The sequence below is a fragment of the Melanotaenia boesemani genome, chromosome 12 (genome assembly GCF_017639745.1).
Source record: "Melanotaenia boesemani isolate fMelBoe1 chromosome 12, fMelBoe1.pri, whole genome shotgun sequence".
Taxonomy (NCBI): Eukaryota; Metazoa; Chordata; class Actinopteri; order Atheriniformes; family Melanotaeniidae; genus Melanotaenia; species Melanotaenia boesemani.
This window is the reverse complement of record NC_055693.1, coordinates 19,587,407-19,731,377: the sequence shown is the minus strand read 5'-3', so window position 1 is coordinate 19,731,377 and position 143,971 is coordinate 19,587,407. Positions and strand designations below refer to the sequence as shown.

Sequence of the window (143,971 nt, the reverse complement as noted above, 5' to 3'; positions counted from 1 at the left end):
CCCTGACTTAAATTAAATGGATTGAAAGATTGAAACTTCTGTACGCAGACCTAGTCCTGCGGGACAAAACAGTGACCCTTGAGGACTAGAGTTTGAGATCCCTGCTGCAGTTGATCAAGAGAGCTCTGCATAGTGCTTTCTTATGTTGACCCCTGCTGTAAAATAATAAAAATCTCTCAGAATCATGACACAATAATCCCCAGTCATTAAACCTCCTGTTGTGCCTCCATGTGGGCTGAGGATGCCCCTGCAACCATTAGTGGGTAACTTGTTCTTTACTAATTTCCAGTTCAAATTAAATTATTTTTACATTAATTGAAGAGTTTATCTTAATTTTTATTATCTTATTTCTTATTTATTCACTTTGGAAATATGTATATGAGTGAGGGAAAGGGATCTCACAGAACAGTAGGTAAGTTTAAATATAGTTCCAACACCAAAGAATGTTGTTAAAAACTATAAATACTTTTTGGAAAATCTAACTTAATTTAACTTTAATGAAATACATTTTCATTTTCCAGGCCCTGGACTTCACATTATTTCTCATGAGCTATCAAGAGTTTCTTTTTTTGACTGTATTGATTTCTACAGTGAGCAGAGCAGGCGAGCAGATATTTAAAACTTCTTAGTGTGTTAGATTTAGAAGTGCTGCACACATTAAAAGTCTCATCTGTGCAGCTTGGCATAAGATGCACTTCCACATCTGAGCTGGGTTGTGTCCCTGGTTTGGGTTCTGGCAGCAGGTTTGGTACAGGCGTAGCTGGACTTTCAAGTGCTCCAACAAAAGGGAAAGTAAAAACAAGCCATGGATACACCACATTTCTAAGGACAGGGCAGAATTATTTAACACAATGTTAAGAAATATGATGTTGATTTTATCTTAAACTCAACTTTTATTTATTATTTATTTTTTTTAAGTTCGGTCTCGTCTTTTTTTTTTTTTTTTTTACTTTTGGCTTTTGCTGGTGAATGTCCACTCAAAGTTCTGCAAATCCATTTATGGATTTTTTTAATATCACAAAAATCCAGTATACGTTACCTTAAATTTATCATGATTTTAATTAACTTAAAAAGACTTACTCCACATCATCTCGATCTCTTGTCCTGTCCAGTTGATGATTTTAGGTCATCAGTTTGAATTAAAATAAAACCAGTTTAACACTCTACAACACGTTCCATCTTTTGTCTTAGAGATTTTAAAAGTAACTTTAGTTCATACCCCACAGAGTTGCCTCACAGCCTTTTCTCTCGTTATGACCCGACGGCAGCAGCCAATGAGTCAACACATTAAGTTGCTGGATGAATACTAAAGGTTTAAACAAAGCCATGGACACAACAATATAAGCCATCAAGCTGTACGCTGAGTGAATTTTTCTAGTTTTGTAGAAAGACTAGTAATGCACAATGACAAAAAAAAACAACCAAAAGTGAAAAACTGAAACAACAACAAAACTTGTCTAGTAGGGACTCTCTTATCTGGTCCTGTCCATATATGACTGGAAGGCTTCCCAGTCAAAGGCCAAAGCTCAGATGCACAACAGGAAAGCTGGATCTCAGTTGTCCATAGTCTCTCCTTGGACCTCAAATAATTAAACCAGTTTCCTACCTACACTCTACAGTGTGGACTAAATAAGTTTTAAAGAGGAGTTCAGTTCATCTCCTGCAGTGTCATCTCCCTGTCTTTTCTCTACCTACTCCCTGACATGCAGTAATCTGTGGCATTGTTACTTATAGTAATAAGATGTTATTACAGGACTAATACAAGTTATATACTATCTTTTATATCCTTCCCTTTATTTCAGATCATCCACCAAAGCAGTGTCTCACTCTTAACATAAACATCAGGTTTAAATATCTTGTCTAAGGACATTTCGACATGCAGACTAGAGCATGTAGGGATCAAACCATAACCTTTTAATAACTGGCTTTTTCTCCTTGAACCACAGTTGCCCCATTTTTCCACGGTTCCCCATTTTCATTATTCTCTTAGGGCTTACTCAACACAAGCTTGTATGACGACGTATCAACTGAGAAGTGATACTTCATCTTACAGTAGTTTTACAGGAGTAAATATAGAAAGCCCAGAAAAAATGTTGTCAGCATAAATTAAGACCTTTCTAAATGTTAGAACCAAGTTGTTCAACACTCATCTTCCTTATTTCAGGCAAAGGAAACAAGATAAAAAACAGTGAGGGTTCTACCTTAAGGGTCTTAAACTTGACAACCATCATGATGACTACCACTTTATTTCTGGGTCACTTCTTAGGAAACCTTCCTCATTAAAAAGACTATCTCACCATATCCTGTATGCCCAGTCACAAGCATGCTTTCTGAACAAGAGGGTAAAAGTGCTTCCAAAACAAGACCCTCCTAATTTAACTGGCCTCAGAGGTTGTCAAGATAGACTTAAAACAAACAGGAGAATCAGACTGAAACTATTTGATTTATTGGTGAGATGTTTGCCAAGCTTGAAATACAACAACCCCCCACCAATTGGTCCTTAGAGAACGCCAATCTATTTCTGACATGCTTCGTTGGTTATCTCCACTTTTTTTTAAAAGCATCTGATGGTGGCATTACTAAGAAAACATGAAGGCTATAATGCAGACATGTTGGTGGGTTTGGCTGGTGGTCCCATCTCAAATTTTACAAAAGTGAACACAAATGAAAACAAAAACAAAAAAAAAAAACAAGCATTGCCACTGACTCAGTATCCATTGAAAAGATTTATTACTTTTACCTAAAGTGTATCTATTAAAAAAAAATGCACCAATTAAAACCTTCTTAATCCTCTCAAGAACATGGGGGCAGTGGATTTACATCAAATTATTCTTCCAAAGACAGTCGGATATGCTTTTAATTGAAAATTGGCAATGGAAAACATGTACAACTACAGCCACCTAAAGAAAACACCTGACGCTAACAGACAGTTGGATACCTTTCAACTGACAAGTTTCCCAATATCAAATTAGTCACAAAATAAGTGTGTAAAAACAGTGTAGTACATTCCCAGAGGTGTTTTCTCAGTCCATTAAAGGGGAGCCAGCACAGCCAGATACATGAGCCAGCAGGGAATGCATGTTTATGGAAATATAAGAACAGAGAAGCAGAAGTATTTTTAAGGCGCATCCAGCTGTTCCAGTAAAGTTCTTCTCCTTTTCTCCAGCTCTCCTTCACTCAGCTCACTGCCTGATGTATCCCAGCCACCCTGATCACAAAAAGACACTCAGTGATGCTGCTATTGAGTTTCAAAAAATATGAAAACATGATTCTGTCTTTTTATCTGAACTGTATAGCATTTCAACTGCATGTGAACTCTTACAGAAAATACTATTAATGAGAAAAAAACTAACCTCCTCTTTAGGTGCTTTCCGTTTAGGAGACTTTTGTTTAGAATCTGAACGAGATTTTCCCCGGGATTTGTCGTTCTCCTTATCCTTGTCTGCATCCTTTTCACGCTTCCCATCACGATCTCTTCCTTTCTTCTCAGTATCAGAATCTGGTGATGCCTGCTTTTCAAAGTTGTAATCAGTACGCATAAAAACACAATATATACATGTTTAATAGTACTTTACAGAATCAGAGTACTTACAGACTTGTGGCGTCTCTTCTTGCCCTTCTTCTTATGCTTCTTGGATTTCTTATAGCTTCTCTCTGGTTTTAGGTTAAAAAAGAAAGAAAAACAGCAGTAAATACAAACTGAGTGGTACTTCTTCCCCACAGCGATCAGATGATCAACTGAACCGTAAAAAGCCTCACCGGACTCTCCACTAGATGAGTGTTCAGAGGGAGATTTGGACTGTGACCTCTTCTTCTTCTTGTGATACTCCTCGTCCTCAGACTCTGAGCCCTGTTAAAATATAAAGGTAGAGTATTTCAGAGATTGGTATTTGTTTTTGAAGACTAAATTATTTGCCTGTGGTTAATCGTTATTCAAGTGCCACTAACTGATCGAGAGCGGGATCGTTTCCTGTGGTGCTTCTTGGACTTCTTTGAGTGCTTCTTTGTCTTGGAGTGGTGGTGCTGGCATTCATGCTATAATAAATAATTAGGTTAGACATCTTCATCAAGATCAACCAATCTGATCCATGTCTGCTGTCATGGAAGCCGTACCTCCAAAACATGCATGAAATCTTTGAATATTCTTTTTCTCTCCGACTCCAGTGTCACATCCTCAAAAGCAGGTTCTTTTAAGAATCTCTCTCGGACCTAAAATAGTCAAATGTCAGTCATCACAAAATATTAAGGGCATTTGAAACTAAATTGTAGGGAGGGGGAATATAAATAGATAATAGCCGGTGTGGTGAAACTGTGATAGATTTATTTGTTCAAAGTACTTACTCCCTCCCACGTAGCCTCAGGCTCCAGTGGAGGTGTGGCCTGCTTCAGCATATTCTTGAAAGCTGCTTCTTTTCTTTTCATCTTCCGGGCTTCCTCCTTCTCTCGCTCCCTCTCTCTGGCTTCAGCCTTCTCCAGTAGCTATTCAGAAGAAAATTGTAAGCTGACTTATTATAAATAAAAACTGTGAAATTGAAAGAAAAAAAAAAAGGCACAAAACACTCCCCTGCAGTCAATGCTGAAGCTAATAGTGTTTTTGAGGCACTACCTCAATACGGGTTTTTAGCGAGCAAAGCTGATACTATACAACAATGTGGAAACACTACAGATTGCTGATTGGTCAAAGAATCATCACCTGTAGGTGTAAACGAGTCTCTGCAGCAACGCAAATTATACACGTTATAATTTACAGTTTACAACATAACTTATTTTAACATTATCTATGCGTACAGACTGGATCATTTGCCCTAACATATTGGTAGGTGTAACACTGCTTGTATTCTTTGCATCACCAATGTACATTTTGCACATTTTTAAACTATAAAAACATGGAATTATAAATTCATCTTCACTGCTGAGCTCTGTAACATTCAGTAAGGCAGGACGATAAACTCATCCTGGTATGTATAAGCTGGTTGGTAATGTACGATATTTATACCTGTATTTTATACTTTGGCAATTTTTTTAGCTTAAACTCAACGATGCATTGATGATATTGCAAGCAGTTTGTGCGAGTTTGATCCAGTGTGGATATGTTACGAGGGAGGGACAGATGATGTGTGCACTTCTAAGAGAGACAGAGAAAGGTCCAGAGTTCAACTGAAGTGGTTCACGTAGCTCTGCTGTAATAGATTTCACTATTTCTGATTGTAAAAAAAGATATATGTAAATATTTGGTCAGTAACTATTTGAATTTTAACTTCGACTGTATGCTGACTTGGAAAGTTTAGTCTGTAGGTGTTACAGGGTAAGACAGCTGCAGTTTTGTAGGACATTAAGACGTAATGGAGGAAAATAATGTGGACTGTCTTGGGCCTGATCTGGTGACACTTATCCACAAAATGTAGCCACAGTTTCCTCACGAAGTCCCTACATGTAAGGGTGGTTGCCTTTGTGTGTGTGTGTTTTTTTTTTTAAAGTCAGGCCTTGACGTGAGCAAGGGCAGCTCAGCATGGCAAATACAGAAACATGGACAAGAACAGGGTTACACTGCCATGGGGAAATACACACATGTAGCTTTACTGGGGCAACAGTCTGAATAAGAGTGAACCAGATTTGTCTTCTGAATTAATGTAATGCAATAAACACACACAGGAAAATAGTCTTGTCTCACTGCAGTGTCACACATGCTGCGATGATACCCAGCTCATCCTGCTCGTCAGAAAAGCCGCACTGTTTACTGAACAAACTGCATCTGAAACTGTTACACACTGACCCATCAATTTCTAATTATCTTTTCCTTTCATTCAATCCACTGAGTGACTGTGGAGTCAAGCTGAAAATGAAGCATACATTCTATCTATATTTATATGTTTTTTTTTCACCCCAATGCCACACACAGACACATGCGTGCATGTGCTAGTGCGCACACTCCAACCAGCAGAAATGGCAAATGGGACAATATGAAGTTTCATCTACCTTTGTTATGCTGAAACTTCAACTCAATCAAGGACACGCAGCTAAACAAGCTAAATCTACATCACGGAAGGAATTTCTGAGTCATATTACGGCTTAAATGGATTCAATATTCTTTGTAGATTTTATTAACGTCAATACTTTATCTGAGATCTAAACTTTAATATTCAGAGCGACTCCACTCAGTAAAAACATCTTTATTAACTTCATCTGGACTTTCTGAAGTTGGACTGTTTTCAATATTTAAAAACGTAGCCTACCTCGTTGTCTCGCCTTATTAAGGTGTCGAACCCTCTCACTGGGAAAAAACAGCTACTCTGTCCTTTCTGCCCCCCCCGTAACGCAAATTCGATTGAAACACATTTGAAGCTCCGATAGAGCAAAATCTCAAAAAGAGGATGCTACTGTCGCACAAGAAAGATGACAAGAAATATGACTGAAGTGAGTGAAACTGTAAAACTGTGGATGCTGCAAATGTGAAACTTGGACCAGGCACCGTGTAACGTAAATTAATCGTGCTCTTTGCAATTTGCTAATTGCAACATCTTAAATCGTGACACAGTGTTTTACTAAACTCCTAAGCTGAAGGGTGTAAAGCAGTAGTCTTACGCTGTTAAAAGCCAACTTTATATTGCCTGCATCCAGCGTGGTGGCTCTCTTGTCTGAACTGATGACTGACCCAAAGTCATCAAAACTAGTGTTGACTTCTACCAGGAATCCCTTGTCCTGGGAAAAGAAGGAGGGAATGATGAACAGGTTCCATAAATTGACATGATTAATAAAATATACTTCCATTAAAACAAAACTCCTCATGGAAACAGCAAATAATGCAGATTGCGCCAACAAAAACGGGAAACATAAATTTGATTAACACAGTCTCACCTTGAGAATGTCTTTGATTATTCGTTTTTCATCGTGGTAACGGGCTTTCAAGTCTTCCACATAGAATTTAAAGAGGTCTAATGGGGTAGAACCTGCACAAAAGACAAATAAAAAAAAAGCATAAGCTGCACAGCAAATGCAGCCCTTTATATTTGATGATGATAATTTATAAGTTATAAAAAGGGTCCAACAAAGTAAGCTGATCAAGTGTTCAAAACAATTAAAGCAAAATGTAAATGCATAATGTCAGACTGTGGTGAAAGATTTTGGGAACAAGTTTAAATATAGAAACTAAAACTGTATTTAAAATAAATGAGGTAAAAAACTAGAAAGCAAAGCAGAATGACCATGGTTCATCCAGCATTTACATCCCTAGCTGTGTATTTTATATCTGACTTCATCTCATGTGCTGGTGTCTGAATGTCACATCCACGTGCTTCAGAGCAATGAGCTCATTGCAGTCGTGCAGCCACGTGTGCAGTGGCCTGCTGTCATACCAGGCTGGCCCAGCATGTTGGCAAAACGCATGTCTGAGCTGAGGGTCGGGTACATCTCCATCCAAGCAGACATGGAGTGAAGCTGGCCGTGGTCATGGAGCTCGTCCAGAAATTTCTGTGAAGAAAAAACAAAAAATCCAGCTAAATATGAATTTAGGACAGCAGCTTATCTCAGTATACACTTACATTTCTATTACTGACACTTACATTTCTATTACTGAATTGTGACAGAAACATGAGAAATACAGGACATGAAGCCATCATGTACATGCTTTGGGATGAATGTACTTTGTTCTTCATTTCCCTCTCACCTGGAAGGCCTCTCTGTTCTTGCGCTGTCGTCTTCTTTCCCTGAGAAGAGTCTTTTGTTTCTCTTCTTCCTCCTCCTTCTCCAGAGCCCGGATGTGCTCCTCAAAACAAATAAGGGCATCCTCTTTATCCATATCTGTTGGCACAAAACAACAGTATTAATATGGAGAACACATTTTGTTCTAATGTTTACTTTACCTGTGGCTATCTCAGTTGAGGTAGAGAAAAGTCTTCTCGCTTTAAAATCCGTACAACTTTAAGTAACAAAGACACGCATTGCGGTTATCTTACTCTGCAGCTCTTCATCTTCTGCAAAGGTGGGGTTGTCCAGCAAGTATTGCTGGGCCTCAGACCAGGTGGTGCGGTACGTGACGTTGGCCATGTTATCCAGGATGTTCTTCAGAGCCTCCCAGTTCCTCTTTCTTAGTTGCTTGGCTTGCTCCTGGGGAGAAAACCAGGGAAGGGTTCATTGCTATAATGAATACATTGTGGACATTAAAAAAAAAAAAAAACACACACAGGTAGAAAATTAAGATTTGAAATTCTTTTTTTAATCACTGTGAAACAGAATCTCACCTTCTCTTTTTTAGCGAGGTAGAACAAGACATCTTCATAGATCTCCAGTCTGTCTCTCTCAGGAACACAACTCCACACTTCAAGCTCAGCAAACATCTGCTCTGCTTTCCTGGTTTTCAAGTTCACACATAAAAGACAAGCGTTTGAAATATTCTCACACAATAACCCACATGATGGCAGCATTTCACAGGACAAATTTGCCTGTCACACATTGCTTATTACACAGTTGTGTGAGCCATCACGTGCACACAAAACCCAAAAATATTAAAGACAAAAAAAACAAACCGTCTAGGTGAGCTTGTAAATGTACAACATTTTTAGTTCTGAGAAACAATTCCTACCACGATGCTATAACCTCAGTGTTGAGAAGGCTGTGGTCAGCAACAGTAAATAAGGTATTAAATTTAAGGAAACACACACATCATGAGAAAGCCATGCCGTCACTCTCCAACAGCCTGTTGTGTATCATCCCAGACTACAAGTCAGTGCCAGCAGAACTCTGAAACTGGCGGATTATCAAGGTCGCTAGTCGATTGTCTGTCATGGTGACTTTCGCCCATATGCTCAACCAAAGAGCTGAATGTTACATGCAGCAACAGGGACCATAAACATAATGACCATAAACATTTAAACTATAACTGTATTCAAAATGTATTAAAATATTTTAAAAAGTACCAGTCCCAACTGTATGTTTATGTATTGAGCATACTTTTTTGTATATCTTATTCTTATCTTTCAACTACTGATGCTGCTAATTTGACTGTCAACAAGATTTTGGTGCAAGTTTACAATGACAAAGTCTCTCCGTCTTAATGGGTGAAAAAACTATCAATACATACTGAGATCAAACATATAACATTTATCACAAATTTATTGTAAATGTTAATATGACAAAAGCACAAAAATTTTTTCTTGGATGATAAATAATAAATCAAAGGAAAAACCGGTCCAAAAGAATGATCATGTTAGCCAGAAAATATTTGCTTAAGCTAACAGGTCAGAGCATGTTATGTGAAACACAGCAGGGTTTTGGCTGCATGATGGTATTAAAAAAAACCCACAGAGGACCTTTCATTGATCCAGCCTGCATAATTAAATTGACTATTCAGAGTAACATAAATCAATCTATGGATAAACACACATTTTTGCATGATCACCAGAGTACATACTTGTATCTGGTAGTAGATGTCATCTTTTCATGGTTCTCCAAGAATCTCTGAAAAGTCTCTTTGGACTCTTTGTATTTAATTCGGGCCTCCTCCTTTTCTTCCTTCTCTGTTTGGACTTTGTAGGCATTGAACGCTTGCTTCTTTTCGCTCAGTTTAGGAAGTGCACTGTTGATTATAAAACACACAAGTTTTAAGTCAGAAATGAGGATCATTGTCACAGAAAATGACAACTATGATAAAATAACCCACTAAGAATATTTTACCTGTATCGAGGATCATTGATAATCAGTTTCATGGCCTGCTCCCAAGAGGAGTTTGATGACACACCCTAAAATATAGAGAAAACACAACATCAGGCTGGAGTAAACACCATGCTTCCATTTTTATATTAAGTCAAAGGCTGCTTAAAGTCAACACATTTTCTAAATTATTAATATATGCTGTGTGCAGAGGTGTAGAGTGGCAATAATTCAGGAAGTGCTACTAAGGACTTATGTAAGTGCCCTTCCTGCCACATGCCTCTCCCAAAGAGTAACTCCTTCATCCATTATGAACTGATTCCACCGCGCGCCTCTATCTTGTCAGTTGTCACAGTTATTGTAACTCACTGAGGCATGCCACTTTCTCTCACTGTCTTAATCCCAGCCAACCCCATGCCTGTGATCCAATAAAGCTAATCATAAAGACAGAGCCATTAAGATCTTGAAGGAAATGGCAAGCAATCTCGGAGGAGAGCTTTGTGCACAAAATTAAAAAGTGCCTAAATATAGCAGCATTCAAGGTGGGTGGTGCTTGCATCCAAACACACAACACATCCACAGCAATAGTAGGTGAAGCCTAACAGACCTCCCAAGGGCTAAAGAGTGGGGAGAGGGACTAGATCAAGATCTGAATGCAAAGGATGTGATGATAAACACATTAGCATTTGTAGAGATAGAGGTGGTTTATGTATCCCTAAAAAGTGAGCTCACACGTTGCATCACTTGTGTTTCACACAGCTGGTATGACAGGTCCAACAGCAAATAAGGTGTCAATTAAATGTCAATAAAATAATAATACAGTAAGACCTTTGGAGTTCCATTAACAAAAATGAGCATGACTTTGCGGACATGCAACTGGTGCACTAATTAGATTTTGAAAAATTCTCAGCACTCACTGATCTCTTTCATTTTATACACAGAAATATGCAGAAGAGTCCAAGTAGTACATCATATAAATTAAATAAATGTATCAAAATACAGTTTAGTCAATCTTCTAGATTACATCTATCATAGACAAACCACCTCTGGTTTCTTCATGGTGATGGCCTTTTCACAGTCTGACTCACCTTCTCCTTCAGCAACTCTTTGAACGCCTGCTTGGCCTCTTCTTTCGTGTTCCATTTGTAAGTTTTCTTCTGAGGTTCAGGCACCTCTTCTTTTATCACCTCAACACTGAAAACAAATTGAGAAGTTACTGAAATAACTTATTTCTCTGAAGCACTGATCCCACACCTTCACTACTTTCTGACAATTTAAAAGCATTAACACACTGAAATTAAAAAAGGGAGGGAGGTTGATTTAAATTAGGAAAAGCAAAGTTATTACTATTTGTATATCAACCATCCTAATAATCACTCACAACCATCTGTTTGTACATTAATAAAGTCATGTGAAGACAGCCAGACAGATGTTGATCAATTTGCAAGCCTCTGTTTAAGGACCACTGTGCCAGAGCATTATGCTAACAACTACAAAAGTCCACTGTGTTTGGACTACATGACAAACGCTGGTAGAACTCTTTTCAACGCTTATGACTGGTCTGTTATGATGCAGCATTCTGACGTTTATGGGGAGAAAAAGAAGCAAAAATGAAACTCATTGGCTCATTTCCAACTGTTTTTGCTGGCAAAAGTAAAATTTCATGCTTTGCTCTTGTGATAGATTGTGACGCAAACGTTGCTGATTCACATTTTACGATATGTGCCCATTCTTGATGTGACAGGACTTGACAGCAGATATGAAAACTAAAATGGCTTGGAGTGATGCGGTCATATGAAAGATTTCAATTTTTTTATTTATTTATTTCAAACATTATTTCACATGTTAAATAGAAAGTCATTGGCATCTAGCTGCAGATTTGTGCTGTGGTCACTCTCCACTGCTCTGTATCATCCAGACAATACTATAATTTCCTGTAGAAGCTCCTTTCCATTTGCCAAACTGTTGTCATAATGCATCATTTTGATTGGCAAAGCACCTTCAGATCAATGAGACCAATAATAAGAATGGCTAAGAGTGGGTTTATTAATCATCTCACCAACTGATTTATATTCCTCTTCAGTGTGCATTTCTGCACTATGCAGTAATACATTAAAATCAGCCACAATAACAAGGGTGATTAAAACTGGCTGCAGTAAATATCTCTTCTCTTTGTTGAAGGGAAAATTCTCCCTCAAATTATACATGTTTGTTCACTTCTGACATGTACTGCTATTTATCTATCCAGGACATGTGTCAGCAACTAAATTAATGAGTCACTGAGCTGAACTTGATGAAATGTTGGGTCCATTTAATTTGAATCAGGTGTGTTAGAGCAGGGAAACATCTAAAACCTGTGAGACTGTGGCTCTGTGAGACTGTGGCTCTCGAGGACTGGAGTTGCCTACCTCTGATCTGGACTCCCTTGGTGTGAATTGGTGAGATGTAAAGATAGCAGCCTTGCCTCAAATATAATAGAACCAGATCGCTCTTGGTTTCTGTGCTCAGAGCACCTAAATTTGCATTTGAAAAACTAAACAGCAATATCTTTTAGAAATCATTACTATTTTCTGTCCAACACACTATAACCGCCATCCATATTACTTTGCTCATTTGTGAGAACCTGCTGATAGTCACATTATGACGGAAGCAGTCGTAATGGCTGAGCAGCAAAGTTAGCTATAAAACCTTCCCTCACAAGTTAGAAATATCAGAATACAAAGTAGAGATTAAAAACCCATCTTGCTTTTTTTTTTAGATGAAGAATTGCGAGAACTGCTAGCCCCCCCCCCCCCCCCCCCCCCCTTCTCGGGTAATGAACTAACTTAGTCACATTCTACTCCTACGAGATTACAGACTTCTGACTCCCCAATCTCCCCCATAAATATATCTAAAATTCAGCTACTTATAACAATTTACATGGATTGATAATACTTTAGCCCAAAGGAAAAAATATGCATATACACTTTCTCCTTAAAATCGGAAGCGTGATTGTTTACCTGGCTGTGCTCTCTGTGACGACTGAGCTCTCAGAGGACACCACAGGTGCATCTGCAGTCTTGACCTCAGCTGTCGGATGAACAGTCGCCAGAGACTGGTGTTCCTCTGAGAGTACTGCTGCTGTCTCTACCTCTGTTACGGTCACCATAGTAGCTGTATTATCTGCTTGCACTGCTGGAGCTGCAGTGGTTCCGGGGGCTGCTGTCTCTGCCGTTCTGAAATCACATCATGATAATAAAGTCATGCCTAGTGATCATATGAATATCAGGAGGGAATTAAGTCATTTTTAATTCCTACTTATCGTTTTTAAATAATAAATGGTGAAACTGAAGGGTTGCAGGGGAAATTCTTACCCATTCTCTTCTGCTTTGATCATAGCTGAAATAGACAAAAGAGATAAATGTTTGGGTTACTGCTTTATTTCAAAGCATCCTGCCAATTAAAGACCAGCACATAGATCACTGCAGTCAAGGTGCCAGCATGTGTTCATATATATGTCTGTCAGTGTTTGTATATCAGTGATTCACTGAACATGCCAGCAGACTTCATCATGCTGTTAAAGTTGTTTAATTGCACGGACCAGCATCTGACATATTCTCACACACAGCCTGGAGATCATGAGACAGCAGCACTTTACCTTCCAGATCCTCCAGCTCTTTGGGTTTGGTCCATCTGGACTCCTTCGTCTGAGAGTTGTAATAATAAGGCTTGCCTGTGTCTGATTTGTACTCCTTCCAGGGGCATTTAGACAGCATTTGCTAAAATAGGAAAAATGAAGTAAAATAATTTCAGCTATGAAAGATTGTATATAGACAGTGTTACATCTAAAAATGTGGGTGGGTATATCTCTGTTGTAAGATGAGATACATGTAGTATATTTTAGTGAAGATTGTGCTATTTTTTTAAACAAAGGGGTTTGATTTTATTATTCAGATTTTAACATCTGTGACAAAAATATGAATTTTCACCAGGCATCTTTAACAACAGCTCTATTGTTTGTACAGAAACACATCACCAAATCTGATGCTCTCTCAGCCACACAAATGTGTTTATTATAATATTCTTCAGCTGTTGCTGTAATTTCCTTTGAGCTTGTCATGTTGTTATTAAGTTGTAGTTAAAAGAGAAGCACTTAACAAGCCAACAGGACTTTGAAAGGGTGTGCAGACTATGCTCATGGTTAATGTGTGCCACCATTCCAAGGTTGTACTCTGATATTAATATAGAAAATCTAACAATGACTTCAGGATCTGCCGTAAAACTTTTGCAAATTAACTTTTAAATGCAGAACCAGGCCATTGACTTATTTTTATTACATTTTGATATTCCAGAGGTGTGAATACTGATGCATCTGAGTGGTATTGGTTGATCTTTCAGCCCTAAATATGCAATTTATCTAATTGCATTTTGAATGTAAAGCATTATATAAAACATGCAGCTCATTTACAAGTTTTCAAAGCAAAAAAGAAAAAATAAGCATCAACCACAGTTGAATTTTGTACTTTTAAAAGGTAAATTATATCTAAATTTGTATTGTCCCTTCTTATTAATAGGGAAATAAAATAGCTAAACCATGTGCAGAAATGTACATAAATGTATGAGTTTATAAGCTGATATTTCCCTACAAGCAACTGACCCAGTGCTGAACAGGTTATGTAAGTGGTTTGTACCTCTGCTGGAGATTTGAGCTCATCTGGCTTCTCCCATGTGGACTGTTTTGTCTCTGTATTGTAGTAATAGGTCTTCCCATCTAGTGATTTGTGCTCTGTCCACAGGGACTTCTGAGGCAAACAAAAACAAAACATACTGCAAATGAGTTGTTTCAGAATTAAATCACTTTGTGTTTCCATTTTAAAAGCTTTTATTGCTCAGTTTTCAGACTGCAAATTGTTTCACATTAGCCATCTTGCTTTATTAAATGTGAACAAACCTTCTTTGGCTGTTCTTCCTGTGGGGACCCATTTGTAGTACTCTATAAAGTTGAAAGAATGCAGTTATTTTGAAGGCATGGAACAGAACGCTGAAGCTAAAGGAAGTTAAGACTGTCAAAATGGATAATTTTGCAATTAGTGCATAAGAAAAAAACAAACTGAAACACTTACAGATGTTCCAGGTGCAGCAGCTGTTAGGATAGAGACAAAAAACAGTCATAACCTATTCTTGTAATGAACACAAAATGAGAAGAAAATTGCAGTCAAAGAAACTAATTAAGGACCTTACCTGTGGAATCAACACCAGGCTGTGAAAAAGACCAATTTGTTTAGTGACTTATTTAAACAAGAAAAACAGAGTCTCTCCAACACAAAAAGAGACTCTTTATCCACCACGGACAGTAACGAAGGAATATTTCTAATTGGGAACATAACTTCACAACCCTAACACAAAAATAGATGCACATGGTGTAAGTGTGCCTTATGATCACTAAACCAATCTGGAGGTTAGCACAAAAGAAGTTTCATTATACACTTTTCATTTGTCTCTTGCTACTCAATTAAAAACATAAAAAAAATCCATTAATTTCAACACATAAGGACTGTAAACACATAAGTGTTTTCATTCACAATGGCTCACAGCTGAACCACAGAAAAAAATACTAAGAAATTGCTTATTGCAAATGTTCATTTTCATTTCAGTTGCTGTATTTCATATCATGTTTCATTTTAAACCGTAGAGAAAAGGCATGTAGACAAAACATCTTTACACGTCACTTTATTACCAACAAAAGAAATACTTTTCTGTATTTCTTCAAATACCCTAAATTAGCTCTTCACAGATTTTTTAAGGAGTGTGAAGCAGAGTTGAAAATGAATAAACAAACAGTGATGAGAGTTACCGGTCCCGTTGGTTGTACAGTCGCAGCTGGCATGCGAGGAGGCATCATCATCCCTGGCATCATGGGTGGCATCATGCCTGGCATCTAATAAAAGCATCATAAAATAATATGTGACTTTTCCATATTACTTAATGGAGTCAGAGGTATTAACAAATGGTGACAATGTCTGCAAAAGAGCTGTGAGTAACTTTTTTTTGGAGGGGGTTTCTCAACAAAGGTTAAGACTAAAGCCAACTGTGCTACGCTTATTTAATAGTGTGATGCTACAGCTTGGTATCTGTGCAGGAAGAATGCACCCACTATGTCCTGCCATCACCTTTTCACACTTGTGTTGCTGTGACCTTGTGCAAACAGCCCTTCCTCAGATCACACCTATTTATGCTAGACAACATCACATATGCTTGCCATTTGGGAACCATTTTTGCTTGGTAAATATATATTTCAAAATTAAAATGAAAATTTGAAGAAACTCATATTTAATGAACTGATTTAACTCCATGGATAACAATTAAAACAATAAAAAAAGAGCAATCTTCAATTTATTAACTTTTCTTTTTTTGACAAACACTGAGCATAATGTAATAAATGACCCCTTTATTTTTTGCTTAGACCAAATACACAGCTTGTCAAGTTACTATTTTTTTTTCTATATAAACTCACAAACACTCACATCTACACCAAGAAATTTGTCTGGATACTGCCTATGTTTGCATGTCTGCCTTCTGTATAAGTTGCCATCTTCAGTCACTACAAGTAGCAATTATCATTTCTTGTGACAATCGCTGACATAATTAAGTGGAAGAGAGAAAAACCTAATTTAACACCAATCCTGCTCAGGTTAATGCACGGCCTGGAATAATTTATATTCAGTGTATTCACCAAGCTGGAAAAGGGTGGAGTGCCTTCTCCAGGTAGGGAATGAGGTCCTGCCCCAAGTGGAGGAGTTCACGTATCTCGGGGTCTTGTTCACGGGTGAGGGAAGGATGGAGCGGGAGATCGACAGGCGGATCGGTGTGGCGTCTGCAGTGATGCGGACTCTGCATTGGTCTGTCGTGGTGAAGAAGAAGCTGAGCTAAAAGGCAAAGCTCTCGATTTACCGGTCGATCTACGTTCCTACCCTCACCTATGGTTACAAGCTGTGGGTAGTGACTGAAAGAACAAGATTGCGAATACAAGCGGACGAAATTAGTTTTCTCCACAGGGTTGCCAGACTCTGAAGTCTGAAGTCGCTGCTCCTCTGCATCGAGAGGAGCCAGGTGAGGTGGCTCGGGCATCTGATCAGGATGCCTCCTGGACGTCTCCCTGATCAGGTGTTCTGGGCATGTCCCACCGGGAGGAGGCTCCGGGGAAGACCCAGGACAAGCTGGATGGACTACATCTCTCGGCTGGTCTGGGAATGCTTCGGGATCTCTCCGGACAAGCTGGTGAATGTGGCCGGGGAAAGGGAAGTCTGCGTTTCCCTGCTTAGGCAGCTGTCCTCGCAACCAGACTCCGGAAAAGCGGCAGAAAATGGATGGATGGACGGATATATTCACCAACTTCATTGATCCATTTAAGATTACAATGTAATTTGAATTACAAGCAGATATTAGGTCTAACAAGTCAAAGAAGGAAAAAAAAAGACTAATCTACAAACTTCCTAAAACCATACCTGTCCCATTGGTGGTGCCCCCATCGGTGGCATTATGCCAGGAGGCATTATGCCAGGTGGCATTGGAGTCATGCTAGGTCGCTGTCCCATAGGGGGCATTCCCATGGGTGGAAAGTGAGGTGGTATTCCTGGTGGTCCCATCTAGTCAAAAGGGAGAGACAGATAAAGGAAAAAGGGATGATAAAAAAAAAAAAAAAAACAAAAACAAAAAAAAAAAACACACACACACACACACACACACACATCAAATCAGTTTAAGTTCAACTATGTGTGACAGCTGAAAACAAAAAGAGAAATAGGCAAATGTCCCGAACATATCTGTCACAAACTTACAAATGGGGGCGGTATTGTTGAGGGCGGTACACCTGGATAAGGTGGCGCTTGGCTTGGGCCATTATTAGCCTCTGATGAAGACTGCCATGAATAAGAAACACCACACACAGTTAGTGCACTCACAACTAACAGTAGTAGTTTTGTTGTGTTTCATCTGATAAAGCTAACATTGTTTGGCTCAAAGTGTGTGTCTGTTTTTGTCAAATGTTCAGTTTGATTGTCTGTTTGTATTTTTACAATTATTACAATACTTAAGGTAAAAAATAATTTTAACACTAAAGACAAGAGACTAAATAACACATTTTAAATGTACAGTTGCAAATAGTCACAAAGGGTGATATTTGTTTTAAAGTGTTAAAAAAAACATTTAAAAAGTTTAATTAGAAAATCACATAACCGAAATTATGCTTTTACATAGTAAAAAGGAAAATTAGTTTATAAATGTTTGGAATTTAATGTTGTGAATATGCACATATAACAAATAACAAATAACTGTGGTTGTTTTATCTCATTCATTTATGTGGGCAGTCCTAATCCTAAAGACATGTTTAATGGTCTCCATACATTAGCGACGACTCAATTTCCCTAAATTAATATAACTATTTGTAATGAAACTGCATTAAAGTCATTGGGAGAACTCTTGATTTCATAGCATAAGGCAAAAACCAATGGTGGTTGTAATAATGTACCGACTATAGTCCACAAAAACCGCAAAACTCAACCTTTGCATTTCGTTAGTGACAGCCTTCTGGGCTAACGCTACTGTTCGTAATGAATGACCAAAGTATCAGGCTAAACCCTGGAAATAAAAGACACTTAAATGATAAAAGCGAGTTTAAGCTAGCAAATCACATCTATTCCAGCACTCGGCTATAAACAGAATAAAATGTACTCATGTTAAATATTAATAAAGCAAACTACCCATTATTTCTATTTATTACATTTTTTCTGTTTGTATCTTCATGATAAAGCATCGTCTTCAGGTTATAGTCAAAGCCATGACGGTAAGTGCCGCTGTTAGCCCAGTGCTAAAAAGACATGCTAACCCATGCTATAGGACAAGCAATAAGTTATTCCACAATTAAACCAAAAAGTGGGGCTTTTAACTTAATGAAAAAACAACTGGTTCAAATTCGTGACAATTTTGTCTAAAACGTTATCATTTATAAACTATTCTTTTGAGCGGCTGTACTCACCATGTTGACGAGAAGGTAGAAACCTCTGAGAAGTTTGAGCACGTCTCAACAACGAGGGAGACGATTGGTTCAACTCGTTGCCCGACGCAAGCAGGTCAGAGGCAAAGATTCTGTAGTATCATACTGCGTGACAAATGCGCACAAATGCGCATTACCACATAGCAGGGGGAACTGGAACATGAGATTACAATGCATGGCAACATATGAGCAAAAACTGGATCTTTTCCAAGACAAAGGATCTTACTCCTGCTCATTTTAAAAACAAACCAAAAACAAAAACCACAGTTATTAAGCCTTATCAAATCAAACAGCCACGTCTGTATGTAAATGATCATATATAAGTGAAATGTCTGATTAAGATGTCACTGCTACTAATCAGACTATAGAGGTACTGTAACATGGACTGAAGTATTATCATAACAACATCAAAATGGCACAAGTAAAGTTGTATTTTTTATTTTCATTTATTTATTTATTTATTTTTTCATTTTAGGCACACTGCAACTCGTAATGGACAAAGCGGTACAGAGAATGGATGGATTTTAGGCACAAAAACGAATGATCATGGACACAGATGAAGCTTTAAAAAAATTTCCCTTGCACTCATAGTTCCCTTACTGGCACTGCAGTGTCGCGGGAGCAATTAAAAAAATTCTATGAATATTACTTAAACTTAATTCTCATAATATATGCATAAATATGACCTGAAACATCATATGATTTTCAATGTCCTAAAAATAAAGAAAGCCCTTTAAGTAGAAAAGAGAAAAAGACCATTTAACAAAATGAGATAAATAACATGAAAATAAATATATTTGTTCAATTAGTGATCTGATATCTTCTGTAAATGACAAAAGTACCTGAACATTTGCTTTTAGCAGATGGTGTTACCTCATTTTGCAGCAATAACTAAGCTAGAAATACAGCATCCTTATGACATTCTGTATTTAATAACCCACTCATTACTGCCCTAAATCTCCTTTCTTGTCATGCAAAACATGGATAATTTATACTTTACACTTTCACAGCAAGTGATTTTCTTACCAGTAATTTTAAATGCCATCACAGGTGACTATTTAGAAGCTTCGGGGTTCAGACAGAGCAAAATTACCTTAGTGTATTGGGGATCATTTGGTAAACAGGCTGTGATTTTCTAATTATTGGCTTCTGTGACACAGCTCTATTGGCTCTATAGGGGCTTGACTAACATTGGAAATTATGAAGTAGTTTCAGTTTTACTCTTTGGGCCACCTGCATGTGTCCCTGGCCTTTTCTTATTTTGTTGCTCCTGTATTTTAATCAATATTTTCAGCAATACCACAGACATCTTTAAACATTTTGAACAAACAGAATATGAAATCAAAATCTTTTCAAAAGAAAAGGAAAAAGTAAAAAGTGAAACTTACACAATGTAAGGCTCATGAATGTGCCTCTCAAAGAAGCTTTTTACTGGAGTTGTCCCTGGGATTTATAGTGCTACTGAGGTGTGAAGGATGCAACAAAGAGATAGGAAACAGATGAGCTCTCACTTGAAGCAGACTGCAATAAACTCTGATGCATTTCCTGACAAGTGTGGGAGAATTCCCACTCCATTCTCTTAATAAGGGGAAAAAAATTATGATGGATCAAGCTTTGAGCATTATGATGGGAGTCAGTCAACCATGGTGCATCAAACACAAACATGGAACTTTTCATTAATCATCAGACAGACAGACAGACAGATAGACAGATAGACAGATAGACAGACAGATAGATAGATAGATAGATAGATAGATAGATAGATAGATAGATAGATAGATAGATAGATAGATAGATAGATAGACAGACAGATAGATAGATAGATAGATAGATAGATAGATATCATATCAGACCCTCATTGTCAATTACAAGTGACAAGATTTCTTCCTTAAGTCTTTGGATTAATGGGACCAACACTGTAATATTTCTTTCATTGATTTTCTTTTTGTTTATGAATGCCAGGGCTTAAACCATTTCTCAACCGAGTCCCTGCCACCAAATGTACAGTATATATAATGTATTTATATACACTGATGTTCTTTTCCGGCCACAGTGCGACAGTATTTCCTTTTTGTTTGTGTTATTGATTCACAATATATGACGTGTGGTCAATGTTTGCCTCTGGCCATTTTACCCAGTGAGCTTTAAGTCCAGCATGTTGCTGACCTGCCTTACAGGCACTCTGGCTTCAACTGGAAATTGGCTTCCTGTCAACTATGGTCACATTAACTATCATCAAAGCACTGTATTATATTTGGAGCCTAAATTATGGTAAACAAGACAAACCATCTGTTTAATATTTTCTGTAGAGTTTTTTTTTTTTTTTTTTTTAACAAATCACATATTGGTTTGCAAACAACCAGTCATGTATTTTTCTTTTCATGATTTATTATTATTATTTTTTAAAATTTGGTAAAGATTTCCTTTGTGCACATGCATGCAATCAATTTCTCTTAAAGCCAAGTGGTGACAGATTAATAGAGCCATTCAAATAAGGAAACTCTAATTACAATTACAATTGCAAATTGTATTTTGTTTGACACTATAACAGACCAATAAATATTTTTGAAAAACAAGGACTGACTGCGAAATCCAACATCCTCTCAGCTTCAGCTGCTGTGGGGAAACTCTTTGTCTAAAAGCATTTTGTATTGTGAGTGGTTATTGATGCAATGGTGGTCAAAAAAATCAATGAAGAATCAAAGAAAAAAATCAAACTCCTCTGCTTTTACAAAAAGCATGGTGATGCAGCAGTTGGCATTACCATCTCACAACAAGAAAGTTCCTGATGTGAAGGTCAGCTGGGGGCTTTCTGCTTTGGATTGCATGTGCATGTGGCTTTCCCCTGTTAGTGTAGTTTTTCTTCTCACTCTTAAATGATAAGTTTGTCAGATTAACTGAGAAATTTTGCTGCAGTTATAAGTAGTTGCATGTCCTGTGTTGGTTCTATGATCTTACATGCAGTCTGTTTTATCTACAACTTTTCATGGGAAAATCTATTAAACCACAAATCACACTTTGAAGCAACATTTTCTCTCAGCACCTGCTCTGTGGATCAAATTGAAACTGCCTCACAGGAGTTAAATAACTATTTTTGGTATGGTTCCTTGATAGACTGCAGCTATCACACGCAACACACAAAGCTGTTGATTGAGGAGGACAAGCTATTCACAGCCTCTCCCTCAAAAAGAGTTGCTGATTTCACATCATTTAGGCCTAATTCTCTACTGTGCTTCCCCATCCAAACACACCCATGAGTACAAACTGGTTTCTAAGATGAAGATTACAGAAACCCATGAGCATGAACTCAGACATCCCTACTGAATGTCACAGTAAATGTCACATGATTTGTGTTATTTGTATACCTTTCACACTTTAAATGGAAAAAAACATCTTGTAAACAATTTATCTTCAGGAGCAACAAAACAACTCAGGAGGAGTTCTTGCATCAGATACATACTGTATATCTCCTGGGCTGGTACACCTGACAGTACTCTCAGCAGTTGTGAGCTTCTACAGAAGGTCATCTTCTGTGAAGTTCATGGATCTAAGATGTGGCATCATCACATAGAAAAAGAATCAGCTGGGCTTTTAGTGTCTGGTAGTTACTCAGAGAAAGAGCCGGATAGACATGACTGACTGAATAACAGCAAGTGACTCACTTCCAGTACACAACATCAGCCACTACATGCCGGGTCTAATTTATAACCAAAATTTCAAAATATATTTAAACTTTTCACATAGGATGCTGGTCAGGCCTGGCAGACCCAAGCGTGTTGTAAGGGTCTGCTGGGAACGTCTGGCAGAGTCCCCTGTCAGAAAGAGTTTCAACTCCCTTCTCCGGCAGAGCTTCAACCATGTCACAGGTGAGGCGGGGGACATTGAGTCCGAATGGGCTGTGTTCCGTGCCTCTATCTTCAAGGCCGCCCGCAGCTGTGGCCTTAAGGTCGTCGGTGCCTGTCGTGGCGGTAACCCCCAAACTCGTTGGTGGACACTGGCAGTAAGGGATGCCGTCAAGCGGAAGAAGGAGTCCTATCGGGCCTTTTTGGCCTGTGGGACTCCAGAGGCAGCTGATGGGTATGGGCAGGCTAAGCGGAGCACAGCTTTGGCAGTCGCTAAGGCAAAACCTTGGGCATGGGAGGAGTTTGGAGAGGCCATGGAGAATGACTTCTGGACGGCTTCGAGGAGATTCTGGTCCACCATCTCAGGACTCAGGAGGGGAAAGCAGTGCTCCGTCAATACTGTGTACAGTGGGGATGGGGGGCTGCTGACCTCGACTCGGGACGTTGTGAGGCGTGGAGGGAATACTTTGAAGACCTTCTCAATCCCATCAACACGTCTTCCGATGAGGAAGCAGAGTCTGGGGTAGCTGGTGCTGGCTCTCCCATCTCTGGGGCTGAGGTCGCTGAGGTGGTTAGAAAGCTCCTTGATGGCAAGGCCCCTGGGGTGGATGAGGTCTGCCCAGAGTTCCTTAGGGCTCTAGATGCTGTAGGGCTGTCTTGGCTGACACGCCTCTGCAGCATCGCGTGGACATTGGGGACAGTTCCCCTGGACTGGCAGACTGGGGTGGTGGTCCCACTCTTCAAAAAGGGGGACCGGAGGGTGTGCTCCAACTACAGGGGGATCATACTCCTCAGACTCCCCAGTAAGGCCTATGCAGGGGTGCTGGAGAGGAGGGTCCATTGGATAGTCGAACCTCGGATTGAGGAGGAGCAGTATGGTTTTTGTCCTGGTTGTGGAACAGTGGACCAGCTCTACACCCTCTTCAGGGCCTTTGAGGGGGCATGGGAGTTTGCCCAGCCAATTTACATGTGCTTTATGGACTTGGAGAAGGCATTCAACCGTGTCCCCTGGGGACTCCTGTGGGGGGTACTCCGGGAGTATGGAGTGCCGGATCCGCTTGTACGAGCTCTCTTGTCCCTGTACAACCGGTGTCAGAGCTTGGTCCGCATTGCCGGCAGTAAATCAGAATCGTTTCCGGAGAGGGTTGGACTCCGCCAAGGCTGCCCTTTGTCACCGATTCTGTTCATAACTTTTATGGACAGAATTTCTAGGCGCAACCGAGGTGTTGAGGGGATCCGGTTCGGTGGCCTCAGGATTGGGTCTCTGCTCTTTGTGGATGATGTGGTTCTGTTGGCTTCATCGGGGCGTGATCTTCAGCTCTCACTGGAGCGTTTCGCAGCCGAGTGTGAAGCGGCTGGGATAAGAAGCAGCACCACCAAGTCCGAGACCATGGTCCTCAGCCGGAAAAGGGTGGAGTGCTCTCTCCAGGTCTGCAATAGGGTCCTCTCTCCCTTAGAGATAGGGTGGGAAGCTCGGTGATCCGGGAAGGGCTCAGAGTAGAGCCGCTGCTCCTCCACATCGAGAGGAGCCAGATGAGGTGGCTTGGGCATCTGGTTAGGATGCCTCCTGGAAGCCTCCCTTGTGAAGTGTTCAGGGCACATCCCACTGGAAAGAGGCCCCGAGGAAGACCCACGACACGCTGGACAGACTACATCTCTCGGCTAGCCTGGTAACGCCTCAGGATCCCTTCGGATGAGCTGGTGAATGTGGCTGGGGAGAGGGAAGTCTGAGTTTCCCTGCTTAGGCAGCTACCCTTACGACCCGACTCCAGATAAGCGGCAGAAAATGGATGGATGGACATAAAAATTAGATAATGAGATTTGTAAGTTTAGCTTAACAGTAACAAGCTGAAGTGTTATGCAATTAAAAGAGTTGTTTACCATTTTTGCAAATTAGCTAGAAATTGTCTACTGCTCTCGGTTATATGAAAAGATTGCACTGTACATATTAGACTCTGTCAGAAGGGTAGGCTGTTATTGCCTTTTGGGCACCATTTTGTTATGAAACCATTTGTTTTATGGTTTAGAAAAGAAGAAATTAAAGAAAAGGAGACAGAAAATGGATGGAAGATGGATAATTCATTTCCAGCCCAGCAGGGACAATTATGGCTTTGCATGTGGCAGCCCTATGTCACCAGCCTGTATGAGTACATTAGCAAAAGCATACTTTTAATTAAACAACTGGTGTCAGACTGAACTTTGGTTCTTGCTTGACTGAAATGCCTTCAATTTTAATGTTATACACTCAGGCCTCAGTCATTCGGTATGCATGGTATTTCTGGCTGGCTCCATTCGAGAATGGAGCATGAAACGCATGTCTTACTGATGCATCTGTGGTAGGAATGAAGGTGCTGAGCTGTTCTCATTTGAGGACTGATGTCCAGCTGTAGGCACTGACCTGCTGCAGTGTCTGTGGCCTATAATGAGAGGAAATGGCTGGAGAAAAAGGGAGCAGCAGTGGGAGCACAAAGAGGATGCCAGGGGATTTATGTGTAAGAGCAGACTTTGAAATGGGCCTTTATGCTCCATGTCCCTCGTTTCAAATTTCGTACAGCATCTTCTGTTGCAATAGTATGTTTTCCAGGTTGTGTCTGTCACTCAGCATAGGGAACAAGTGATGCCCCATCTGAAAGTAATATCACAGCTGCTATTTTAGGTATTGGAGAAAGTTCATAAAAATGAGTTTGTGATGGCTGCTATGGTGCTGTTCAAAGAAGCTTTCTTGTCTGGATGAATGTTTGTGTTGGTGGGATTATTTTCAATGTTACAATTTCATAGAGTTTACAAGAGGGAAAGCTTCCTTTTTGTAAAACCAGCTATTTTTTTGTGTGTAGATTATGATCACAAAATAATGTGCAACCCACATTTCCAGATAAAAATAGACATTTTGTAAAATGCTATGCAAATTTAAATCTGATTTCACAATTTATTTTGGTTTGATCCTTTGTTTAGCTAACACAAATCCAAAGACTTAATTTTCAATATGTTCCCTGCCCAAGAAAATGTCAACAAATCTAGAATTTCATGTAGCAACATGGAACTTGCGAGAAGAGGTGAAAATCGCTGTCCTCCTCCAGTCAAGTAAAAGGTAACATATATGCATGTGAAATGTTGCGTTCTTGTGACACAACACAAGAAAACAGAAAAATGTTCAATTTTTCTCGCTGTCGCTTGGCACCACAACCAACCAGCGAGGGGTTTCATTGACTGAGCAATGAGCTGAGAGCAGGGTAGAGAATGCAGTCTGCAAACACTTTCAACATGGAGAAACAGATAATTTTAGTTGTGTCTGACTTTCCCATACTTTAATATACTTTACACAAAAATTTTAGAGGTGTAAATAAAAAGGCAGCCGAGTGGTGCCAGGATGACTTTGTCTGAACGTAGGTTCTGGATTTATCTGGATCAGCCGTGAGGTTTGCCATTAAATGATGATATTCACCAGGCTGTTCCCTTGTTTGGAAATGAGGATGAACACAGGGCTGTCTTTCTCTTTTGTACAATAGTCAACAGCAAGATTTCTGTCAATTTGAGCAAAATCTTCTAACTCTTCATCCTTCATGCCTCGTCTGTCATGGACTACTTTAAAAATGTCAAAATTCCCTCCAATATCATAACCAATCAAATTTCTTGGAGAAAAGCAATTGGAGAGCGTGTTGGGTTTCACTTAGGTTGGCGATGAGTTTCACCTGTCGCTGTCGTTGGTTGCCTCCCGCATGTTGAGCCCATAAGAACAAACTTAAACTTAAAAAGTTATAGAAGGATTTTGATGAAATTTTCAGGTATTTTCAGAAATGGAATAAGAAACAAGATATTTGATTTTCTTTTCCTTTTTATGATTAAAGAAGGCGCTGTGCTGCTATGTCATCACACTTTTACGTAGCTGATGCACCTAAGGCTATCTGGCGACATGCAAACTCAGAGTGGTATTGGTAATGTAGGCAATCAAGAGTTACCGAACCAAACTGCACCAAGTCATTTGGTCCTGAGCTGGAGCTCTTGGTGGAAATGGGGCTTATATCGCTTAAAAATTCCAATATGCCTCAGCATAAATGGTACTATCACACATTTATACAAGCCATCGATGACATGGACACAGATATATCCCCATACCATCGCAAATACTGGCTTCTGCAACATTTGCTTATGAAAGCCTGAATTAACTTTCTCATCTTTGGCACAAAAAACTAAATTCAGTATTTTCCTCTTTTCAGTCTTTTCCCTAACACAGCTGAAACATGGACTTATTTGCCAGAATGGGTGTCCACTGTCTTTTTGTCCATCTGAAATGAGATTTTGTCATAAGAACTTTGTGATATTTTTGTACAGAGCTGATAAACTGCTTTCTCCTTTTCTGATGCAGTTACATTTCTTGATTCACCGATGGACTGTGCTGAGGGAAAAGGTTTTTTAAGTTACTCCTGTGATGTATGGCTGTACTGATCACAATGCAATTATGGTTTCTTGTGCAGAGTTGCCAGAGCATTTCAAAGAGAGATTTCCTGAGAATCCCTGAGTCTTTAGACAATATCATGGTCTAAAGATGTTGAAAAATTAAAGTTCTTCACAACCTTGCCCTATTTGGTAATTTTCTAACGGCATTTGACACAACATGGTGAACCACAACCCATCCTTGCTTGGTAAGTGAGATTCGGTTATTTTTATCCCCAATCCTGACACCCTCATGTGTCACCAATTAATTTGCTGATTCTTCCAGAACACTGTTTCTTGTAAATTTTCTCAATTGCTTTGTCTTTTATGCCTCCAACTTTCTGAGTTTGCTGGTGGGATAAAAATTTTTTAATATATTTATATCTCATAATACAATAAAGTTAGCTAGAGAAGAGAGTGAAAGTAATGTCTTTGACGTTGTGTCTTTTAAATAAAGATTCTAATTAAGTAATACATGACAGATTTAAATTTTTTTATTGCATTTCAGAAAACTTCCAAACTTTTCTGGAAATCAGCATAACCAAAGCAGCCAACAGACTAGAAATTGAGGGTGACTCATTGGTTTTAGTGACTTAATGTGTGTGGATTTAGAACATTTATCACATACACGCACCGGATAATCTAGGAATATGCATGACAGCTTCTTGCTTGGTTCTTTGCGTCATAATTTAACTGAGAACATTATGATTAAAACTGATAATAATCCCATTCCTTCTATACAGCATTATAAATCACGTCAGCTTCTCCATTAGGAATGAAAAGTACTTTACTTAAATGTAATGCTGCCACATATTACATCTTTGTAAACAGCACAGGTTTAATGAGAACATGAACCCTCCACCTAGTGAGTGCAGTGTTACATAGTCACAAGAACTTATGCTCAACTACAGGATGAATATTTTAGCCAAGAGGATTTTTTCAGCTTATCTCATCCAAAAGCAAATGGGTTACAATGTAATCTGTGGATCAGTAGTGGCTTTTAACAACACTCCCCTCACTGCTCTTGCAAGATTACTTTGAAATATAGGCTGCTTTCAAGAGTTTTGACCATTTAAATCTGTCTTTGTCACCAAGAAACAGCATGGGGGTTTTCTTATCCAAAAGAAGAGAAAAATATGTAAGCACATTGAATTCCACTGATGACTGAAGTTGCTGTGTGTGTGTGTGTGTGTGTGTGTGTGTGTGTGTGTGTGTGTGCATGCACAAATAGACACACATCCCCACCCGTGCAGGACATTGTGTTCAGTACACGAAAGAGCAGTCAATTAGCTATTACATTGCTCATTTGTCTGTTATTAATACACTGCCTGTCATTCGGACAGAGTGACTCGGTTGATGCTCATTAAACATTATCAATCTAAGTGTGAGTTGTGCTGTCACAACCTACATGGTCAAAACTATCTTTGGATCTGATGTGACATCTGTTTCCAAAACTGTGAAAAACTGCCGAGATCATGTGTGTCACCAACATCAGGTGTGAAAAGACAGTGTCTGTGATCCCAGTGGGGGCCCCTGTGGGTAGTGTAGTGTAAAATGGGACAGCCACGGCAGACTCATTGCACCTTGTTGAATCCCTCAGTGCTTAAGAAAGTTGAGATAACCCCCCCCCCCCCCCCCCCCCCAAAAAAAAAGAAAAATAGAAAAAAACAAACAGTCAGAGGAAGCATTTGACAGCTGTTATGCAAGAGGATGACTGCTGTAACACACTGGAATGCATCTACACGTCTGGCAATACAAATTAGACATGCAAGACTGATCACTCAGGGCCACAAGAGAACAGATCAGTTTGTTTTGAAGTTTTGAGTTTTGTTGTTCAAACTTACAGTAACTAAGTTGATGCCTTGAAAATAAACAGGTTTTCTGTGATTTTCATGCAAGTACTTTACACTTAATACATCATCAACTTATTAACATTAATTCACTGTTAATTCATACATTCATTGATATGTCAAAAAAATTTAAGTTTAGACCAAAATATATAATTTAGTTGATTTTTTTAACACTTTTTTAATCTAAGATACACTCAAAAAAAACATGAATTACCAGTTACTTCATACAGAATTTGATTCGATTTTACTTTATCTAGATTTTTAGTTTTTTAGAGCCGATCTATATCTACGAAAACACCACCCTGCACTCACACACTCACACACCCATATATATATCTTTTTTTAATCATTGCAGAAGCAATGGGGAGAAGTTTTTCACCTTTGGACACTTCACACCTGCCCTCAACAGTCAATTTCAAAGCCTCTTTGGACTCATGAGATCCTTCGAAGAGTCAGACAGACCCATTGTCACCACACATCTGGTGACTGACTGACATGGCACTGTGGAATTTAGTTTGCTGAGAGTACCCTCAAAGCTGTAATGAGTGTGCAGAGTTTTCTGAATATCAATCAAATGCCAGCAGCCTGATGGAAACCATGAGCCCAGGTGAAAAATAATTTCATTGTATTTGAATCTTGCAGGGGCAACTCTGTTAAATGGCCCACCTCTTTAAATTGCTGACAAATTTGATATTTTATTAAATTTATTATTATTTTATTAAATAAAATCACCACATAGTGAGTTTGTTTTATTGTTATTTTCAACCAGACTGTATTACTGAATAATGAAGGCAGCCATACACTGGAAGGAGAGCACAACTGTGATTTATTTAGTTTTACATGACACTTATCAAAAAAGTGCTCAGAGATAGCTCTTGTCTTGCCACCATGCTGTAAGCTGTAAGAAAGACATAATGAATTAATTTAAACTTAAACATTTATAAATGGAAACATTATAGATGTTAGCCGTTGTGTATACAGAGAAGACTAAAATGTTATCAGGACCACTTTCAGCAGTAATAACCTTAATTAATGCATTTTTGTATGATGTAAATGTGAAGGAATTTAGCCTACAAATAGTTGCCTCGGCTCATTGAGATTTGCAGGCTTTCATTTATGCACAGCTCTCTTAAGCTGCTTCTTTGCAACATCTTAATTTAGTTTTTGTTAGCCAGTGTATTGTAGATTTACATCTGTGCCTGTAATCATTGTCCCATCACATGACCTAGTTTTCAACTAAGCTTCAGCTGGAGTAAGATGGCCTCATATCCGACTTTAGAATACTTTGGTTTACAAAGGAGTCAATGTTAGACTCAAGGATTGCAAGATGTCCATGTCCTGTGGCTGCAAAACAATCCCAAATCATCACCCCGGCAATTCTGTGCTTGATAGTTGAAATGAGGTGCTGATACTCAGTGTTTGATTTTTCACCAAGCATGTGCTGTGCATTATGGCTGAACATCTCCACCTTGGTCTTGTCTGTCCAAACAATGTTCCAGAACCTCTGTTTTTTTTTTTATTTAGTTTCTTTTTGTCAAGCCAAAGTGATGCTGCCATGTTTTTTTTAAGGGAAAAACTTTCTCATGCTGGAAACTCTTTCAAACATGGCACATCTATTCAGGCTCTTCAGATAAAAATATTACCCAATGTCATGCTTCGGATGGGTGGACTCAAAAATACTCAGTTTCCCAGGGATGGGTTTAAGATATTTATTGTACAGAGATGAATACTGAAAATGTGCGCTCCGGCTTTTCTCCGCTCAGGGTCTGTGGACACACAAGACGGCAGTTAGAAGGCAGGCTGCTGATGAGAACTCAAAGAGGGAGTATGAGTTAACGTACCAGCAGTGGAATCCAACAGGGCACAGAATGTTTCATCCAGTGAACAGAGAAGGGCCGCCGGGAGGTTGACTGCGGGAGGAAAAGCTGCTGAACAGAAGAGAGGTTAGAGGAGGGATACAGGTTTCTGGCAGGGGCCCTGAATAAGAGGACACAGAGGCCGGGATGGCTTGTCCTGTCTTGGGGTGCAGATAGTTCAGTCCGTAATCCAAAATCCAATCCTAAAGACAATCCAGGGGTCAGAAAGCCAAGATATCCAAATAATAAATCAGGGCAGAGTACCAGACAGGGAGCAGGCAGAATCAAAATCCAGGTCCAAAATCAGGTCAACGTCAGGCGGGTAGGAAGGCAGGAATATACAGGCTGGAAACGTGCAGGGAAGAACCAAGACGATCTGGCACTGGAGGGATGTCACAGAGCTGTATATATAGGGCTTGGTACAGGTGTAGCGCATCAGCCCTAATCAAGAGCTGGTGGAGATGAGGCGTTCAGGGCAGCTGGAAAAATTGAGCCCCACAACACAGATCATGACACCCAAGGCCTATAGAATATGAGATCTTGGTTTCTTAAATTTCTCTGATCAGAGCACAGTCTGACCTTGGAATGAACTTGCGGGGATGCCCACTCCTGAAAAAATTGACATCCATCTTGAATAATTTCCACTTGTAGTTTTTCTCAGTGCAGAATGATGAACTCCAAATCAATAATAATAATGATGGGCAGTAATAACTACTTCTTTGAGGTAGTTTCTGATGCCTTTCAGTTTTGATACTGTGTTAAAATACACCTGAATGCTCCAGAACAGCAAACTGACAAAACATCTGCCTTTGTAGTGATACTCACACTTGTCGATGTTGATCATATGCAATTTATTAGCAGCACCTGGCTGCTACTTACTCCTGAATTCATATGGTGTCATGAGCTGTCAGCTCAGCTCCTGGCCATATATTCCCTTGCGTACAGGTGTGGGTGTGGCTCTGCCTTCTCTGGCAGGAGCACAGCTGCTTTTCATCTACTCATCAGCCCAGCAGGTCTAACCACCACTCAACTTCACATCATTGTTGTACCTCAGTAGGGTAACTTTCAGGTTGAACCTTGTGTAAATCATTCTCAGTTTCTTAGCTTTTTCTTTTAGTTTCTTAATCCAGACTTTTTGTGTTTAGGAAGTAGTTTGGCAACTTCCTCACACCCTTCAGGACTGTCAGAGGACATTCAGCTCCTGTCCCTGTAGTCGGTCAAAGGGACTTTGTAGATTTCTGAAATACCTGTTTGTAATAAATCCATTCCAACCAACTTTGTTTCAAAATGACCTCCACCCTAAATCTTGATGTATGGAAGCAATAAGGGTGGACTTTGCTTTTCATGCACTGCTTTTTTCATTTTGACAATTTTATTAAATAAGGACACTGTGTAATGGGTCATGTGTTTTTATTCAATGGTTTGGCTTATTTCTTGAAACAGAAATGACGTTCTCAAAACAACGTGGACAAATTTCCAAACCACCTTGTAGTTGTTCACAGCAGAATGGTTATTTCTCATTGATTTCATCAAATTGCAAATGTCTTAGTACATGTCTCAAGTGTCTCAGTGCGTCTTTGCAAATGGTTATGTACAAGTAGCCTACAGTTAGCACAATGAGCCCACATTTAGCACATTTTCCAAATAAATAGATCTTGCTGGTCATAACTGATTAGTTGATTCTCAGTCTAATGGATGTTCTCTCCAAAACATGTCGGCATGATTTCATTGTGTAAGTCATCATATGCACAATAGTCTGTTCAATTGTCAAAATTAGTCAAGAACATAATACCATGAACACCATATATGAGTTTCTTAGAACATTTGATAAATTCATAAAGTAATTGACAGTCAGGTGAAATGAGAACTTGACTAATGAAGGAGGAGTTTCCCACATCTCAGAAGACTAGTGAAACAGTTTGTTAAGTTACCTGACAGGTGCTGTCTGTGAATGTGAATGCTACCCAACATAGAGCTTGGCCAGGACTGCAGTATGAACATGTAGGATATCTCGCCAAGTAAATGAACAAGGGCAACTTCTTGCTTGAAGAAGAGGAAGAGAAGGAGGAGGAATTGGAATTGGAATTATTGATATAGTTTAGAGTGGTATTCCAGTCACTGTGCAGTGATTCATTACATTTGTAAGTAAAACAGCAATACAATTACATTGGTAACTCATTCTGTAACAAATACATAAGGCATACATTACAAATTGTCATACAGTGTAGTCCTTTGACTTCTATGTTTGTGATTGGACGACAACTTTGCATGGGTGGCAGAGGAAATCTTCTCAATGAACGACAAGAACAAGAGATATGTAACATGGTGATTGCAAATAATGGTATCACATTGAGACAGATTTGTGATGCAATCCTTCAAGACAATGCCATATTCCAAAATGTCAACTCTGTCAGCATCTCCAAAATAGACCAGGTATTGAAGAAGGATCAGATGACCATGAAGCAGATTTACAGGTTACCATTTGAGAGGAATACTGACAAAGTGAAAGAGCTGCGGTACAATTATGTGCATGTAGGTCAGTTATTGGTTATCTATCATTGTAACCTTACAGTAATTACAGTAAGCAGTAGTTCCCTTTTTTTTTGGTTGTCGGGATCCTCTTTACCTTCAGAATCCAGCTTTAACTGACTACAGCATTTTGCCTAAAAACAGCAAAAAAAAACTGTCTTCAATATTTCTCCCTTCTCTCTACCCCAGGTTTGGAACCACTGGAGTAGAGGCCAGTAGTAGGTTATATTGAACTGGTGGAGGGGAACGACTCCTCTATATCACTGACTTTTTTTTCTCTATTGTAGAGAATGCATTAGAAGGAATGAAACACCTCATGTCCTCATGTTTGTTGATAAGGCTGGTTTCAACCTGGCCAAAGGCCACAGACGTGGCTGTAACATTATTGGCCAGCGTTGGATGTTCCAGGCCAGCGAGGGGGCAATATAACAATGTTTGCTGCCATATCTGATAATGGTATGGCCACACACATCTCCAGTTTAGGCCCATACAACACTCAAAAGCTCCCTATTTTCTTGGACCGTCTTTATACTGATCTGGTCCCAGAAAATGAGAGGGCTCGAAATGCCTCACCTATGTGATTGTGTAGAACAATATGAATTTTTACTGTGGCTCACTCATCAGGGCCTGGTTCACTACCCATCCAAGGATGCTCATGGAGCTACTACCACCATAGTTTCCTTTCCTAAATCTGATTGAGGAGTTTTTTCCTGATTGGAGATGGAGAGTGAATGAACATCGGGCTCAAGACCAAATGTCCCTGCTCCATGCAATGGATGCTGCATGCGAGAACATCACAGGGGATCAGTGTAGGGGATGGTTGAGACATTTGCCCCCTTTTCTCCTTGGCTGCATCACAAGGGACGATATCCACTGTGATGTGGATGAAAATCTATGGCCAAACAGAAAGCATCCTCCTGGATGACCAGGAGGATGAGGATGGTGACCAGGAGAGGGAGTGTGACAAAAGCAACCAGTGAAAGTGTTTATGTGAAAGTGAACCTTTATGTACAGCACAGATATTATTTCTCTTTTTTTTGTTTGAGTTTGTGTTTTGTACATGTACAGAATACTGTATGTTTTCTTATGTACTCTAATGTAAGGAAGTTACTTTATGTGTGTGAATAAAAATGGTTACAAATTCCTTGGCAGAATGAGAGCAGTGTGTGATGTCAAACTTTGGAGGCTGCTCTTACTGTGAAATCCTATATTTTCAGTTTTATACATAATTGTATTCTGTTAGCTAGACCTCTGCCATAGTGAAAAAACATCTAGGCATTTTGACTTGACAATGCCAAAGGGACAATACATTTTGGGGGCACTGACTATTTATATGGGAAAGGAATTTAGTTTTGATACATGGGTAAACAGTTTTGGGAGAGATATGAGCTTGTGCAGGTGATCCATGGTGTTGTGCAAACAAAGTTCATAATTTCCTAATTTCAAGACCTGCTAAGGACAGATGATCTCAGATTTTGAAAACCTCAAAATTAAAAGAGGGTGTACTTTCTTTTTTGTATGTATTGTCTCATGTAGCTGTGATTACACTTACAGCAATCTACTGTCCTTTAAAATTTGTATGATTTTTGTCAACGACTACTGTCCTTCGAAACTTGTATAATAAGGCTTTAAGAAAAAAAACATATTTTACTGGAATAAACATAAACTGCTAATGATGTGGGGAAATGTACAATACCGTAGTGCTGCATTTCAGCCAAACTGGACTCCTAATATTCTGTCTGCATCTGGCAAACCCTGATTGTTAATTAGATATCATATTAAACCTGCATTTTCTGATTGCCTGACTTATTTCATTCACTCCATCCCAAACGCTCTGTTCCCCCTTATCTCCAGGAAACAGTTGGGCCGAAGCCATCTTTCTGCTGGCTCTCATTTAGGCTGGTGCAGTGCTGTTGACTTCACACATGGAGCCATCCTTTTGTGTCGTTTCTCAGAGAGCCTGATACAGCCTGTCTATCCTGACCGATATGAGACAGACTTTTAATTAAAAGAGCATTGCTGAGATATTTTTCACTTGCCTTGAGCTATATCACTCTCATTTTGTTGGGTCAAGAAGTGTTTAAGGAAACAATTAAAAAAATCTTTTTACATGCAATCCTGGCTTAATGGAAATGATCAACTTTTAAGCTTCCTTTGGGTGAACTTTGAATCACATTCACTGTGATAATTACATTTAGGAAAGAATATATTCTTTTTGAATATTATCCTGTTGGCTGTAACAAAGTTGTGATGTTTATCATGAAGCATGAAAACATTTCACCGTTCCGATAACAGATGCTTAAATGTTGATGTTATTGCACTCCACCAATTACTAAGCGCAGATAAAAGCCCTCAAATCACTCAGAAGTTGCCTGTGATCACTGACGTGTAGAAAGGCAGAAACACACCACAAGACTTAGATGGCTTTTCTGAAATTCTTTAAAATGATGATGCTATAAAAAACACTGATACAAATAATGATCTTATTGCACTGTATAAACAACCAATTCAAAGCCCCATATTTATTGACATAAATGAAAGACATCACCATTTAGAAATGACAATCCCACTGGGATTCCACTTAGAAACTTCCAGAAAAAGTTTGCTGATAGGCTGATCATGGATTGTAGCAAACAAACAAACAAACAAACAAAAAAAAAAAAAAAAAAAAAAACCCTTTCTTGTATTCTTGTAACACACTTCGAACCTGAAACTAGAACACTATTGTTAACAAAAAGGCTGTGATATTCTTGAAAGGTATTACCTCTAAAATTCCTGTCACCTTTGGTACCATTATTGTTGGATCTTACATGAGACATAAGTCTGTGATATATGTAGCCCATTTGTGGTAATACATCAAATTTCTGTGTCATTGTCAAATGGATTCACAAAGCTCTACCACATGGTAAATCATATGATATTGTAGGATATATTTACTATATACTCAATGTAAAATAAACTTTCCACTGAGCACATGCAATTTACTAGTCTAGCTCAGAGCTTTAACACATAGTTGTGCAAAAAATTGATTTTAAGATTTTGCTGCGTCTCGAGGCCAAGAAACCACACTTCACAACTTTGTGTTTCAGCCCAGGTCATCATGTGACAGCTTTGTTTTATTTTACTGCTACGTCTCACACGCCAGCAACTGGATATCAACACACTGGCAGTTATAAAAATGCACCAGCTGATTCAACAAAGACATGCAAGAAGACATCATTGAAGGAATCAAGAAATGAAACAGAGAAAGTGACAGAGCAAAAGATAAGTCAAGAGTTAATACCAGACTGACTTTAACTGGCTGGAGAGGGCTCACAAAAGAGACAGGGTGCAAGAGAGTTTTTCTTTTTTCTATTTGTATACGTTTTCTCTGATATGTACACTGATGTTGATGGTGGTGACTGTAATGCATTTCCTGCTGATGTTGGTGTCATATGTAAGTTACTGTATGTATTCCCTGCTCTGCTCTTTTGGTCAGTAACAGTACATTGGGTTGCATATATATTTATATATATATATATATATCTTCCAAGACAAATATTATACAGTAGGGGCCGCATTTAATACATGTAATGTATTCAAACATTTAAAGGGTCTGGGCACATTTATTTCACCCTAAACTTGAGTTTTGGCATCAAGTAAAATTGACAAATATCAATAAAATAAAATCTGTAGGTTAGTGTGTGTGTGTATCAAAATCTGAATCATAGAAAAAATACCCTTTCAATAAGGATAGCAAGATTTCATCTTTATTATGATGTAATACAAGTTTATGAGCAGGTTTGTTTGTCTCATTGCTGTTGAGGCTCTGAATTAGCATCACCAAAGTGAAAGAGATGCAACTTTTTAAATTAGTTTTCTTGAAATAAACTCGACAGGATCATTCCATTTATTACAGAAAGCAATTAACTCAGCCACTGACAAACAAAAACACTACTTTTTTTTATAAAAACTGTAATAAGGAACCTATTTAGGGACTGGAGAGATACATTATAGCAGTTGTGTGAAACAGATGCAATAGAGCAGGGGTAGCCAACGTCGGTCCTCGAGGGCACCAATCCGGCAGGTTTTCCAGATTTCCCTGCTCCAGCACACCTGACTCAAATTAAATGGATCCAACAGCCTATAAGGATCTCCACAATGACTTGTTAGTTTCAGTCAGGTGTGTTGGAGCACGGAAATCTGGAAAACCTGCCGGATTGGTGCCCTCGAGGACCGACGTTGGCTACCCCTGCAATAGAGGCAAAGCAAAATATGAACATAAAAAGAATAATCTGCTTCACTGATTTCCTGTCCGGGATTATTGTCCCGTCTGAGAAGTATTGAGGTTTACAGGTTGTGTTTCTCCTCGCTCTGCTGAATGTTTTACATTGGATATGGTGTCTATCCAAGAGTTTAATACAAATATCACTTTGAGTAGGTTACTGTTTCTGTTTAAACCCTGCATGAACTTATGAATCACTTAATTTATAGTTTATATGTCACTTGTTTGTATAAGAAGAAATAGTATAGTAATAATCCCCATACAACAAAAAATATCTAATAGAAAATAACGTTTTATTTTTATACTACTGACATTAATTGGAATATGATGGAATGAAAAATAAAAATGAAATGAAACCCACTTTATTTATCCCAGAGGAAAATGATATATACAAGATAATCATTTCACTTGAATACAGTGAAATTCACCAATGGTGGCAGCTGCTCTTGTCAGAGTCACTTATTAAAAATAAAAACCCAGGCACATGCCTTTTTCCATTAAAAGAAATCTTTGAGGGATGCAAAACCTGTTATCTCTTAACCTGGACATGAAAGTAAAGGTCAGGAACTGGAGACATTAATTCAGTCATGAAGGACAGGATGGGAAAGAGCAGTCCTTTAAGCAGCAAACAGATGTCTCTGTATGTGTTGCAATGGCCAGAGAGAAAGAATTGCAGCGGCCACAGCTGAATATTTATCAAGCATCTCTCAGATTCCTGGACCAGTATCCTGGCTACCCAAATAAGAATCTTATAGAGTCAGTTGTCTTTGTTAAATCTGTCCAACATGTCTGTAATCAGAGCCTGCAATCAGAAGCTAATGAAATCTGACAATTGTCAAATTCATGCAGCATGTCCCGTTGCACTTCTTTCGAAGAAAACACAGTGTACTGCTCTCAGCTATCTGAGGCACGTTGAGAAATGGGAGTATATATATATATATATATATATATATATGCAACAGTGTTAAAAGTGAAAATGACTTCAGTATTTTCAAGTGTAAATTTAACAAATCTTTCTTTTACATCCAACAACTGAGTCTTTTATTTATTTATTTTTTCCAAAAATTTTAATGAACAATTTTTCTCCTTCTTGACATTTTTAATTTTCCGTAGTTGGTGAAAAAAAAGAAGTTTAAAGTGAGATTTATCATCAGAATTTTATCTTGTCTTTCCCTCAACACCAAAAATGGACTCTACTATTTTTATGGCTGTATTTTATTGCAGCACTGTCATCTAAATGTATGTATATTTCTGAAGATTATCAGTTATGATCATAAAACAGAACACAGGCAGGTAAAAGTCCAAAACGTGACATTTATTTAGCAAAGAAACAGCCAAACACTGGTTGCCAATCAGTGATGTAAGAAGCAGACTCTTAGCAGGAACAAGCAGGTAAATCCAAAAACAATCCTGATAATCAGAAAAAGACAGGTTTGCTCATCAGAGAGCAAACAAGTACAAAGAGCAATATTTAAGATAAGAAGGGAAAATGCAAAAACAAAGACTGGAAAGGTTCACACCGTGTTCACACAAGTGTGTTGATGTAATAGAAAAGACCTGGATACAGGTACAGTTTTATGAGGCAGAAATGTGAAGTAATATTCATTTTAAGAGACCAGTTAACATGATGGTAGGAAATACAAAGAAAACAAGTAAAAACATGGTGAAGGAAAACATAGGGAAGGTGGGAAGAACACAAATTAAACATGACAAATATCTGGCGCTAAACAAAGAAAATCCACGATTATATATACGATGAAGTTAACAACAAGTTGAAGCAATTAGCAAATTAAAACATGACAAACTGAGGAACGATAGATGCAGAATGTAGACCACAAAACCAAAAACACAATAAAACCTCGAGACCAGAGGCCATCTGACAAGATACACAAGAAACTAAAGGGCACAAGGGTAAGTGAGGAATAATAGGAGTCACACAACAAAAACAGGTGTGACACAGGAAGCAGAAATGGTTGTAATGCATCAGAGAAAAAAGATTTCAAAGAAGAGAATTTTGAACTCTCTCAAATTTAGGACAAAAAAGAAATTCCTAATGAAATAAATCTATGTAATGATACACATGCAGTTTACCATTAAGCACTGAGTTTCATCACAAAACTTGAAACCCTCAAACATCAGTCATGTTGTCTGATTTCAATGTTTGTCCTCCGATAAACTCAAGCATTGCCTTTATTTATTTGTTTTTTTTACAAAGCCAGTCTTGGTCTGTTCCCTTTTCACATGCATATAGAAAACATCCTGTTTAAATATATGGAAGAAAGCATTTGTACACTCTGAGCACATTTACTTATTTGTTCTTATAGCCTAGGGAAGGAGGAATTTTAATATTCTTTTATTGAATAAGCTGCAACCATGTTAAGAAGTCTTTATTGCTTTTGTTGTTGTTTTGTTTTCAATAAAATTAATTCAGAGTTTTCATGCATAGGGCAATCTCTGCTGTATGAAAATTTGAGCTTCTAAATCAAAGGTATGCCTAAAGAAAATCAATTTTTTACAGTTAAAATCCTGTGTGTTTTAAAGGCCTTTTGTATATTTATCTGCATGATGTCACTTACATTTAAAAATCTGCTGTCTTTTCTCTCTTCTAAGAGATTTCCATTACAGCAGCGTGCATAGAAGAGTTTTTTCTAAGAAAAGCCTCTGAAATTAAATGCCACAAAGTCAAGTGGGGATTATAAGGGTTCAACCAGTGCCGAGACACTTAACAGCAATGTAAAACTTGTCTCATCTTTGACCAGAGGTCCGAAATGAACATTTATATTCACCCTCTCTGATGTTTGATTGCAGTCTTCAATGTCAAGCAATCAAGTTTTTTTTTTTTAATTTATTTAGTTTTTCTTTTCAGAGGCCAACAGGGATCAAATAAATAAAATCTATAATTGTTGTCTGATGAGTCAGTGGACCAGGAAAATTGTGCTTTATAATGGTGGAATCTTTGTACCTGTCCCTGATAGCAAGTCCACTTTCTTCTCTCTTCTCTCTTTGTTCATGTGCCCGTGAGTCTTGTTGCTATGTGCACTGCTTATCAACAGCCCTATCAATTCTCAGTAAACACATTAACTCATTTATAGGTATTAGCAAGAGTCCTGCTGATGTTCCTTTCTGCCTGAAGCAGTCAGTCACTGGCAGATTAAAAAACTAGACAAAAACTGTGCATTTGTTTTGTTGGATTTTACAGCAGCGCTGTTAATGTTGTATATTTTGGGAAAAGATGAGATTGTGTGATGCGCCTGTGAGAGATTTGCATTTACAGTCGAGGCTGCAGAGCCTGGTGGCACTGAAACCTACTCTGAGTGCAGCTGATGTGTTATGACACTGCTGTCACCAAAATGCAGGCTGAAAGCAAGCAGAGGGACACCAAGGGCCTTGGAGAAAGTGACACACACACACCCACACACCCACAAACAGGTAGACAAAAACTCAAGTAAATATGCTAAAAAAAAAAAAAAAAAAAAAGGAAACAATTTGATTTTATTTACCCTGAAGTTCTCGTATCCTGCAGCTAAAACAAACTCAATTTCAAGCCTGTCTACCTGAGAAATCCAGCAGCTGACATATCCTGTTGTAACATTTTCATCCTGAAATTTACAGTTTTCCAAATGCCATGTAAAGTTTGAAAGGCTTTCATCCATCAGCAGCTGACCAGCAGAAATAGACTGTGTAGCATAGAGAGGTTGCCATACACTCCCAGGAGTCTTTGTTCCACCCATCACCTCCTCAGATTGTTTGCTTGTATGTGTGTGTATAATGTGTATGTGTGTTGTTTCAATTGAGATTTCTTGGACTACACTAACCCCAATATACGCATTGCTTCAGGGCATTGGGGTTGACTGCTGTCACTTGGCTGTCAGAGGGCATTAATCCAAAAAATGCAAACACAGTTTCATGCTTGAAAAGAAAATTGCATTTTCTTCTAGTCCTTCACTACCACTGTTTAGTGCTGGTAGAAAAGATTAAAGGGGCTGTAAGAATTATCAGTTTATTTTCACTCAGTACCAACCGTTTTGTGCCACGATGCTCACTGTGCATCACATCTGCTCTGTAAAATGAACCCAACATGGCATGGCACCACACTGACCGAGCTATTTTTAGAGAAAACTTTTGGAAACCAAGTTACATCTCCATTACTCTTTCAAATACGCAGAGTAGAGTCCATGTCTAAGAACAGCCCAGTGTGAGGGATTTTGTGCTGTTGCTTTCTGTGCTGTTATCAATGTCATATATTACACACTAGGGTTGGTCTGCACATGCTACAGACTGCTGTGGGAATGAAAAATCAAATGGGTTGTTTATTTTAATTTAGTCATATGAAAGAAAATGTGAGGTATGGAGCCTGGAGTGGACATCAGTGTTTACCAAAACTGAAATTTTGATCCAGAAGTCTGCAGGTACAGCAGAGAGTGACTTTGCTTTCTGATTTGTTGTAACATGTCTTATTTAGCATAAATCAACTTTTTAATGAAATTATTATTTATACATTTTTATTATTATTATTATTATTATTATTATTATTATTATTATTATTATTATTATTTTGCAACAATGAAAATTATTCTAATAAAAAGAATTATTTTTTCACAGTCAGCTTAGAAAGTCCATAAAATGTATGCAGCTATGATTTGAAAAGGACACAGATGGTAGAGATTTTCCATGTCAAGCACCAGCGCAAGTCCTACAGACAGCTGAATGTGTGAATAGAGGTGTGGTGAAAGGCACCATCGGTCAGGTGATGCCCTGAGGCATTATCAAGGGATATGATCACTTTTGTAAGTGGCAGGGGGGAGGAGGTCAGAGACTGAGTCAGGGACAACAGCTGCAGTTTCGGAGATTGGCTGCAACAGCAGGGTGGAGATTAATGACAGCACTGACACTCTTGTGCCTCTCTCACAGCGGAGGCAACATGGCAAGCTGATAACACTCTAAACATCTTCATTTCCACACCTTGTGAATATGTCCACAGTAAAACTCGCCCACGTGATTAAACCCGACAGGTTTGTGCCAGTCCTGTATGAGCTATGACATATAATTTGGAAGTGCATGTTTCATCTCTCCATTTTATCTGTTATGTCTATAGTAATCTGGTATTCTGTCTCTCCCTTAAATAGAATGTCTTCAAAACCTTTAGAAAGTGTGGATGAGGAAACGCAAAGCTGTTAGAGTAGAGGAGCATTATCTAGACAATGTCTGACTGGTAATATATGTCAGACAAGCCAGAAGACAACTGAATGTTTTTATTTTTTGAGTGAAAATGTTTCGTTTTGCAAGTTTAAGTTCTACACTCAGTAACCCATGCTGATAATGTTAAAATATAATAAAGTTTTTTTTAGAGGTATTTGCAAACTCTTTACAAAACTGAAACTTCTCATTTACAGAAAGTATTGAAACCCTTCCCTGTGGTGAATTGTAGTCAGGTGCTTTCTATTGGCAAGAACTTTCTTTGAACTTGAGTTTCCATTTGAGGCAACTTGGTTTGATTTTGACATGTCTAAAATTACCCACAACTGTGAACAAAAATTTAACTCTTTGGGCAGAAGCACAGCATGCACTGCTTATCAGCTGGTAATTTCTATCTCCATAAAGTGAGGAATGGTGATGGCAGCATCATGCTGAGGTTTTTCTTTCTAGAAAAGACAGAGTAACCAGATACTAAAGGGGTGAATGCAAGTAAATTTAAGGTAAATATAGAAACATCTGTAAGAAAAAAATTCTCAAGAGTTCTACAGCCTGAGACTGGGAAGTGGAGGAGCCACCAAACAGGTTTGATTTCCCTTAGGTTTTCAAGCCTGAGAATATAAATAAATCACATGGAGCATCTGTGGAGGGACCTGCAGATATAATTCAAAACATCAATTCTTAATGTATAAAGACTTTAGAAGGCTTAAATTTTAAACTACTCGCAAATGAGTTTCAGAGGAAACTATGTTAGAGGTGCTGAAATGAACTGGTAGTGGCAAGAGGCAACAAGAATGCATCTGTTTTCTATACCAGTAATTCCCAACTTGGGGTCCCTGATGCCCCCAAGGGAGTCAAAGAGACTAGGGGGTCTGCAAAGCACTGACTACGCAGAGCCTGAGTGATTGTTAAATATAAGGTCATGTCCACGCAGAGACAAGTTGAGATATATTCACGTAAATTTTTTTTATCATTTGGACTTTCGTAGAAAAGGCATTTTAGGAGCACTTTTGTAACCAGACCCCAAAGTGAATAAGTGGGGGTCATCAAAATCTGCTATACAATTATTTAAAACGTATATCCTTAGTCAAAATATTTTAAAACCTATTTATTATGCCACACCTTGTGCATCCAATCAATTTCATCCATGTAGTGTGTGGTTTAGGGAGGTCAATGCACTAGTATACAGCTATAGTAGTGGAGATCACCATTTAATTACTGAAAAATGTCTGAGAAAACCACAGTACAGATGACTCGTTGAAAGTTACCTTTACTTCAGCTTTGTCGAAGGACAGGACAGGACTCAACCAGAAGGCATCATTTGTGGCAAAAAGTTACATAATGACAGCATAGAGCCAAGCACAGTTTCAGCTTGGGGTGGAGTTGGGGTTCAAGGCTTTTTGGTAGGTGCATGAAGGGTGTTTTCAAGGAAAATAGGATAGGAGCCACTCTTCATGCACAGAGTATAGCGTCCACTACAATGGACACCTATTTAAAAGCTGTTTCCCATGTATACATATATACAGTACTGAATCCACTGAATGCATTTTTTACTTGAATGCACTTGTTTGACACACTGAGAACACTGTCTGTATGGGTAACTGAGAACAACTGAACTGTGAGCATATAGAAAAGTAATAAATCAATTATAAAGAACAAGATCAGAATGGACTGAAATCTTTATGTACACAGGCCTGAACACGATAACTTTTACAGTAAATATGTGTTGGCATTGTATGATTTTTTTCTTACTTCTCTGTCACCACAATTACAACTACCCTTTAGAGTCTAAAAACCACCCACACAACTGTGAGTCTTTCTGGACACAAAGACGCCTCTCCTGCACTTTCCTTTTTTTTTTCTTTCCTTTTTTTTAAACCACTAATCAATTAGCCCTCAAAGGGACCAGAGATCTGTTTAATGGTTTCAAAGAGCAGAAAACAAGCAGAGTAAAAGATCAAAGCACCTCTTACACAAGCCAGGTGCAATGCTCCTGGATCAAACATTTTATGTGACAACTTTAGCAGCTGCGTACATAATTTGCAGTTTAATTGGCAGGCTTTGTCTTTTAGGTGATTTTAATGTTTAATGTTAAAGAAAGTATGACAGTGTGTCATATGACAATCTTGATGCTAATCATACCTGAAATGTTTGACAGGGTGAGAAGTACTTCAGATGATTTTTAGCTCTTTTGCAACATTTAATGAAAGCTAATTTTAAGCTAAATGCTGCTGTGAAGGAAGACTAAATCATGAAACCACTGTAGAGATTTTCATGTGAAAACCTGAACTTTAAAATTCAATTTTACCCAAAAATAATACCAATAAAAACCTACTAAATTAGCTTTGCAGTACTGTTTGTAAATCTGAGCAGATCCAAACTGACACAGTCAAACAGGCAGGAGTTTATTGGTCATATGATGGGGCTGACCTTTCATTTGTAAGAATGAGCACAGCGGAGGTCTTTCATAAAGCAGCTCCTGGAGTGTGGCTGGCTGGATGCTGATCTATTGTGGCAGCTTTGGTGCTATATGGTGTGTCTCTGCTTGGCTGGGATGTCATTTCACAAATACTGCTGCAATGCTTAGTCACAGCTGTACCTGACCCTTATAATAATGCAAAAACACAGAGAAGAAAGATGTCACACAATTGGAGACACACCAGAGTACAGAGATAACACTGTAAAGTTGCAGCTCAGTAAAGCTGGACAAAGAAATCTGAGAGGTGGACACTATCAGGGTTGCTGTTATTAAAAATCAATTTCCCATCTTATTTACTGTTATTGTGGCACATAAAGCTGTAAAAAACACAGCTACAGATTTCCTATGGTCACTGCTCATGCAGGGATTTTATATGGCACTAGCACTGTTATATGAGTGACATTTTTTAATGTCATCATGCTCAGTTGTCATGAAGTCACACATGGTTTGTGACTTGGAGTGCATAATTTTGACATTGAGTGATTGATGCTCTTTTTGATAACATTTAAGTTAATCTGCTTTCCTGATTCATTTGCTTAAACTTCTGTTTCTATACGATTGCCTCTATGCCCTCTGCTATATGAAAGATATGTCCTGTCAGTGCTCCTGCTTATCTCTGTCTACCAAAATCTTCCCTTTATGGACCTGTCTCTGATACAGTATGATATTTTTTTATTGTATAAATCCCTGGAGTAGTTGTTCTCTTTGAGAAAAGCATAATTGTCATGAACAAAGTATTAACTATAGTTAAGTTAGTAATTAAGTTTTTTTATCAGCTATTTCAATACTCCACTGACATGACCAGAAACTTTAACATAAGTATTATAAATGTAATGATTCCACTGCTGAATTAGCAGCTCTGGACAATCTACCTAGCAGGTTTCTTTTGGGCTAAATTGCAACATAGTTTAAATGGAGGAAGTCAGTGATGTGACCGTGAAGCACCCACAGACAGAGCTGGGCGATAATGGAGCCAGGCCTGAGGGAGGAAGAGCTTGCAGCACCATGAGAAGCAATTTGAGGGAGCTCAATAAGTCATGACCCTGCAGAGGTTTTATCATACAGCTCTCAGGCTTACTTTCATGTGGTGTGACAGAACCAGGAGGTGCACCATTAGGTATAAATTCCCAAGATATAGCATCAGATCTGAAACAAGAGAGAATTTGCTCTGCTAGCAGCTCAAATTTTTTCCTGTTGGTACTGTAGGCAGAATAGCTTGCAAACTCAGTTTTTGTGTATCTATAATAAAAACACACACAGACACACATACACAGAAAAAAAGCCTTAAAAGACCTATATCTGAATCAAAAGAATGATGCAATAATATTCATTTGCTTACATTTTAGGCCAAAACTGCATCAATTCAGATAAATCATTTTGTAAGTGAAGCATAAATATGATGTAAATGGGATTAGATTGATCAGGTGATGACTTGCCTGATGTTGTGTTAGAAGCTGGCTTGGCCAAAGATGATTGTTATGGTGACTGAGTGCAACTGACAGCTGGGGCACTGGAGAGCACCACGCAGGCAGGTAGGACACTGCTGCTTAGCAGGCAGGTCCGAACTGTCACAGCCGATTTCTACAGTCACAAATGAAGAAATCACCCCTTATCAGTTTATCTTTGCTCAGCCAAGAGATTAGATCCTCACATAAATGCTGAAAAGAACTTACTAACATCCTAATAATTATTTATTATTTTTTTAGCTTTAGAAACGCTGCTTTGTAGTGCAGGTCAAACTGTTTTACTCCATATGTGCTGAAGTGGTAAAACATTTAAGTGAGCAACAACTTCTCCATGTAGTCTGGGTCTCAGGAGGGCGACGATGATGTCGAGCCCACAGATGAGTCTGAAATCCCTTTGCGAACTAGGTGTTAAGCTGAGGTCTTCACTTTTCTTCATGATCATTTGAACTCTCTGGCAGAGTTCAGCACGAGTAACACCTTTTCAAACCTTTTCAACACTTTGATGAAAAATGCATGATCAAATACATGTAAGTCACGAGGGCAGGATAGGGAGAATGTGATGAAGAAATGTATAAAAGAGAGAGGAATTCTAAAGGTTCTTCAGGGTTACATTGAAACTCCTCAGAACATGAAAGCAAAAAAATTTCAGATTTATGAAACAAGTTTGTTCTGTATCATCACCACATAATTATGCATTAAAGATTTGCAGATTAATTTAAGAAAAAAAAGCAGTTATTTTATTATTATTTATTTGCTTTTACTTTGATTCCTACAAATTGCTAAAAATGTATGCTTTGAAAAAAAGGGAAAAGTTGCAGACATTTTATGGAGAAACATTTTTGTTTTAGCATGGCAGTAAATTGACCTTTAGGCTTGTGTTACAGCCTGTGACATGGAATATGTGAGAAAACATTTCCTGGCAAAAAGGATTAAACTAAATACCAACAATTTAACACCACACTACCAGGAGAAACACTGAATAAAAAAGTAAGCCACATACTAATCACATCTCAAAATCCACTGCAGACACCCTAAGAGGGGCAAACTGAAGGTTTTCTTGTGTCTCTAATACTCCACAAACCCAATCATCATGGAAAATCTACAGATGAATCTTAGATTTTGTGTCTTTTGGACAAAGAATATTCTAAAACTACATCTATGAACTGAAAGACTCTTGCTTAGCTACAGAATGCATTTTCAAGCTGAGATATCTGCACAGGTTTTATACCACACAACTGTAAACTTAGTCTTTAAGACTTTTTTCTTCTTTTGTATTTAATATTAAAAGATGAAATAAAAATCCATAATTGCTGAAATAATAAAGGAGAATGTCATTTCCAACATTATAAAAAACGTCTTCGTACTTAATTAGCTCATAACAGTATTTAAATTGAGCCTTTTTTGCATGCCTGTAGATTCAGGTAACTCTAGGCTGCCTTACAATATGCAAAGATATATGTAATGTTAGCACTTTAATAATATCATAAACAAGCACAGCAAAAAAAAATAAAATAAAAAAAAAAAATCTTGGAAAACCCCAGTTTTGCTGTAAAACAAAACAAACAGTGGTACTCATGCAAGAACCAAGCACAGACCAGGTGTACTGGGACATACAGACTAAATAATGCACAGCTCTATTAAATGTCTTGCTGTATGATTGAAGAGCTTTGCTCCTCAAGCTAGCAGTGCATTATTGATATATATTCCTAAGAAAACAGACTATGCACAAAAAATGTAATTTGAAGAGGATTTTATAAAAAGGAAATTTAAATGAATAGTTGCAAAGTGAACAGAATTCACAGATTCTCAGAGGATCAGATCATGTTCATGTTCAGTTCCTTCTCCTCTGTCTCTCCTATATTCTATGACAATCCTCACTGCTCTTATCTAATGTGGCAAGAGCACATTAAACAGATATACTTAAAGTAATAAGAAGTAGTTTAAAATGACCCAAGAAGAAGAGGTACTACAGTCCTCACATTCTTTGTCAATGAGTGTGAGATCTCTCTTGCAATTTCATTGTAGGAAGAAAAAAAGAACAAAAAAATAGATAATCTCTTCATGGTTTTAGTGCTCTTGTTACCTGTTGGTAATGGTGTATGCAGAAACCTTCCTGTGAAAATGAAGTCAAAGTTCCCTTCCACAGACGAGGCTGATAGCTGCCAGAAAATGGCATGATTAGAAAGGTAATAAACCCTGAAACACACTTACGTGAGCATTGAAATGGATTACAGGGTCAATATCACATCATCATAGCTATTATTTTAAAGTAATGAACATTCATTATGCATTTGCACGACTGTGATAATTTAATGAGCTCCTGGTGACTCCATATGCTCTGTTTTCTTTATATGAAACTAGTTTGATCTGCACTCTTAGATGTGTTTCTTCAACACTTTTGTTCCAACCTTAACACTCAACCTGTAATAATCCCATCTGTTGCTGTTTTAACCACAAGAAGGGCAACAAAAAAAAAAAAAAGAAAAGAAAAGAAAAGAAAAATAGGCTGGTCAAAAACATTTGCACTTTTAATCTTTTAATAATGAAATTATAAGGGACAGCACAGTGGCATTTCTGTATAATTACTGGGAATCAACTTCTTGCCATGGTCCAAAAACATGCATGTTAAGCTAACTTGTAATTCTAAATGCATGCATGGTTGTTTGTATCTGGTGACCTGTCCTGGGTATACTGTTCATGCCTGGTGCCAGCTGGGATAGGCTCCAGCACCAAAAGATAATGTTCCCCACAGCGCATGCAAATTAGATGTATATGCCCCATCCTGCAAGTAATCAGTTTTGGAGGACTTTAGGGAGACAGTTTGGAGAGGGTGGAAAAATCAGGCTCTTTTACTCTGGAATGTGTTGGAAAATGTGCAAAATTAGGTTAGGCATTGTTCTGCTGAACAAAGCAACGCCTTCCCTGAAAAAGACACTGCTTAGGGGGTATTCTATGCCATTCAGCCTGTATATTGCATTGAAGTTTTCCATACCATGTGCACTAATGCACCTCATACCATCATAGGAGCTGACTACTAATCTGTGCACTGACAGCCTGATAGTCCCCCTATACTTTGTCCATGATTTATGAAAGTATTTCAAACTTGATTTATCAGCTAACATGACTGTTTTCACTTCACTTCAGTCCTTAAATGAGCCCTGGTCCCAGAGAAGGTGGCTGCGTTGCTGTGTTTTGTTTATGGATGTTTTGTCCTTACATAGAGTTTGTATTTGTGACTGCAAGTATAAGTGCTCACTGATTGTAGTCTTTGCGAGTGTTCTGGTGTTCACGCAGTGGTTTCTGCTACAGAAAGGAGTAACATTGAGTTTTTTTCACCATATTAATAATTTTCCTCAGTTTGACTTGAAGGAAAGTCATTTTTACTCTTACAATGTTAGACACGCACTGGATTAAAGCGAAGTGTTGGAGGCTGGGTTGTTCAAATGTAAAATTTCTGTGATGTTTCATTGCAAAACAATCAGCATACAACATAGCCATCACTCATCCCATAACTGGAGATGGAGATGCGAAGTAATGAAATTATTCTTTAAAACCAGTCTGCATGGATTTATCACAGCTTGACTTCCACACTTACTGGTGCTATCGTAAAATCCCGATGCCACGTGACGTCGACAGCAGCTGACTCCGGCTGAGCACAAATAACTACTGAGGAAAATAAATGCATCAGTCTCAGGATATATAAGTTGAAAACTGAAATGCAGGAAATATACCAACTGTTCTTTTCAAGTAAATAAACTGAGAAAATTTTTAATACAACCACAACCATGTGACCTTAAAATGATACTATATATACAGATGTGTTACTCCCATCAGAAAGCAGGAAATGAGCCCAAGACGGCTGAGAGATGAGCTGTGGGAGAATAGTAGAAAACACAGGAATGACTATGGTTGCCTTGCTGCTATTTCAAGCTTTTAGTCACTATCCAGTTCATCGACTAGATTTCTGCTCTCCAGCCAATCACATGATAGCAAGCCAGGAACCGAAGCCTGTTTTAGCCCGCAATCAACACCCTGCAGATGCTGTCACGGTTGAGCACAGTCCACTTACAGTACACATGGGATAAAGTGAGACGATGCTGTATTACCCCTCTGCTATACTGCTGATATACTGCCAGGCCACTGGTACACGATAAAGGTATAACTGTGATTTTTTCCTTCTTTCCTTGTTTGACCCATAACACTTTCTGCCTTTGGGAAGAAAAGTGAGAACACATTGTAACACCAAGCAAAAGATGTTTGAACCATGTATTTTTAATAGCCTGGTTTGCTACTTTTGGCAGTGTAAAACTCAAAGCACATTCCTGAATATGTAGGGAGGAGTAGCTTATAATCCTTGCAGAAGACTATCACTTTATTGACAGCAGGGTAGAAATGACTGCTGTTAACATCTCCTAAATTTTTCTGAGCAACAGAGTGTGAAATCTTGATGTCGCCACTGACTGCTTACCAGAAAACTAATCTTTTAAATCCTGCAGAAAAAAACAGGATTTACAGGATAAAGCTCTTGTTTTAAAATCTTAATCTCTATTTTTACATGTATTTCTTACAAGCTTCTCAAAGTCAGGCATAATCCAGTTTAAGTATATGCGCTCATGAGGCACTGCAGGATAAATTAACAATGGGCTGTCTGCAGACAGAAGATTGTTCTCTGCTGGATATTTAACAGTCACGATATCTTCCTGTGAGCAATTTCCAGTGCTCCTTAATGAAAGCAATCATACAAAACAGAGAGAGACACTTGGTGTGGGATTCAGAACTGCCTGCTGCACTGAACTGTTACTCTGCTCTCATTTCAAAATGTCAAAATGAAAATAACATGCACTTGAGAACATTTGTGGGAATGGGATATTATTATGTAATGAAAAAATAGAAGAATGTATTTGACGTTTACTGAAAGTTTTTTCCCTCTCCAGTCAGCATCCACATCCCAGAATTATAAATCTTAACTTAAAATAAATGTTCACAGTGTTTGTGTGTTACTTTAAGAATGAAAATGAGCTAAAATGAGACACATATGTTGTTCTTATGGTGCAGTAGCTAAATGTATTTCTAAGATCATTTAGTGGTGTATTTTTGATACATACCGTATGTAGATTTAGTGAATTTTATTCTTATTTGAATTAGCCTTTTTAACGCTGAGCTATTATTTGTCACAGCAGTCTTGTCTTATTGATATTTTTAAATTAATCTGATTAAAATGTAATAAGTATGTTTAAAAGCAGTCATGGGCTGAACACAATCAGTACAACTTTAAAATACAATATGATCTGGTACACTGAACAGGCAATAAACACTGCTCAGTGTTCATGCTCATACACAAAGCTTTGGTAGAGGCTCATGAGGAGAGGTGCGGCTTTAGTTGTGCCAATATCTTTTTACATGTAGTTGTTTTATCACAGTAAACTCAATAAAATAAAAGAGGTGGCATGTCTTCCAAAACAATGCAATGCATGACAGACACTAAACTGCAGCCTCAGTGAACTAAATATGACATGCTTTACAAAAGCAGCAACACTGGATTACATTGCACTGTCATATGTTACCGTTATGAGCTCATCCAAACCATGATAGATCTTACCCAACCTATAAGGTGTGGAAATCACTGTGCATGTCCATTATGACACAGAATAACACCTTGCCAAACATGACACTTGAGTCAGGAGTAGAAAAAATGAGGAGGGAGCAGCTAGATTGAAGGGCATTTTAGAGAAAGCAAGCTTATACTGTTTAACTGTGTGTGTGGAGCACAGTTGGGCAATGAGGCAGCAGCATATTGCCCGATGGCTTCATCCAAACTGCACTGACAAGACAAGTAGTTTCTGAAGCTCCTGGGGAAGCTAGCAGCCAGGTGAGCCAGAGGCAGAGCACGACAGATGTTTTGACAGAAGGAGGAAGGATGTGAAAGGCTGCTTAGATGAAAATTCAGACTCATAAATAAAACACCCACAGATAATAGGATAGTAGTTTTCTTGTGAGATTAGAGTATGTGTCTTCTTGGATAAAATAGTTTATAATATCCCCATTATTAATACACAATAGCAAATGAAAGAAAAAATATTTTTATGTGATGTCATTACTGTTTAACTCTAATGTAGATTTAAATGTATATGTATGTATATATATATATATATATATATATATATATATATATATATATATACAAAACATAACAATTTTTGCCTACATGACCAACCCTAATTCTGACTTGTCAACATTATTTGTATAATTAACACAAGTAAAACAAATTAAAAAGAGGAAAAAAGCCAAATAAACTTGAATTAAGAGGAAAACACTTTAATTACAGAATAAAAGTACTTAAATGAACAAGCTACACGTCGTGTTGGGCTTTTCCATTTACCCATACAGTTATGACTAGAAAATCCACCAAATATGAGTATGTTGCTTTTTGTATGGCAAAACATACAGCATATAACACATTTTAAACATGCACGCCTCCATTGCCTTTGCAATACCAGAGGGCATATTTTAGCAGCATTTACAAAAACTTTGTCACTAACTTGACAAAGGCTGCTTGACAAACGGGGCAACTACTTCAATTACAACAGTGCGGGACTAAATACTTTATATATCAAAAAGAGGCTTTCAGCACACTGTACCTCTTTAAGACGAATGAGTCTATGTTGCCATCAAAAAGGCCACAAGAAATAAGGTGAATACCTTTGAGCCTCGGTCACCAGGAGGGTACACGGTGACCGCTCCTTTGTGTTGTATTTTTCTTTTGAATAAACAGTACAAGCATGAAAACATGGCCTCGTTTGGGCTGTCTTTCCGCTGCCCCCATCTGACTCCATCAGCAGTAAAGCAAATGTCCCCATTTATCAGAAAGCTCCAACAATTACTGCCTCCGCTTCTTTTGACGGTCTTCTGTCCGTTACCAAAAAGTTTATCATCCCCTCCGACTTTATGAGAAGGTTGCAGCCCAAGAAAAATATGCCAAACACGACCGTGAGGGACAACACGCACATGACGGCTATCTGGACCACTCTCATGATGAAGAGGCTCCTCTCATCCGGAGAGGCGGCCACAAAGCCGTTGTCTGTCACCACGGATGAAAAGTTGCAGCAAAAAAACTCCTCGGTCTTGTTCAACAGTCCGCTCTCTGTCTGGTTGAACCCGGTGTTATTCATCTCTACTTTTACGAATTCAAACTTTCAAGGGTGTAAAAGACCGAGTAAGGGATGGAGATGCTGAGTCCCGCAGAAAAATGTCATCAAGTGCGAAGTGAAGATGAGGAAGCGGCGGTGAGTTGAAGAAGTTCCACCAGATCAAACAGCGCTCTCGTGGAGTTTAAAAAGCGGCTTTGGCATCGCATTACTGGAGATTTCGTGCGCTGCGCTGTCAGTTTCAGAGCAAAATGAATCCAGCGACCCCGCGGTTAAATAGCCAGACCGCACCTGTTCGGGCGGACACAGCAAGAGCGCCACCACGCGGCCAGACTGCAGGCTGGTGGGTCATCACTGTTCATGGAGTTCATGGGGGACATTTTGTGTGTGCGTTTGTTATATGTTTGTAGCATGCTGTGTGTTGGCGTGTGTGCATGCATGCATGCATTAATGCACCATGAGTTGCTGATTTATTAAGTAACTACACCCCAGCAGGTTCCCTGCTGACCCTGTGTCATTTAAGTCAGCTTTCATTAGTCCATATTGACATTTAGACTCTAATTTTCTTTTGGACAAAAGAAATAGGCCTAAGTGACATTATATTACAGTGAATGAATGACCGTTATTCAGTTTATTAAGTTAATGATCATCAAGTTAAAATGCTTTGAGTTATGGCTTTAAAGTTGTAAATGAATGCATGAATTTTTAAAACTGAATAAACTGTGAGTCTTGTATGTTTGCATAGGCCTATACTTTCCTTCTGAGAATATCCAGTATTCCTGGACAAACATGCAATCATCCACTAACTGTTTAGATTTTTTTTTTTTAGATCTGTGCAGCATATAAGCTAAAATCAACATGTTCTCTCCTTCTCTGAAAACTGGTGACGCTCAAGATTCTGTTTAGCCTTGATTTGATTATATTTTATATGCTATTCAGAAAAACCAATCCCGCCTTTTTCACAACAGATGATTTTTTTCTTGTTAACCTCTATATTTTCCCCGAAAACCATAGCAGTCAGTGTGACAGTGAGTCTGCATCCAAAGATAAAACTGTGAAGCTAAAAAAGCTATATGTGATTGAGGTAGATTTTATAATGTACACCTACATTTTTCTTGGTGTGACATGCCCCAACATTTGCCAAAAATGCTGCTCTTAGTGAATAAACAAAACCCCACAATAAAATGGAATATAGAAAATAAAACACTTCAATTTGTTGTACTTAGAAATAACTCCATTCTTGCATCCTACGAATAAAAACAAGTTGTCTTTCATCTTTCAGTGTTAACAATCTTTCAAACCGGTTGCTCAGGGAATTATCATTAACGTTTTCTCTCCAGTGTGCAGTGACATCTAGTGGATATTTCTAATCTGTTGTGGGTTAAAGCAGCGTTTATCTACACACACTACACTACTGTGAACAGCGTTTAGATTTATCTCACAAGAATACAGCCTGCAGTATTTGCCATCTGCATTATTGCGGTAATAAGAGTGCCACATAAAAAGAGAGTTCATTCTGTAGCTTTACTTTATTGACATTGTATCAGAGTCATCATAATTACCTGAATGTTAATTAAATTCTAGGCTTAGATTTGATCTGTAATGTTGCTTGGAACATGAATGATCCCTCACCTTCAGCAGCAGATGGCAGCATTGTTCAGCATGAGTCACCAGGAGTTTGCCCTGAATGCTGTGTGCTGGTCACCAGTGTCATTTTAAGAAGGCTTAATGATCTGGTTCACAAATAAAAACAAGGAAAGTGTCATCTTTAACGATTCCCTCCTTGTCCATTTACCTCTGCCTGGGTGTAAATTGTGTTCTTCGTCCAACTTTTTTTGGGCATTTGCTTAAAACAGTGCGTAATGTAAACACAAGCATTAACAATGTGAAGATGCCTGTAGACTCATAAAAACAGAGGTAAAAAATAAGCAGTTCTTTAGAGCATTAAAACAAAACAGGAGCTGTTTGATCATGCCACCATGTCCACAAAATACTTGTGCTTTGTTTAAAAACATCAACTTATGTAATTTAGACTTTTCTTTACTACATTAGCATGACATAAGCAAAATGGGAAAACAGTTAAAAATGTTAAAACTTGAATGTAGCACTTATTGAAATGTAAGGCTATATATTTATTTAGATATTTCTTAAACATTACCATAGATTTTCTCGACAGTAAGAAACACAACTGTATAATAATAATAATAATAATAAGAAGAAGAAGAAGAAGAAGAAGAAGAAGAAGAAGAAGAAGAAGAAGAAGAAAGAAAGAAAGAAAAAGAAAAATAAGAACAAAGAAAAGATAAAGGTAAGAAGTTTATTAAATGTAATTTTAAAAAAAATTAAAATTACATGTCGAGTTGTAATAAATTAAATAATTAACAGAAAACAAAAATCACCAAAGTAGACTCTGTGTGTGTATGTGTGTGTGTGTTTTAAACGTGCACGCGCCCACGGCCACCAGACGCCAGTGAAACTCCACTTCAAGGGGATTGCGTGAGCGACGTCGCTGTCAGCCAATCGCAGAGGAGACACGCGACACATGCAGGTCGGTCTGAGATGAGGTTAGATTGTGTTGAATCTTACCTCGCCTGTGTTCCTACCCGTTACTCCATTCGGAGGACAGGTGCGTGCATATGCGTGTTTTTCTGAGAACCCATACTGTTCTAAAAGAAGGAGAAAATTCGTTTAGACCCACCGTGTCGACCAGTGTACCGCGACTTGCTCAACTGAAGGGGAAAACCATATCAAGGAGTCCAAACAGGTACCACGAGAGGCGATACTGGACCGACAGTGTTACGCTGGATTGTGAACTCACGGTCAGAGATGGACTGTAACTTAGGTTTCGTTTTAAGACGCTGTCTGCATGTAAGACTGATATTCCCACTTTGAATAATCTACTATTTTAATGTCCGCGTTTGATCATGTTCAACACGTTGCCTGATTGCGAGGCTGGAGCAGGTCACTGGTTCACTACATCCATATTTTAGGTAAGCAAAGAGTGTCCTCATTTTCTGTGGTGTACATGCATGGAAAATATGTCACGGTCCTGTCTCGCATACACCATCATGACATCTAATGGTGATCATATGCTGATGGTATGTTGGTTATAGTTTGTTCATCCACAATGTCATGGGCTGGATTTTAATGGGATCAGCTGCGAGGGGCGCTTATGGGCTAGCTGCTGTTGCTACACTGTTATTCACGTTGCATTTATTAACTAAAAATATATCTCAAATCAGAGTGAGCCTTCTGTATACATATGAATGAATGTGTGAAGACATGTTTACCCACGTGTTTACACATTTCATACCCTAAAGGAAGTTGGAAATAGTTTGCATTCAGTGTTTTACAAAGCTATATATTTTTGCATTGTTTACCACATAAAATGAGCTACAGCCATTGGTCTAATGGGCTTACAGAGATCAGCTCTGTAATCACCTCCTGTTCCTGGGAGGGCTGGGTAAAGATTAGCATTTTTCAGTAGTGGTGCCAGTGGCAGTGTAACACCTCGGTTGTGCTGTTATAGAAATGCAAGAATGTACAAAACAAAACAGGTTAACACCTAACAGCAAAGCAAGATTAAAACTTCTAATGTTCGACTTTACTCTGTGTTAACATGAGAAGTAGTTGTGTAAATGGACAGACTCTGTGGGAGTACTTAAGTCCTTGAAGTGAAGTCCTGATGGATTTGTTTAGTCCTGATTAATATTAGGGATGGAAAAAATCATGTAATTTTTCCATCCCTAACCACACATTATCAAGTCTTGATGTGTGGTGTGACCAGTTATTTCACCGTGGTAAACAATTTGAGAAGCAGCCTTTCATTAGCATACAGTGGATGCTCTCCTGTTAAATGAGTGATGAATGTGTAATCTAACTCGTAGCACTGCATCAGACATTTCACAACAAAGAGTGCTGCTGACAACTCAATTAACTGTCACTTGAGAAAGCAATTAATAATGCCCGCTGGTTGATGTGTATCTTTAAATGGGGTGAAAAAATGTCTTGGATAGCCTGTTTAGATGTATTTCTGGAGCACTGCAGAGGAAATATTTATCTGTGCAGATGGTTGGACTAATTGAGTCGGATGTCTTCGGACAAGGCTTCAGCAAGCTGCTTGTTGTGTTACTGGTGGTATCATACCCACCTTCATATTTACCACTGATTCACCAAAGCAGATGGTGAGAACTGCAAAAACACATCATGAGACAGACTCCTCATTGATTTGTTTACACTGTGAGTTGAGGTGTTATGCTGCATACAGGCTTGTAGAAGTATGCAAGTGCTCCACTGCACTGTGGTCTGTGTTGATGCAGTTGAAAAGAGACTGCCTTATTTTTGAATGAGATAAGAGTTTGCCCAGGGCGTTAGTGTTAGCCTCTCTGATGGACATTTAGGACAATATGAATGTGTGTGTGTGTGTAAGTGGAATGTAAAATCATTAGCATGCTGCAAGTGAAAGATATGATAATAAGTCAGAATTCCTGCAGGAGATGCTGCAGGCATTTTCCACATATAAGAATAAGGTATATTATACTTAAACTCACAGAATTCAGATGGTTTAAAATGAATTTCATAATGAAAATAATTGTTTTAACAGAACATTATGTTGTTACCTGAAAAAAAAAAACTACTAATTTTGTTCCATGAAAACAAGCACACTCAAATATTTAAAGATACGGGGCAAGGATGATGTGATCAGTAGTGAGTAAGCTTTTGCCAGTGATTGCCTCTTTGTGGAGTGGTAACACTTTATGGTCTGGTTCTGAGGAAGGGCTGTTTATGGCTTGCTCAGATCAGCAGTAATCCTCGCTCACAACATGATACTGATCCAATGTTGATTTTCTAGTTGCTGTTAGCTTTGATTTTACCTTAATAAATGTATCTGATGAATCATTTGGAAATGCAGCTACTTTTATTTTCCTGATGAATACACCACAGCAGATTGCTTTCAAGGGTGTTTGCATAGATGGTGTTGATGGGTTTCCATTACACAAGAAAAAATACACACAACTGTGTTCGTTAAACTTTTAAAATGCATGTTAATATTTTTAGTCTTATAGGAATAGTATGAAGGGAAAGCTGTCCATACTTAGACACAGATTATACAGTTGGAGGTCAAATAAATCCTGCATGTATGAACTTAGCCCTCTATGGCATAATGTTGCCCTCAGGCAACAAATCACATCACACTGCCCCTTTTAAGTTTTTTGAGGTGGTAAAAATTTTGAAATATCACTAGACAGTTGTATCCAATAAAAAGTGGGGTTGATGTGCATGTGAGCTATTAGCTGGGAGCTGAGCAGTCCTTTTGGGGAGCAGAGTCACACTGCTACCATTTGTTAAGATGCAAATCACTTTTCAGTATGTTTGTATTTGAGGTAGATTTAAATAAATAATATGCTCATGTGCAGAAGTGTTTTTGATAATTTTAAAACTTATTTTGTTATTACTTGTATATTAAAACTCTGTTCTTTTGTTCGTTGCCTCAGGGCAACACCGTGCAGTTAGGGCACTTAGTTTAGACGTCATTATACAGTGAATATGGGCTTAGTTGCAAAATAATGACTATAGTGATTTTTGTTACTTTACCACAAACACTTACAGGAGGTGGACTTCAAACATTTTGGAAGCGGAAAGTTCATGATGGAGGAGTTAGGCAGAGTATATAATTTTGATTACGTGTAATCATCATGTCCATAATGGCTGCTTCACATGTTTTGCCTTATTTAAGTTTGTTTGTGCATGTTTACAGAAATCTGTGCTATGTTTTCACAACTTCCATCATGCAAGCAACTAGTAGAGGAGTGTATGGATGAAATTAATGTAATGTAAGGTCACAGAGTTGACAGCAGTAAAAATTATAGAAACTCTCCAAATTCAGCAACTCCATCCAATAAGAGTTTGCTAATGTGCCCCCTGGTGATAAACATAGTACACAAACAAGTATGGGAACAAGTATGGTGCATTGGAATAGAGGCAGCTGGCTACATGGATGCACGGTCAAAAAACAAGAATATTGTTGGCCTAGGACTCCCTCAGACAGTGAGCCAGTTGCAGGACAAGTCGTACAAAGGTGGTATCTTCAAAGGTGCTGCTGTTGTCAAGTATTGTACCTGTGTGGGCCATCTTGTACCCTAATTTAGCTATACTGGTATTTAAAGGGTACAAACTTCAAGGGTATAAATAATTGTACATCATCATTGATCATCATTGAGAGTACAGCAGCAGTACCTCTGAGAGTACCACCCCAGCAATAATCCTTTGTTCCTCTAAAGATACAATTAGGTACTTTATTTTCTGAGTGTTCGGAGACCGCGAGGAAGAGTGGATCCTAACATCAGGTCTGAGACATAGTTAAGAGATGAAGGGTCAAGCAAATGTCAGTCAGAGCAACAAACTGTGTGTGGATTGTGTGTTTATGTGCATGTAAGTGAATAAAGAGGGCTACAGCACATTTCAAAACGCCACTTCCTATTTGCTTTTTTAAAGGTAAACGTCAACATGATGGTGATGAGACTGTGTTTATTTTATGTTTGATGGGTTGGAACCATTCCTGGGTTATTTTTGTCTAAATAAACTTGTTTTGTAATGAATAAATGTTAGTTTGACTTATATACCAGCTGTTATAATCACTATAGAAAACCTTGAATTTTAGAACCCTTATAGGACAGTGTTGCTCTGAGGCAACAAACTCAAATCTTGCCTGGGGGGCGGGGTGGGTCAGATTTTATGATATATATATATATATTATTAGGTACCACCAAGCTCCCACAAAATGTTTTCAATTATCTTTTTTTCTTAAAAATTAAAACGTAATTGCCATAGAGGGTTAGCTAGACTCAATTGGGCTGAGGCTTTCTGTACATGCTCCATTGTTTCATAATTTTACATTTTGTAAAAATGGATGCTGTGATGGGCTGGTGACCTGTCCAGGGTGTATCCTGCCTCTTGCCTGCTAATTGTGCGGATAGGCTCCAGCTTCCCTGCGACCTGAATCGGACAAAGCGGTATAGAAGATGTATGTGTGTGTGTGTGTGTGTGTGTGTGTGTGTGTGTGTGTGTGTGTGTATGTATGTATGTTTAGAACAAAACCACAACAGGAAAACTTAACATTCAGTTTCTTAAGCTTTTCCTGTCAGAAATGCAAAGTATTGATATTAACACTTTTCACAGATTTTAAAATTCTCTCTTGTTTTTATAGTTATTTTCTGCTTTAACTTGGTACTTGTTTGGGTTTATATGTCTCAACCACTTGGTTAAATTTAAGCATTAAAAGCTACTTGTATTTGACCAGGGTTAAAAAAAATCTTGACTTGCCTTAAAATAGACCCTTTTACATCTGCAGGATGTTAGAAATGTCTTTTTCTGGCTTAGTGGGTTCTGCTCCTTTTGCAAATGAAAGTGGTTCAGACAAACATAACCTCCCTTAAAAATGCATTACATATATACTAAAGCCTCACAGAGTGTCATTAAAAATTCACAATTTGTATCCATCAGCATGAATGCAAAAATGTTTGTTTTGTGTCTATTTAACATAAGATTGGATGATTTATACATATACACAGCTATTTATGATATAGGTTAAAACCTACTACACTATCTGGAGTAAATATGCCACAGATTGTGATGTACTCTGTATTGAAGCTCATTTTTCTTTTTTGGAGTACAGTGTTAAAAAAAAAGCTCTGGCTGTCTCTATACTTGATATTTGATGCCCTAAAGCATTTTCATAATTCTGTTGCCATGTTAATTATACTTTCATGAGCCTTTCAGTCAATAAAAACTTATAATTTCAGTCACACAGACAACCGGTTTGACAGAAGATGATTTTATTATTCAGCAACAATATTGTGATCCATAAATTCCATGCCAGTTAGATATTTAATCTCCACACATTGTGTCTGGTATGCAAGCCCTCCACATGGTCTTTAACAGCATTACTGAAGAAGTGGGGGAAGTCTTTAAAGGGGAAATTAGCATTCATTCCTTATTTCAGATGGAAGAGTGTGAAAGGTCTTTAGCCATCTGGCATGTCAGGTTTGACTCCCAGTTAATTCTCCTTCTGGTACAAGTCAGCAAATACATGAAATTAAAGAATATTAAAAGTTTAGTGATATCTGTATCACCTGAAAGGTTGGTTAATAATCATTGAAACTGCAGATAATTGAGTATGAAAATAAAGTTGAAGTGAAAACACCACCAGAGAGCTTTAAAAATGACATTAACAGATGGTGATGTTGTCTTTTGTCCTGATTGTATCTAGATTACATCTAATAAGGGTTACTCCAGTTCAACGTTTGTCCTTCTGCTAAACTTCTAAATGACTTAATTAATCAAATTGATATTGAGATCGCACACTCTATGATACACTATGATGTTTGGTGGATTTTAATGATCTTTAATTGTATTTACTACCTGATATATGTCCACTACATATTAAACCAGTACCAGCTTGGATTTCTGGTGGGAAAAAAATGCAGTGATGCTTTGCATCGTCTCAATCTTTGGATGGTGATATCAGCTCTGTGACGTTTATTAGATACACCTTGTTAGTACCTGTTTGAACCCCCTTTTGCCTTCAGAACTGCTTTAATTCTTAATGGTATAGATTCCATATTGACATGATGGCAAAATACAGTTGCTGCAGATTTGCCAGCTACACATCCATGATGGGAACCTCTGCTTCCACCACCACTTAAAGGTGCTTTATATGATTAAGATCTGGTGATTGCGGAGGCCATTGGAGTACAGTGAACTCTTCATATTCAAGAAACCAGTTTGAGATGATTTGAGCTTTTTGGCATGGTACATTATCCTGCTGGAAGTAGCCATTTAGAAAATGGGTACACTTCTATCCCCCACATATTACTGCACAACCACCACCAGCCTGAACTGTTGCCACAAGGCACAGGTGAATGTATAAACAAGCTAGTTCATGTTTTGATGGATATGAAAAAGGGCTTGATTTAAAAAAAAAAAAAGTATTTTAATGCAGTTAAACAACGGGGAAACTGTCATTGTAACATCTATAGCAGGGCTACTCATTGCGGTCCAATGAGGGCCACAGTCCTGCAGGTTTTCAGTGTGTCCCTGCTCCAACACACCTGACTCAAATTAAATAGCTCTAACAGCTAATGAAGTTCTGCACAATGTCTTATTAATTTGATTCAGGTGTGTTGGAGCAGGGAAACATTGAAAACCTGAAGATCCTCGTAGGACCTAATTGAGTAGCTCTGTACCATCTTTAGCATGCCTCCAAACTAAATGTCTGTATTGATTGTACTGGAACACCTAACTTTTTCTTTTTAATGCAGTGCTGCATCATTTTGCTTGGACAAAAATCTTTCATAGTGCATTTAGTGCCACAGTAAAACATTTTAAAGGTTAAGATTTTATCACTCCACTCTCATTGGAAGTTTTATAAAGTATAAAGGTGCTTATAAGTGTGTGACTTTTTTAATTACAGCACAATCATGTTGCAATTATGTAGATCAAATTTACAATTTAACCATTCCCTTTGAAGAAAATAATTTGTTGATTAAATTCAGTAAGAAGCATCTCCTCTATGAGCAACAGTAAATATTATTATCATCTCTGAGTCTTCACTGCTTTGGTTTGCCACTGTTTGATGCTGAGATGCTGCAGGGAGGGAGACATTTTCTGGTCACACAATTATCACGACAGGCGGTGTGTTATTTCAGAATGTGTTTTTATCAGCATTTCAGTTGCAAAAGTTGATGTTCAGACTGCTAAAGTTCTGTCACCAGTCATGCTTGACTGCATTCTTTGCAGGAGATGCAGTGCATCACATTGGGCGATTTGCCATACCTAAGCCACTGAAGTTGGGCTAATCAGTCTGTTTGGAATGCATATGATTTGCTCCTTTTTATTTGCAGTTTGTCTTTGAGTCTGATGCTACCTCTATTACTCACCCAGAGTAAGTGCTTTTAGCTTACTGGATAGGGGGAAGAATTATGGTTTAACAGTTATCTTTTCTGATGGTGTAATGTCAAGGTGGAAACTTTCAGGGCCAGAGTTGCCATATGTGTAACTAACATCACGGCCACTTCAGTTACCACACGTAGGATGTTGTCATTTTACCTGCGTGTGTTGCATTTATTTTTGGTGTACGAGTTGTTAGTGTGTTTTATGTGTAGCATCAGACTAGAGGAAAAATCTGGGGCAGAGCACTCAGTGAAGACCTGCCCTTTTCTTTGTCTTTGACTGGCTCTGATTTTGATGTTCTGTGACTGAAGGTATGTGGAACAGAAGTACAAACTAGTATAGACTTGTGGAATATAATGCACACACATACACACACATCCCCTGTGAAATGTTAAGTGCAGTTGTGTGACCAATGAAAAAAGTTGGTTGCACCCCAGAGGTTTTTGAGGGCCTGAATAAATGTTGTATCTCTCTTTAAAGAGTCTAAAAGTGTGAAAGAGAGCCTAGACAACTCATGTTTGCTATTATCTTTAGTATTCTCTCCTTATTTGTCTTTTTCTCTCCTCTGAAGGATGATGCCTCCTGGTCAATCCTGCTTGGTGTCACCCCTGTTTCCTCGCCTCGTCTCAGGTGTTCAAACACTTCACCAGCAGCCTGAGTGCTCCTGAGCGCTTTCAGCCATCTTCCATATTTGTCTGCCTGGCTGATGTTCCAGAGAGGTGATGCGACGATTTGTCTACTGCAAAGTGGTGTTGACCACCTCTTTGGTATGGGTGCTGGTGGATGTGTTTTTGCTGTTGTACTTTAGCGAGTGCAACAAATGCGATGACAGAAAGGACCGCTCTCTGCTCCCTGCCCTCCGAGGTGAGTCTGCATTAATGTCAACAGTGATGTTACAACTTTCATTCACAAACTACATTTGGGGTGGCGTAAAGTTTTGTAGGTGATTAAGCCTCACACAGATTTCATTCAAGTGTAGCTTTCCAGTTTTAGTGGCTTTAGCAGTTATTTAAAGGGATTGCTTGAGAGGAGAAAATCAAGTCTTACAATATTTGTGATTTAATGAGGGAAGTTGAAATCTGTATGAAAAAAGCTTTTTTTTTATCTGTTATAACCTTTTAGAATGATTTCTGAAAGAAGATTGGTAACAACTAAAGAAACCTATGTTGAGAGGGTTAGTTCAGTGAGAACCTTTGGAACAAAGACCATGAGTGCTGTGTTAAATGTTAACAGTGACAAAATTATTTATCTTATATGCACTAGGAGATGAGCTAGAATCTGTTTGATCTGGACAGTTAATATGAACTTGTCTGTGTCTGCACTGTTAGCATCATGTGGTTAGCATGTTACATCATACAGCACATTCCCCCATTCACACACACATTCACACACTGATGGTGGAAGGTGCCATACAAGGCGCTTGACCACGACCCATCAGGAGCAATTCGGGTTCGGTGTCTTGATCAGGGACACCTCAACATGAGCTCGACAGGCGGCGGATCGAACTGGCAGCCCTCAGGATACAAGACGGCCACTGAACCATGCCGCCCCTGGTCAACTTGGCACATTAACAATTCCATCTATGGAATGAACAAAAAGCTTAACCTACAGAAATACCAAACCAATGTACTCTGTAAGAAAGAGATTAATATTAATAGTTATTTGGCCTTTCTTTAAAAAGAACAAAACAAAGAATTAACAAAAAAAACTTGACATTCTTCTATATAAAATAAATTATGCATGACTGCCCAACCAGTGATGCAGTTATGTTGGAAAAAATATATTAAAGTGTTAAATTAAAGTAAATTTAAGTTTTGTGTAAATTTTGCTCACATCCTCCAAGTTAGTAGTCTGAAAATATAGTCTGGACTGTGGGAGGAACCCAGAAAACCCAAAGAGTACCGACTCATGCAAGGAAAACATACAAATTCCAAAAGAATTTTGGAGTGAATTGGGAGCATCATATGATTAATTAGCTATTAGGTTGTTCCATATTTCAAGCTATCGTTGTCACATCGGCCTTTAAAAATCCTCCACAGGTCGACTTCTGCTTTGTTGGTTATAATATTGTGAAATGGAGCACTAGTCACAGCAGCAATTATATCACTTTAGATGGAGGGAAATGGCAAGCTCACTGAGAAAGAAAGCTTTTTCTTTTTAGTTGGTTGTGAACTCAATTTACTGTTGTCTAAAAACCAGTCAAAAAGCAAATCACTTAACAGTGGCTGCAGCAGCAAATGGCAAACACCACATTAAGTTTTTACTTGCATGCTGTCACGCATCAATGCACACATATAGCACCATAATGACATAATAGTGTTTTATAATGTAGTTAACTTTATGGTCTGTGAATTCAATGTTCATTATATGCTTTTATTGCTTTGTGAAAATCAGTGGAAAGCAAGGGACTTCTGATATTGCATGCATGTTATTGATGTGGTGCACTTTGATACATATATGGAGCTTGCTCTGCACTCTTCTCACTATTTTTCTAATAGTTTCAGTCAAACTTCCTCCTTATGTTAACTTTGTACTAGTATGACAGCATTGAGGTTTATCCTGCACCTAGAGTCTAACATCTCAGATGCAGTCAAACTCACATAAATATCTCCATACTGTAAAAAATATTTTTGTCCAATCAGACACATCCCTAGAACATCCATTGAGTTCTTTGTCATTAGTTTAGTCCCTGATGATTTTTCAGTATACCAATTTGTACTTTTTTTTACTAGTGGTTGTATGTGTGTGTTTGTAATTGTGTTCCTGAGATCAAATTTACAGTTCCTCCTAAGCAGAGCTCATTTCCTCACATGCCCTCAAGAAAGCAGGATTCTAAGTTTTTAAGAGGATTACTAATCTGCTTTTAAGGTTAAAAACAGGCAGAGCTGCCAGCTACTCTGTCTGATTACCATACAAAGATGTAATGCAACACTAGAGCTTGCTCATAAGATGGGCGGAATCTCATGATATAGTAAATATTTCAAGGTAATATATCTTTCCACACTGCTGTTTTTTTTTCCTTTGGAATGACATTGAAGGTGATAAGTTTAATTTTGTTCAGAGTAATTTTAATCATTTAGCCTAAAACTGAATGTGCCACTACCTAATACACACAAATTCACGTTTTCATCTTTGTTTGGATTAAATTGTTTTTCATTTCAATCCCCAATGAACCCAGTACACTAAGAAATAAGTGCAAGTAATCGCATAAAAATGCTCATTACATAAGCCGTAGAGGAACTAGGTCACTCTAAAACAATTGTCATGCAGTAATGCTCCACACTGAAAAATGCCACCATATAAGAGTTTAATGTTATATCACTTAAAGGGATATTCTTTTTATCTTTTTTTTTTACTTAAAGAACCTCTGAGTAATCAATGTCTTACCTGCAGTAGTCAGAGCACTCTTAAACTAAAAAACCAGGCAGGAATTCTAATGGATGAGGTAAGCCAGGGGTGTCATACTCAAATACACCATGGGCCAAAATGAAACTTAGAACAAGTTGAGGGCTGGACTGGTCAGTCAGTGTTTATGAAAAACTTTTTAGAAATTACTTTATTGCGCATATTGAACCTGGAACTAACAGAGCCTAGCCTCTAATAGAGAAATCTCCATCCTCCTCGAAGTGGAGTCTCACGAGATGAGATTTTACGAGAATAACTGTTAATGCACAAAACATCATTCAATGGAAACACCTGGAAATTGCAATTGCACGTTGTCGAAATGTTAGAAATATTGCTTTTATTTTGTGAAAAACTATATTGGAAGCACAGCTACTGTCTCCACAAAGAAGAAAAACAGTTTTGTCCTTTACATTTGCAAATATATACTGTGTTGTCAAAGTCCACTTTTTATTTAGCCATTTTTTGAGGCGACGGATCGTTGAAAGTTGACACAAGCTGTCTCCCACCGCAGTAGGTGCTCGTGGGCCTGTGATTTGATGCCCCAACGCACTGGCATTGCATTCTGGGACTTTATGGTAGTATTATGGTGGTGCGTACATTTTATCAGCGGGCCAGCTCTAATAGTGATTAGATATGATCATGCAGGACAAAGACATTCATTCACAGGCTGGATGTAGCCCGGAGCCTTGAGTTTCATACATATGAGTTAAAGCTAAAAGCTACTCATAAGTGGATCACCTAAGAACTAATTTTTAACATCTAAAACATCTCATACCTCAAAACTTTCATTGTGGTTCAAGTGAATACTACAAAAGGGAATTTTACTATGTCCCACCTTGGCATCATTTATGTGGTGAAATGGTGTGAATTTGCAGTCTAAAACCTTTTTCTGTGGCCCTGTTCTGAGTCACTGTTCACTTATGGCCTTTTCCCACAAGTACCCACTTAGCTCTACCTTAATTCAGCCGACACCACACCACCAACATGTCAACATGTCATGATTTTCAGCCCGGCTCCACACATTCAGAACTCCGATGGAGTAGATGCTAAAAATGTTCTACTCGCCCTGGGAAAATCCTGATGGGAACACCTACAAATTGAAAGGGCTGGTGTCGGGCTGGGGTAAGTGGGTGCTAGGGCCATTAGTTCCCACTGGTTCTGTAATGTGAGACTGCTGTCTGCTGCAGGTAAGACAATTACCACTCATAAGTGCTGAACACAAGCCCGCTTCAAGAAAACCAAAATATCTCTTTAAAGGTTTGATTTTTAAATTTATGACCACTTGAGGGCAGGAAAACAAAACGATGTGATGATTGAACAACTTGTACAAATTTGTATGAAAACTATACATTTGAAGCGTCATTGCTGACCACCCAATGCAATACCATTCAGGTGTAAATATGCCTGCTTATAGGTACAGTGGCTGGGCGGTCCTCAGTAAATGTCTGGTATATATATTGACTGTCAGCTCTACAATTAAGACTCTGGAGACACTTAGCTCTTTGTCCACAGGTTTATTAATGTTTCAAGGAAGGCGTTTATCTGACTGTCAAAATAGCTGGATTGCTGCATATGCAGATGCACTTACTTCCTGATCAATGCAACAACTTCATGTGCGATCACTTCCTGTTACTGACAACTGCAATTCTTAAAGGGACCATGCTAAAATACAGAAACAGAACTTTTTAACAGAATGAAAATGTGTTATATAAACTGTTGTAACAAGACAATGCATTTGTTTGAGCCACAAATTAAAATATATGAAGTTCAATCCAGACACACCTCTACAATGACATGGATGTATTTGAGTTTTTTTTCTGTGTGATTGCAACCAGTATACAGTAGATCTTTGTGCAAGTATTTATATAGTTCTCATTACCACGTGGATAACGACCTTTTAAAAAATGTCTACCTTAAATTCCTGATTAGCGGAGCACACATTGGCTCATGTGAGTGCTTTTTAATTCAACCATGATGAATTTGATGGCCATTTGCTCCTGGTCACTGTGTTTCTGCAAGAAACCTGCCGTGTGATTTAGTCTGAAGTCATTTGGAGCAACGCTGTTAATATATCTGCAGAAGAAAAAAAAAAAAACACAAAACAAAAAACTCAATACGCTGTGTTGCCTATGATATAAATATGATTATTCTTTTGGTCCTCCTTTTGATCAGACTGTAACTACATGATTAGATTTTCATTTAGCTGCTAGTCTTTGGAGAAAAATATGAATGAAAAAAGCATACAGTAATAACCACACTTTAACTTCTAATGTGAAGAAAATGGCTCTTACACTTACCATTATTTGAAATTGGCTTCCTAATAAACATTTCTCTGTCCTAATCGTTCATATGTTTTGTGGTTATATCTTTGAATTAACCATCTGCTACAACATAGCCCACAAATGAGCACAAATGGGATATGCACGGTTGATCATTCAGCTTGACTATGAGCAGGTTTTTCAGTTATGATGTAACAAAATAACTTAAATAAGAAATAGACTTGTTCTAAATGTTTCTAGAATTGCATTTGTTAATATTTAAAATGACTGAATATTGTAATCTATAATCTCTTGTGTTGATTATAGAAACACATAGAATTGTGTTTGGTTGTTTGCTTTAGAATATATTGTAAGCTTTAAATACATTTACTGTCATATCCTACTGTTGAAGTTGCACTTTTAGAGTGTGCATCGACTTCACCACACACAGAAATGTGGGATTGGGAACCCAAATTCTGTTTACACCGGTTCAGCAGTGGGTCTTGTCTTTTAATCTCTGTCTTATTCATAATTTCTGACGAGTATTTCATCCTATAATTTTTTTTACCTAGTTGTGTACTCAGCTGTAGCAGTATCTTAGTATTCAGTGCACATAAAGGAAATTAACCAGGGGATATTCCTCCTCTGTTTCCGCCTTGGAGGCAGTGCTGTGATAAATGCATCACAGAGAACAGTGGATTTCTGCAGAAACTTTTCCAGGTGATGTAATTTTAGCTCACTGTGGTGTGGTTATTTAGGGCAGTTTGACCTTTATGCGTAAACATTTAATGATAGTAGTTTTTTTAATTCATGATAGGTGTAGGAACTTAGACCAAACACAAGGTAAACATTGAGTCTGAGGCTGAAACGGGTGGCAACGCATTTAAATTTTAACTATGTTTCTTGTTCAGCAGATTGTAACAATTAGTGTTTTTGCATCAAAACGACTCCTCACCTGTCTTGTTAGCTGATTACAGAAAGGACATGTCCTTTCAGCATCTTTTAGACATGTTTTTAATGTAGTTTACTTAAACCTGAAAGGGTCAATGGAAAAGGGTAGCAGGGTTCCCCCAAAATGGCGGGGACAGCCTTGGTCACTTCACCCGTGTGTGATTAGTTGAAGTCAACATCTACATATTTTATGGAAAGCTTTATGATTACTTGTATCATTGTCCATTCAACACTAAACTTTTTTTTTTTGATTGATTTTGTAACATCAGTCATTTGTTTGTAATCCCACACGAGACAAAGCTGTATGCCACTGTCTTACAGAATGTGTTGCGCTTTTTCTTGTAATTGTAAAATTTCCCTCAAACTTGTACATCTAAAACATTTAAAATATTTACTTAAACTTGGGTTCAAAAGGAAACTAAACTATTGAAGTAATAAACCAGGGAAATGATGAGAGGAAATAAATAAATAAATAAAACAAAACACCTTATATTCCCATTTTCTATCGCTTGGAGTAAGATAAATCATTTTATTTTAAGTTTATGAACAGAAAATCAACAATTCACCATGCCAATGTTGCTTTATGTGATTTAATTGTATGCTAATGGTTTAAATGTGATACTATTTTGGATTTATCAATGTTTTATTGATATTAAGAGCCACATTTAAATAACTTTCATTGTGATAATTGTTAAGAAACGTAGCATTTTCTTCATAATTTAACCTTTGCAAATTTCTGATCTCATATTTTTTTAATTGTTGTTCTTTATGTCAAGAAATTGCTCACTTTGCTGCAATATACAATGATGCCATGTTGTAGGTACAGTTATAGTGCACATCAAAGCAATGCAGTTTAAATGGTGTCCCTGGTCTGCTGTAGTTTTGTGCAGAAGAAGAGCTTCTCCGATCTATAATGTAATGCCAACTGTGTCAGACTCACAGGGAGAGAGCAGAGCAGTGGAGGGAGGAGGGTGTACTGTAATGGATTGAACTTATGCAGCAGTCTCCAACTGTGCACCATTACATAGATTTTTTTTTCCTGTAAACTAAATAAGAGTTAAAATAACTGCAGGATTTTGGAAACCTTGTGATGAAATACTCAGCACAAAGTTTGAGTACCATTACATATTTTATTGGTTTATTATTATTATTGTTATTTTTTTCTTTTCAAGGGAAAAACAACTAGCAAAAATCATCCTCAAATGTAAATCCAGTAATTTGGATAAAAGACTGGGAAAAAAATGTCCTAAGAAACTATCAAAAGATAAAAAGTAATTATTTAATATGCAGAAAATTAGGAACAATTCTGCTGTTTCTATTTATAACGTCTCTGAACATTATTTAAATAATTTGTCATTAATTGGAGCTTGAATATTAGGCCAAGAGCTGTCATTATGGATTATCAGCTAATGGCAATTCAGATCTTGACTCAGTCTTCAAATGTTGTTGGATCCTATAAGAAACTGGCCAAACATCTGAAATGAAGCGAACTGATGTGTACAGATACGCGGACGGCTATTAAAAGGACATTGCAGCTTATTGTTTACAGCTATTTAATCAAGAAATGGCAGCTAAAGGGAACTTTAGAAGTCAAGATCTGAAGGATTAAGTAAACCTTTAGTTGAAAGTAAATGTCCACTGTGCCGAAAGGCAAAGAACTTCAGCATTAATGGCTTACCCACAACCTCATCACAAACATCACAATTAAAGTGTGCAAACTAATGGATAAGTAAATAAGTAACTGAATACATTTGAGTCTTTTTGTAGGTAACTGCTGTGGTCAAAGTTGGACCTGACCTTAAGCATGAGAGCTATTTTTAGAATTAATAATAATTCCAAAGAAAAGGCCTTTATTACAACCAAGCAGCATTGTTATTCAAAATTAATGTTTGCAGTTGCAAATCAGCCAGTGGTGTACAAGACGTTGCATGAATAAAAAAGAATCAGTATTAGTCTGAATGTAATGACAGTAGAAATTCAGAATGGCTTTTACAGCAGAGCAGTGGTCCAAGCTATACTTTGTATTTCACCATGAAGCACTGAAAATCTGTGGGTAGCTCTAAAGTATGTATGTATGTAAGAGAGTCTAAATATTTTCCACAGCTTTAAGTACCTGTTTATGTACTGCACAGGCCTCAGTCTGAAAATAACTACATTTGTAGTTAGGGCTGTGCAATTTGTTGAATTTTGATTTCGACTACTTGGAGAATGATATAAATGAAAGGATCCTGTTCCTGTCTATAAACCAATCAGTGCCCAGCTTAGAATGATGCAAATTAAGAATAGGATAAACGAGATGTAGGTATACTGTATCAAGGAAAGCTGTTTGGTGCGCAGTGTGGCACTGAATCTAACTTCATTAATAATATAGGAGTTTCCTTTTGGCAGACTGCTAGAGTAGTTATGCTTAAATTATTTTAAATTGTTGCAGCACCTCTTTTCAGCTTCAGTCTGAAATCTGTCTAATCTTTTTTTTTTTTAACTCTCTGTTCTCTTTTGTTTCACAAAACTACTTCACTGTACTTCAGACTATTCAGGTGTCACAATATTCACACTAAGGGAACATAATTGCACATTTTTTTTATTAAAATTACTAATTTTTAACATTTTGTTACTAAATTCTTTATTTATATTGACCAAGGAAAGATTTAGAGATCAGAATGGGTAACATCTTAATCAGGAATAATCTGATTAGGATCTGCTCAGTAAATAGGCAGTCCATCACCATGGCAACCTTTAATTGCAGCTGGGCTCATACAGGTGATTCAGATGAGCTGATTAGGTTGCTTCTATATCTATGTTGTGTTCATTAAACTCTCAGTCACATTTGTAAAAGTCACACCTTCATGGAAGCACAAAACATGTTTTATGTACAATTTTAATCAGAAATGGGAGCATTATGTGTAGCTTATGTATGTATATATATATATATATATATATATATACATATATATGACTTATATTATATTAGGTCTTTGCACAACCTAAAAATAAATCATTGCAACCAGCCTTTGTTTAAAAAAATGATCCAGTGTTACATATGTGGACATGGAAAAAAAGGCCATTATCAGCTAACTTGAAGGTGAAGTTAGGGTTAGATGTTTTAAACTAGTGAGATAGCTCTTATGTGTGTGCTGTTCTATATTAAAATGATCCAGAGATTAAACTCCACCAATCAGACAGCTCAGTAATGTGCACTGATTTCTTAAAGCATGCGCCGAACTGATTAAGAGTTATCTGAAATGCTTGTTGCTATTTTTGATGCAAAAGGTGTCCATCCATCTGAACGGGTCAGCGTCAACTTCGCAGAGCAGTTTCATTTCAGTTTCATGAGAAAGCTAGACTTTATTGATTGCTTGACATTTTCCTTGTGCCAAACATTTCTTGACATGTGGGTTTCCTCACAAATAGTGATGGATTGGAGCAAGCTGAGAGTGTGTTTTGATGGACACTTTGCTCAGTCATCCAGCTCAGCTCTGGTGTTGTGTCCATCAGATGTAAGCTGGCCTGCAAATGGAGAGTGTCAGGAGCAGTTTAAAGAAAAAAAGCAGGATCGGTTGAGGTTAACAATATGGCTAAAATCAGCCCGCCTCCACAAAGGCTTCTGGGGAATCCTCTTAACTGGAGGCCATGCAGCTAATGTGTCCTATGCCCCCCTCCCTTTCCCCCTCTCTTTAATGGAAATTACTGCTTCTGTTTTAAGAGATTATCAGAGGGAAAGAGAGAGAGCACAGTCATAAATCTGTGGGCGATTATTTACCTTAGGTGAAGGGAGCTGACACTGTGCTGCAGCAGCAGTGCTGATCTGCTGATGTTCAGCAGGCATTGCACTGTACAAAAGAAGACTACAGCAACCACAGAAATGATTTGGTTCTCAAACTACTTTTTTTTATCTGTTTGTACTTTCTCCTCAATCTCCAAAATTCAAAACCCTCTAATAGATTTTCTGTGAAATTAAATTTAGCTGCAAGTTTGTACAGTGCTTAATACCCAGTCACCCTAAGCCAGAGCAGAGAGCTTAGGCAGTGTTGCCTGCACTGTCCGTGTCAAAGGCTTTATGCTGTCTGCATCCACTGATGTTAAAAGAAAAAACATTTAGTCAGATATCACATGACCAAGTGTTTAAAATGTGGTGGAGCTGTCACATTTTTTCTATGTGAAGGGTTATTATGGCAATATAAACATTTGACATTCTGTTCAAGACTTTTTCTTCTATTTGCACAAAATAAAAGTAAAAAAAAAATAAGACTGCATTTGTTATTCATCAATACGTACTTACATGTACAGTGTTATTTTTTTCACAGTGCAGTTTGAAGTTAATTTTGTGCTTCATTAGTGAGAGTAATGTTTCTTATCTTACAGCAGTGATATCTCGGAGCCATGAGGGCCCAGGCGAGATGGGCAAAGCAGTGAACATCCCAAAAGACAGCCAGGAGAAAATGAAAGAGCTCTTTAAGATTAACCAGTTTAATCTGATGGCCAGCGACATGATTGCTCTCAACAGGAGTCTGCCAGACGTGAGGTTGGATGGGTGCGTAAGCTAGAGCTTAGGGGTCTTCCACAGTGCTGCTGTAGTGACTCTTGAAAAAATAACTGTTTGACATAATGTGTATATATTTGTGTGTGTGTATATATTTATATATATATATATATATATATATATATATATATATATATATATTAGTGCTGGGCAACGATTAAAATTTTTAATCGCGATTAATCTTATGACATGCTGCGATTAATCGCAATTAATCGCATTGTTGCGCGCAAAATGTCTCTTTCCTTTAAAAGAAGGCCTACGGCTTTAAGAAGAAAATGTAGTCAATTTTGGTTTACTAGCACTACATCAGGGGTCTCCAGCCTGCGACTCTGGAGCTGCAAGTGGCTCTCTGGACCTTCCACAGTGCCTCTAAATACGTGGCTAAAATATTTTTTTTAAATCTATCTTTCTTGTCATCAGGTTGGAAGCCTTTTTTTTTTTTACTTTACTTAATTTTCCAAAAATAGCTACGTCCCTAGAAGAAAGTCTGTTTATCCTCTTTTTATAAAGGTTTTATGTTTTTCTTTTATTTTATGGAAATAAAAATGTGGTTCTTCAAAAATAACAAATATCTTATGGTAGCTCTTCATTTAAAAAAATAAAATAAATAATATAAATATATATATATATATATATATATATATTAAGTTGCCTTTTTGCGTCTCTAAAGGAGTTTTATTTAGCTGGCTGAGGGAAAAATGGCTCTTTGGATTGGAAAGGCTGCAGACCCCTGCACTAAACACATAAACAGATTTAGCAGCAGTTTTCTCTTTAAACACCAACAGTAAAAATATTTCTTTATATATATTTATAAAATCAAATATTTATGACAAAGAAGGATGAAATGTTCAGTATTTACTAACTAAAAGGTAAAAATTCAGCAGGATGAATTTAAAGCTGTGAAGCTGCTTCCTTCTAAACACAGAAGGAACAATATGTGATGAATATCAGCATCAGGTGAACAGACAGGAAGCAGGATTAGAATCTCACAGCTTCTAGATGGTGAGGAGAGAGAAATATTCACAATATGTACAATAACTTCCATCCATGCACCTTCAGTGCTTCATTATCCAGATTTGTGGCCTATAAATTCTCTAAACTTTAATTTTTAGCTTGACTGCATCTGCAACCTCCGCTACCGGGAGTTAAGGGGTTAACATCTCGTTTCCGAATGTAGCGTTAGGTCTGTAAATGTAACTATAAACATGTGTGGTGTCCACAGAAAGTGGATCACCAACATTTCTATCACCAACAAACACAGTTAAGACAATTCAAAAACAAGGTACACAAAGTCTGAAAAATATGTAAACACAGATGATGGCTCTCCATGAACACGAACAACCGACTTCTCTACTGAAAGATCACATCTCACCGATTCCACAGCTGGAATTTTCATCTCACTATGACCAAGATTCACCAAACCAGAGGCAGAAGAAGGCCCTATTTATGCCTCATGTTTGTAAAAGTCAGGAAGCATGTCTTACCTTTGCTGTCTTGCCTAAATTAAAACCAAATTTATTAAAAACAAAAATAAATAAAAAGCTTCTCGTTGTCTTTTGGGAGTCGTTTCCTATCCAAAAATCACAATGTTCTGCCCATCTGTATGAGTTTTAACAAACAAAGAGAAACGTCGGTTCTTCTTCTTCTTCTTTCTTAAGTTCCAGAAAGCAAACGTCTCTTCATTCTAATAAACTCGCTCTCTCCTGATTACATCAGATGCACCGCTGCAGCAGGGAAGGGAGACATGGACGCCATGTTTTTGTCATCAAAGCCAGCAACCAGAAAAAAAAAACTAAACAAAACAGAACAAAAAAAAAAACCCTTAACGTGCGATTAAAAAAATTAACGGCGTTAATTAAGCGTTACGTTAATGCGCGATTAACGCGTTAACGTGTCCAGCACTAATATTTACACAAACCAAACTGCAAAACTAAAACAGGTATTCAACAGAAAAAATCAGGGAGTAGAGTTCCTGGTTTTTCTTGTTCTTCCAGCCATAGACAGTGTAAGAAGTAATCTCTAATTATGGGTTGTATCACAATGCTGGACAAATGAGAACCCCTCAAGTTGTGTACACAAGGCCAGACATTTGAGTGACAGCTTGTTTGTTTACTGTCATAAGTAGAGCATTTAATATGAAACCTGAGTATATTCATTTAAAGCTGCTGATATCTTCTAGCTATTGCCAGTATTGTCTCACAGCACTTTCATAAGTGGATACCAAAGTCTCTAAACATGGGGTACACCATTTTTTCAGTTATTATTTAATGATTTGTGGAAAAATGTGGAAAACTGTCAAAATATTAAAGTTGGTTTCAAATTCCTCATGCAAAACAAGACCTAAAAAAAGGTGAACATTCAGCCTTGTTTTTCTGTCCATTATGACTCATTTTCTCCACATAAATAAAACAGTAGCTTTATTGCAGAACACAGCTTAGCTTTGCAAAATTTCTGTAGCAGTGCAGTGAAAATGATCCAGAACAGTGCAGAAATGCCAGTTGTTGCCTCTGAATGGCAATAACTATTTTTCTTGAAGGCAGCCTGCTGGCCTAGTTGTGTCACTCAGTTCTGTCACATCGAATAGACAGGATTGAACTAGCAATGCTGTCTACTCTGGTGGTTTTCTACCCTTCTCTCTTTATTACTTCTCCCCCTACTTTTACTGTCCAGCTCCTATTCTGTAATGTAGCTAATTCCTTATTAAATAGGATCCACTTTCCTTGTTTTCCACAGTTTTGCCGTCAGGCTTTCACAGACATTACATCAAGCCAAGGACATGCTGACATCGCTGTCAACACTGGTTTTACTTTTTCCACTTTCTCTAGAGATATTTGTCAGTAAATCCCTTGTGACAATGTTTCTGCACTAATGGCAACATTGGAGAGCAGCAGGATACTCCAACTCTGTTCTCAGATACTATAATGAGCTGCTCCTTGAAACTAACAGGATTGTTTCAGACAAGCAAATTTAGTCTCTATATATGCAGCAACACTTAGGTTTGAGCATAAGGATGCAGGCTTATTCTCTGCTAGTGTGCTTTAAGCAGTAAGTGATATTATCTAAAACAATGTTGAATTTATAGAGTTGTCAGGGGATCACGTGAAATTATAGTTCTGTTTCACAAAATCTGGTATTTATAGGTTTTGAGATTACTAAGATTACGTTATTCAAGGGGGAAAATCTTTCTTCTAATGATCTGCTTGTATGTTTAAAACCTATGAACGTACATCATGAGTAAGCTTCTGTTACAGCAAAAGCTTGAGAACAAACTGCTCCAAGACTGCAAGATTATAGTTCTGTAAAGCTGCATGCAGTGCAGTACGGTGTCACTGACTTCCCTCTCGCCTTTGTTGCTCTGTCAGCTGTAAGACCAAAGTGTACCCCGATGACCTGCCGACCACCAGCATTGTCATTGTGTTTCACAACGAAGCGTGGAGCACCCTGCTGCGCACCGTTCACAGTGTTATCAACCGCTCACCCAGACACTTGCTGAAGGAGATCGTGCTGGTTGACGATGCCAGTGAGCGAGGTTGGTATTCTCCTAAGTCAAAAAGGTTAATTTTGTTTTCCTTCTTAATTAATGTACAATTTTTTTTCCTTCAGACAAAGGTTAAGGTTAATGTTTTTTAATGTTTTTCAACTGACTGAGCGGTAGGTGGTCTGCAGTTATGGCTGATGATTAGTGCTTTATCTGACACTTGACACACTCAGATTTAACTCCTGCGTGCAGGATGTACATTTAAAATTGAAGCAGGATGGTTTGTGATTTATGAAAATACGAATATATACGCCACATACACTGTAAGGAGTGGAAGTAGTTAACATTAATATAATTTAAAATGTTACTTCTGTCCTTTCACTATGAGAGCAACCCTCCCTCCAGAAAACAAGGCTTGCACAGTGTAGCAAAATCCAGAGTCCCAGCATATCTAATGAAAGATGTCACTTTTTAAAATACACCAAACAGAAAAGATATCTGTTTTTTTTCTGTTTGCTAAAGCAGAGATAAAGTACTTGTGCTGACTTCATCAAATCATTCCTCTCTTTAACTGTTATGTCATTACTTTGGGTGATAAGCCTGTAAATTTTCCTGCTGATCTAAGAGGGATATTAATGTGCTGGCTGACATCAGATAAGACGGCAGACTACGCTTTTCAAGATGTAAAAACATGATTATGTTCAGCTTATTTGTACCTGCTTCTCACATGTCATATCTCCAGTAGAGATTTTCCCTAAATATCTGTGGTCCTGTGAAGCATAAAAATGTCACACAGATGTCAAGCTGTTGTAAGTTTTTCATCTTGGGTAGTAGTTCTAATCTAGTGTACAGATTGGATAGTCCTCTTATACAGTCTATCCATTCTCATTTGGCAGTGGGTCATGTCTAGCAAAAAGAACTCACTCTTTTCAACAGGGTCTTCCTTTAACAACTACTGTGTGTAGTTTTATTTCTGTGCTGCTTTTTTTAAATTATGGCACTGGGTTGAGCTCTGCTTTTTCTTATACTCTTCATTTGAGCTTTATACTGCTTAAAAATATTAATATTTAATTCTAAAAGAGAAATTATCTTGTAAAAAGAGATGTTAGTTTTTATTAATTATTAATTGACTAATGAATAAACCAATAATTATTTCCTTTTTAACTGCAACCCTCCTGAATTTTCTGTTGTTCTGTTTAAGACTTCTTGAAGAAGAAGTTGGAGAATTATGGAAGGACTTTGGAGGTGCCAGTGAGGATCCTGAGGATGGAGCTGCGGTCAGGTCTGATCAGAGCCAGGTTAAGGGGGGCAGCAGCCACCACCGGTCAGGTCATCACCTTTCTTGACGCTCACTGCGAGTGCACGGTTGGTTGGCTGGAGCCTCTGCTGGCTCGAATCAAAGAGGACAGGTAGAGTAATTTGAACTGATAGTAAGTGATGAACACACTGCATTACAATGCTGCATAGTTTCAAACTGTCAGGACAATTAAATCCACATATTGAAACTTGAAATAAACTTCATTATTATTGCTGTTATCACTTTTCACTTAAGTTGCATCGTGAGGTCCTTGAATCAAGCTCTGGCTGAATATTGATGGGACAGCAACTATTAGTCTGACATTTCTGAGACAGTAACAAGTCAACTGCTGGTGCTGCCTTTAGAGGAGAAGCTAGCTTCAGGGACTGTTGCTCTGTCATTGTGTTAACCCTGCTACAGCTTATGCTAGGCGAGCCCAGCAGAATCAAGATTAAAGTGGACAAGGACATGCTGAGGGACAACACGCTGTAGACAGACTGAGTAGGAAAGTGGATGTTTGCTGGGTTTTCTCTCTTAGTTTTTAAATCATTGTGTTTCTGTACAGTTAATTAAATTGTGTTGAAAATGTGTAACACTGCAAAAAAAAAAAAAAAAAAAATATATATATATTAGGGTTGGGCATCTAAGGTATAATGCCGATCCAATACGCATCTCGATACTAAGTATCCGATGCGATATATTAACGATACATGTGTGGCATTTTGCGATGCGGTATGATACGATTTACACCCATATCACGATATGATGCAATAATTCAGTACTATTTAAATAGATCAATTTCATGTAGTAATGTGAAAGAGGATGCAGTGCCAATGAATTAGTTTGATTTTTTATTAACCAAGTAAAGCCAAGACATTTTTACAAACTGTTTTTTCTCTCAGAGCTTGAGTGTTGGTTTACAGTAAGGCCATTTTAAAACACATGGCACATACTTAGGCCATTTTAAAACACATGGCACATACTACTTAGGCCATTTTAAAACACATGGCACATACTACTTAGGCCATTTTAAAACACATGGCACATACTTAGGCCATTTTAAAACACATGGCACATACTACTTAGGCCATTTTAAAACACATGGCACATACTTAGGCCATTTTAAAACACATGGCACATACTACTTAGGCCATTTTAAAACACATGGCACATACTACTTAGGCCATTTTAAAACACATGGCACATACTACTTAGGCCATTTTAAAACACATGGCACATACTTAGGCCATTTTAAAACACATGGCACATACTACTTAGGCCATTTTAAAACACATGGCACATACTTAGGCCATTTTAAAACACATGGCACATACTACTTAGGCCATTTTAAAACACATGGCACATACTACTTAGGCCATTTTAAAACACATGGCACATACTTAGGCCATTTTAAAACACATGGCACATACTACTTAGGCCATTTTAAAACACATGGCACATATTTAAGTATTTCCAAGAAAAACAATGTATGAGTGCAATATATACTAAAATATATATGTATTTGCAGTAAAACCTTCGTTCTCCGTGACACTATAAGGTTGAATATCTTTGCAGATGAACAATGCAATAGCATCAGTTATTGCCATAGAGCGCGCGGAACTGGTGGCAAGCGGGGCATGGAAAAAATTTTCAATACTTTTCTCACCGCTTCTGGAGCTCGTAGCTACAGGGGGATCCGAGCTGGAGGAAGGGGATGCAGGGACACTGGCAGACGCTTCCACAACAACACCGTGGCGCCGCTTCAAGTGAGATATCAGATTAGTCGTACTGCCCGTGTATTTTACAGATGCGCGGCACATTTTACAAATTGCAGCTGTCTTGTCAAGTCGTCCTTCTTTCTTGTAAAATCCATAGTGTTCCCAAACTTTGGACTTGAAACTAAGTGGAGGATAAATGATCTTGGCGTCCGACATGTTTGTTTTGCTAATTCGCGCTTCCTGACAACTACCTGTGGGCGCATCACTGGCTTCATCCGCGCAGCCCCCATGAGTTGTAGTGTAAACATCCGCAAGTCCGTTGCTTAGGCCTACTTTATGTAGGTCGTTTAAATTATGCGCTAAAACAGGTTGACAACACTTGTTAATAAATAAACACATTCTGTATTAAAAGAATAAGCCGTATCTCAGAAAAACCGATGCATCTCGCAAAAACCGATGCATCTAGATTTGCTTCAAAAGTTTCATTCATCCTCTGCTGCTCTACCGATGCACTCGCATCGTGCACGCGCACGGCCGCGTATCGATTCATATCGGTTAATCTTCCCATCCCTAATATATATATATATATAACTATCTTAGATGATAACTACAAGCATTGTTATATGAAGATGCAAAAGAAGTGATGAATTGAGGATTCCCAGCTGTCAGGGTTATAGATTTTCTTGGTATGATTATTGTCAAAGAAATAATCATAATTATACGATTATCACAAATATTCTGTGTTAATTTATTTCCCAGCACCAAAAATGTGTAAAACCACATGAACACTCCTTTTAGGTCGTTAAGTTTTATTCATTTCTATATTTTGATGCCAGCTTAACAAAATTGTGTTACAACAAAGTAAAGTAACCAAGAAGTTTTACTCCAACTAAATCCCCTCCGCTGTGTAAAGAATAAATAAATCCTACATATTAACTCTGGATTTCTCTCAGAATAAACAGATGGAAAAGGCTACAGGACGTCTACCTGGCCCCAGGAAGCTTCTTTCTGGAAACTAAATCATAAAAATGGTTTTCAACATTTCTTTTCAATCTGATTAGAGAATTTAGACACAGAGGAACAACATCCAACTAACTTTGACTCCTAGGTGTCCTTTAGTAGAACAGCTGCTCTTTGACACATAAATAACACTGGAACAGTGGCAATAAAGATACAAGACCAGATATCTGGAATTAAATATGCATTTTTCTATTTACTATGACTTTTGCACACTGACAAATAAAAGTTATAGACCTCATGCTGGGTCTGTTATGTATCAACAGACAAATTATCCATCACAAACTACGTCTGTGTAACGACGAGATGCACCCACTGTAGATGATGTACATGAATGAAAGGACTGATAATGAATGGATAAGCATTCTATGATCCATTTCTACTATGCAGTTAGACACACTCATTATTCCACAGGAAGTAATTGGTATCATATGATTGAATATTATGTTATCGAGCCATTACACTTCTGGTTGATGCTGCTGCACATGTTTTAATGTCTTTGGTCACAAGCTAATAAAATGATGCAGAGTATGTTGAATTCAAGGCTGTACAGTTACTTTCACTAATGATATTTAAATATTAAAATAAGTGTTTTTTACGACTAAATGTACCGACTGTTTGCTGGTTTTCAACCTGTTTTCAAACAGAACAAAATATTTGAACGTTTTATTTTATTTTTTTTGTACACATTCAGTTGATTGTAACTTGCTATTAATAAAAAACAGAATAACACAGAACAATCTGTCTCTTAAGATAATAAAACACAACACCACAATAATAAAAACATTTCCACATTTCTTTCTTTCTTTGTTGGATTTAAATTTCTGCTTGTGTACAGTACAAGCCTTCATCATTTTGCGCTTTCTGTCTTTCAGGACAGCGGTGGTGTGCCCCATCATCGACGTCATCAGCGATGAGACATTTGAATACATGGCAGGCTCAGATATGACTTACGGTGGATTCAACTGGAAACTGAATTTCCGATGGTACCCCGTTCCCCAGCGAGAGATGGATAGACGAAAGGGGGACAGAACACTTCCTGTCAGGTACACAGAGAAATTTCTTCTTCCTCTAAAGCTTATTGTAGGTTATTTTTCGGGCAAGGATGTATTGATACTTCCACTTCAAAAGTTGGTTTTCAATAAGAACTGAGAGAGAAAAGGTCTGGCACCTTGCATGCATCATTTCCTTCAAGTGACTGCTGTTTTGCTGTAAGCATTTGTGTATCCTAAAATAGAAAAGCACAATATCCGCTTACAGTTACCTTTTATAGCTTCAGAAAAATGAGCCAAATTTGTCAGTCATAAGCAGATCAGTCCCATCAACACACAATGTCCTAAAGTCAGCACCAACTGAATAAAAACATAGAAGTAATTATTCCTCTAAAGCTTTGTTTGAAATTATCCAACAAATTAGGCTTTTATTGAGTCTATAATATTTCTCTCAGTTACAATAAGACAATTTTAGAATGAATTCAAAGCCCTCTGCAAGAAATCTTGACATCATCTTCTGGTTCTGGTTTAAAATTTGATAATGCTTTATTAATCCTACAGTGAAATGGATGCATTACAGTGCAACTTAAAACAGCTGAATGCAGTGAAAGACACTGAAAAATTAATAGAAAAATTGATGATGCAATCAGTCTGTTGCTCCTAAGTTTGTCCAGCATGTTGTGGAGTGGGTGTGAAGGGTTGTCCAGTATAGTGCTTAACTTGGACAGCATCTTCCTCTCTGACACCACTGTCAGAGTCCAGCTCCACACCCACAACATGAATGAGTTTACAGATAAGTTTGCTGAGTCTGTTGGTGTTAACCAACTTCAGTCTGCTTATTTGACTCACTTGAGCTTTGAATAACAATCAAACATCTTTATATACAAACAGATCATTAATTACTTCTGAACTTGGACAGCAGCCTGCAGTCTGGTCCCATGATGATCAAGATCCACATCCTCATGGTGCCATAGCTAAAGGGGCACGTTGTAGAGTTGTAACGTACCCTGTAGAATAAAATTTCATTACATTGCACCTTAGACAGTTTGCAAATTTCCACCTGCTGTGGTTCATTTTAAGATGCGGTTCACCTACGGAGCAAGTGGTGCATCTAATGAATCCTCCAGGTGGGTCTGATAGGAAATAACCTTGATTTCTTAATATTTGTAATTATTCTATTCTTAACTATGATAATAAACAGACACTGCTATAGTAAAATTTAATTACTGAAGACCACATTCAGCAGGTGGATCTGGGGTGTCACAGGTGACTTGGACATTTATGGAGTGATGTTGTGGTTGAGGGAATGAGACGGAGTGTGTGCAGCCTTTTGCACCAATTGTGTTAGGAAGACCAGCGAAATTAGATTAGAATTAGAATTAGATTCGTCTTGATTGCGACTTGTTCTTGAATTAATGAAATGGATGAAAAGTAGTTTAATTTTCCCTTGAGAAAATTTGTAATGTTTGGATCTGCAATATTGGTTTTTATTTTAAATAACAACATGCTTTGTACTTCAGCAAAAGTCATTAAAAAATCTGGCAAAACAATTACTGTAGTTTTATTATTTTATTTTTCTGAACAGAACAGCAGAAAAAAACATCTAGAAAATCCTAATTTGGTTTAAGCTCGTCAGCTTTCAGATGTTCCTACAAGTACTCTGGAGTGTTCGTAGGATTTGTCCTTAGCTAAGAACAAATACAAAATTGTGAAGATTTTGGTGAATGCCACAATTTTTGTAAAATGTTCATAAGTAGGATTTAAGAACAAATTTGTTTGTAAGATTGGTTGGTGAATGAAGCCCAATATCTTTTTAGCCTTTCCATATAATTTTTTTTTTTATCCCTAACCACATACTGGCTTTGATTTTAAAATTCAGTGTACAACTTATATGCACTTACCAGTTCACTCATTTCCTTTAGTTTATGTTTGAGAACTGAAAGGTCCTACTTATAAACACTTATGTTCATATAAATTTGTTGTGTCTCTTCTGCAGGACTCCCACCATGGCAGGAGGATTATTTGCTATAGACAAAACCTATTTTGAAGAAATTGGAAGCTATGACCCAGGCATGGATATCTGGGGAGGAGAAAACCTCGAAATGTCCTTTAGGGTGAGTGAGATAAAAACAAGGTGCTTGAGTTTCAGAAAGTTGTCCTTTCATTTGCTCATATTTCCCATACTTGTTCCCTTTACTTGAAACATTCCTCTTAGGATTCAGGTGAGAAATTAAAGAGAAAGAAAAATAAATTTTGTAAACCCTCTAGTTAAAATAAGATGTCGATAGTGGCCCTCTCTACTCTCTTCTACAGTGGTGTCAGTTTCTGATGGCGGTGGTCCAGTAGTATGATTTTTTTTTAATTAGGAAGAACACACAGCTGTATTTGCTCCATATAGTAGATCAACAGGGGGATCAGTGCAGCAAAACAATTGATTTATACACAATTAAGCCATAAAACTATATAGTTTATAGTTTTAATTCATGTCCTCTCAACACCATTTCAGACATAACTAAGCTTAATTGTGACTCTGGGATATTTCAGGAGTCCCTTTAATCCAAAGTAGTTTTGTTCCATGAGTGACAAAGTAGACTTAGGTGAACCATAAATATGAAGAGTAAAGTTTCCTCCATCTGAGAGTAGGAGTTATTACACATATTTATGAGCTGTACAGGAAAACACAACACTCTCCAATGATGGCTACATAACCAGTCGGTGTTTTGCACATGTAAACACGTCATAACATCATGTTTAAAGATAATGGCTGATAATAGTCAGTGTGTGACTATTTTCATTTGACAATAATAAGCCAAAATATAAAAACTAAAATATTGTTGCGTTCACCACTTTTATTTTTGTGTAGGGCAGCCTTGCAAGCTTTTAAGTTAACTTTTGTTGGGGTCCTCTGATCAAATATAAAGCACAATAAATAATGTCAGAAAGTGAGATTAAAACCACCCTGACTGATCAGTGAGTAAATGATTCATCTCGGTAGCCCTTCTTCTAAAGCAGCATCCCCAAAGATGACCAATGTTTACCTTTGTTTTCACTGGCTTCCTTTTTCATACGTACGCTTTCTTCTTAAAGGCAGGCTTGTTTTTTTTAGCAGGTACATCAAAAACCATTGTTTATAAGGGTTTTTTTGATATGTAGGCTCCACCTTCCTCCAAACCACTGCAGTATGCGGCCCAGTTGCTCCCTGCTTTATATCCAGCTTCTGAGCTGTCTGATGTAAGATTTATCTTTACTGGGATTCCAACTTGGGAATTTCAAACCAGACATTTACAAGTAATTTTTGCTGTAAAATGTGAAAATATTCCCCCACTGATGATATGCCTAATCACCATTAAAAGAATTCTTGTGGTGAGGGCTGGAACATAATAGATTTCTGACTATAACCTGCCATTTAAAAGATAGATAGCAGAACACAGATCGATAGATATGATCATCTTATTTCTTGGATTAACTCTGCTGTCAACACAGATCTTAATTCTCTTATTATTATTAATTAAAGATGATATTAAATCAGACACCAGAACGGAGCACTAGCCTCTATCCAACCTCAATCATCCTCAACCAGATTTAAATTAAAGTAGGTTGTAATCTTCTGTAATAAGCATAAAAAATAACCTTTTATGACTAATATGAATATTATGTACCTTAGCAACAAGGATGGAAAAACAATAGAAAAATTGGACTAGTTTATAGAGTATTGTATTGTACCTTGTATTCTGCTTTCTTGCTACATATTATTTTCTTTCTTTCTTTCTTTGTGTGTCTGTAGATCTGGCAATGCGGTGGCTCCTTAGAAATCGTGACATGCTCTCATGTGGGCCATGTTTTCCGGAAGGCCACCCCATACAGTTTCCCTGGGGGAACAGGCCAAGTGATCAACAAGAACAACAGGCGGTTGGCTGAAGTCTGGATGGATGAATTCAAAGACTTCTTCTATATCATATCACCAGGTACAGAGTGATGAGACAGACATTGTAAAATGGAATGAATTTTACATGCTATTAAAGTTTCAAAGAATTTATAGACGAATCGGGAATTTAAAGAATGCCTTGTTCAGGCCACACACACATGTTTAAGAGCAGATATGAAATCCTCATTATCCAACGTATGTGTGCCAGCTGATATTAAGAGAATTGGTGTGAAAAGGGAAGGCGTCTGCTCTTTTCATTCTTTCATTTGCTTCCATGGTTCTTTTCCACAGTTATTCACTAAATTACATGTCTCTTTTTATTCTTATATTTCAGTTTAATTCCACTTTCTCATCCTTAATGGGTGGCTATTTAATTTCTGCTTTCACATTTATTAGCTCTCCTGAACTTCAGTTCAGAAATTTGTTAGAAACGGTCTTCTCTCCAACATAGCTTAAACACATATGGAAAAACTGGATCAACAGTGCTGTGCAGCTTGAGAGATGAGTACCCCTCCATCTGTCGACTCAGTAATGTGATTACCCTTTAGCAGGGAGCACTTTTCCGGAAATCTCTGGCTAAGTGTTCTAGATGGCAGCCAACCTATAAGGGATCATCCGTAATCTGCAGATCTTCTGGCACAATTTGTAAGTTTCTTCTCCACTCAGTCAGGCAGGGCTCTCCACGGGCAGGTGTGCAGACAGAGCCGGCGCAGTGATGGATGTGTTTCAATGCATATTGTGGCCCCACAATGACCGTCTGTTCCTCCAGGACTTGAGGGAAAATAATCTGAGCTGATCTGCTGCCAGACTTCACTTATTGGCACAGTCTGGTGCTCTGGCTGATTTTCGGGAGAAGCATATAGTTATCATCCTATTAATAGGGTATCTGCCGCCATGTCCCTCCTTTGCACAGGGCATTTTAAGATCAAAGAGGCTATTCATTTCCTGCAACATGTGATGCTCAGACCCTACAGACAGACAGAGCCAGGGGGAGAAAAAGCGGCCTCCATCTCATTGCTTTTATCTACCAATGTAAAATTTCTATCTCCAAGATTAAAGTGTAAAGCGGTGCTGGTTGCTTTTGTCTTGTTGGTGTTTGATGGGTTTATACAGCACAATGTTGTAGGTCTACATTTGGCTGGTCTTTCCCTCAATGCTATCATGCTCTTTTGTAATAAATTACCACATCAGATCTATCTATGCAAGTTGTTAGACCTCAAGAGGCACTCCAGGAAATAAACCATCTGCCTAATGTGTTTGTAAGTGTCTGTGCCCAGTTGTTGTCTAATCCCTCCTTAGTCTTCAGTTTCAGCAATGTTGATAAATATGACAGCTTCCATTTGGCTTTAGTAACATATATACATCATGACACACAGTGGTCCACAAATGTTGCATTTGCACTTTTGAGAAATTCCTTAACTTAAACAATACAGCTAATATGTGTGTGTGTGTGTGTATGTGTGTTAATAAAACTTCATTGGTTATGTTAATTATGTGTACTTAACAGAAAATTTGTTCATGATCATACACAGATTATTATATTTTCAGATGGTCTCTTAAGTGTTTATGCAAAGGCTCCCCCTGCTGTTAAGTCTGTGTTGTGCAGAAAAAAACAAAACATCTCTTCTCTAAATCCTAACTGATAATATTTACAGATACATACGGCTGAATCCCTGCCTTGACCTTTCCTCTGCAGGAGTAATGCGGGTGGACTACGGTGACGTCTCCTCCCGTAAAGCCCTCCGTGGGGCCTTGAAGTGCAAACCATTTTCCTGGTATCTAGAGAACATCTACCCTGACTCCCAGATCCCAAGAAGATACTACTCACTCGGTGAAGTACGAGAGCTCTTGTACTCTGATTTTTCCATTATACTGCAGATACTGTGCCTGCTTCTGCATTCAGTCAGATGTGTCCTTGTAGCTCTGGGGCTGTGTTTGCAGAAAGACAATAATGCTCAGAGATAAATGTGAAAATCTGAGGATCCAGCAAGGGCTTGACAAAACAAGATAGCAGCAAACATGCCTGGTTGTTTGTACTGAACATGTATAATAAACAACTGCAGGGATGCTTGTTCAGTTGCATGTTTATACAGTGATGTTGTGTTTACTGGATGGGTGAGATAAGGCGTATGTATGTATTTTGAGTTATACCTGGAAATCAAGAGCTAATTTAAAAAGATGAATTTATGACATAGTTTCTCAAGTGCTGTTCTTAATGCTAACCAGTAAGTTTCACTTATTTTCCATATTACATTTTCCCATGTTTGTTATGTGCAGAAAGCTAGAGAATATTTTAAGCACATTTGATGGGCTTAAATGGGAGATTGATGACTGATGAATCCTGTTAACTGTTATCAAGATATTTGAAGTTTAGTTCATTCTCTTCCACTCAGACTAAACTTTTGTCAAGTGACCTGATTTTCTGCTTGGTTTGTGTGACTTCGTGTAAATTGGGGTGAAGCTTGAAGCGAGTCAGCACTGACATGGAAATTGTGTTTTCACAATAGACACAGGCCATTTTAAAGTAATGTCAGCTGAAGAACTTGTGCTGAAAGGAGCTTATAATCCTCTAAAAGCTGAGGACGAAAGAATAATTATCAGCTCTGCTTTGCTATACTGCAGCAAGAATCAAGTCTCTTTCTGTCACTTTTTAGCCACTGCAGCACCTTTCCTCCCATCTCCCTCTGAGTCTCATCCTCCATAACTCTCAGTCAGCCTCTCTTCAACAACTGGAACTATAAGTTTATTTTTTTATCATTTGATTATGAATGCTTTTTTTTTATTATTTTTTTTATTCCTGCATGGTGAGCTCATCTCTTTGAATGCACGAGTTCATTAAATGGCTGAATTGATGATAAACCTGCAGGAGCTGGTTTCACATACAACTGTGTAGTTAGATCATGATTTCAGTTTTTAAAGTGAAAATAATAGTAGAAGTTGAATTCATAAATGAGAAACATTTCAGTGTTATTCTGTGTAGCAACTGGTCTCCTGCTCAGAGATGAAGCGCTGAAGACTTCTTGTAATATCAGTGTTGTTTTTGTTTTATGGAATTTTCTGAATCACAAAAGAAAAGAGCGTCGCCAAAAAAGTTTGAGCTTAGAGAGTGCTCTCAGACTAGCCTCTCTGCAGTCATTGTTAAGTTAGCTGATGCAATTTTTTTTAAAGCTTTACAGATCTCTCTTATCAACTCTACAATTTTGTCCTCTGGGCTGCTTTTTAGGAAGCTGTTTTCTCTGTTGTAATGTGATTAGGGAAATGGCGGATAACAGGAGTGATGGCAGTCAAGTCAAGATTTGTAAGAACAATTTGCCTGTAGCATTTTTAAATAGGCAAATAAAAACCTTCACAAATTCAGCAAAAACCTTTCATTCTCTTTAAAATGTGACAAATTTGGGCAAAAGCTGTTTGTGGTGGCCACAGTGACTGTTTGTGTCTCATTGTTTAAACTTTTAAAATCATATTTATATAAATTTTAATCTCTTTATAAACAGGCTACTAGTTAAACCAGAAATATTGATGAGGAGGTCAGCCAGTAACGGAGAGGAGGAGCTGTACAGTTGAAAATATGACTTCTTTTTATTGATAACTCCATTAGAAATAATTTATTTTCTCATGCAGACTTGTGTGGAAGTAAATCCATCACGATTAAGTAAACTAAGCAATAGAAATACAAGCAAACAAATACAGTGCAATAGAATTTCAAAGGTGAATGTTTAGCATGAATTTGAATTTGTGTTTGAGGAAACCTCTACCTCTGTATTTCCTGTGTGTAGATCAGAAATGTGGAGACCAACCAGTGTGTGGACAACATGGGAAGAAAGGAGAACGAGAAAGTTGGCTTTTTCAACTGTCATGGCATGGGTGGAAACCAGGTGAGGAGAAACCTTTTACTGATTTATTTTTTATGTAAGTCCAGTGGCATCCAGAAATTTCAACAACCTCCTCAACAATTATGCTACTGTAAAGATTTCAGGTTGTAGAGTAAGAACTGATCTTTAGATTGCATCGAGTTCAAGTTTAAACATTTTTTTTCGTAGCGGAAGCTAAATTTGTGTATGATTTTTCTTATTTACAAAGAAAGCAACATTAGACAAACAATCTGAGTAGCTTTTATACTGGAATCAAAGTTGTAGACCTTTATTAGCTTCTTATGATATGTTAACAGTTTATACTAACACTATATTTACATTTATACTCAGCAAATCTTACCTGAACAATCAAATGGTGTGGGCTTCTTCAAGCAGCTGCTTATTACTCTAGAAAGTAAAAACTCTAAAGCACAAAGTAGGAGCCAATAAGCTATAAATGTTGTACAGATAGCTATTTTCTTAGTCAGTAGAAATGATAAAGTAAAAAAGGGGCTTTGAAAGGAGCGCTTGCAGGACTGAAAGACTGGTGATAGAGGATTTTACAGTGCACTGTTCTACAGTGCATCTACACCTGTACAGACATCACCTGCATAAAGAAAAATACTCCTCCTGATATAAAACGTGGTGCAGGATAGATTTAGCTTCATGTTCATGTTGCAGTGAGGAACAACAGACTGTTCACACCTCAAAATGTTTAAAGTCACTGTAAACTCTTCAGCTTTTAATGCAAGACTTTAAAAAGAGTTTTCAATGGTCCACAGTCTCATAACCTGTGATATTGACAGTTTATGTTGTGGTAAACTCACCACTGCTAAGCCCACCATCGCAGCATTCTACCAAAATGCCCTACATTCATGACATAATATGCTTGTAGCCAGTGTCAGAAATTAATTTTTTGACTCACCGGCCAAGTTGGCCGGTAGATGAAAAAATCCACCGGCCAAACATATTTTTTCTGGCCAAATTATTAAATTATTTTACACACACACACCTCTACGCACCTGTTATTTTCTATAATACTATGTTGTGTTGTATCCAAACTGAAAGTGGAAGTCACAGCAACATTAAACAAAGGCAAAAAGAAAAATGGTTTTATTTGATAAAGTGTTAATGTCTGAATTCATCAACTAAAACCTAATCAGACTCGTCCCTCTCTACTCTTCGTGCTTTTACACAGTCCGTGAAGTCTGGCCTTCCGTTCTTAACAGTCACAGCCGCAGCATTACAGCCTTGGTGGGATCATACTCCCGGATTTTTGCATTTTAATTTTATTGTTTAAAAAATAAACTAAATAGCTTATTAATAACTTTCAAAAGCTGATTTATAATAATAATGAACTTAACTAATCAATACAATAATAATATGTATCATTACTATTATATCGAAAAGTTAACCGGTTGACAGCTGTTCGTAGTCTCACGGAGTCACGTCACGCCCGTTATGCTGCTGTCGTCACCCCTCAGGTTGAAAACAGCTAAGTTAAGCTAACAGGCTAACATCACCTCCAACAGAGTGCTGCTGTGCTGACAGCGTGGCATGCGCAGGTGTGTTACCGCCTACAGTCAGTACGTGAGAAGCAAGCGGAACCGGGTCGTGAAGCAGACAGAAGGCGCCTACTCTTCTACCTTTTTTTAATCGTGTGACTTAGTATGGCAGTTTTTCACACAACACGAGACTCCCATTTTATCAAAGATTATAACGCAGCAAAGACGATGAACAGTCGTTTACAACGAGGATGCTACCAACATGGCGATCGACTGTCCCGAGTGTGACGTCAGCTGACACAAACCGATTTTCAAACCATCACTTTTCACTGAACTTTCTGGTTGGGGCTGTAAGCCCTGCTGATTTATCCACCAGTTCACCGTGCTTTCTTTTGGAAAGCTGGCCGGCTCCTGCTAAAAATCTCCACATATTTACCTACTTAATTAGCCTGAGCTAAACGGTAAACAGAACTGAAACAGTGCAGCGCATTCTCGTGTCACGGGCGAGTGTTTGCGGTGGTGCGTGTTTGAGTTCGTGCACATCTTTCATACATGCAGACAGCAGAGGAACATAAAGAGGAAATCCAACAAAAGGAAGACTGAAAAACATGACTAATTTGGTACAAACATTTACTCGCCATTTGGCAGATAGCCCTCTGAGATTTACTCACCAAACAAAAATTTACTTGCATTTGGCTCCTGGCGAGTGTTAATTTCGGACCCTGCTTGTAACATAAACGTGTAAAATTTGCCCCAAAATTGAATATCTCCCACTTTTTGTGAAGTGTATGTTTTTAAAACTGTTTACACTCTAGACTGAATATTTTCAGACAAATTACAGTATCCAGATCCAGAAAGTTGAATGTGGAATAAACTTCAAATTGACTTAAAATCCCTTAACTTTGGGCTGGGATTTTTACTTTGCATTAGATGCAATGGCCATCTTTTAAGTCACTCTGCAGATATTCAGTCTCAGTTCCTGCCAAGTATTATCTCCCACTTGTTGTAAATTGTGTGTACTTAGAAATTTTTTTATTCAAAGAATTTAATTGTAATTTTATGCCCTTTTTCCTTACAGCTCTAATTAAAACTTACTCAGGACCACAATTGGTAGACATTGCAGGAAAACATAAAACAAAAATGAAATACATTACTTTTATAAAGTACTGACAAAAATCCTATAAAAATAAACCAAAAAATCAATAAAAAAAAAAAAAACGTGTGGTTGAGTCATGTATTGAAAAGCACTCTTAGACACAACTGTCATTTACATTTTTTGAATGTAAAATTTGGTGTTGCTTTTTCCAGGTGTTCTCATACACAGCAGATAAAGAAATCAGGACAGATGACCTCTGCCTGGATGTCTCTCGCCTTAACGGACCCGTCGTGATGCTCAAGTGTCACCACATGAAAGGCAACCAGATGTTTGAATACGATGCTGAGGTAAGATCTGTTTCCAAACCAAAGCTGTTTTTTTTTTTTTGTTTGTTTTGTATTTTTTTGCAGATTGTCATTTTTTTTACCCTGATGATTAATGTCCTGAAACATTACAGCTAAAAAAAGCTGATTGGTTGTGTGTGTCTTGGTTATGAGAACATTGTAAAACCAGAGATGCCCTTCAAAGATTCGGTTTGTATGAAAGTTGGTAAAGAAATTGCTTTGTTCTGCCACCAGATGGCGCTGTATGTTGTTGTCTTTTTTTTTGTAAAAACAGCACAGAGTTGCTATTTCCACCCAGCAGCTGTGTCTCCTCTCATCTTCTCTCATTTCATATAGTATGTTGGCAAGTGGGAATATGATTTTGAGGTAAGCTGTCCAAGTCGTCCCTCTTGATTATTTCCCCATAATTTGTGTCCTGTTCCTCCTTTAAACAGTGTGTGGTCTGTGAAGTGCCAAAGATTAGATTACAGAAATCTTGATGTGAAATTAAGCTTTTTTTTTTAAAATAGAAGACTGATGTAGAGTAGAATGTGAAACTAAGAAATGTTTTTAGTTTAAAAAATTCAACAATCCAAAAGTTAATTTGCTTGAGAGTCGATTCTTTTATCATATCTGCCATAATGCTGTCAAAACATGAGGTCAAATGGTGTACATAAAACCACTGGATTTACTAATCATTCAGTTAAAACTAAAAATAAAGCTAAAACAGTGTCAGAGAAATCAAAACAGTAACACATTACGTGGATTAGGGGCAAAATCGTGAGGTAGAAAAGTAACAGCATGATGCATTTTTATGTTTTGACTTTTTATCCTGTAACTTCCTGAAGATAGACCTGAATTTCTAGAGTAGAGATATATTTATGACACAGTTTATTAATTTGTAGTGATGTAGTACAAAAATGGAAACAAAGAGAGATAAATGACAGTGCCAAAAACTGCATATTAAACACTGCAGTTTCATTTTTTACTTAATACTCTTGGTTATGCAAGCCGTTAGCATTTCAATATTCAGTGAAATGATGGAACAGATGTTGTGTGCAGAAAACAGAAAAGCATTTTGAATCTCAAGGGATAACTAAAATATTTTCCTGAAGCCTTCCTTCCTCACAAGTCAAAATACATTATGGGTTATACAACTCAAAAAGCATTTTTGTATTAACAATTTATGCATTTTTTAACCACTGAGGAGATGCTTAAAAACTGGTGATGTTATCTTTGTGTGATTGAGATGTCCCATTGTTGACAGGTTGATATGACAGGATGAGGAAGATCAGAGGCCGTCCCATAAAGCAATGAACAATCATTTCATTACGCTTTGTTCTCTGCTGCTTTCTTAAAGTGAAAAAAGCTGAATAATTCATAAACTAAGAAGACTGGTCTCCCTTGTAAACAGCATTGGGGTTTCACCACTGTCAGTAACGGAGGTTATTTTTAGCTCAGGTGTGACTGACAAGGACTGAAACGAGGGTGACTACAGTACCACGAACATTTTCATCTGATCATCAGCTTTATTTTCACATGAATACATGAATTTTTTTTTTATATACATTTCCTGCCTTTTGGCTGAGACCGGTGGCTTAATTCTTAATTCTTTTACGTCTTTGCTGCTGTTTCAATTAGAAATGAGCTCTGCTGACAAAAAAAAAAAAAAAAAAGTTACAATAATTTTTGTGATGAAAAATATTCCCAAAGAAGAAAGATAATGTGTGGAAATTTCACATATTTTAGCTATTTAGCTGTAAACTCACATATTTATCCATTTTTGTTGATACATTTAGCTGCTTGTGTTCATATATAAACAGCTGTTATCTGATTCACACTTAGAGAAAAGCTGGGCATAAAAATGGAACTAATTAGTTTATTGGAGATACAATGTTTGAGTCACGCATTGTCAGGCATCAAATTCACAAAGTGAAATGACATTGTCTCTATAATATGTCTGCATTCATGTCGTGGTAGATTGATAGTTATTTACAAATGAAAATTATAATGATGATTATTATGATAAATGATGTGTCAGGCTGTATCAGTCAATCAAAAAAAAAAAAAAACTCAACTTTTAGTCTGAAGTATTTAAAAGCCATTAAAAAGTGCATCATTCAAATCATAAAACGTATCTAAAATGCACACATTAGCCATAACATTAAAACCACTGACAGATAAAATAAATAACATCAGTGTGATATCCTACTGGAAAAACAGGCTTCTTTGACTACTGACAACTGCAACATACACACACATACATACATACTTAAATTCTTTCTATGGTAACATCTCTTCCCTCCACCAGTAACCTCCCACAGCAGGGCAGACGTGTACCCTACAAAAATTGTCAATAGAGGGCTCAAAGAACACAACTAAGTTTGAGGCGTTCACCCAGGCAAACTCCCCAGATACCAGTCTGAGGGACTCTTATGGAAAGAAAACCCAATTCAAAGAGACACTAACCCTTAACCCACAAGACCCAAAGGATTTACTGCTACAGGTCCCTGTGCCAGATACTGCAGGACACCCTGAGAGGTTGTTTGTGGCCTGCCAAGTCAGACATTAACATTAAGAGGACCTCCACAATATTAGGCTGATGATCACAATGTATGCCTGATTCATGTAAACATTTGATACTTTTAATTCTATAAAAGTTTAGATGGGCTATATCCACAAAAGGTTATTTGCAAGATGTAGGATTAGATCAGCAAATACATTGAAACTTAAGACCGGTTAGCTTCTGATCTGCTTCAAACACCCCCCCCCCCCCCACCCCCCCCCCCCCCCCCCCCCCCTTTTTTTTTTTTTAATACCTTTTAGTCCCATTAGCTATTAGCATTTGTAATATTTCATGGTAATCCTTTATGTATGTCAGTTTTTATTTGTGGTTATGCTATCAGGTCCATAGTTTAAATACCACAAAGGGAAGGTTTGAAGTTTGCCATGAAGAGCAGATCTCCAGTCTGACAATGACTTGATGATTCTGTGACTTACCTACACAACCATCTGTCCCTCTTCCCTCCTGGCTCGCTGCAGAAGCACACCTTCCTCCACATCATCACCCAATCATGTCTGACCATCAGCCGCCTGGAGGACGGCACCTACGGCCCCACCGTGGAGTACTGTAACAACAGTCCCTTACAGTCCTGGATCCTCCACAACTACACTCGCCTGGAGGTTGCCAAAAAACTTTACTTCAGTTCCACGGATTACATTCTTTAAACTGACATCTGCTCTTGGGGGTCCATGTGGGGGGTGCCGCCTGAGGTGAGCAGAGTAGAATAAGCTAGATGTAGAGTAGAAGCAGGTGGTCAATTTAGTTGCTATCTAGTGCTGTAGTTAAGTATTTTTACAGCATGTGGTTGATATTGGGAAACTGAAGCAGATCGTTGCTTCAGTTTGTAGGTTTTTTCTTCTTTTTTAAACTTGTTTTAGGCCCTAAAAAACATGAACTCAGAGCATATTTTATTTTAAGTCAGAATGTGCTTGCAGATTGTTTTGGGAAGCAATGAAAAGCTTTTAGCGGTGACCTTTTAGAGGAAATGCTTAAAGACAGGGGACAGACACGTTAAGCAATGACAGATGTCCCATCAAGATGCTTCTGTGTATAAGATGCTATCTCCAAGACCTTTCGGTAGTCTTCATGCTAAATTAGATCTCGTTTGACATTTATTTTCCAACATAAATATTTGATTTTAATGTGAAAATCCACTGGCTGTCTCCTGGACAGCCCACGCCTGCTGAGTGATGTTTGAGACGGAGGAGGATGTGTTTATTTTTAGTTGATTATCCGCATGCAGGGCTGATTGAAACGGGCTTCCCATTGTTTGCAAGCTCTTTGAAGTGATCCTTCATTGTGAAGCCACCTTTCATGGCTCTGGACTCTTATGCTGCCCTCGTATTGGCCTGAAGCAGCTGTGCACACTGTGCCACGTACATATTGTAAAATCTGTGAATCCCAGTCATCAGTGCCTTTCACCACTCATCCTCCTTATTTACATACGTCTGTTAGAAATGTTCCTTCTCTCAGCATTTTTGTCTGTTTCAGGGTTATTTTTCTTGCCTTTTTCAGCTTCTGTGTCTGTTATTTTCTCTCTGGCTTTTTCTGTTCTCCTGCGTTATCTCAAGTTTGCACTGCAGAATCCCACATCTTCGTAAGTCTCAAAAGGCTAAAGAACACCTAGCATGCCACAGTTTTGCTGTCCGAGCAGGTTAAATTGGGTTAGAAGCTCCCAGAACTGCTGGTGTATATCAGAATTGCAGCAGAGGAGTGACCCGCTGTTAGATGGCCTGATTTGCTGTTCACACTCAGAGCAGGGCACCATTAAACCAAATGAAACTGTTGCTCACTCTGCCTTGAGATGAAAGAAATATGCTGTTTTTGTTTCAGTCGTAAAAAGCAGCTCAGCTGTCTAGATCTTCTTCCACAGTCAAACAGTGACTTCTTCCTTGCTGCAAAGCCTTTGTACTGCCTGGTGAAAAATCGGATCCTCGTCCGAGGCTTACAGTTAGAGGCTGTCCTCATTTAATTAGCTGGTCTCAGCTGTGCACACATTCAGTAACTCGCTTCGTTTGCTGGGAGGCAGAGATGGGAGTTTTCTCTGCCCCAAAGCTAGCATTAAATAATTATGATCAGAGGACAAGACCTCCACACTTCTAATAATTTCATCAAGTGTTGAGTTTTTTTTTTCTCCACCCTCCACTCTGATACTCCTTCTGTTGTCTCTTGCCATTTCAGCAAGTTTGTGTCTTTGAAAGAAGGGAAAACTACTTCTCTCAATAATACCCCAACCAGCCTTATGACTTATAAATTAGATTTACCTGCAGCCTAGAGGTGGTCCAAGCCTGAATGTGCCTTTTAAGAATGTTATTTATTGGTCCTACAATATTTTTTTCTCTCAGGCTTACACTAACATTATCACTTGTCTTTTTTTTTTTTTTTTTTTCATTTTCTGAATAAAACAAGCATATCATTCTTTTGTCTGGTCTTTTGGCAGGTGCGTAAGATTGTGTGCCACCTGCTCTTTGTTCTTACTCTGTTTGAACAAATGTGCCTCGTAGGGGAGTCGGCAGTGTGCACTTCAGGAAATATGTATGTGTATGCCCGTGTGTGAGTGAGCACTTATTTGTATCCAGGCAAAGAATGTCAGGCCCTTGTGCTTTATAGCATAAGATCAAACATGGTCTGAGCATCTGTGTGAGCTCATTAGTCTGAATATCCGCTGTCAACAGCAAAAGCACAATCTTGTTTTAATGAAGAATAATGCTTCAACCACAGGATAAAAACAGCCATGCCAGTGTATGTCTTTTGTAATGTTCAGACTGAAATTTTGTTTTGAGTTTCATTTTATGTTGGTTGATAATGCTGCATGAGGCTGTTAAACCTGACATACTTTCTGTTACTTTTTTTTCATGAAATCCACTAATTTCTTTAATGTAGTAGCACTGTATGGTGTTTTAGGACTGATCTTTAATTTTTTTTATCCATAAAAGACCTGTTCTCCTGTGTTTATGATCATTATTATGAGAAAAGCAACTGAAGTGAAATTATAGAAGCATACTACTTCTGAGGGCATAAATATAAATGGTTAATCAAGGAGAACTCTCCTGCTGTTGCTAGTGGGGGATGTTATCTCCAATGCCATCACCACAGATTCTCTCTGTGGTTCATGGACATGTGTTGCTTAAGTTCAGCACATCACAGCAGGCATGCTTTCCAGTTGGACCTGTCGTCTGGCTTTTCTGGCTCTCGTGATGGAGCAGCAGACAGGCAGGACTGACAGGTGAGAGGGGACAAACAGCAGGCATCGATAATGGCCCTGCTCCACTCTGCTGTGACAGTGAGCCAGCATGCACACAACCAGAACCTTGAAAACGAACCAGCTTAATGAAATTCAGACATCATTGATTTTCTTACGGTGTCTTTCATGAAGTGGGCTGTTAATCAGTCATTGTCACCTGAGCTGAAGCTGGCACATTCTGAAACAGCCTGTCTCATGGTCAATTTCATTTGTAGATGATGGCACATCTGATGTGTGATGTTGCATCTCTTCTTTTTTTTTATTTTATTTTTTTAAATGAAGGCTGATGTTATTAAAACATGCAGATAACAGAGTTTTCCCATTTTCTTTAAAGTAATGTTTTGCTCTTAGTGTCTTTCTGTTTTGCTGCTGCTACTCATGAAATTATTTTACATTTATATTAATAGTTATTCACACAAACAGTATAATGTGGCAGACATGAATCAAACAGCATTTGTGATTTTGATTCAAATATTTAATTTTTAGCCAATTACTACTGCGTACCATTTTGTGTTTCCAATTTTCTCCTCTGTCATACGGTACAATTCTTTCTCTACAGCTGAGTATAGATGTAAATGTATAAAGAACTGTGATGAAGTCAGCTAAAAGCAGATGTATTGTAAAATGTCACAGATAAACTAGTACCGATAAACTAATAGTACTAATGGTCCTTATCAAACGAATCGCATGGCTCACAGGTTTAATTAGAAAAAAACTGTTAATGAGGAGTAAGCTGTTTGAATAATCAGACTGAATAAAATTAAGTTGATGAAAGTGATGAAACTTGAAAGCAGTGGATAATACTGTATATACAATATGCGTTAGTTATTCTTAGATACAGAGATCATTTTTAGCCTATGCAGTTTGGCCTGGCTGTTCACAGCATTTCTAACATTTCATCTCATTGGTTTGGGTTTTATTGCCGACTAAAGAAACACCTACTTATCCACAGATAATAATGGAGACCAACACAGAGCTAAAAGAGAACGATACCCAAGCGTGAGCCATTTCCAACACAGCTTATTTTGACCTATTTGGAGTGAAAGCTTTGTTCAAAAAAGCTTTCTAAAAACTTTTTAATTTTCCTGGAAACTCTAAACTTTTGTTTCTCAGCCTAAGAAAAAACTAAACCTGAATAAAAGAAAGGATAGGTTAAATGTCACCTTGTATTGTAAATGACTTACTTTACCATCATGCCCCCAGTAGTTTTTAAAATTTCAAACAAATGTCTCTTGAAAATGTTGCTATGATGTTCACATCGCTTCAAGCTTGAACACTTAATTAATGATCCATCTGTCTCTCCAGCTCACGATGGGTTGATAGGACAAATTATATTTGATGTTCTGGAAATATTACTTTCTAATGTGATGTAAATGTTGTAGTTCTGATGTTTTTTTTTTTTTTTGCTGTTGCTGCAAAATACTGATATAATATGCAGTTTAGTTAGACCACAGCACTATATTAGCTTATAGCTATTTAGAATTTTTGGAGCCTCGTTCTTGTTGGATTTTTGTATGCAGAGGATGCAGGATATGATGCAGAAAGTACTCTGTAGAAATAAATGTGTTTTGTTTGCAGTTTGTTGAAATGGCAGATGAAGCTCCTAGATGACTTTTTGTAAAACCATCTGTATTCCACCATATCCACAATACCATCGGCAGAAAAGGGTGCTAAGCAGTAATTCTTACCAGCACACACATTTGCTCATTTTGCAGTGTGTACCCCTGATTAACTGCTTTGTTCACACATTGTCACACCCTGCAATCATTCTGAGATTTTCTAGGGAAGCTGGAAAATCTCCACAAGAAGTCCAGAGTGAATGTTGGAGAAATTTACTGTCTCACATGCAGCCTCTCCATAACATCTCTGGAAATGTCACCCTGTAGGAAAGCGCTTTGTTTAATCAGAGACTATCTGTGTGTCCATGATTTATTTCTCTGCTGCTCCCTCTTTAACCTAGCAGCTCACTCACTTTTGCTTGACTTATTTCGACTAATTTCGGGGAAGAGTGCACAATTTAAACTTTGTGTAAACGCAAAAGGATCAAATGATCTGCGGTGTGGGGTGATTATCTTCAGTGGCATTAGCAGCCCAAGAGAAAGGTTAACATTAAGCCTGCCTTTTTATAATCTGAAGCACAAAAGATAGCTGAGATTTCTTTTCTTACACTTTTTTACACTTTGATTTCTCAACAGAGAAATCCTTCCAGTAAAGTTGAAAATGGCAAGTCTTGGTGTGTGATCTAATATAGTGAGGCATCACTCTCACCTTTTCATATGCATATAATGTGCCATTTTCATAGTTGATGGAGGCAAAGTCCACAGGGAAGGGAAGTAGCTAGTTAAAGTGTGACTGTGAAGGTTAAAATAAGTTATCCCTGCATATTTCACTTCCCTTACAAGAGCTGATACAGAGTCAACGACACAGACAACTCTGAACAAAGTGAGCATCACTGATTGACACAACCTGTCTTTAAATTGTATTTGTCTCACCTGTAAATTCATCATTTACATTTACAGCTGTGTAACTGACTGTGGTGTCATTCTTCTCTCCTTAGCGACTCACGCTGCTGCACGTGAACAGCAACCAATGTTTGGATATGCCGTCTGAGGAGGACAAGATGGTCCCAACCCTCAGAGACTGCAACGGCAGCCGTTCCCAGCAGTGGCTGCTCCGTAACATGACCCTGAGTGTCTGATCCCTCACCTCAGTACTCCCCCCACTGCTCCATCCTCCTAACCTGCACTGGCTGTCCACACCATCACCAGGTGGCTCTCAGCACACACAACAATGGCTTCCTCTTGTAACAGCCTGGCTAATAAACAAAGATCCTGGCAACATCGGCTTACCTTCCGTAATGGAGGCGTATCCTCTTACAGCTGGCAGCATGTTGGAAGCTGCACCTGCCTTTCTGTCCACGTGTGGCTTTGGGGTCCTGATTGTGTTGAAGGTGGGAAAAACAAGAGTATAACGTATAACATGGGACACATGCTACCTGTGTATCTGCTGGTGAACTGTGTTAACTGAAGAGCATCTGAAGTACTGTAAGACACACCTCTGGTGTGGTCTGCACTGTAAATGGCCCTCCTTGTGTGATGTCCATGTAATGCATTTATATGTCCACTGTGGTCACAATCTTAAATCAGCTCAGCTGGTTTACTGCTCATCCTTTAACCATATCAGTTTCCATTATGTTCAGCGAAAAGGGAGGGTTTGTTGATGGATTTATGTATCAGATGATGATTGAAAGCTAAAAAACTTTATACCATCTATTGACAACACATCAGATATTTATTTTCTATTCACTTTTGGTGTAATAAGCTATAATAATACTCCAGCTATTGAGTATATTTATTTCTCTTTACAATAGAGGATGAACATATTTGTGGAAACTGTCTAAGCTTTCAACTGCTTGGTTGGAGTTTCCCATGGCAACAGTTGCAGACATCAGGGTCAGCATCACCACTGTAAGAGACACTGTGTCAACTTTAGTGGTGCTTTACAGAGTGGAGAATGTGGCAGACCAACATAAACTTCCTACTAAGATTGATACAACTGTAGCATCAGATGTTTAAGATATTTGTCTTTTTCTCTTGCATTAGACTTGACTTTGTGGTAAAAAAAACTAACTTGGAATGTGACAAGCTTTCTGTGTGATGAGAGCTGCCTTCCCAGATGTTGACCCATCAAATTGCAGCCATTTACCACCCACAGAAAGAACTAATGTGGGGTGTGTTTCAATGCAAAACAACTGATGCAGTTTAGTCTTTTATTGAACATATGCATGCAAGGCATACAACTCTACACTTTTTTTTCTGAGACTGTTTAATTTAGAAAAAAACATGTTAGCAAAAGTCCCTCAAATTCTGACCAGAAACCTAACCCAGTCACTGGTAAATCTACCTTTACTCTAACTAATGTAACACTTATGCCCACATCAGCAGCCAATCGTGTGGCAGCTTCCTCATGAATATTAATGGATTTACCCAGCACCTCCTCAGCAAAAACAAATGATCATCTCTAGATGTAAATGGGTTATTCTAACATAATGAGAACGCAGTTCTTCATGTAATTCTACACTACTGAAAACATAATTATGAATATCATATTTCATTCTTGCCAACAGAGCTCCTTAAATGTGACCCACTGGGATTTTAACCTTTACAAATATTTACTTGTCCTTTTTAACACAGAAACCATGTTGTGAAGACAAGATCTTTTAGAAAACCCCCAACATATCTTTCACATTTCAGTATTAATTGGTGTTTCAGGAAAACAGGAAATTATTATTAATGGGTTGTTTAATGGGAAAAAAGAAACTAGAATGGGAATGTTGAACTTTTCCCCTAAATAATAACGTCATGGAAATATCACACTTTATTAATAATAGCTATGCGAGAGCATCATTACTTAAAACTTTTTGTTTTGTTAAATCAGTTTCTTTAAGATTTTAGACTCTCATTTGGAATAATCTTCAAGTCACAGTGTCTTGAAGAGGAATAGTTATGCGTGCCTTCAGAAACTTGTTTAGTTTGTTTCTGTGGTTGTTGGATGATGGGATTATTTTTGTTTGTTTTTCCATTCAGACAAAATGCTAAAGCATATTGATATCAACTAATTTTCTTATCTTCTTGGCAACATCAATTATTCATGTCATTTGCAGAAAGTGAATTCTCATCCCATAATTTACACTTTTCACTACATTGTAAGCTGGAATCAGGCCACAAATGTTATTGTACATTTATCTGTGAACATGTTTCTAATGCCGTTATCGTTGTACATACAGAATCAACTATTTTTCTAAGATGCTTTAAAACTTGAACATTTGCCAGTGAAAAGACATTGAATGATAAGATCGCAGATGTTGGAAAGGGGGAATTAAAAAAAAAAAAAAAAACTGTATCTTGTGTTCTGGATTTCATCAGTCCTGCAAAACAAAGTTTCGGACATGAGCGTGCGTGAGCGGGTGAAATACTGTTAATGCTACTTGAATACTGAATCCTTGCCAAGTGCCTGCTTGGCATTCAGATGAAAATTCAATGACCTCTTTGATATTAAACACACACATTTATTGTTTCTCATAATCTTAAAGTGCATGGTGTTAAAATAGGAATGTAATGTTTCATTGTACTGGTTGCAAAGTGATGATAACTGTTTGTACGTTTTACCTTTTTGTAGAAAAATAAAGAAAACTTCTTCTAAACATAGATTTAGCATTAAATTCTTTGGCCATATGAACACCAAAACACAAGTTGCATGACTCACTGCCAGGCTGCTTTTTTAAAGTGGTAAATTACAGACTTTCTTCATTAATGACAGGACAACACCTGTACAACAGGTTGCCATAAGAATGACCTTGTAATGGATGTTACCTCCTGCTTTTGTTCATGTGTAAGGAGCCTGCCATTGACAGCTGATGAAGCTACGCCTGACATGGGTCATTATTCTTTGTACATTTTAGCTAAGAAGGCTTGACCTTTCAGAGGACTCTGCTTTGTTAAAGTCTGAGAGGCAGAATTACTCTCCCTGAACAGGACTGAAAGACGAAGAGCCAGGATGAGTGGAGATGGAGAAGAGGGACTATCTAACTGGCATTGAGTGCTGTGAATACTGTATAATTCATTATTTTAAAGAGGTCGTATTGTTCTTTTTTGGGTGCTTTATCCCCCCCCATTTACAGTCAGTGTGTTGTAAAGCTTTTTGTACAAAATAGGTCTGCAAATTTACACCATAGAAATCCACACAATAAGGAGTTTTGGCTCTTGGTCAAAGGACACCTCAACTGCCTGAAACATGGCGTTTACTTCCTTAATATAAGAGCACTATTCTGCAACATATTTGACTTCCTAGTGGCCGGTTTATTCTGCCTTAATCAGATGCTACCTCATATTCCCATTTTTTAACCAATAGGAAAACTTGGCTGTTTCAGTAAAGCCTTGTTTCCACCAACGAGTCGGGACATTTAGGGTGCCTATATGGTTTGTAAATGGTAAATGGTCCATATTTATATAGCGCTTTACTGTACCTGGGATGATACCCAAAGCGCTTTACATCATACATCACATTCACCCATTCATACACACATTCACACACTGATGGTGGAAGCTGCCATGCAAGGCGCTCAACCACGACCCATCAGGAGCAGTCAGGGGTTCGGTGTCTTGCCCAAGGACACCTTGACATGAACTCGACTTGGCCGAGGATCGAACCGGCAACCCTTGGGTTAGAAGACGACGGCTCTACCTTGCTGAGCCCCGCCGCCCCCATATCCAATGAGATTGTAAACTGCAATCTCATTGGATAAAGATATTCAAAAATCTTCACTCCTGTAATGTTGATGTGGTACAGTGGAACAGCTGTCAACCAGTCAGTAAGTCCATCACCAAGAGCTCCACATGGTGCAAGGCATTAAAAACCATCTTGGTCTAAGTGGCAGGAACCTCCTTGGATAACAGCTCCTCTCCTGTTTGTGTGTAAACAAGACACACGATGAAGCACTTTTGTGCACGGTTAAATAAGTGTGAGTATTTGTCTCAAACTTTAAAAACTCCAAACTTATTTGAACAGCAAAGCTGCAGAAACTGGCTTGAATAACTTTTAATAAGAAATTGAACTTATGTTTATATCCCAAACTATAGTTGGACATTTTCAGAAATCTGTTTTTTAGGTGTGAGATGTTTGAATAGTGAATATGAATGTCCATTTAACACACCCAGAAATAAGCACACAGATTTGTGGTTTGTAGGTCCTGCCCTATGTATTGTCTTGGAAAAGGGACTGTTTTCTTTCCCATAAGATAAGACCATACTCTCTCAAAGAATGTTAGGGTAGGGACAGAGCTGTTCAAGCTGTATTCCCTTGCTTCATATCACAATGCTGAGTGCCACATATCACCAGCTTCTTATAGTTAATAGAGAGAGAGTTTAATATACAGAACTATCTGAATGACACAGGAACAAGAGGGACCTTTGTGAAAAACACACTCTTTGTCCAACACAATACATTCCCATTTCTTTCCCAAAGGGTTTTGATAAATATTTTGTAAACCTTTCTGAGATTGTCACAGCAGAGGTATTAACAGTTGTGGAGCTGACAACACATCAGAGCATCACCACACTTTCAGCAGGGGCCCTCTTGGGACTGACCAAGGGTTCAAACAGTCTCACACCTGTAGGAAATCAGAAACAGGCTGGTTAACTGGACCTGCGAGGATAAGATAGTGGTTTTGTGGCACAGCCAGGGGAGTCCATTAAGGGGTGTGAGGCCTTTGAATACTATCCTTAATGGAAACATTATCTGAAGCTATCTGAGACGCACTTGGCCCTTGAAAGCATAACATACTCACCACAGAGGCTGTATAGTTCTGATTTATATAAAGCTAGAACACACTGAAACTCAGGGAATATCTATAACTGTGGCTATGTCCAGGGATAAGTGACTGTTGCCAACATTTTTTGTAATTCTCTGACTTTTTTTCCCCTCTAATGTTAACATTTGTGTAAAAGTTAATCTAGTTTTAAGAAACCAGGTCGATCTTAAGTTTCTTCAAAATACAAAAATAACGTGCAAAATTGTTATCCCATTTCACCTTGTTGATGCCACTAAAACAAATCAATGCATCCAACACAGAAAGCTTTTGACTTGTCTTAATGTCATGTTGGGTCACAGTCACATGGTTTGTTCAGCCGCACTTTGTACAAAACTGTAGCAGGCTCTGATGACAGAAAGTGTGAAAATAAATTCATCCCTAAAGCAGTAGATGATGATGATTATTATTTTTGTGCCAAGTAAGCTATTTCTGTTTAGAAGCAGATTTGAGGTCTGAGTATGACCAACTCAGAGGTCAAGAGCTTGACAAGACGCATTTTGGTACATGCAGCCATGTTGCCATGACAACAAGACAATATCTGGGATTTGAGTAATTGTCCTTGGTAAGTGTCAGTTACTTAGTAGTTACAGTAAATTATGTGAGATAGTAAACATTAAATATAACAAAAAAAAAAAAAAAAAAAAAAAAAAAATGGACGATTTCAGTTTGCAGCCTGAGCTGATCCCAAATCCACAAGGCAAATCTGTTAGTCAGTACCGAAGCAGAGACGGTGGAATACTGAAGAATATAGTGTGTAAATGTAGCCTGTTTTGGCCCAATACATCTGCATTACTTTTATGAACTCGCCATTGATTAAATTTATTAAAAAAAACATTCTGGTCAAATACCTCACACGTTGAAGGTAAATCCAGATATTTGGGGCACCTCTTCCTTTGACAAAAACTCACATTTTTAATCCTTTTCAAAAAGGTTCCAATCCAGGGGAACTTCCAAGGACACCGCAGCAGGAATTGGACACCTTGCCTCTCAGCATGTGGTTTTCTCTCTGTTTCCATTAGAACATCAGGACTAGAATCTCTCAGTGCTTTCGTGCATCGCCTTCAAATACAATGCTGTACATTTTCTGTCGCATCTCTCCAAGTGTCACCCATGTGCTTGATTGTTTGCCCGTCTGCCTGTGTCTCCCAGCTCTCTCTCTATATATGAGGTTCCATTAACACAGTGAATCCAATACATTATAAAAGAGGGGTGGAGGGGGAGGGAATAATCAGCCCTCTGGATGTGCCTTTTCTCTTCACTTGAGGCCAATGGAAAAATCCTGCACTTAATTGTTAAGGGGACCTGAAGTTCCACAGCGCCTGCATTGAAAAGCAGCTTTAATTAGACTTTGGGGCCAGTATCTCAGAGGGGGTCAGATCTACCACCACAGAAGGCAAACAAACACCCACACACACTGAAAACATACACTGCCTGTCTGTAAATGCACAAAGCCAGCCTAGGGATTGAACCGAGACATTTCTGATGTATGCTTACAATCTGTTGAGTAATTTTTATTGATTTTCAGGGAGGAAGTTGCTCTAACAAGCAGCTCCTATGTGATAATCTCCTTTTAGCGACCAAAGCAGTGATTAGGAGGAGGGGCCCTGCTGCTTTCAGCAGTAATTGTGTAATAATCAATCATCAATCTCCAGAAGCTGTTCTACAAAGCACTCCTGTTCAGATGCTATTTTTGACTACAGTAGCAACTAATAAGACCTTGCTTCAGCTGGGAAAGGAAAAACAAACAGACTACATCAGAACAATAGTCACCTTTATCTGTGAGTGTACACTATTGAACTCTCTAATCTTCTACATTGCGTAGTCACTGGTTATGTAAATCTAACAGGTATCACTCTCATCATTTTTCCAATTACTTGGGAGCAGCTGTAAAATAATTTGATGACCACATGATATTAAAAATGTATTTGGCACTTGAAAAGCTCCACATTTTGACCCAAATGCTTGATGCTGCTCTGCTCATCCACCACATGGTTTCCCCCTCCACAGGAGTGCTCCAGCATCCACAGGCATGCATCAGATCATGTTAAAATCTAATATTTACGAGGAGACAAATTCATAGTACATGTCTTCTAAGTGAAGAAGGCTGTTTGTTCAAACGCACACACAAAAAAATCAATATTGTTGCAGCCAAATAAGATTACAGAGAATTTTTAGTGAGGAAGTCACAAATTTGTGGGGGGCATAGAAGAACAAATCAATCAAAACCAGCATCAAAGCTGAGGCGGTTCTCCCTGCTCTGTCTCTGATTGCTGAGATTATAGAGGAAGATGAGAAATTAGAGAAGATTGTCTGATCTTCCTGGTGAATGACCTCAAGTGCTATTCTAGCTGATTTGGAGAGGGGGACAAATAGATCTGGTGTCCTACATTGGTCTGATTAGATAAATAAATTATTCCCATTACCCACCCGCCCATCAGATTTTGCCTGAGCTATTTTTAAGAAATAGGTTACAGAAGATCATCAAAGTATTTCTGATCATTTACGAACACAAGTTTGCACAAACTGTTGCAGGAAGTGGCTTCTACAGAACATGTGGTGCACTACATGGTAAGGAAGTAGCATTTTGTTGTTAAAAGTAATTTTTTTCTGGGTGTGATTGTATAAAAAAAAAAACAAAAACAAACCTTTTTCTCCTTTGGAAGCAAAATATGCTGCTTTTAATAATACCCCCATCTTGAGACAAGAACAAATCTGCATATATTCCAATTTAGTGCACATTGTTACACATCAGCAGCCTCCTGGTGTGTGACAAGAACAAGCCCGGGCCTTAACCTCTTTCTTGTATTTAGCTGTCACTGACAAAGCCTCTGTGCTCAGCAGGATTAAAGAAGTGTTGCAGTGGGGTTGGGCACATTTGAATAATGGTTCAAGAAAGGGTTTCTATAGACTCCTTTCTTGCTGATCATTTCTAGAAGCATGAAAAGATAGCAGTTCTTTATGCAACTGTCTCTGTGACTATGAGGGATCCAGAAATGAGTCCATATGGCCATGAAAGCTCTTAAATGAATCGTGTGAAAATTGCCTCCTCCTTTAAAAAGTAAAAAAAAAAAAAAAAAGAGAGAGAAAGATATGCATGCACACTAATACATCTGCGTAACCAGACGTGTTAAGTTTAGCTTATGGTGGTGTCACTTAAAGACCCTGGAAATGTTTGATCTATATAAGATATATATTCTAGCTTTGTGTCATGCAAGTCCAACATAAACACACTATTTCTTGCTAAAGTTACAGTATCAGTGTCTTTACATTAACAATTACTGCTTTCTTTGCTCTCATCACTGATTTGAAGTGGGAAGTTTTTATATTTCTCATCTTTTTCTTGTTAATTTTTAATTAATTATGCCTAACAACTTATTTTGTTCTAAATTTGCAGTATAAAAGAAAGAAATATCTCATGCATGATATTATTGCATCAAAATTCAGCAGTTTTTCTGAAAAAACTGTATAGGCCAAGAGACATTTAAACTATTATAGGTCAGTTCTAGCTTTTTTTTTTTTATCTAATTGGTTTTGTTTTAACAAAAAGGAAGGTTTAGAGGTTCAGAAATATTTTATAATCATTTGATAAATGAGACAAATTTGTACTTTAACCGAAAATATCAAAGTATCAAAATAGAAAAACTATCAAATATATTGTGTAGATGGAGGTATAATTAGAATTCTCATCTTTTCCATCATATATTTGTGAGTATTTGTTCAGATGAATCATATAGAAACAAGCCTGTTAGGTAGGCTCCATGAATTCCTAAACTTGGTAAAATTGTATTTGTATTTTGTATTTTTTTTTTTTACTGTTTACAGAACAAAATCAAACCTTTCAGATAGAAACTCCAGAAAAACTATTTGGAATATTCATGTCAGGAAATACTTTGATTTCCAAGCCAGGTCAGAGTATTTAAATTCAGAAACATAGGATAGTACAGTAATGAAAGGAACGGTGCCATCACAGAGCCAACTACATCCTGGAGCTAAATTAATTGCCTATTATCAAAAGTGAATTCATGAGAAGAGAGACCATTTGCCAAAACTTGTGTAAAAACTTTTTGTCTCAGAGACAACATTGTGTAAAATACAGCTATTAAAAAAGATTGTGCTCATGGTGTTGGCTGACTGGCTGTTGGACAGACCAAACTAATTAGCCTTATTTCTACTCTGCAAACATGTGAATAGTCTCTTCTGCCTAATGAGAGCCTGAATGCATAGATTGGATGACCCATGTCCCTATTCGCTCATTATAAAGGCACAGAGTCCTGCAGAGGCTGGATAGCTAATGTTCACCTGGCAATTATGATGGCCTGGTGACTGATGGGGAAATCGTTTCCTGTCTGTTTGCCTCAAGAGGGCTGCATCACAGAGCCTTGCAGACAACGCTGGGAGGCATCTCAACTTTGCACAGTGCTGCCATGCAGCCATTCATTTGGAAATAGTTATGTCTGGTCTTAGTGCTGTTTTTAGAAGCTACTGTTTGTACAGTGAGGCTCACTGGGTTTGTACTAGATGTGGAATATCATGTGGTAAACCACAAGGAGCTACAAGAGAGAAGGCAGCTGGATTTTGCCTGGAACCAGACTGACTTAACAGCATATTGATCCGGGTGAGCTCAGACAGTGAATCCAGAAATGGCTGGAAAAGGAGACAACAAGCAGTACTGCATACTGACAATACATTTATCAGGCAAAAGATAAAATGCGGCTTTGTAATGTGGTAACAAGATGCCCACTTTTTTCCAGAAGTTTTGTGCAGTTCTATAAACTCAAAATCAAAAAAATATATAGAAAAAAGGGTGGAGATGGATTAACTATTTGTTGCAGAGATGCTGGTGTGTTGCTCCCCCGCCTCTTGTGTCTGACGGAAGCTGTGTGTGTGTGTGTGTGTGCATGTGTATGTCAACCTGTGCAGCTAAAATGTGAACATATTCCTCTGCTGCTGCAGTCTTGTTAATATGATGAAACCTTCTGGTTGCAGATTCTTTTGCCCATCTGCCCAAGTTTATGTTTTGCTTTCATGAAACCAAACGTTTTTGTAATCTTGTTAAAGTCTTGAGCAATATTTTTATTTTTAGGTCTTTAAAAAAGTTTTTCTTGGACATTATTTGAAATACTAATTTTCAGTCCAATGTCAGAGTAACATGCTTTTTATTTCTTTTTTTTTTTTTTCCATTCGTTAATTTATTAAGTCACTTAACACTGACCTGCATCATTCAAGCACAGAAAAGCATCTAACTCAATGGATGAATCAGTGTTATGTAAATAAATTACAAACTCAGCAGAAACTTTTCAGGGGATATATAAAGAAGTGCAGGCTGGCTCAAGACTTCACGGTACATTTGTTTAGAAATGTTCAAAGAAGAGGAAGTTAATATTAGAATATCATTAAAATATTTTTTGTTCACTTTTATACAGTGCACTACAAACGTTCAATCTGAGCGATTTAAAAGAGAGAATGGGTGTGTTTAGCTATTTTTATAGCTATAATTCATCACTGATGTTGAAAATAACAGACAGAGATTCTGTGACTGTGTTGCATTGAGCGTGAATCACGCTGCGTGATTATTGAAAAGTTATCATCTTTGCTACAGTTTCACATGTTTGAGCATTAGTAAAGGAAAAGAAATAAGCTGTCAAATCAGGTGAATCCTGTTCCCTCCCCCCTACAAATTGTCTGTCTTTGTAGTACCACTAGGCAACAGTGAGCGCATCACTGGAAGCGTGAGAGTGCGCAGGAGTCGAGTAGGACAATCGAAGGGAAAGACGGATCAAAACAGCCAAAAGAGCATCTGGTGGATCTATGTAGTGCTAAACCATGAGAAGCCAGTCGATATTTCTCTGAGAGAGGAAAAACTGGCTGACAAGATCCTGGCAATCAACGTGGACGCGCGCAGCCCAAAATGACGACAGTGGGACCGTGATTTTTTTCCTTCCTCTAGTTCGTCATCTTTTACTGTCATATGCTTGCCTGCAGTTTATCTCCTATGTGTACAGATCACAGAGAAAAGACTGGGAACCGAATCATCTCCAAAACAGTCTCAAGTGCGCACAGAGTGGTTTCATCATTGAAACCGTTTCCAATTAATATTTACGCAGAGATATTTGTGTTTTACAGACCACAGAAGGATTTTCAACTTTCCAATGAAAACTTACTGTGTGAGTACAGTCGTGAACAGGTCGATAAAGCACCAGCTTCTACAGGCGATGAGTAATTCACGACGCAGCAACTGATAAACCTGTAAAACCTGGACTGCGCCTGGTGCGTTTGGATACCTCATCCCGAGCGTCGCTTGATTTTTTTCCATATGGCTTCTATCTTTGGGGGTTGTAGGCAACTCGTGCATTATTGATATTTCATGGCTTTGGAGTGTAGCAACAGTAGTGTACAGCGAATGAGGACGGTGCAAGTCTAACTGGAGAGAAGACGTCGCACTTCTCGCACGGACACCGACGATTGCAGCAACTACAAGTTAGACTTTTTTAAAAAAAAAAAAAAAAACACTGAATCCTTTGTTATTTCTCTCGCTGCTGTCATCGTAGTATGTCTGCACTTCGAAAGAAATTTGGGGACGATTATCAGGTAGTGACCACCTCATCTAGCGGGTCTGGATTCAATCAGCCTCCACCAGAGAAAAAGAAGAAGAGGCAACGGTTCGTGGACAAGAACGGGCGATGTAACGTCCAGCATGGGAACCTGGGTGGTGAAACCAGCAGATACCTCTCAGATTTGTTCACAACACTGGTAGATTTGAAATGGCGCTGGAATCTATTTATTTTCATCCTCACCTACACAGTGGCTTGGCTCTTCATGGCCTCTATGTGGTGGTTCATCGCATACATCAGAGGAGACCTCAACAAAGCCCACAATGATAAGTACACTCCTTGTGTGGCCAATGTCTATAACTTTCCCTCAGCCTTCCTCTTCTTCATAGAGACCGAGGCCACCATAGGATATGGTTACAGATACATTACAGACAAATGCCCCGAGGGGATCATTCTCTTTCTATTCCAGTCGATTCTCGGATCGATCGTCGATGCATTTCTGATCGGCTGCATGTTTATCAAGATGTCTCAGCCCAAGAAGAGGGCCGAGACTCTGATGTTCAGTGAACATGCGGCGATTTCTATGCGAGATGGAAAACTCACTCTCATGTTCAGGGTCGGCAACTTGCGTAACAGCCATATGGTCTCTGCACAGATCCGCTGCAAATTGCTGAAAGTAAGTAATGCTACTTTTTTTGGGGGGGGGGGGGGGTTACACAGAAAGGGCCCCAAACTGACATTAAAGCCCTCTCCTAAATGTCTACAGTGGAATCAATCTAATCTTCTGCAGTGGGTGGAAAGTATACCAGTAGCTTAAATACTAAAAGAAAAAGAAAAAAAAAAAAAAGACAGAGAGGGAGAGTAAATGGCATTAGACGATGATACAATTTATGTTGCTCAGCAGGTGGGCCTACAACCTAAATCTCTCTTTTTGGACATTTTAAAGGAAATTATGCTCATATGTTTGCAGCTCTTTTAAGTGTTCAATAACAAGGTGCAGTTTGTTACAATATGGTGTGCATGTGCTGCTGTTCTATATTAGATGAGCCTTTTCTGTGGAGTTCCCTGCAGTTCATTTCTTGGCTTCAGAAATATAGTGATTAGAGGGGGAAAAAAGTATATCATGTGCATCCATCAGTTGCTATTAAGTATACAGTAATATTAGCTTATAACAGAAAATGTAAAAATGAAATAGCAATATAAAAAATGAGTAAGTTATTAGGTAATAACTTTACACTCATCCATCTTTTAAATGTTTTTCATAGAGTCAAGTATGGCCCTTTTGTGTCTTATTTCCATATTCTAACACTGCAGGTCAGGATATTGTAGATGAACACGCTTGCATTAAAAAAAAAACAAAAAAACAAAAGAGAAGAACAGATTAAGTTGTTGAAAGAAAAAATCTCCGTCTATCCTGAAACAACGCTCCACATATTTCTTACATTTAGAAAATTACAGTCATTTTCTAAAGGATTGATCATTACCTTTGATTGCATGTAAAATGTGTAAAGCTGACACAAAGCCTCCCTGTAAGCTGGAGATAATTCTGTCTTACCCCTTCCATCCTCTTATTAAACATCTCTGCCCTCTTTCTTTCTGCTTCCTCAGTCTCGCCAGACGCCTGAGGGCGAGTTTCTTCCACTTGATCAGTTGGAGCTGGACGTGGGTTTCAGCACCGGAGCAGACCAGCTCTTTCTTGTCTCACCGCTCACGATCTGCCATGTCATTGACACCAAGAGCCCCTTCTATGACCTCTCACAGAGGTCCATGCAAACAGAGCAGTTTGAAATTGTGGTGATACTAGAGGGCATTGTAGAGACCACAGGTGAGTAACAACATTTTCCACAGCCAGCTCTGTTAAAAAAGATTCTGTTTTACAAGATGTTGTGGCCCTAGGCTACATGTTGGTCCACAAGTGGTATGTGCTGCTTTTATGATAGTGTTGTGATATGTTTCTACAACAAATCTTGTGGATAATATTGAACTATTTCTTAGGTGCTAAGTGCTTGCATATATATGGGCCCAATATTGAGCTCTAGATTGCATTCCACTTGTTTTTTTTCTTTGGCAAACACACTGAGCAGCTAATATCAGAAGTAGTTAGCATTTTTAACCGCAGATGATCAATTTAGTGTTAAGTGAGAGAAAAAAAGAGTGCATTTTAACCCCTTTTGTGTTTGTAGAAGTTAGGCAGGTTTTCAAGTGAAGTGTTGAGTGCTGTAACTCTCTCAGGTCAGTGTTCAGCTATTCCAGTTTTCTTTTTCTCATCTGAAACAAATTACATTCCTCCATCTTTGTGACTGAACAGCGCTTACCTCATGGCTGCTGCTCTCAGGGGGCATAATAATTTACTTTCTAAGGTCCCTTTGGAATTACGGAATTCCATTTCCTCAAGATAAGCAATGCCCCGAGTAAAATTCTTTGCTATGGTCATTTTAAATTCAAGCGTTTATATGACACAGTTGATGAAGTAGTGTGGGGAGAGCTATAGTGTCATAGACTGAACAGAGGACAGGGTGTAACAGACTGGTTCAGAGAAAAAATTGCATATTGAGATGTGACTGGGAGGCTTGTGGGTTACCGCCTCAAACTGTTATTAATAATGACGTTCAATTCTTGAAAAATAATTATTAGATAGATATACTGCAGTTTTATTAAAGTTGTATTGCAGCTGAGTATTATCTGACATATAGTATAATGACCCTTAATATCAGGGAATACAATATGTGCTGTACCAATCTGATAAGACCAGACATATAAGCAAGTGTGCATTATTAAATGATGTTAATATACTGCAGTATGTTGTGCAATCTGAGTGTGGAACTATTTCAATCAAATGTGGTCAGCTCATTTTTAATATTAACAAATAAACGTGCTATAAAAACAGTTGAAATTCAGCATATTTCTTCACTTTAGTAATAGTCTAGTTACTTTATCTACTGGCGTGTTCACATTGATTTGGTTTCCAGATATTAAAATATCTAAATTTAGCAGCAGGGTTTAATAATAAGATGAAGATCATTTTAGAATTACATAGTCTGAGGCATGTGCCATCATATCAGTCTTGCCTTTCCTTTCCTTTCCTTTTTTTTTTTTTTTTTTTTTTTGTTATTTTTGCAGATTACGTTGATCACATTTGTACCTAACAGAAATGCCTGCATTGAGGAGCAGTTGTGGTTGTGTGAAGTTGGTGGAAATGCTGATGTAGAAACAATCTATAGTTAAAAATTGATGTACAGTGAAAGTCTAAATCCTTAGTCGCTTTCATTTCTGGCCAATGTAACTCTGTTTCCATGGCAACCTCTCCTTGAGTATTCAGGATTGCAGCACTGCACTAAACTTAGCCTTTTTTTATTCCTATGGTATAGAAACATAACACAATTTCTTTAATAAACCAGCCAAACATTGGATAGCAAACAAGAAATGAGATTGCAGCGTCAACAACATCATCCGCTATTAGGGAAAATCTTCTCTGAAATATGAAAAGCACATGGAGGCGGTACTGTACCATAAAGTACTTGCCAGAACAGGTGATACAGCAGAGAAAGAATGAAATGAAATATTTATGAGGTTGCTTGGTGTTTACTAGTGAAAAAAGTCACTCACTGTGTTATGTGTGGGAAAAAACACTGTCTGCAGCACAAGTTAAAATATACTCTACTGCAGAGCATGCAATAGCCTTGTTATTGGGTGATAACAGACACAACAGTGTACCCATTTTGACATGGTAACCTTTTTCTCCCAGAGATCAAACAAAAACATTTTGGTCTGAAGATCTCTTTTCACACAAGAAGAGAAAAGAGAAGCAGAAAGAACTTAGAATTGTGCCATTTGTTATAACCTCTCACAGCCTCAACATTGTGTAAAAGGCAGGAAATATTCATCATCCCTTTCAACTAGGAGCCCAAAGTGTTTATGATCATCCCCTCAATCCACTACACCTTCCAAATAAGTCCTGATGGATCTCTGGTTGTGTCATATTTTCATCTGAAGTAGAGGCATTGGTAGTTTGGGGGTACGCTGCTGGATTTTCTAGCTCATTTTAAAAATAAATGTGGCAAAAAATCCAGAAAGGACAGGCTGTGATGTGCATGTTTTAGATGAGTTAACAGTGCTGACAGCGATAACATTTGACATTGTAACAGTCCGTACAGGCAGCAGCACATAACTCCGCTTTAAGAAGTTTTAACTGTAGCATTGGTTACTAAGCAATGCAATGTCAGATTATGTGTGTGTATGTGACTGCTTCATGTTTCTTTACTGACATGGATCCGTGTGCAATGATTCAAAGCTGAGGTTCTTCGGTAAAGAAGGAGGATTTAAATACAGAAATGGTAGACAGTAAATACTAACTGCAGCCTAGACTAAATGGGATGTTTGTGTTTAGCCTACTTCTGTGAATAATTATATGCTTTACATCTCATATGCGTCGTGAAACCAATTCAACCCCTAGAAAAAAGCAGGACTGTACAGAAAAACATAAACAAAACATTACTTATGTTTTTATTTTTATACTTCTTATAATCATGATTAATGGCCAAATGATGCTCATTGTGATAGTTATACATGGCTTATTTTGCCTGACCAATACTTCCCAACTAAGCATATTCAGTTCTTAATGATTTCAGAATTAGAAAAGAAGAAAAACAACATAAGAAGAGAAGGAACTTGTGGATATCATTGACTAACAGAATTAACCCTTTAAGACCCACATTCTTAAAGATGCTCCCCATGTCAGGCGTGATCACGACAGGATCGCCAGAGTGCACAACATCATGGGGTAAGGTTGATCTCATTGGGAATGCCAACACTCTTGTCAGCCATAAAGGTTTAATCAACCATTAGAAGGGCTGCAGACTGAGTCTCTCAATCAGCAAAAGGCTAAACTGAGCAATTGTTTTCAGATTGTTTGAGCTTAATACATTTACAACAGTGAATATGATTAGCACATTAACACATAATTGTATTTAGATTGAATTTACTGTAATTATAATAAGGAAACACTAATGGAAACAATGGTAAAAACTGTTTAATTGTTTAATCGCTGCACTTGCCATACAAGCCTGCTAAAACATCTTGACAAAGCACTTGCTTAAGAAGCCTGTATTGTGCATTTACAAGGCAATATTTACATTTTAATGAGTTTTCTAGAATATGTTTATATTCTCTTATTTTTTTAAGAATACAGTTTTTCTCTTACTGCACATCTAGCCGCAGCTACATTCACTGTTCATACGATATGCTCTGTTTTAGTTCTAATCTCTTTAAGCCCTGCCTCCTGAAAGACCACTCTGCTCTGATTAGACAGCTGATTTATCAAAAATGGTGGTAGCTGCTTATTCTTTGTTTTAAGTAAGATTAACTAGTCCCTAGGCTGGTGTGGTTCAAATTGGTTTCACAATAATACAGATATTTTAAACTCTGTCACTTGAGGGGAATTTGGTTTTTCCCTTTACAATAAGCTTCTACACTCTGAAGGTAAAGGAGGATCTATAGTGCTCTTTTTCAGCTTAGGCAAAGATCATTGGGCCTCATCCACCAACCATTCACACAAACAAATTTGTTTTTAAGTCCTATTTAGAAACTTTTTTTTATGAAGATTTAGGCATTCATGGAAATCTCCACATCGTTGATTTGTTCTTAGGTATGAGCAAACACTCAGGAGTACTTGGATATTTGAGGACTGATTTATTTGCACAGTCACCATTTGTGTTGTCTTCTGCTGTTAGAATTACAGTAATAATCTTAAAATATATTTTGGTTCAGGGGTAAATTAAACTATTCTTCATTCATTTCATCCATTCAAGATTGAATCTGGAGAAGATGGGATGTAATTCTATCACTGGTTTTCTTAAAACTGTCAGTGCAATAGACTGCACACACATGCACATTAAAGCATCCTCACCAGATTTGTTTCCTCAACTTCCAGAATATCTCTCTATAAATGTCAAAGTCAACTGAGACTCCCAGAACCACCTGCTTCAAGTTTACTCAACAGTGGCTTTTTATTAGAACGATTCGTTTTATTATGTTATGACCAACCTTCAAACTAACCTGGATGTTTCAATTCATCAGATGCACCACTCACTCTATTGGCACAGCATATTTTAAAAGGTGGCAATTCGCTATATAAACTGTAGAATGTTCAGTTTGTAAAGACAGATAAAAAATTTATGATTTGATGTACTACTTTGCATCCTTACATGCTCATGTTTAGGTTTAGTAGCAAATAATTCTGTATTTCTATATAAAGCTGCATAAAGATGTCTTGAAACTTGCTATGTGATTATTTAAAACCATGTGTCACTTTAAGATTTCAGTGCATATCTTTATTTTTTTTTTAAGTTTGTTTTCATATTTTGGTATTCTGTTATTTTTTCCTCATCTGTTTAACAGCTGTCTGTGTCTGTTTGCACAAATCTCAACCTTTTATGGGCGTTTTTAGGTGTTAACCTATGCAATCTAGGGCCAGCTGGTCCATCCTTTCACTTAATGGAGAATTTGGCATTCATCAACAATTTTGTGGTCTTTGAACACGTTTGTGATTCTGATGGAGGGTTTTCATAAAAAAAATCCTTAAAGAACAACTTAAAACCAAATTTCAGACGATTCGAAAGATGAAATTGGTGAATGAAGCCCGTTGTCTTGTTTAATGTTGTGGCGGGCTGGTTCACTGAGCATCATTCTGTGCTGTGCACATTTAAACACATGATCCCGGACTGTGTTTCACCAGTTTATTGTTTGATGATGTGAGGAATGGATGCCTTGGTGAATGGTTTTGTCTGAAATAACAGGATGCATAAAAACAAAGTAAATACAGTAATAGATCAATTTAGATGTCTGTATTAACAAATGAAAATGGCATTAATACAAGTAATAACCTCATCACCGATGCATCCACTGGGTTTCACATCGTCTTCAGGGAAAAGAAGCATTAGCTAGATATGAAACACAAACCTGTTTAAACACCTTGAAACATTCAAAGAAAGAAAAAAAGAAAATTAAGATTAAAGAGTTTATTTTCTCAAAACACAGAGATTCCTTTTTTTTGTGGTATTTTTGGAGGATAAAAAGGGCTGTGCAGGCCTGAACGTTGGGGTTATTTAGTTTTCTTGGTAGACAGGTGGTAAGCAGCACCGGATCTCAGGTGGTAGAGAAGGTCGTCCAAAGATCAAAAGGTTGGTCGTTAGAATCCTGCTTTCCCAGTCAGTCGATTGTTGTGTCTTTGGGCAACACACTTCACCCTTCTTGCCTCCAGTGTCAGCATCGCATAGTTAGTGTATAAATGTTTGGAGGTGGTCGGAGAGGGCGTTGACATGGATTGCCTGGTATGCTTCCATCAGTCTGACCCAGGGTAGCTTAGGCTACATATGCAGCTTACCACCACCAATTATGAATAAACAATGGATTCAATGAAAAGCATTTAGGGTTCTTTGAAAACTGGTATATAAATCTAATCCATTATTATTAACAAGTAATGGTGACTGTGGTAATGCCAGGTGAGATGGTGGACTTGTGATTTAACAGTGGCAAAATTCCAACATGTTCGGCAGCATAAAATGCGCACTTTCATTTTCTCAGCTGAAACAATTCCCAATGTTTTTCAACTGCAGCAAAAGTACTTTTAGAGATTAAAAATATAACCACTTGCAGGACATAATATGCCAGTTTTTCCAACCCCATGTTAAAGTACGGATCCAAGTTTTCATCCTGAGAATTGCATTTATGCATTTCTATATTAGCCACCAAATAATTACCTGTTTTTTCTCCAAAGACAATTAAACAACAGAGATCTACATCAAATTTACATAAATGTAATTGTTATTGGACAGCAGTTGTGGTACAACCCAGTCCTCTCAGACAGAAGACTGATGTTAACTGATTAAAGATTCACTGCTTGGTAAATGTGGTTTTGTGATATCAACTCACATAAATAATGGCCAAATAATTAGCCAAAGCAATTGAAAACATTTTTCCCAAAACCCAACCAAGTTGTTTTGGTTTTTAGCCTTATTTGAGAGCAAATAAAACTAAAAGTAAAAAGCAAGTGATAAAGAAACAAAGAAGTGAAAGTAATTGTCCAAAAACTTCCTGAAATCAGGTCAAGTGGTTTACTGATTCGTAAGTTAACATTGCAGGTTACTATTTGTAGCTTTGCTGATGTTAATATTGCTGCAGTCGCTGTATCAGGGCACAAATGATACCCTGTTTGTATGTCAGAGACAAAACATCAGTATTTCACACGCTGATGTGAGGTTATTGTCTCAGTAGATCATAAAAGAGCTAAATGTATTGCTTTTCTTGCTGTAAATTGTCAGCTGTTGTGCAGCTCTACAAACAGGTCATCGTTTTTAAAGAGAAACTGTTTATCTTGCATGTGTGAAAAATCGTATGAAAGCAAAACTGTGATGTAATTACATATAGTATCGCAGGTCATTTTTACTGTTAAGCAGCAAAGCAGATGGTGACCCCACTTTGACTCACCAGCTGATTCAGAGTTATTATGTGCTGTCTTAAAATACATAGGAATTTTAGATAAGAGTCCCATTAACACCAGCAATGCTGTTTAACACTATGAAGGCTTAAATATCAAGCCAGAGGCAATCTGTTCATTAGTGAAGAGGATTCTTGAGAGCCCAAGATAAACTGTAGCTGCCAGTAACAGACGTTTAGATTTCTCCAGCTATGAAACTAATCAGCAACTAAATCCATTTTACCACAATGCTGCTGTGTTAATGCGAGACAGTACCTCCTGTAGCATGTGCACGTGGGTAATAACAGACATAACCTATCCTTCTATAAATGCTTTATGCTGTTCAGAGCTTATCTCACTGATCATAGGACAAAAACAGCTACACCCAGTCCATCGTAGGTCTAGCACAGAGACAAAAAAACCACCAACTTGTAACACCCAAATAATTCACCATGCATGTTTTGGTACTATATGAGGAAATGGGAGGACCCAGCAGAGAAAATCTACACAGGTATAAATTCTACACAGAAAGTCTCAGCTGAGATTCAAATTGAGAACCAGAACTGACAAATAAACAAACCAAGGAGTTAATTTCCAACAAACTATTTTTTTTATCCCCCCCAATGTCTGACGGCACATTAGTAGGCCCCTGAATTTTTATGTTGTGTTGAAAATGTAACGTGGAGGCAAAACACAGCCTTAAAATTTCTGCAAGCTCTGAAGTGTTTTTGAATTTACTTATCTATGAAAAGCAATGATTCATGAGCATAAAGTGTATCATCAGCACAAACCCTTTATCACATCCAAGGGATGTGACTTTCATGTAAATGTGTGGAGTGCAATCATTACACTTGCTTTGAAATTCATGAAATGACTGCAAACAAGTCATATTTAGAAATGTTTTAAGCACATGCAGTTGTCGTTTTTGGAGGATTTATGGGGATGAAGTGTACTCGGGGGTAAACTCAGCTATATTAGCATTCATGTACTTACCGGTAGTTGCTTGGTGAGGTTTCAGCCTGACTTTGTCACTCGTCTGCTGACACAGCAAAGTTATGCTTAAAAAGCTAACTAATAATTCCCATTTTTAGAAATGATTTATTATGAAAATGTGTTGGTTCATAAAATCCTGCATCGGATTTTATGTCTTAATTTAGCAACATGGTAAATTATGTGTAAAGCATTAAAAAAAATAATTTCCCCATGATTAAATGCTGAGTTGATTTAGATCAGGGATCTCCAACTCCGGTCCTCGTGAGCTACTGTCCTGCAGGTTTTGGATTCTACCATGACGCAACACATCTGACTCAAATCACTGGGTCATTAACAGGCTTGCAGAAGTGTGTCGTAGTAGGAGACATCTAAAACCTGCAGGACAGTAGCTCACAAGGACCGGAGTTGAAGACCCCTGATTTAGATTGTAGATTTCTTTATATTGCTGCAAAGTATTCTTATAAATTACAGTTACATACAGATTAAAAAAAAAATACAATACCTACTGATCTTATAATTATTGTAGGTGGCAGGGGTGGTTGCATGTAGACAGGATCAGCTTTGAATGTTTATTCATTTGTTTTTGTGCATAATTGCTGTCTAAATTTGTAGAGTACAGATTTAAATTACTGCCTACATTTGCTCAGTATTTTAGATTGAGCATTGATGTTTTTGTTAAAATCCTTATGATTTATGATGAATTAAATGAAGTAGTTAAAATAGAATTAAGAAGCCTTCTACTTTGTTCAGGTAATTTTAAAAGAAATAACTTGATCTGTGTAGTGGGACAAATAATATACAACACTATCATCATGCTGTAGTTTTGTTGTTGTGCAACAAATACACATACAGCACACACTTGGAAAATGAAATTAAGGGTAATAATTGATTTGACGTAGTCTGTGTCTAGGAGTAAAGCCAGCCCGCATAATTAATTGGAAACATTTATTGCCACTGATTAGCAGAGCAGCCAATGTCATGACTTGATCTGTCTTTTATCCTCAGCTGCAGTAATTGAAATGAAAATTGAGAGGTATCTGTTGCACCAGAGGCCTGATAGTTTCATTCGTACGAGAAAGGTGCAGAAATCCCTGAAGTCTGAGGTCGCTTCAGAGCTTCTGTAAACACTGGCAAAAGTGAACCCCGGAGATGAGGCAGCTGTGAAAGTCTGGAGAAAGTGACCATAATTCATTCAGAGTCATTACAGAGATAGCTTGTCCTCTGGCCTCAGTGTCGTGCTCCCTTCTCAGCCTCATGGGTCAAAGGGTTAAAGTGGGTTCAGTAGGGAAGTTAAAATCTGCAGCTGAGGTGAGAACAGGAGTTTCCAATTAAATCTAATGCGCTCAGGGTGAGAGCTCAGGAGAGAAGTGTCTGTCCCCACTGAGTTCCACCTGCGCTGCTGAGACGAAACACCACATGTTGGATACCTTATGGCTCACATTTAAAAATGTATTTCATGCCGTTGCTGCACTTGATTTTTACCAACAATGCATGTCTTAATAATTCATCACAATGTACCACATCTAACAGCTTCTGCCTTATGTAGTTACAATCACATGAAATATACGAATTTAAGAAAGAAACTATTTTTTTTTGTATTTAACCTCAACAGAATACCATTGTGATATCAAATTTTACAGCCGTCTGTTAGTCATGCAGTAAATAGTAACTTTATAAAGCCTAGAGATCCATTTAATCTTCAGGTTATAATTGTTCCAACTAATATTTGAATCCAGATGGTGGTCTTGCATTGGATCACCTATAATGTTATTTTTAGTTGCAATATAATTCTGCTCATTACAAGAACAAAGAAAATCCCTACCACATAATAACCATGGAGACGAGTCTGCACCTCGTACTGTTTAAACATGACTTTTTAAGCTTCATAAAGATTAGTCGTAAGACTGACTTACTGCAAACTTACCACTACTTTAAAGCTACCAATTACTCTCTGCACAAAGACAGTTTGCTTTTGCTCAGATGTTCTATCAAATAACACTGGAATTAGCGTAGCTAATTTTAGAAAAACAAACAAGGGTAGTTGTACTGTACATACAATAATTATGTTGGGGATGAGCTCCACATAATGGGCACTGCAGCGAACTGACTATGACATCCTGGATTCATTATCCTTTTTAGATGAACTGTGCTGGCTTCCCAAGGGGGAGCACGGTAATTGTGTCTTTAGGGATTTGTCAAGTCCCTGTTGGATGGCAATAAATCACTGGCAGAAGAGGCGTGGTGACAGACCTGAGGTGAACTTGTGTGACGGAAGCCGTGATGTTTCGGTTTTCTTGTCACACTGCTAAGAATTTGAAATAACTCCCTAGCACTGACCTGCCTTTTTCGAGATCTAAGGCAGGTGATTTATAACACAAACTGGAGACTTTACCACTTACAAGACTCCAGTCATAATAGAGGATAAGCACTCAGTGTGAGTGTTACATGGTCAAAGCTGAGATAGTATTGTTCTTTGCTTGTTCAAGAGGTTATCACCCTGAGGAGGGTTGTGCTGCGCTTGCAGTGTTGGTCACAGACAACATTGATTGGTGGAGTTTCAACGGTCCCTGAAGTGCAAGTGAATCAATCGTGAGGCCTAAACACAGTATCACATGAACATGTTGTTCTTAAGACTTGTCTTCTTACGATCTGCTCCTCTGGGATATCTCTCGCTATTTTTGTCACACAGACATGCTTGAGTTTACAGAAATAATCTGCTGTCTAGCTCATGCGACAAACCTGAAAAACACAATAGGAATGCTTCCTTACTCTTCTGTAATATCATCCAACAGTGCGATCACTTAAGGTGTACAAATCTCTCTTTTGTCTGCCCTCCTCCAGCTGTGACTTACTGTAACAAGATGTAAGCAGCAATCAATATGAGATTACAGTCATATCTCATTCACTTTGTTCTACAAAAGGAATATGGATACAAATTTTAACCAACAACGATAAATAAATAAATAAATTCTTCGTCCCAGTTTGCATATTCTTTGTTTTTTTCCTATATGACCATTAAGGGTTGTTTAGCCTAAAGGAAAATCCATTGATTGACATTTTGCTCAAATCTTTCTCTTCATGGCAGCATTCTGCACTGCCTTCACATGGTAATATGTGCTCTCCTTGCTGTGTTAATGGCCCACAGCCATATGCTCTTCTAGCCTGCCCGACACCCCACCTTGCATGGAGATGGCTGGCAGTCCTGCTCCTATTCCCTTTCCTTCTTTCCTTTTCCAACAGCTTCCACACTCAAGCATTTGCCTCAACATCCAGGCTTTCCCCTCCCCCACGGCAGTACACTTCCCCTGCCTTTCCCTCCATCGTCCTCCTTCTTGTTCTCACTGTTCAGCTTGGGCTGTAGGGGTGGAATGAAATCTCAGAACTGCACACAACTGGAAGCCACCTTCACAAATGGATCACACTGTAAAACAGTATTTAATGGGGGGAGGGGATTTATTTGCATCTTGGAAAAGTCAAACTGCAAAAAACAGGTCACTAAATGCTTCTGCTAAATTTTTCTGCTACTCAGTTGTGGTCACCATAGAAACAGATGACAGGGACTTGTGGCCACAATAGCACTATCTATATCAAATGAGATTTTTTCTTTAATTTAATTTATCTTTTTGCAGCCTGTTATAGTCAAGTTACTTTTATGCTTTTTCAAAAAGGACTTAAAATCATTAGTGACTAGCCCAAGTCTGAAGTGAACTTTCTCTTTTTCTCCTCAGTAAGCTCAAACATGCCATCCAACATCCAGACACTCCACACATCCCCAGTTTCCTAATATCTAATGCAGCAACAGCTTGCCATAAAATCCTAACAGAAGGCAAATGACTGTCCCTGATTTAAAAAAAAAAATCCTGGAGAGTTTCTCAAATTAATCATCAGACGTTGTAATTCAGTATCACAGCACTGGTATTTTGTGGATGGGGTCTCAGCTACAGCCAAGTGCCCGACAAAAGGAGCAGTGACGGGATAAAAGATTGAGCCTTGTGTGATGCTGCTCTGTCCAGATTCTCATGCTTGTTTTTGCTGGCATTTTTCTCATACATAACACTTGAGCTGTTTCCACAGCCGTGATAGACTGTCAGGGGACTCTGCTGACAGCACTGTGCTGGTGAGTGAGTTTGTCTGTTTATGTGTTTGTGTCTGTTTTTGTGTGCATGAGCATGTGAGTGACTGAGTGAAAAGGACAGCCAGACAGAGAGCGAGGAATGAGGTTATTTGTAATTTTGTCGCTAAATATGAGGTTGCAAAGAACTCTTTGACTCCCACGTTACTCACACTGTGAGAGTTCATCCAGAGAAGTCATTTGAATAAACCTTCATTTTCACATTGCAGACAATCTTGAGTGTCATTTCTTGTTGCCTTGGGGTTGTTTAATCATACAATAGCTTTGATTTATTTATCTGAAAATACAGATTGAGACTCAGTGGAGATGACTTGGCAGAGTTGAAATAAATAGGTCTCTACTCTCGGGCCTGGCCCCTCAACTGTACTTTGTGTCAAGTGCAGATCTGCAGCTGAGAATATGACTGAGCCAGGCACCAAACGGATATGATCCTGCAGCCTCTCCAACCTGGATAAGCTTCTTTTAGACGGCTGAGGCTGCGAATACCACTTTACTTTTTTTCACTCTGCTACTATCAAGAAACACTGGCAGCCTGCCTCTGAGTTTACAGTTCTTTTCTAGTCCAGCCACCAAAGAACCCATTTTTTTTTTTATCTTCGCTGTCACTCACTTCACATTCTTAAAGCAGGGCAGCAGCTACCACTTTCTTATCACGAAAAGTGCATTTATTTAGTGGCTCAAAAGGAGAGATGGCTTTTGGCCTCCTTAATCTCAAAGTTTATTCTTGACACACCTTCCCACCTTGTATCTTTTTCTTAGTTCATAATGAAATCAGCCAGTTAAGTTTGTAGGATATTGAACATACTGTAAGCCTGTAATCTCTCCCTCTCAGCGCTGTGTCATCTCCACTTTCCATTTGCTTGTATTGGGAATAAATCCGAAGAATTTATTTTAAAGCATGGCTGTCTGATGACAGGATACCTCAGCTTGAAGCACATCAGCACTCACTTATCTTCTGATTCTTGGGTTCCTTTCCTTCTCAAATATACTTTTATTGAGACCTACTTTTAGATCTGTCTTGAATTTCTGGATTCGGTAGAGGGATATTCTACTTCCATTCATGCTGTCCCATGAATATTGCATATACCATGTCAGCCCTGCTCCTAAAAAAAAGGTGGGCTTTTTGACAGTTGTTGATGTAGATTCTCAGTCATCCAGGTCATTGTAATCCTAAGAGCTTGAATAAAAGCAACTTGTCTTCTTTTTCTGGTTTTTGAAGATGGCTCACCTCTCATCCAAAGGCATCTGCAGTTGGAACAAGTCTATGGCTTTTGTGTAAGGTCACGTGTCACTGACTCATCTGGCCATTATGAGGATCGTTCAAGTCATTGTCACCTGTGAGATGTTTAGCTTTGTGAACAAAACTGTTACAGTCAAATGGTCTAACATGTAAATCGTTGTGAAACTGCCTGGGAATAAGAGTCAAGGCGAACCAGCTTCCGCCTGAGGGTTTTACCTTTCCATGGAAATGTCATGAAATATCGCTTACAAGATATTTAAAATTATTTTCATGCATGCGCAAATGCTGCATAGTTTTTTGTTCTGTTGATATCTTGGGATTTATGTTTCAATATACTTTAAATCTGTTCACAGCAAAACAATCATTAAATATATTGTGCAATTATTTGTTTCACCTTTTATTAATTCCAACAGAAAATTTAATTTCAGAAGTAAAATGGACATTAGTTATAGAGTGGGACAGGTGGACTACCGCAAGGATTCCATGTTTGTGTGCTCAGCAAATTAAAAGATAACTAGTTTGTTTATGTCTGATACTAATTACTTGCTTAAATGTATTATTAGTCAATGCTTTTGACATTTAGGGATAGCTAAACAAGTTATAAATCCAACACTGACATATTTTTATTTCATTAAGTCATTATTTGAAATATTTTAGCCAACAGTTGGCTTATTATCATATCTGCAGCAGACATGGAGCATCATTAGCATTCTTTCAGCGTTATAATTATAGCCATTTGGCAGGTTTACTGTTTCAATGTTCAGCTGTGTTTCTCAAATTATCACTAACTCTGTAAGTCTGTTTTTTTTGGTGCTAAAGCGTTTGAGCTCCACATCTAAAAGTGACACTGGTGAAAACAAAACAGTTAAACAACAGAGCAGTAAAGTTAAAACAAAGAGCTGAAAATTCTGTGGAAAGCTGAGGAAAACATAAAGGTTTTTCTGGTCTTTCTTCACTGCAAAGGAATCCATAACCATTGTTAATAATTAATTGATCTGTACACCCATGAATGTTTATAATATTGTAGTTTCCTATTATTAAAAAGCAACATGCATATCTTGCACTAATCTGGTCAGCTGTTACCAGCCCCACCTGTGATATAGTATTAGTAAGAGAATTGCCGATATGAAATTGTGGCCGATACTGATATCTGATATTATTATTGTTGTTATGGCTGATAACTGATATTTACCAATATTGATATATATATATATATATATATATATATATATATATATATATATATATATATTTAGTTTGAAAGGATTAAATATTGTACAAAATTAAAGTTAATGTTAGCAGCGTTAGCTTCCCGACATTGCTTATGAACCGCAGCATCCTCCTCACTTTAATTCGACTTTTCTGCTTTCTTACTTCTTTACTACACCTCTGACATTGCTTTTCTGCTTCAGTAAAATCCCCATAATGCTGTGCTGCATCACTATTACTGTCACATGCCCAAACAAGAACAGCATGGCCAAAGCCCTCCTCCTCCCGACACACATACACAAACAGCCAGAAAACAGCTGGAAATAAATACTGGTTGTTAATATCGGCCCAGTTTTACTTATCAGACTTATGCAAATATGTTAAAGAATTACTAACATCCACAAATACTGATATTAACACTGATATCTCATGCATCCCTAGTACAAGTGTATAAATGTGCAGAAGTATTATATGCACAAAAACTTTTTCGGTCTGTGCCAAGTGAGTAATATGAGATATGATACGGTATACATACCACAAAATTGAGCATTTCCTTCCCCCTACAAAATGGACCGTATACACTGTTGGACAAATAAGCAGAACACTGCTGAATTCTCAGGGATGTTTCAGAATCTCATACTGTGTGGTACTTTGTTGAGAAGGGCCACTCCACAGAGGATTTGAAATGCACTGGTATTGTCTGATACTGAGTCACAGAGGGTAACAGATAACCATTTACTGAAATTAGAAGTGCAATGGATCCACAGAGGCACAAATTTCTCTCCTAATGGACTGAATGAGGAATTGCCTCTTTACTGATTCCAATGATGTTTTTCCCACTTGGTTTCTTTTGCCCTTAATTGAGCTTGTGCGTCTTAACAGTGTGTCTCTGTGTGTTTTAATTTCACAACCTGACGAATGAATGAATCAGCTAATGTACTAAATGTGTGGATGGTCTCTCACTGTGTTGATAGTGGTGAGAAAATATTTTATTTGGTTATTCATCTTGTAGTCTTTTCTTTCCCCCTTAAACCAAATTTTTTTTTTTCAAGATGTCAAAAAATGGGGGGGAAATGCCTTAAACATTATTGTAGAACCCCAAGTGACATATTCAGTCAGCTTTTTCTTTTTTCTTTGCAAGAGCAGTTCAAAACTGAATATATAATTGGCTATCACATAACAAAATGAAAAGCAAAATATAAGGCTTGCAAAGCTAGAAAAGGCTGTTTAATAGTTGAATGAATAATTGAATCAATCTGATAATTTTCTTTTTGTGACTAAAAGAATAGCTTCATTGTTTCAGTGCTTATTCTGATTTATCTTTTTTCAAATATGAAACATCACATTTTTTTTACTTGTTGGATTAACTGAAAACCCAAAGTTGTGTTAATTTGAATTGTTTTCCATTACATGCGAGCTGGAGAATACACAGAGATTTTTTAAATATGCTCTTCTACTGTATTTTGAAGGCAAGTACAGTCTCAGAAAAACATGAAAATGCCAATATGTGGCAGATGCAAAAAATGCTTTAAAGTGCTTAAAATAATACATGAATTGTTATTATTTTTTTTTTTTAATAAAATGTTTTACTTCTCAATCCAAGCCTATGTGGCTTATTTTATTTCTCTCTGTAACCAAGCACTCTGTGTCCAGAATGTATATTTCGCTGTCCTCAAAAGGGTGTCCCCTATCATTTGACGGCAGGGTCATTTCTAACCCAGGGGAAAAAAAACTCAACAGTTATTTCAACGTTTACTTGCCAAAAGTTGATTTTCTTTGGCATCTCCTACCAAACACTTATAGTACAGCATTGACTTTCCACCCCAGGTGGTTTCACACCATTCCCACCTTGAATCGTGTGACCAGACATTTCACATGATGGCCGGCTAGGTAAACACCTTACAGGTAACAACGTCCCACAGTGGACCAGTGACACATAGGCGACCTCAGTGACTCTGAAAGTGTGAATGACCCTGTCACTGTCTGATGTAAATCTCTTTCTGATGAGGCAGCGAGAGGTGGATGCTCAAGTAAAACTACCATGATGGTTCAATCAAATCTAACTAGCTTAATCCAAATAATAAACCAAATTTCTTCAAATTTAGCTTTATAGAAAAATGAGATGCTGAATATGATATTGGTTACTATATAGAAATTATTTCACCTACTTACTTTGGGTATATGCAACTACTAGATAGCCACAGCTTCGTTGGGCTTAGGGCTATTAACATTTCTGCACTATTCAATCAATAAGAAAACAGTCACTTGGCCCATTCACCTTAAAACACATACAGTTAGCTTAATGCCTGGAACCAGTCACTTTAAACTAAATAACTTTATCAAATAAGAGATGAAAAGAAGAAGGAAAACACCCAATTATCTTATATTTAAGAACCAAGGATTATCATTTATAGACTTGAAGTCTTTGTACAGTGGATGCTCTGCAGCTGTGTGTAGTGATCTAGCGTCATTAAATATTAAATTTTTTTTAGATAAAAATATTTCTTTTAATAATCAATATAAAATATGAATCATGACTATTAATATAGGAAAACCTCAGAGCACCACCAAGCTTTTTTATTTAATGGAAGTATGGAAAACCACTAAAGTAATAGATTAATTAATTGAATAAATTAATTCAAGCTAGTTAAATCCTTATAAATCAAATCAAATTAATCATTCCCAAGATGCTAATGATGAGTTCTTATTCGAAGGGACCTATAACATTATTCAAAGGGAAAACTCACAGCCATGACCAGTTAAAATAAATGTAAATATTTGTTAACTAGTCTAAACATGTATAATGTCAGAGGGATTTTTACACAGTGTAAATGGGAAACCATAAATCAAGCAAACCTCAAATAATGCAAGTATGAGGTTTAAACCAGAATCTTATTGTAAAGCCATGTAAGATGTGGACCAAAATGAAAACAGAAGGTAATTAGGTTGAGGTGGTTGATTTCTGAATCCCAAGAAAGCTAAAAAGAGTCTCATCTGTTAAGCCAGAATCATGACTAGAAAGCTAATAATTTCACTATAACCAGCTCTATCAGACAACCAACCGTTTCTTAGCAAAGAATGAAACCGGTGGGACTTGTCCGGTTCCGTTTGGATCGAGTTGACCCCTTGGAAGCATCTCTCTCTACCCCATTCTGACCTGATCTTCATCTGAAACTCATCTGAATCCTTTGTCTTAACGTTTTGGGAGTTTAGGGTGGTCCATGCCCATAAGAAAGTGTGGCTGACTATTTCGACCAATGGGCATGTGGGCTTGGCAGTAACATAGCCTACCTGGGTTGGTTCAGTGTTCTCTTTTTGATCCCCTTTGTAAAAGTATCAGATTAAACATTTGTTAATACATCTGTATGTTATAAAATGTTAAAGTCTTAAATGACATCATTGTATCATTTAAACAACAATAAGTACAGCAAATGTTAATAACATATCGAACAATAAAAGAAGTAATGGTGAATAACGTTTCAAATCATGAATCAACAAACTTGTTGATTACCTAGTACCAATAATTATGATCTGCAAATCTAAATACCAATAGCATAACAACATATGGACAATATTTAAAATGATATTGACAAAGAGTCTTTAATCTTTCTTTTCTCCGACAAAGAAAGTCTTCTTCTGTTTGAATGCAGAAAACCTTTAAAAGTTTATTACCCTCTAAAATATTAAGTTAAACTAATCTGGTGGGGGTCTCACCAAATGTTCTGTCCTGTGTCCTGGTTGAGAGGTAAGACCTGTAGGGAGGATTAGTTTATCACTTGAGAAAAACAAGTTCTGAAAGCAGAAGAAGGTCCCAGGTCATCAGTTGAACATCCATCTGTGAAGCAGTAAAATATTAGTTCGCTTTTTAGCCATATCATGACAGATTTGTGGGTGTATAGGAAATTAGTTCAGAAACTTCTCAGATACCAAGTTTATGAAAAGTTCAAACTTCCATTCTTTCTCTAAGCCAGAGTTGACCTTGTGACCTGTGGAGATTGGACCAAGTCGAAAGTAGCTGAGTGGTAGGCTTAACCACCCAAAAGCCAGATTCCTACTGCTTCTCGGGGGAATTGTCCTCGTCTGTAAGAAAAAGTCCATCAGATGTTAATTAAATAGAGAATTAAACAAAGTTCTTGACGTGTCCAGTTTTTTTTCGAGGAAGGGCCGGAATACGCTATATGTGTGTGGGAGGTAATAATGGTAATAATAAGTATTTAAAATCCCAACACTACCGCCAAGCAAAGCTCGTTGCTCAATTTGGTAACTGTGTCCCCTTCTTAAAGAGAGGCTAAAATGTCATTAAAAACCGGAACGTATTATAAATAATAAAAAGTCTAAAAATACTCTGATCTTGTGTGAGCTTTTTGACATCGCTAAGCTGCTGTAACATCACAATACTCCAGAGACTGGAGGGATTTTTTTTTTTTTTTTTATCCTCCTGTCCCGATGTCCTGCTGTCCTCCTGTTGCAGCAGCACCCAAGATAACAAACAGTAAAATGATTGTTGCTGTAATTTCTTTGTTGTGGTTATGTATTTGCTTTACATTTGGTTATTACACAGTAGTGGTATGATATCAAATGAGAGAGTCATGAAGTTCGCACAAGTATAGAACAGTGCAAGAGTTAACTGTTAGAGTGATAGATGAGAGTAAAAGGAGACTTGCTCTGTGCTTTATTAAAAAAGACATTTGTAATAAGAGCGCAGGGCTTTACTGATGAGATGTCACCAAAATATATGATTTGCATTCTTCACCAACAGAAAAAAAACTCTTACTTCTGTGGTCTTGTGCTGTAAAAGGTCACATTTCTGTCACAGTAAAACAATTTTTTTCTGGCTCTGGAGCCATAAGGATGATCTGACCCTGCACTTGCTGGGAAATCCTTTTAGTTTCTGGCAGGATCTTGGAAAGAGACCTTTGATTTGTGTTTTTTTTTTTTTTTTTTTGTTTGTTTGTTTTTTTGTGTCCGTGTTACTTTTGACCAAACTCAGCAGTGAAAAGGTTTGTGGCTGTTGCATGCACACATTCCTACAGTTTTGTTTCCATAGAAACACTGAGTCCTGGGCAGTCATGTATTTTAGAGTTACATAAGGCTTTACCAGGAATAAGACATGCAATCTGATATGGGATTTCTCATTTGACTGGATTGCTATTTTAGGAATAATACACTACAACAGTAGAAAATATCTTTTTTTCTCCCTGTTGGTGCTATTTTAGGTTGTTTAGATGTACTCTTTTGTTTGATGTAGAGGTGTCTGTCTAAATACCATAATGTCTAAATATATTTAACATAATGTTCTTATTTTGATCAGTTATTGAACTGAGCCATGACCTCACTGACAGTTGAGTTGTTGTTTTCTGTATTATTGCTGTGTGTGTTACTCTCTACCATATGAATGTGGGCGTTGCAGAACAGCAGGTCTTGAACAACACAAATGAACATACATGATACAACTGTGTCTATAATTATGTAATGGCATCAACCCCTGAATAATGTAGGAAAATAGATATTATATTATTGATTGATTACCTTTTCTGTCACAAATAGACTTTTAAAGAATGGCACATCTTAAGGATTCAGCTCCAGGCTTGTGGGGTTCATGATTTTGTGGAGACAGAGGTCTTGCAGTAACTCCTACTCCATCTGCAGGACAAACAACGCGTTATTAATAGATGTAAGATGAAGCTATTTGAGTCTTGTATATTACTGTAGCAATTCTTTGCCTCAGGCACAACATCATTTCACTTGCTCTGACCTTTGCTGTTATCATGCACAGGTAAAGTTTGTATTGTTCTTGTAGGAACGTATTTACAGTATGGATTTCCAGTTAGCATTGCAGCATTGAATGTGGTGCTCGATAAAACAAATGACTTCTGGTGGTGATTAAGTATCCATTGTAAAACCTTAACAGAAAGGCTTTCACACCACAGTTCCTCCAGAATCGGTCTACAGTATCCACGCCTGTCGATGATGACCATGTTTTGGCTGGAGGGAGTTTAACCGGCTCACTATAAAATAAGATGTTCATTCGCGGTTAACTCTCAATTGCTTTGGCCCTTACGATCACATTCGCTTTGCCCACTTTGTTCACCACAGCACGCTACCATGTGCCTAAAGGCCCGGGGACTTTAAAGCAAAAGAGCAGAAGTAATTCTGCGAATACCCTAAACTCAGTTGATGTTCAGCCTCTTGCACATCTGTGATTGTGTACAGAGTTGAGATGAGTAAATTATTTCATGTCCTTGGGAATCAGGCAGATTTACAGATGCCCCTAGTTTGGATGATGACATGATGGCTGTCAGCAGCATATTCTTACAATGAATGATTGCTTCTCAGAGTTGGACCCAAATGATGCAGCTTAAACAGTACAGAGCTTTTAATTAAGGTGCGATAACAAACAACTGCAGTCACAGATTTCCTAATGGGTTTGAACATGTTTTAACACGGGTGTCCCAGAAGCTTCCCTGTTAAAAATGCTGGTTCTACTAATTTTGCTCTTTGTTTTAGTTATAATGCTAATTATAGTTTTTCTTTCCTCACTCGCTCTGAGAGCTTAATGTTGTGAAATACACAGGGCTCTGCTGTATGCAGTGGAGGATGATATAATGTGCAGACAACTATGATAGCAGCTGCTGAATGATATTAATGAGTAATCACTAATAAGCATCCAATAACTTCGCATGAAGAAAGCTGTTATGTCATCTAATTGAAAACACAGGATTCTGCTAATTGTTTTAATTTGCTTTTGAGGATGGGAAGATAGTATTGAAGCAGGGGTTTAATCCCTCTGTGAGGAAACATTCCTTCCAAATGTTTCATCGTCTATCATCATTTGCCAAATTTGTTTGTTTCTTTCTTTGGTGTAATGTAAAAATTAGATAACTGAACACTTTTTTGGTTTAAAAGTATAGCCCCAAATATGTGATGTGCATTTTTGATGTTTTAGGTTTACTATGTCTGTGAAAGAAAGACATTTTAGTGAAAGCTATTACTCCAGTGATTATGTGTACTATTGATTATCTTAATCCTTCATGTCTACCAGCCAAGCTTGAGAGGCGTATTAAACAGTTTAGCAGTATAAAGTGATGAGAGGAGAATCTCTTTTCGTATCAGAATCTGTCCTTTTATGAAGTTGAAAGTTGTCCTCCTCACGAAGAAAAACAGCCTTTATTTTTAGTTGTTATCAGCATTGTGTTTAGTACTGTGTTGGTCAGCCTGAAGATTTTTTTTCATGTGGAAGTTTAACTGGAAATTGAAGTACTACTGTATTCACTCTGTGAATATGGCATACAATGTTCCTTATGAATTATACCTTCTTTTGTGATTATATATTTAGTAATTCATGAAAAGCACATGCATCAAATAACTAGGCTCTACTTTTAATTATTTTTCAAATTAGTCTGTAAATTGCTTGTAAACATCACATTTAAAACACAAAAATCAATTAAGCCTTTTATTTAGGCAGCTGGCTCTATAATACAGTTAATGCTTATTCACTGTGGCTGTTCTGTTTGCACTATTGTTTGGTTTGTTATCTATAAAAGGCAAAAACTCAGATAATATCATTGATTCTAATGGAACAGAGACAAGCATATAATTTGCACTGGTGTTTAATAACAAAGTGATGAAACATTTCATCAAGGCAATGAGAGAGAATCCGTATTTATTCCAGAAGCTAAAAAGAATTTGTATGTTTCTTTGTTAGGCATGACCTGCCAAGCGAGGACATCGTACACCGAGGACGAGGTTCTGTGGGGACATCGTTTCTTCCCGGTCATCTCCTTGGAGGAAGGTTTTTTCAAGGTGGACTACTCTCAGTTTCATGCCACGTTTGAGGTGCCCACCCCTCCCTACAGCGTAAAGGAACAGGAGGAGGCTCTGCTACTCTCTTCGCCCCTCATGGCACCATCCCTGTGCAACAGCGGGGAGAAGAACAGCTCTCTAGACTGCCTGGAAACCCTGGAGGACAATGACAGCACCACCAAACTGCCTACCAAGCTCCAGAAGATCACAGGCCGGGACGGGCTTCCTAAGAAGCTGCTGAGGATGAGCTCCACCACCTCAGAGATGACTTACAGCTTTGGAGACCTGCCCATGAAGCTGCAGCGAATCAGCTCTGTTCCTGGTGTCTCTGATGATAAGCAGGCTGGTAAGGCCTCCAAGATCAGCACAGAGCCAATCAGTAAGTCAGTGGCGGACTTACCTCCGAAGCTGCAGCGACTCGCTGGGGGAGGAGGGGGCAGGATGGACGGACACCTGCCGCCTAAACTTAGAAAGATGAATTCAGATCGCTTTACATAAAGCAGGCAACATATTTTAACTCCTGCAATCCACTATACCAGAAGTCCTTGTCCTATTCCTAATTTATTAATGGACAGTATTCTTATATTAAGGGAAATGTAGAATATGTGCACAAATACCTTATAAAAAGTAGGGTGATTGAAATAAGCACATTTGTTGCTGGATCTAAGTGTACATGCTATGAAGAAAGAGCTTTTTTTCTTTCTTTCTTTCTTTTTTTTCTTTTCTAACAATGATGTACAATTAGCACAATCTGGCATGTAAGAAACAGCGCATGTAGAACCAAATCTCAATTTCTGGCATGACATTTGTTGATATTTTGCAAAAAAAACAAACAAACAAACAAAAAAACAACAAAAAAAACAAAAAACAAAAAAAAAAAAAACAAAAGAAAAACAAAAGAAAAAATTTAATTAGTAAATTTATAGACAGTGGAGAAATTGCACAAAGCCATATGATTTACAACATGGAAAACCTACATTACAAGGTTCTAATTTGTAGTGATGACAGGCACATACGTTTGTTTTGAGTTGATTGCTTTTGTTGTTTAATGTAAAATCGTGGCAATGTTCCGTTGCTTGCATGCTCCTTTTACTGACTTAGCTATACAAAGGTAATAGACAAAGATGTTTAGCCTTAACTATATTACCTTGTTTCCATTTCCATGTTTGTTCACAGCTGTATTTTTGGTATTTCATATATAGACTATTTTACCATGTACGGTTTTATGACTTTATTAGATTATCAAATACAGAACATGTTGCTAGATGATGCATTTTACATTTACAAATGCATTATCAGTGGAACTAGGCACAATGCTATGCGATTATCACTTATTAGTGGACCATTTGAGTTAAAATTTTCAATATTTATAATTGATAAGCACAAAACAATCATTATATGATACCCTGTTATATTAAAAGGCATCCATGGGTATTTTGTTTTATCATATAACAAATGCAATTCTCAAAAGGCCATTGTTGTCTTATAAGAAGCTCCAATAGACCTTCAACTTAGGTGTTACTGGTTAGATTTGGTGGACTTGTAAGGAAATCATAATCTTTCTTTTAAAGGCCCACTGTATCACTTCTCTGTGATGAAAGCAATAATATTAAAATGACTATAATCTATAGCCACAGGGTCTACCACAGCCCCATATTCTTTCTGTTTACTGAATCCATGCCATGAAAGACGTTGTATGATACCTGGTCTCTTCAGGAATAAAGATTTAACATAACTGTCTAGGACCTTGCTATATTGACTAGATATTTTGCATGCCTTACTCATTTGGTAAATAAATTACTATCAGTATGCTTCTTACAAGAGATGGTCAACATTGTAGATATTCAACAATGTTATTTCCTTGTTGTAAAGAGCAGACCCATGCAGAAGCATTCACTGTCATGTTAGTGTAAAGATCATAAAGGATTGACTCGTTGTCATCCCAGACTGTCAAAAAATATCATTTTGTCAAAGCCCGTGACATATTCAAGATATGCATAAGACATTTTTTGTACTCATGCTCTGACAAACCAGCTGCAGCAATATTCAGCTGTCTCTATTAAAAAAAAAAATCCCTGGAGATGCTCAGGAGAATTTGAGGACAATTTGTTCCACAGTTGCTGTTCACACAAGCACCTCAGAGCAGGAGATGTTCAGCGGGAGATGCACCCTCACAGCTATAAACGTGAGGGAGAGGGGTGCAGGTGAACGTCTGTCTAGAGCGCACAGGAGGCATGACACGAAACAAAAGGTACACTGGAAACCGCTGTCTTTTTTTTTTACAGCACGTCAACAGTGGCAGATGAGGCTCCTTGAAAACCGTTTTTGTTTTTAATGTCTGGAAATATTCACAACAGAGACAGGCGAGTGGAAAACAACACACAGGTCATCAGAAAATAGCTTAACTCTTAATGAATTACTGCAATGTTCTCATTTTGTCTCACCTGGCTGGTCTTCTGGAGATATTACTTGGGGGTTGGGTGGAAAATCTCAACAAAGACCTGGAGCAAACATTCAGAGCAATACCTCTGCAGCATTTATAGATAATTTCAGAATATGCAGTGTTAACAAGAGCAAAAACTTAGATTTTATTCAGGGGCATTTATCAAGTGTAAAAGTGCTTCTGAAGAGGAAAGAGTTTTATTTAAAACACGCTGACTGATTCACAACATTAACCCAGTACTTTGAAAACTGACATTTAAGGGTATCTTTGTGTTTATATGATGCCCTTCTGTCCTGAAAAGATGTTACTGGTGTGAGAACAGCTTGTGATCACAGTTTTGACTGTTTATCTTAAAGAATTTGATCAAATATTTAGGAATATATTTAGGAAGATGTTGAACTTTTTCCAATAGAGTGAAATGTGATGGAGGATAATGCTAAGACCTGCTTTCTCAAAGCAAAAGCTGAAGGTAGCAAACATTAAATTGTGAAAAGAACTAAGGTCTCCAACAGTTTTGGCCATGACACTTTCTTTTCAGTGAAGCATATAGCTTCACATATAGCAAATAGCTATAACCCCCCCCCCCCCCCAAAAAGAAAAAAATTAACAAAAAAACAAACAAAAACTAAAACAACAACAACAACAAAAAACGAGGTTCAGTACTTGAACTTTCCAGTCTTTGACAGCTTAATGGAAAAAAATCCACTCTTTACTTAACTTAACTTACCTTAACTATATTTATCAGAGAATTAATACATTCAGAAAAACTGTACAATTCTTTATTATAAATAAGATTGTCTAAAGAAGAACTTGACAAGTCTTGAATATTTTGTCAGTTTGTCAAAATGTGTCATTTTGCTGCTTTTTCTTCCAGTAAGTTTGTTATTTGATTAATCAGTTTAGTAGTCTGAGTTGTTGGTTTAACAAAGCAGACATTGTGACTCTGAGACTAAATTCTGATTATTTCTAATCTGAACAATTAATTAGTTAATCTTAAAAACAATCTAATGATTAATCCACATTGAAAATAGTAATTAGTTGCAGCTCAAGGTCTGATAGTTTGTCTCTTTCTCCACTAATTACAACACTAAAATACTGCTTTTATGTCACTACATGCATAATGTAATTATATAATCATTCATTATGGTGTAAGAGTCAGAGGGGGCATTTTTTCTGTAATGAATACCCTTTGTACTTTAAGTACATTTTCCTAAAGGCAGAATAAATCCATCTAACAGAGGATCAAAGAGGCACTGATGAACACATTACATACTTAAATTGTTTTAATCTACACAAAAAAACCAAAAATAAAATCCATACAATTATTCCTTGAAATGCAACAATACCTCTATATATAATAGTGATGGAAAATATAATTTTTTTTCATTTTACTTAGCTTGAAATGTATCTCAAAAGGGATTTAATTTATTTTATTCATATCAGATTTCACAAAATTGCCCACACTGAAAAAAAGGTATTTGGAGAATCATTTGAACTAATTGGAAATAAAAGTCCATCCCATTTATGTTCAAGTTTGTTATAACACAATTAAGCTCTAGTGTATCAAACTTGAGTCCTTGGCCTTAACTCAAGCTTGATAGAATCAATATAAAGACCATACCTAATTTAATTCACTGGCCAGGAGCAGAAAAGGTGCTCCTTTCTGTATAAGGTCTCAGTTTGTGGAAGAGATATTATGAAGAAGAAAAAAGTCTGGCAAGGACACAATTGCTGCAAGATTTAATTTTATTTTCAGTATTAAAAGCCCAGCAGCTTTCATTACTCTCAGTATGAAAACAGTATGAAACCACTAACAAAGTCTTCGATCAGTCTGCCCAGGTAAACACAGAAACCAGGGATAAAGGTCCTTGTTAGATTAACTCACCACCAGATGAGATAGAAAACCCTCTCATCTAATAAGATGATGTAAGGATTTGGCCATAAATACCAGTGGCTTATGTGGGGAAACCAAACACTGATCATTACCTCATTAATACCAACCCAACAGTCAAACAAGTCTTCCAGCTGAAACAGCTATATCTGTCATTTGTTCATATACTTACATACAACTCATAATTCCATCCTGTATTGTATCACACCTACAAACACCACCAGGGAAACAAATTAAATTAAGCCTAAAAAACTTTATTGCAAGGCTATCATTTAATAAGCCACAAAGTTCACATAAGGGGACCACTGGAAGTTACATAATCTTTAAACTCAGATATAATCTGCATCTGCATGCATAAACACATGCAGCATGTGAACGTTTTGTGGAGGAAGACAGTCTCTGTTGTCAAACATGATGATGGCAGCATCATTCTGTGGGCAAGTTAGTCTGTTTAAGCAATAACATTAATTTGGACGAAGGAAAATGATGGAGAAGATGCAGAAACATATAAAACAAAGCAGTGTGCCAGGGCTGTCAGGCTGGGGCTAAGGTTTACATTTTAATAGTCTAACAAACCAAAATCAAACCTCTGTAAAAACCTACAATGACCTAGCTAGTCTGGATCTGAACCTACAGATCCTCATTGGGGAAATGATTTTCCTATTGCTCCCTTTTGCTTTTTACACATGTACATATGCAAATGTCTGAATACTGCTGTAAATGCTTTTCCAGTATTTAGTCTTTATTTTCCTCTCTGTCATTGTGGAGAATTGTATATAAACTAATAAGGTGGAAGCAGTTCATTTAATTAAGTTAAAGTGTGCCTGAAACACATCAAAATATAGAATGATTTAAAGCTGTTTACCTGAAAGCAGTTTTAACAATAAAGCCAATAATGGTGCTGAACATGCACTTGTATGTTTTAATCAGCAGACATAAAGCCTTTTCAAAATGTATATGCTGGAATCAGTCTTCATTTTTGTGTTGAATTACTGCTGAACATGTGCCATTGCAGATAACCAGACCAAACCCTTGTCAAATGTCTCAAGGGCAGAGATGAAGATTATTTTTCAGAGATAGGTTATACATTCAAAGGTACATTCTAACCCTCACAATGGATTGCTCATGGAGCTTTCCTGCACACATGCATGCCTGCAGACTGATTTGATCCATTTCTAAATTTGGACCAAAACTGAGTCAGATAAAGGATCCCACTTTAACAAGAGCCAGTTCCACCTCCTCTGGTGTTTTCATTGTTTTGATCATACTCGTGTTTAAATCACTGTTGCTGTTCATTTTTCACATCACACCATTAGTTGCTGTTAAATACTTTACACTCTCTGTGAGTGTATTTAAGTGTATATTTCAAGGGATCCCTTAAAGAATATTGACAAATAAAGCCGGTGTCATTGTTGTAGATTTCACAGGCAGATGGGTTAATTCTGTCTTTATCCTGAGATAACCCTTTTTTTAATAAACCCATGGGATGGGTCAGAATATCAAAACTGCTGATGTCATTATCTTCTGACTTCTTGGAGATGTGGCTCAAATCCCTTTAGGCCACCTTAAATCCACATTTGTTCTGCCAGAAAACAATTGGCCTTTATCACCAAGGAGATCTGTCCTCTACTTTTTTCTTGTGGGTGACGGTGTGGGTGGTGGTGGGGTTGTCTTTTGTCTGTGCCTCTCCATGGAAATAGCATTTAAAAGCTAAAATAATTGATACCGACAGATTTGGAAGAAGTAGGAGGACTGTAGTAGGAAAGAGCAAAAAGGGTTGTTCAAACTTTAAAATCGTATTAACATTCCTAAAAATAATTACAGGGAAAGATCTGAGAATTTCCATCAACTTTCTTTATTATCTGGAACAACAGCAACCTGTGATAAAGAGCTTATTTAATAATTACAAAAAATAAATAAATAAAAAGAAAATAAAAATATCAGTGAAATTGTAGCTTTATTATTTCCTTATCATTTTTTTTTTCATTTAATCCAAATGTTTCTATAATTACTCCACAAATT

General features: G+C 37.8%; 4 protein-coding genes across 7 annotated transcripts; 2 read left to right on the top strand and 2 right to left on the bottom strand.

Annotated features, from left to right (window-relative positions):
• Positions 1–2,430: 2,430 nt before the first annotated feature.
• On the bottom strand, positions 2,431–18,701 carry prpf40a (PRP40 pre-mRNA processing factor 40 homolog A). 3 transcript variants are annotated; one of them, XM_042001818.1, is made up of 27 exons: positions 18,659–18,701; positions 17,463–17,543; positions 17,130–17,270; positions 15,479–15,562; positions 14,866–14,884; positions 14,748–14,767; positions 14,576–14,617; positions 14,316–14,426; positions 13,283–13,403; positions 12,999–13,023; positions 12,645–12,860; positions 10,734–10,839; positions 9,670–9,734; positions 9,407–9,571; positions 8,238–8,346; positions 7,953–8,103; positions 7,664–7,797; positions 7,353–7,467; positions 6,856–6,947; positions 6,583–6,699; positions 4,342–4,479; positions 4,114–4,209; positions 3,949–4,035; positions 3,760–3,850; positions 3,593–3,654; positions 3,354–3,512; positions 2,431–3,208 (listed from the first exon to the last, which is right to left on the bottom strand). In XM_042001818.1, exons 1-27 carry the CDS (start codon positions 18,659–18,661, stop codon positions 3,119–3,121), a joined length of 2,640 nt encoding a protein of 879 aa, XP_041857752.1. In that variant the 5' UTR covers positions 18,662–18,701; the 3' UTR covers positions 2,431–3,118. The 3 variants fall into 3 exon arrangements, with proteins under 3 accessions (XP_041857752.1, XP_041857753.1, XP_041857754.1); XM_042001819.1 differs by having other exon boundaries at positions 3,354–3,509; XM_042001820.1 differs by lacking the exon at positions 17,463–17,543 and having other exon boundaries at positions 18,659–18,695.
• A 34,239-nt stretch (positions 18,702–52,940) lies between these two features.
• On the bottom strand, positions 52,941–54,127 carry rprma (reprimo, TP53 dependent G2 arrest mediator candidate a). The gene has a single exon (XM_042002062.1). It carries the CDS (start codon positions 53,753–53,755, stop codon positions 53,447–53,449), a length of 309 nt encoding a protein of 102 aa, XP_041857996.1. The 5' UTR covers positions 53,756–54,127; the 3' UTR covers positions 52,941–53,446.
• Positions 54,128–56,311: 2,184 nt separating this feature from the next.
• galnt13 (UDP-N-acetyl-alpha-D-galactosamine:polypeptide N-acetylgalactosaminyltransferase 13) lies at positions 56,312–104,761 on the top strand. 2 transcript variants are annotated; one of them, XM_042002233.1, is made up of 12 exons: positions 56,312–56,721; positions 64,254–64,546; positions 74,659–74,827; positions 78,199–78,365; positions 79,516–79,723; positions 83,222–83,392; positions 85,335–85,452; positions 87,123–87,303; positions 88,960–89,099; positions 91,040–91,138; positions 93,928–94,062; positions 102,403–104,761. In XM_042002233.1, exons 2-12 carry the CDS (start codon positions 64,405–64,407, stop codon positions 102,541–102,543), a joined length of 1,671 nt encoding a protein of 556 aa, XP_041858167.1. In that variant the 5' UTR covers positions 56,312–56,721; positions 64,254–64,404; the 3' UTR covers positions 102,544–104,761. The 2 variants fall into 2 exon arrangements, with proteins under 2 accessions (XP_041858167.1, XP_041858166.1); XM_042002232.1 differs by lacking the exon at positions 102,403–104,761 and adding an exon at positions 97,081–100,125.
• Positions 104,762–112,936: 8,175 nt separating this feature from the next.
• On the top strand, positions 112,937–140,610 carry kcnj3a (potassium inwardly rectifying channel subfamily J member 3a). Its single transcript, XM_042002522.1, has 3 exons — positions 112,937–114,441; positions 115,374–115,590; positions 137,518–140,610. The coding sequence occupies exons 1-3, from the start codon at positions 113,764–113,766 to the stop codon at positions 138,111–138,113; spliced, it is 1,491 nt and encodes a 496-aa protein (XP_041858456.1). The 5' UTR covers positions 112,937–113,763; the 3' UTR covers positions 138,114–140,610.
• The last annotated feature ends 3,361 nt before the right edge of the window (positions 140,611–143,971 follow it).

Coding starts and splice junctions, on each gene's coding strand:
- kcnj3a (XM_042002522.1), top strand. CDS start 113,764: ATGTCTGCACTTCGAAAGAAATTTGGGGACGATTATCAGGTAGTGACC. Junction 114,442..115,373: donor TCCGCTGCAAATTGCTGAAA/GTAAGTAATGCT, acceptor CTGCTTCCTCAG/TCTCGCCAGACGCCTGAGGG. Junction 115,591..137,517: donor GGGCATTGTAGAGACCACAG/GTGAGTAACAAC, acceptor TTTCTTTGTTAG/GCATGACCTGCCAAGCGAGG.
- prpf40a (XM_042001818.1), bottom strand. Junction 17,271..17,462: donor CAACAATACCGCCCCCATTT/GTAAGTTTGTGA, acceptor CCTTTTGACTAG/ATGGGACCACCAGGAATACC. Junction 13,404..14,315: donor AGCTCAAATCTCCAGCAGAG/GTACAAACCACT, acceptor TTCCTATTTTAG/CAAATGCTGTCTAAATGCCC.
- galnt13 (XM_042002232.1), top strand. CDS start 64,405: ATGCGACGATTTGTCTACTGCAAAGTGGTGTTGACCACCTCTTTGGTA. Junction 74,828..78,198: donor CCAGACGTGAGGTTGGATGG/GTGCGTAAGCTA, acceptor TTGCTCTGTCAG/CTGTAAGACCAAAGTGTACC. Junction 83,393..85,334: donor GACAGAACACTTCCTGTCAG/GTACACAGAGAA, acceptor TCTCTTCTGCAG/GACTCCCACCATGGCAGGAG.
- rprma (XM_042002062.1), bottom strand. CDS start 53,755: ATGAATAACACCGGGTTCAACCAGACAGAGAGCGGACTGTTGAACAAG.